Source organism: Melospiza georgiana, chromosome 2, assembly GCF_028018845.1.
Source record: "Melospiza georgiana isolate bMelGeo1 chromosome 2, bMelGeo1.pri, whole genome shotgun sequence".
NCBI classification, from domain to species: Eukaryota; Metazoa; Chordata; class Aves; order Passeriformes; family Passerellidae; genus Melospiza; species Melospiza georgiana.
Window position 1 is genome coordinate 54,497,966 of NC_080431.1, and position 144,179 is coordinate 54,642,144.

The 144,179-nt window shown below is 41.7% G+C and overlaps 4 protein-coding genes across 6 annotated transcripts in view; 2 read left to right on the plus strand and 2 right to left on the minus strand.

Annotated features, from left to right (window-relative positions):
- Positions 1-9,063: 9,063 nt before the first annotated feature.
- Positions 9,064-60,945, plus strand: SETDB2 (SET domain bifurcated histone lysine methyltransferase 2). Its single transcript, XM_058045506.1, has 27 exons — positions 9,064-9,322; positions 10,276-10,335; positions 12,613-12,735; positions 14,157-14,222; positions 14,793-14,895; positions 15,905-16,474; positions 17,954-18,073; positions 19,063-19,232; positions 19,973-20,195; positions 21,083-21,167; positions 22,133-22,226; positions 22,896-23,224; positions 23,938-24,026; positions 26,071-26,174; positions 33,738-34,091; positions 38,889-39,221; positions 39,464-39,536; positions 41,904-41,936; positions 43,402-43,537; positions 45,181-45,288; positions 46,033-46,166; positions 49,055-49,101; positions 52,488-52,546; positions 52,944-53,010; positions 54,784-54,906; positions 56,139-56,210; positions 60,013-60,945. Exons 1-27 carry the CDS (start codon positions 9,307-9,309, stop codon positions 60,150-60,152), a joined length of 3,831 nt encoding a protein of 1,276 aa, XP_057901489.1. The 5' UTR covers positions 9,064-9,306; the 3' UTR covers positions 60,153-60,945.
- A 625-nt stretch (positions 60,946-61,570) lies between these two features.
- RCBTB1 (RCC1 and BTB domain containing protein 1) lies at positions 61,571-87,155 on the minus strand. 3 transcript variants are annotated; one of them, XM_058019187.1, is made up of 12 exons: positions 87,100-87,155; positions 80,844-81,014; positions 79,875-80,025; positions 79,267-79,433; positions 76,511-76,669; positions 75,330-75,437; positions 74,266-74,408; positions 71,315-71,505; positions 66,984-67,110; positions 66,379-66,530; positions 65,624-65,754; positions 61,571-62,668 (listed from the first exon to the last, which is right to left on the minus strand). In XM_058019187.1, the coding sequence occupies exons 2-12, from the start codon at positions 80,985-80,987 to the stop codon at positions 62,528-62,530; spliced, it is 1,614 nt and encodes a 537-aa protein (XP_057875170.1). In that variant the 5' UTR covers positions 80,988-81,014; positions 87,100-87,155; the 3' UTR covers positions 61,571-62,527. The 3 variants fall into 3 exon arrangements, with proteins under 3 accessions (XP_057875170.1, XP_057875169.1, XP_057875171.1); XM_058019186.1 differs by lacking the exon at positions 87,100-87,155 and adding an exon at positions 86,751-86,896; XM_058019188.1 differs by lacking the exon at positions 87,100-87,155 and adding an exon at positions 84,751-85,503.
- A 9,638-nt stretch (positions 87,156-96,793) lies between these two features.
- ARL11 (ADP ribosylation factor like GTPase 11) lies at positions 96,794-97,495 on the plus strand. Its single transcript, XM_058018529.1, has one exon. The coding sequence runs from the start codon at positions 96,809-96,811 to the stop codon at positions 97,412-97,414; it is 606 nt and encodes a 201-aa protein (XP_057874512.1). The 5' UTR covers positions 96,794-96,808; the 3' UTR covers positions 97,415-97,495.
- A 10,795-nt stretch (positions 97,496-108,290) lies between these two features.
- The window catches only part of KPNA3 (karyopherin subunit alpha 3), a 47,727-nt gene continuing 11,838 nt past the window's right edge, over positions 108,291-144,179 (minus strand). The window contains exons 2-17 of the mRNA XM_058045428.1: positions 135,988-136,032; positions 127,870-127,959; positions 127,647-127,676; positions 127,509-127,561; positions 127,329-127,424; positions 125,211-125,296; positions 122,218-122,304; positions 121,644-121,813; positions 120,481-120,525; positions 117,852-117,983; positions 116,578-116,706; positions 114,838-114,942; positions 114,634-114,705; positions 114,357-114,519; positions 113,359-113,453; positions 108,291-111,024 (exon numbers count right to left, since the gene is read on the minus strand). Coding sequence (XP_057901411.1) covers positions 110,926-111,024; positions 113,359-113,453; positions 114,357-114,519; positions 114,634-114,705; positions 114,838-114,942; positions 116,578-116,706; positions 117,852-117,983; positions 120,481-120,525; positions 121,644-121,813; positions 122,218-122,304; positions 125,211-125,296; positions 127,329-127,424; positions 127,509-127,561; positions 127,647-127,676; positions 127,870-127,959; positions 135,988-136,032 — 1,497 coding nt within the window. The 3' untranslated portion in view covers positions 108,291-110,925. The remainder of the gene's footprint in view (positions 111,025-113,358; positions 113,454-114,356; positions 114,520-114,633; positions 114,706-114,837; positions 114,943-116,577; positions 116,707-117,851; positions 117,984-120,480; positions 120,526-121,643; positions 121,814-122,217; positions 122,305-125,210; positions 125,297-127,328; positions 127,425-127,508; positions 127,562-127,646; positions 127,677-127,869; positions 127,960-135,987; positions 136,033-144,179) is intronic.

Below are 144,179 nucleotides of genomic sequence, written 5' to 3' on the forward strand. Positions count from 1 at the left end.
TTCTATATGATTCCTACACTTAGGAAATAAGACCTTATTTGGATTTAAAATAAGTTTGAAATAGATTTTTTTTGTTCTTCTCAAAACAATAAATGAATGTTGTTACTATCAGCAAAGGCATTTAAAAATTTCAAATATTTACTCTGATTCCCCAAAGCTTAACAGCTTCTTGAACAAGAGCAGCTTTTTAAAAGATTTTGTATCTTTACACTAATTTCAAGTGCTGGAGAATCTGTGAAGTCCATTAATAACATAGTGCAACAGTTAATTGGTTACCACTTTCAATGTTTCGGGGTTTTTTCCTTTTCTGAAAATTCATATTCTGTTTTCCTTTCTGCTCTCTGAAGCTGTGATTCCTATGTTTGCAAACGTGTTTTTTGAAGGTTTCTAATTTTATTCATGTATAGATATGTGATTAAATCATTTCAACAAACTCAGAATTTACTTCTTCATCACCACCTACATGAAGTGTACATATACTGTTTTCTGACATCTACAACCAGTACTGACTTCAATTAAAAAATGTCTTGAAATCAAACCTGATTGTATTACAGAAGTGAGATAATTAATACAGCAAAAGAAATCTCCCACTCTGCATTCAGCGTTTTCAACTCCCATCAGCTCTTGGCTACCACTCATCTACAGGGAGTGCCTTGTCCACTGTTTGTGGCCCATGAGTCTTGACACCTTGAGGTGTTTTCAGACACTGATCCTCATCTTTTAAGGCACATCCAGCCTCTTTCCATGGTTATTAACTTCACAAAGCTTTGAGTCCATCTTTCGAAAGAGCCAGCCAAGATGCCTTTTGATTCAATCAAATACATGAGGCTATGCCATCATTTGTCATCTTTCTACTCTGCATGGCCTAGATAAAACTGTCAGAAAGGATTGTGCATTTCCTTTCAACTGTGTGCTCATTTGGGGATTTTTTTTTTTTGCAAACAAACATCCAGTGACTGAACATCAACAAATTATTTATCAATTAAAATATTCTTAATGACAGTAAAATTTTCAATATTGAGTTTCTTATCCAGAATACATCAAACCCATAATCTGAAATACTAGATATTTTATAATATGTTTCCTATTAATCATGTTGAATATTTTGCTTTATGACAATCCTTAAAATTTCAGAGTTTTACATTAGACATAAAAGAAAAAAATTCAGTCTCCATACATTTTCAAAAGTGTTCTTTCAGTCTTTATTTACCGCTGAAATATGATGGATTTGTTCACAGTTACGTGATTACTTTTAATATTCATCTTCATTCTCACTACAGAAACATGGAACAGTTCTGTATTTTCAGCATCACTGTTGACAACTTTAGCACAGCCAGCAGACAAATGTCACTGTTCTTTTTGCTCTTGGTACTTTAAAACTTATTAGCCTTAAATCCTAAAGAAAATCCAGTGAGTTCTCTGTAATCATCTTTATAAAACTTACTTGTACTAATTCCTATGTATTGGCTGCTGCCTTGGAACCATTTCTAAATCAAGATATGACTCTCCCTTTGCTGAAATCCTCTTTCTGTATCTGTATCTATTCCAGACAGCCATGTGTTCCCACATCCCCAGCTGCTCCCCAGCTTTGGGAGACAATCTTTAGGCAGGGCTAGAAGTGTACCAGTGATGTAGCAGCGCATCACATCACATCACATCACACAGAGGAGACTTGCTGAGTCCCTCAAGGTTTTGCAGCAGTCTTTTCCCATGGCCTGATGACCTGTGCTGAACTTTAGGAACCCTGGTGAGGGGACACTTTACAGCATGGAGGGAGTTCAGCAAGAAAGGAAAAACAATGGATAACATCTCTATGGATTTTTAACTAGCACTTAACTGCTGCCCAAGCCACCAAAATCACATAAGAATATCTCAGCAAATCCTCTGCTAGCATTTTCCCTTCCCTGACAAAAGGGTGGAACACTGAAGAATTGCAGGGGAGTGTATCTCCTCACATTAATGCTGCTTTTTTGAAGGGAAAAACTTTTCCAACCAACACACAGCCTAAAGACCAGCAAGCCAGCTTGACTTTAGAGTACATTCAAACCTGTCCTCATTCAAACTGCCTTCAACCTAGAGCACTTTATCTTTTACTTCCATATTTTGCCCAAGGCTGTGTGTGATGCTTGCAAACAGAGCAGTACAGATGTTGCAAGCAGATACAGACCTAAACATGGATTGTAATGTAAAAGACAAGACCTGTTAATGGTCTGCAGATAAGTAGGACAAAAGGTCAACACAATTTCTAAGTAATAAGCTTTTATTTAGAAGGTTCAGCCTTTTTTGGTTCACTTACTTACATTAATTTGTAAAAAAAATTAACCCTCCCCCCACAGATTTTTCCCAGGGACTACATGGTATATACAATATTTGCCCTAACAGAGGACTACATCCAGCATGCAGTCCTGCACCCACTCTATAAGGTTCAATTTGGTGCTTCTCTTGTAGCCAAAAGTAACAGGGAGTGAAGGACCACCACGAACTGGTAGTCCAAAATAAGTTTTGCTTATTTGCAGAAGTGAAAGAGAGCTGTCTGACTGCCAGTGAACTGCAGAAAGTGAGAGAGAGTACACAATTAAAAGGTAAACTTGAAGAGGGAAAGGTGATATAGCCGTGCCTCCCTGCTGACATATGAAAATAGGCAAAACAAAGAGCTGAATGCTCAGGACACTACAGCTGCTGGATGTGAACCCTTCCCACATAACATTAATCTCTCTGTATTCAGCAGTCTCCAGTCTCTACAAAGCCACACACAACTTCCTTCCCACACTCAAGAGCAAACAAACTGTACTTTTGTTGCAATGAATTTGCATGTGTAAATTTGTACAAGTGCCTTTGTGCCACATTGACACATGATCTTTAAGTAAGACCACCCAAAGATCCAATGGCTGTCCCCACATTTCAAAATCCAGTTATGCAGCAATACTTTCTTCCATCTTAATTATTGCCTCTTGCAGCAGGAAAAGCAAGGTACAAACGTTACTGTGATATCAGAAAGGGTGTTTTTAACTAATGCTGTAAAATAATTTCAAAATGTTGTTTCACAGTTTATCAAGCTGCTCTAAGGACACATTGCTGTCAAAATGAGAATTCTAGTCCTTTCTGCCATCACCTCCCATGCATGAGTTCTAGGAATGACATGACTGCAGAGGGAGGCAGATCAGCCTGCTGGGCATCATGAAAATTTAACAGCCAGGAAAAAAACAAACCCTCTTACCTCCCCTAAAACTGCAGCTTTTGGAGAAGTGAGAAGAGGTGTGGGGGACTTACTAATGTAAATTGTGTGAAATTTTTGGAACTACCTCTATCAATATGGATAATATTAAAAGAACAAAAGGGAAAAAAAATCCATCTAATCACAAATGTTTTAGTAGGTGTGTGAAAATTTAAAATATTTCTACAATATCTGTTAGGAAAAACAGTTTAAAAAAAATGTCCTGTTCTTTTCTGCTAATTTCTACACCCAGGTTGCAACCATACATCTTGATCTGTTAATGAAAGGGTTGTAACACCTTGCTATGAATTTGTTAACAAAATTATTTCATTCTTAAAAACAATTCTTCACTTTAAGTAAAGGCAAAATATGTTACCAAAAAGCTTCTCAAGTAACTGGTTCATCACAAACTGGACAGAAACCAATTGCACACACTTTACTATGATAAACAGCAGTGTTTGGTGGGCTTATTTTTTTTTAAATGCACATTAAATTTATGTGTCGAGAAGCATACAATCTTATTAAAGCTTTTTTAAAATTTTATGCCAGCCTGAATGTAATCTGAATTGTGATTACTTTGTAACAAATAGCATATGTATCCAGTTCTGTGAGAGGAAGGCCAAATTCATACACTGGAGTCACTTGAGGAACATGTCTTCAGTAAAAGGGGCTCTTTTTCTTTTTCTTAAGAAGAAAGAGTTACAAATATTTGGGCCCACAGTTCACTTAGTGAAAGATTGTCAAATATATTTTTAACACAGCTTCCAGTCATTCAAGAATTTTGCAGGGGAAAAAGTTAACAACAAAGTTAAAGTCAAGCACTCACGAGAGAAACCCATTTGCCTCCACTGTCTGTGAAAAGGCAGGAGGGGATTCTGATCCAGCAGAACTCAGAACAGCAGAACACAGAACACAGGCTCTGCTGTGTGATAAGACCATCCCAAATAACCTAGATATGGTAAGTATTCTGCCCATACCACCACTTTGCTCATACTGTGGAAGTAGTTGGCTCAAACATTTTAAATTGAGATAAATGACACCAACAATAAAATTAGAAAGCAATCCATTGATTTCCAGATGCTCATTTTGCACCTAGACCACCTCCAGTTCCTTGAGAAAAGCACAAATACCAAGTGGCTGCACGCCAAATGAGATGGGAAGTTATTCAGATAAATATAGCTGAGCCAAATAAGTTTTTGTGGGTTCTTTGGGGTTTTTTTTGTTTTGTTTGGGTTTTTTATTTGGTTGGGGTTTTTTGAGTTTGTTTCTTTTGGTGGCTTTTTGGTGGGTTTTTTTGGTTCATTTTTTGTTGTTGTTTGGTTTGGGTTGGGTTCGTGTTTCTGTTTGGTTGGTTTTTGTTTGTATTTTTTTTTTTGTTTGGTTGGGTTTTTTGTCTTTTTCTTGAACCCCAACCAGTCCCGTGAGTAATCACACAGAGGAACAGGGCAGTCCAAGAAGTCCAGGAACATCTGGACTGTTTCTTTCTTTGACAGTGCCAATTTTAAACGTTCAGGGGACTGTGGCTTCCCTGACCCTTCAAAACACTTTTAAACAAACCCAAATGAAATAAATATTAATAGAACAATACTCCATTCCATTCTTGCTGCTCCTGTTCCTCACACCTTACTGCTGGTTTCACAACTCTACAAAGTTAAGCAAACCTAGCACTGACGCAATACATTGAACAGGATTCAGGAAAAAAACAAAACCTAAAAAATTAGAATTTTCTTCAACTAAATTAATTTCCTCACAGGAAACTATGACTAAGGACAGTTTAGTCCAGAATATTCTTAAGAAGAGCTCTATTGCTGAGCCTTCACACCACAAAACATATCTACCCTGTTTTCTAAGGTTTTAGTGAAATTCCCTTTAGTACATTTGAAACCTTACATGTTTCAGTTTTATTTGAAAGAGGTTGTTTCAGCACACACAATAATGACTTCAGGTTGTTGCCCTATGCCTCCTTTTGATGGCTTTTGTTAGTTCAAGTCCAATTCTACAGCAGGCACTGCCTCTCTTGCCTTTCCACAGCAGCTAGCAAGACCAGCACCAGCCCATCAACCTTCTATCAGCTGGCACCACAAGGGCAGCTGCCTCCACACTTGGATTTAAAAGTCAAAATGAAGTAGGGGTTCCCACAGATCATCTCTTCAGAGTGGGAACACCACAAATTCATTAATTCTTGCAGATTGCTTAATGTCTCCTACGTGTTCATGTAATGAAAGTAGTTTGTGTGCCTACTTTACCCTGCAGGCAAACCCACAAAGAGCCATCAAAAGGGTCAGAATACTTTACAACCACAAGCCTTACTTCAGAAAGTACCAGTGAAAATTTATTTCAAATAAATATATTGCTGTGTTCACATGGAAAAATGAAGATAAAAAGGGTTTTAGGCATCCATTTATTTTGGATTCCTTGCATCACATACATCTACTGCCTGGTTTCCAGAAATCTCAGGCCCTTTCAAGTGCACTTGTAATCACAGGCTTTCAGACCTTGTTAACTCAGTCCCATCACCCAAATTAGAGGACAGTTTTAGGTCTTGATCAGTGTGGTGGGGCTGTGGCACAGCAAAGGCAACACATGCTGCTCAGCTTGGTGTGACATAGCCTAACATCCACAGCAGTCCTTGCTCTCTGTGCTCACACAACTGCCTGGAATCTCTGCTGGCAATGAACACCGAGAGTGGAAGACAGAAATATGGCTGAAACTGAAAACACCTCTGCTACATAAACAGATGAAATTCATTGCACTACCACTTTCCAAATGCAGACCTTGGAGAAAATGCCAGCCAGTGGATGGTTAAGTTTCAGCATATTGGGCCAGATTCCAAAATCCTCAAGCCAGTTAGTAATTAACAGACATCTAGGTCCTCCACATGAAAGAAGTCTATTGTTAAAACGGTGACACAAATTTTTCCTTTCCTTTTCCTAGCCAGTCTCTGCCTGTGTTTTAAGATTCCCTTAGGACTATAACAGCCTATGATTTTAGAACCTCCACTTCTCAAACAGACAATTTGTCAGACTTTTAGTTGCCAAGAATGCAAACATGCTTACACCAGAGGTAGAACAAAATTCATTTACAGGCGTCTCAGAGACCCATAATCTCCCCTTTCTTTCATTTAATACCTGGGGGGAAAAAATTATCTGAAAAACCTTCTACCATATCTACAATACCAAAAGAATTACAAAACACAGTAACAAAACATACTGAGGACCTGTAAATACTCTGAGTCCAATTAGTGAGCTACATACCTACAGGGAATATTAGCCTGTGTCTTCACAGATAACGATGTGTTGCAGCAAAATTTCTAAGATAAACCAAAGACTGCCTCACTAAAACCATTTTGTTGATGATCAACTTGTAAAGCAGGAATGATCTATGATTTGCAGTCAATTGCCTGTTCTCTGTTCTGTTACCTTACTGAAGATAGACTTGCGAATAACAAGAGGCTACATATAAACCACAGAAAATGTAATAAAAAAGGAGATTATATCAGAGTTGCATTTTGAAAGGATGAAGTGCAGACATTCATCTGTAAGGGAGCAAGTTAAATCACCAAGGATAACAGGGAGAATGTGACAAAGCAGGAGCTGGCAAAAGTATTCAATGAATATGATGACATTTGAAGAAGAGTCAATAAAACAAAGAGCCAAGCCTATCGGAAAAGGACAGAAACCTCTATCAGAATAAAAAAATTAAAAATAAAAAAAAAAAAAAAAAAAAAAAAACAACAAAAACCACATTTTCTGAATGCCCATGGCTTTCCAAAGTCTATGGCTTTGACTGCTTTGCTATTTGCCAGAGCTTGACTTGCGTGTCTCTACCTCACCCAAGTCTATATGGTCATACAAGGAAAAACCCAAACCCCACTGCATTCACAGTGAACAAACCATCCCTGGGGAAGACAACTAGATTAATTCCTTTGAGACCAGGTTCACCTCCTCCCACTCCAAGGAACTACTTGCACTCTGCCTGTCTATGCAATTGCTCATTTTAAATCTCAACATATGACCAGACCTATGTAACGACAGCTCAATTCAGCAACTCAGCCAACAGCACCATTCTCCAGGACAGTCATTCCTTTTGCTGTCACCCCGTGGGAGTGCTGCCCTCACCTCTGGGTACAGGGAGTCAGTCCAGGTGCAGACTGCAGAGCCCCAGGAAGCTGCCACTGCTGCTGGAGGAGAGCTGCAGGCAGGTTGCTGGGATGTCAGATCAGCATCGCTGGTGAGCTTCTGCCACCTAACAAGTTTGGGAAGAACTGAGCTTACTGGTTCACTGGCAGAATTTGCTGCTATGTTGCAGAAAGCCTATGTTAGAGTTCCAGGCTAAAAGCAAAAGGAAGGAAACTCAGGCATGTTTACAAAGTGCCTCATTAATTTTGTCCTAAGTCTTTAATTTAAAGAAAGATGTAGTTACCATTCTTTTTGCTTCAAATAGCAAGCAAAATCTATTAGTACTTTCTAATATATTCATAAAATTCAAAATTTGTCCAAGGCAGGTAGTCATGTTCTTTCAGATTCTTCCAGCATAGGGCTCCATCTTCTCTGCATTTGGCTTATTCCATATATACAATTGTAAAGCCATAAATGTTCCCTAGCATTCAGAATTCACAAGCACATTTATTAATAATTCACCAAAGCGAGATTAATCTGCAAGCATCACCTCATAATGCAGAATATTCCAGGAGCAAGAAAAGCTTGTGCTTAATTTTAAAATGAACAATTAGAAGGGAGAAGTCTCTTTTATAAAACATAATAAACGACTATTTTATTGAGAGATTTGCCAGCACATCAGGAGTGCTGAGCCACCCTCTTCCCAGCAATGCTGCTGTGAGCTGTCTCATTCGTGTCTGGGGAGCTGGGCAGCTCTCACGGGCTGAGCTTCAGCCACAGATGGAGGCACGTCTGTGTAAACATTTAAAAGGTTTTATACGAGTACAAAGCAGATGCTGGACATCAAAATCTTCTGCCGGATCTTGGGTCAGATGAGAGCGGCATGTCACGTAAACACAGCATTCCCGTCCCCACAATAATCACATTTCTACCCCCCGCCACGAGATGGGAAATATTTTCGCAATTACTGAAGCATGTTTATCTCTACAGTTTTAAAGTGGTGGCAAAAAAGAAGCGACAAAAAAGCACCCTCCCTGCTTTTTTGAGAACAGATTATATTTTTGCCCCTGTGAAAAACATCTCTACATAACCACAACACCAACACTCGCAAAGGCAACGCAGCTGCAAATTTTAAAGGGAGATATAAAACTTTATTTTCGCATTTCGAACAGAAACGGGCAGCCACAATTTAGCGCTCCATACGGCAGCAGCGCAGCCAGCAAGGAAGAAGAGCAGAGGCCACAGCGATGTTACGCAACTCCACGTACCGAAAGCTTTAATTTACGAAACATTAATGAGCCGAGGGCAGCCGGACACCAGCCCGAAGCCCCGCTCTCCTCCCGGCCCCAAGATGGCGCCGGCGCCCCCACAGCCCCGCAGGCAGCCCGCCCCCCGGCCCGCCCCTCCAACATGGCGGACGCACCTCCAGTCCCTCGGCCGTGCCCCCGCCCCGCCTGCACCGCCGCTCCGCCGTCGCTCGGCCCCGCCCCCTCCCCGCCCTCCCTGCTTCTCCATTGGTCGCTGCCGCCGCCCCTCCTGCCGCCGCAACCAATGGGAAGAGAGGGAAGGGCTTCTCGCGCGCGAGGCCCCGCCTCATGTGGGGCCGCCCACATCCAGGCTCTCGCACTCCCCGGCGGGGTTGCCCCCCCTGGCGGTCGGCAGCGCGGGTGCAGCGTTGGACGAGGAGGAGAAGGAGGAGGAGAAGGGAAGCAGCAGCAGCAGAAGAAGAAGCAGAAGCAGAAGCCGGCGTGGGCCTGGCCGAGGTCCCGAGGGGTGCGGGAGTGACCTGGGGCCCGAGCCCTGGCCGCAGGCACGCCCCATGCCGGCCTCCCAGCCCGAGCGGCACCCCGGCCCCTGCCCACCGGCCCTCGGCGCGGGCCCTGCGGCCGTGGCGGAGCGCAGCGAGACCCCGACCTGAGCCCGGCTCGGCGCCGCCACAGCAGCGGGGGAGCTCTCCGAGCAGAGCCCCGGAGGATGGAAGAGAAAAGCAGTAAGCTTTTTAAAAGTTATATAGAGAAATATATATGTATGCGTGTTTTGGGCAGCCATTAGTATTGTACGAAACATTTTTAGGAGTCAACTGTCTTGACCTATTTTCCCGTTCAACTCAATGAAGTAACCGGAATGAATGGCAAGGTTTGGGGTTGATTTCTTTTTTCAGTTACAGCATAGAAAAGATGAAGGAGCGAACGTCAATAAGGCATGTTTTACCCTGTCTGTGTCATTATGGGCTGCCCGCGGAGGTGGTGGAGCCGCTGTCCCTGCAGGTGTTTAAGGGAAGGCTGGATGTGGCGCTCAGTGCCATGGTCCTGTTGGCATCCTGCAGCTCGGTCATGGGTTGGGCTGGATGATCTCAGAGGTCTTTTCCAACCTAATTGATTCCTTGATTCATGGAGATAAAAGTTTGGAATCTTCAATGTGGTTGAAGAGTGCTGTCTTACTTAGTATTCTTGCAGTGAAGGGTGTCTTGCATTTGGCAAGAAACAGATTCAGTAATTTATTCGCCTAAAAACAACTTTCCTTTTTTTCCCTAAATAAATTGATTTAGCTATAGTACTGCTGTACTGAGCACATCAATTTAGGGAAGAAAAACCCCTATGAGTTAATGGGCAGGGGAGTTGTGTAGGCTCATTTGAATGTGCTGGAAAGTTTGGGTCATCTTGTGACAACTTCGTGCTTGAAGGACAGTAAGAAATCACCTAAGTAAAAAAATTTCCTCACACTGCTTGTTTGAGTGTTCCTCAGCTAGAGCTTGACAAGGCATGGGATGACTGTTTAAAAGGGGAGTGACTATTTCAACACAACATATTCTCGCACAGTGCTCCTCCACTGATGCCCACTGCAGTATTTACTAGTATAAATTTTGAAAAGCTGAGTAGGTACAATTATTTTTAATTTCTCACCTGATCTCTTACTCACTTGTCCATTCTGCACCTCTTGCAGTGCTGTGTGACCTCTTTGAAGAGGAGAACCTTACCAGTCCCAGGGAGGAGAGCACTGAAGGTAATATAATTCAGATTTATGGAGGGAAAGAGGAAAGTAATGCATATTTGGCACTGCTTCTGATATGAAAATTACTACTGGAAGACAATAGTTTTGCCTTTTATGGTGTAAGAGGTTTGTAAGCAGCACTACAGGAAACATGCACCCAGGTTGTTTATCTGGTGGCTGGAGTAAGTAGCCCTGATGTTGGCTGCTTGTTGCTTGCTCTAGCATCATTCCCCTGCACAATACTGGGAAAAAAGAGATATGTGGTCACAAGGATTCTATAAAGGGAAAAGAAAATCCCTGGAGCCAGACGCCAGTACACATCCTGATCCATCAGCTGGAGAGATGCTTCTCAATGCTGGCAAGGTAGATGTATCTGGTGTCTGCTCATTCCCTGTCCTTCTGGCTGTGGTTGGTGATAGCAGCATTAGCACTGGAGAGATTAATGGTGTGGACATCTGTCTTTTTTGAAATGAAAGTTATTCTATGAACAAAAATGCAATCTTTGCTTCTCTGTGGAAAACAAAGCTTTTGCTGCTGGAGTTTTGGAGCACTCCAGCATGAGAACTGGGGAAGCATTTCCAAGATGAGTGTTTTATTTCCCTATAGCCTACACATTATTATAGCTGAGGACCCAGAAACAAGAAACTGTTCTGTCACCCATCCTCTGAATGAATCCATCCACAGTGCTATCCAGATTTAGTCAATGTATGGAAATAGCTGAAAAGATGTAATGAATAAGGACAGCAGTTGTAATCTGCAGTGGAGAAACTTATTACTAGAAGTTCAAAATGCATATTTTTAATTGAATGTGTTTTTAAATTTTTATTTTAAACACAAATATTTAATATACTTTTTGTTATATTAAATTTGTGATACTGTCATGAACAGCAAAAGGGTGGGAATGGCACAGGGCAGGTGGTGTCCCTTGGACAGTAGTGTAGGTTTCCAAAAATTGTTGTGACTTTTTCTGTAGTTGGACTTTAGGCTTTCCACATGTTTAAAAATTTTCTGTTAATATAAGAGATCATTAAATTTTGTTGAAAGTTAGTGCCAAATCAATTTATTTCACAAGAGAAAAGTACTTTTATTATTGCCTGTTGATATTAAGTATTATGCCTTTAGCTGCTGGTGACATGAGCAGCAGGGATTGTTGTGACAAAAGTTTGTTACTTCTTTCACTGCTGTCATGGTGCTTTTGAGAGTAACCACACTGCCATAGCATCACTGGGCTTCAGGTACCCTGGGTGACAGAAGTCATTCTCTACTAAGTCAAAAACGAAGGAATATTATTTATGAGCCTGAAAGGAATGCAGTATTTCTTGACTGCTGGGAAGGTGTTATCCCAGCACCAACAGAGATTTGCTTTCTGAAAGTGGAATGTAAAACCTAGTGTGGTGACAGTGGTGACTCCACCTCTAGAAATTGAGTAGGAAAACAGATTAGCTTATGCTTTTGTGCTTGGTCATTGAAGAAGAGCAAAATTAACTGAGAAAGAGCTGGTTCTTTCTTCTGCCATCATCTTTTGACACACTGAAACATATTTCCTTTTCAAGTCCTTGACAAAGATGCACAGCTAAAATTTTTACAAGACCCTTCATGACTGGGCTTAGCACCTCAAAGGTGCATAACTTTGAAAGGGAAGAGGTTCTAAACCAGTAGCTTAAAAACATTTCTTTAAACAAAATGTTTATAAATATTTCTCATAGAGGAAGGAGGCATGATATATGGGGTGTGTTAGTTATTTCAACTGATACTGCTTGTTGAACAACATTCATCAAACTGCTTTTATCAGAAAATACTTTGAAAGTTTTTTCCCTGACAAAACATATCAAAACTAACAATGGGACAGGATAGTCAGCCTATGCAGCTAAGAGAGGTTACAGCTATAAAAAGAAATCCCAGTGTCTTTTGTCAAGTAAAATATTCGGTTCATTCAGTTGAAAATATTCTCCTGTGTCACTTTTGTGAATTTCAGAGATTCATTTTTAGTGGGACTCATTTGCTGGCCTTTGAAGAAAAGCTTCCACTGCTCCTTTTGTGATCTGCTTTAAAAGTTGCTTGAAAGAGCATTGTGCACCATTGGAAGCCACTCCAGTTCATCACTTGACTTGTTTCACTTTCTTTATTAGGTTTAGGAAGAGACTTCTGGAGGTTTAATGAATCCTGCTGTACTGATTGTTTTTTCAGAAGTGACTCCAAATCAAATGACTGGGAGCCTTTGAATAATCCACTAGGAGTTTGCATGGTTTTAGATTTCTCAGGAACTGTAAATGGTAATTTGCATTTCAGGTGATGTGAAGACATTTTGGACACTATTGGGAGGTAGAAGAGTGGATGTCATATTTGAGCAGCTGCAAAATGTGCTGTCCTTGCTGAAGGAAAAGATCAAGAATGGAACTGCAACAAACCAAGGTTTGAAATCCTTGTGGTGGTTAAACTGGACTGCAGAGTAGCTGTGGCCTGCATTGTGTAGTCCACGTGATACCTGCCATAATCCATATATCCCTGAATTTTAATAACTTAGCTGTTGGTGGTTTTAAGAACTTTAAAAATGTCTTTTCTTTTTTAAAAAATAAAAGTAATTTCAGGTACAATTGGCTATTTTCCTGTTTTGCCTGTATACTTTTTGAACAATGAATAGCTCTTAAGCACGTGGAACTGAAATATTCATTTTTGAGAAGTAATGAAATAGCTGCAGTGCTTTGTGTTTCATTTATCATCAGAAGTTTTAGCCTTTCAGGCTGTTGTCAGTGAATTGAGTGGTTTTGGGGTAGGATAATAATCACCTCAGTATTATTTTTTGTCAGAGACTCCATTATAACATGAAACAATAGTAGAAAAATGTGACACTAATCCATTTCAGATTGTTCCTGATTTTCAAGGAAATAAGCTTCCTCTGTCTACATCAAAATACACTAAAATCATAAATCTGATAAGATTGGAGCAGTACACAGATTTCTTTTAACTGGTTTATTTAATTGAGTAAAATTGCTTCTTTTTGTTAAGTCACCTATCTAAATGTAATCTATGGCTCTTAATGGGGTTTTTTTGTGCAAGAAAATGTGCAGTGGTGTAAGATGCTTTAAAACTAATATAGGCACACACTCTGCATTATATATCTAGCACTTCCTCTAAACTGGAAGTGCAATTTTTATGTTCTTGAGCTCCCACATCTTGACTGTTACAGCAAAATATCAAAGCAGTGCAGAGATAAAAGTTGAACTTGAATCTCCCGATGATGCAATGAATCTGTGATGAAGTTCAGTTTGAGTTTTTCAGTGCTTTGTTCTGTAAAGGTTTCAAGCTAGAATATTAAGGTGGATTTTGCTGAGAGTTGTCGGCCAGCTTGTAATATTTATTGCGTGGGGTGACAGGTTGAGACAGAAAGGGTGTCTTGTATTCTTCTGTCTGAAGGCCATTTCCACCAATTTAGAAGTAGTATTAATTTAGTCTGCCAAGTTCCAGCACTTCCTAGCCTGAAGATGATCAGTCTGATTACCAAGGTAGAAGCTTACACTAAATTGTCTTTGTATATGTTGCAGCCACCAGTTTATGTGTTGGGAGACATTCCAGCAGCTTTCCAAAAGCTCATGGATATTGAGTGCCAATTCACAACAATTCACAGTGCTGTGAGCTGTAACAATTTTGTAATTCCTAGATGTGTCTGCTCAGGTCTGTGGTGCAGCACATTTCTAGTAGTATCAGTCTTGAGATGCTATAGGTGAGCAAGTGAGGAGAAACAAGTGTCTGTGGAGGATTTAACACTTGTTTTGCCTGTTGTCTTTACTTGAATCCAACTTAGTATCTGTTTTGGTTTGGTTTTTTTTGCATAGAGTGCTGGCAGGCTTGGGCACTGGTGAATGAAGCTAATCTAGGTGATCTCTTAACCTTGCCAAATGGTATGTGCATTTCCATTGTGTTTGTCTGGTGTGTGGATTTAATTTGTCTTGTTTTACTCACTAGAAGCTCAAGTCCCTTTTTGAAATCAATAAAATAGATCTGAGAAGGCCATTAGCATTACAATTAAGAAAGTCTAATTATTAATTTCCCCACTGAACTGTGAACTCTCACCTGGGTTTGTATTTTTGTGGTTTGTGTGTATAATACTTGTACCACAGGAAGAGAATTTGAACTAGTAAGCCCTTATGAACCCCAGCTGTCTGTGAGCAGTTGTCCTGTGCATGGCTCCACTGGCTGTAATAGCTTGGCATCCTTTTATCTCTGACAACGAAGGGAGATCTGTAAATGTAAATGTGTTTCATGTGCATGTTCTTTCTGGTCACTTTGAAGACCACATGGAAGGTTTTTCAGTGGGACACTTGCTAACAAGCTTTTTGTTAGCTGTAGTTCATACCAATGCCTTGTTTGTAATGTGTTTTGTTAATTATCTCTTTAGTAACTAAAGTAAATTCAATGATAAATTGAAATCTGGCTTGATGAAGATTTTGCTCACATTCAATTTTTTTCAGTAAGTGACGAATTGAATGGAGATGATGCACAGGAAACCAAACCCAAACTGCAGCCTCTTCTTCCAGATGACAATGCTGCAGACATTGTAGAAGCTTCTGACAGGTCAGTGCCTTCTTTCAGTTCCTTAATTTACATATTCTCTACTCCAGTTGAGAGAGCTCTAAAATTTGTGTTTCTAAAGTCAATGTTTTAAACCAAATTTGAATCCTTTGAGTTTTCAAAGTGAAAATGTTTTTAACTTGACCTATGTGGAAAACCTGAGGTTTTGGATAGACTTGTTTAATTTCCCACATGAGAACATTGCAGAATAGGGCATGGTTGTGAATAAAGGTTCATGAGTGTTATCAGGGTTAGGACTTGAGCATCACTTCTCAGGCTTTCCTTAGTGTGCAGATTGTCAGGTGTGTAACTTAGTCTCTCTGTGTTTAGTCTTTAGCCTCAGGTACTGATTTGAAAGATGGGGGCAAATTCATTGTGTGGTATTTTCTGGGGTCCCCATGGCAGGAAGGAAATTATGAATCTGACTCCATGTTCTTAGAAGAATAATTTATTACTTTATGTTACTATATTATATTAAAGAATACTAAACTAAAACTATACTAAAGAATAGAGGAAGAATACTTACAGAAGGCTTAGCAAGACACTAATGAAAAACCTGTGACTCTCCAGAGTCCCGACATGGCTGGATCGTGATTGGTCATTAAGTAAAAACAATTCACATGTTGGATAAACAATCTCCAAACCACATTCCAAAGCAGCAAGACACTGGAGAAGCAATCAGATAATTATTGTTTTCATTTTTCTCTGAGGCTTCTCAGCTTCCCAGGAGAAGAAATCGTGGTGAAGGGATTTTTCCAGAAAATATGACAGTGACAACATTGTTCCTTTTTTTAAAATTTCCTTGCTGTGTTTTAGCGTGTAAGTTCTGGGAAGAAGCTTTTTTTTAATGCAACTGGATATGTCTTTATATTGTTAGGACAATTATACCATGAGAAACCTTGGGCCTTCTAGCAATGGGGCTAAAAATATTGAACTGCTAAAAAACTGAACACAACACTGGTTATCTAAGATGTTGCTCTTCCTTCTTTTTTTTTAACTCTTTTACTTCAAGTAGCGAAAAAGAGGACATGGAAAAAACCTGCTCAGGGAGTAAAGAAGCACCAAGCAAAATTCAAGGTTTACCTTTAAAAGTTCAGTATCAGAACCACAAGTGCTCTAGTGCATGTCTTGCCAGCAGAGCAGTGGGTTCCTACAAGGGTGAAAATCCTCTGAAGATCCCCATCCTGTTTGACTTCCAAAGACGCCATGCGAAAGCAGACTGCCTTTCGAAGCCGCTGGATGTGAATTACAAAGCTCCTTGTGGGCGCAGTCTGAGAAGCTTTCGAGATGTGCGGAACTACTTGTTTGAAACAGAGTGCAATTTCTTGTTTGTTGATCACTTCTCCTTCAACACCTATGTGCTGTTGGGCAGGAACACCATGAATCCCGAGCCCCTGGTGTTTGAGTTCGACATTAGCGACGGAGCCGAGTCTGTGCCCATCTCCTTCTGTAACAGCCTCGACCACGCAAGGCTGCCTTATTTCAAGTATCGGAAGTCCTCGTGGCCGCGTGGATATTATCTCAACAATCTCTCCAGCCTGTTTGTTGATTCCTGTGACTGCACAGATGGCTGCATCGATAGGTGGGTAGAAACATCTCATCTTGGGCCAGTGACACACGATGCCTCAATAGCAGAGTAGTGGGGTGTGAAGGCACAGTACCGAACAGAACCAGCACTGCTGGAATGTCTTGTGCCATGTTTTGTGTTGAGTGACACCATTGTGTCTTTCTCTTCTCCAGAGCTTAGGTGCTCCCACTGGTCCACCCTCTGTTGTAGGGAAGGAAGCGATCAACAGGTGGATTATTGTGTTCCTTTTCCTTTCTTCCAAACTGGCAGTGCTTCTTCTCCAGGTGGAACTGACAAGAAGATATCTTGGCTTTGGAAAAAGAGTAGGGACGGGAGTCTTGTGCCAGCAGAGGCAGGCAGGCAGGGAAGGATCCTGCCTGACAATTTCTGCTGCAGTTCCTACTGTTATTGGACATCCTGTAGATGGGGTGAGACAGCCTTGAGGGATCAGATCATTCGGACCTTAGTGGTTTACTGAGGGCAGATGAAGAAACATCCCTGTTTCCAACATCTACATGTCATTCTTCCCCTTGTCTAAACAGAAACTACAAAACTCAGTGGTTACATGATACATTTGTGGTCTGAGCAGTTCCAATACTCTTGCTCATTGTCATCTTTTTCTAAATCCCAGTAACTGAGCTACAGACACTGTGGAAAGCTGCCACAGTTACCATATGCAAGTTTGGTGGTATTTTTGTCTACTTTCTTGAAGGATGTTTGTGTGGTCTCTCTCTGCAGGCATTATTTGGTGTTGCATCCATTCTGTATTATTGACAGCTAGGGCAGTTGCGCATGCTGCTGTGCAACACAGTTGCTCATGACCCAACAAAAGCTGGAAATCACAGCCTGGTGTAACGTCTGCCAGATTTTGTAATTTAGTTTCAGCTGAGTGGTGAGAAACAGCAAGCACACAGTGTGCCACCTTTTTGCATAAAGTCTCACAAGAATTGAGTTGCTTTTGATGTGCAGTTTTGGAGTTTAGGATTTGCACAATCACTGTGACTCTTTGAAGTTGTCACGACATACAATGGTGAAGACAAGCACTGTTGCTTGAATTTTCCACAGTGTAAAATTCTTCACTTCTTGGGGGCTAAGGAGGGAGCAAGATAACCAAGTAGTGGCAAACAGGCTGGGATGCTGTGCCAGAAGAGATGATTTTTATTCATTTGATCCATTTGACAGTGTCCTGCCTATAATAAGTTTCTTTTGTACTTCAGCTGTTTAAATGTGCCATTTAAGGAGCTTGGCAGAAGAATGGAGTTGGGGTGAAGAGAACATGGTTATTTTAAAGCACAGGTAACCAGCCAAGAGACTCAGGGAAAAGGTGCCTGAAACAGCCTTGTGGAGTAAATGGAGCAGGGAGGGGGAATACAGGTGTATATACAGAAATGTATGTGTGTGTGTGTATAGTCAATTGCATTTCAAATTACCTAGATTTATGATTGATTTATTCTGCTTCAAATCCATTCTGAGATGTTTTACTCTTATTTTTAGGTCCAAATGTGCATGCCTACAGCTAACAGCAAGAGGCTGTAGTAAAATTTCTCTGTCTCCAAGTAGTAAAAGATCCCATGGGTACCGTTACAAGAGACTGGAGGGACCTGTTCCTAGTGGGTAAGAAAGACCACAGGAGTAAAATAAGAGCACACAAATAAAACAGCAGTGAATAGTTCAGTCTAAGTGCCACAGGATTAAAATATCTGGAGGTTTTGGATTACTGAAACCTTCCATTTTTGTCACAATTTTAGTGACAGATCAGGATGCTAAAAAATAATTAATGTGACTTGAATAAGAGGGAAAAAAAACTTTTGTATTGCAGATCCTACAGTTTTCACAGCTTAGGTCAAGGTCCAGGAGAAGTGTGAAGAGTGACCAGAATCCTAAAGATGTAGCAGCCAGCTGCTTTTGCCAGACTTTGTTATGGGTGGCTCTTCCAAGAATGTCCAAAAGCCATCCAATGATTCAAATGTTTGCCCTTTCTCTTATTCAGCTCCTGTGGATTAATAGGTGGCCTGGAGAAGAAGCTAGTTACTTCAGGTCTCTAGGAGAGGTATTATGCAAGACAGCTTTCTGCAATAGCCAAAGGCTTAAATCTACAGGCTTGAGGAGCCCCTTTCAGTCCTCTATGTGATGTTAGTTTTTGGCTGACATGCAGAATTAAAGTTGTCAGAGAACCCAGAAACAGATGCAAAAATCCCCACAATTATGAGTCCTTTTGGAAATGGACAGCTACAGTGAAGTCCAGGCATATGTGTTCTTGCTAAAATCAGTTCCAGTATAGAATTAGGTGCTTCTTAGGGATTTCAGTTTCTGTGTGCTTTACTCCTATAAAACAAAAATATGGCATTTGTTTTTCTTATGCCAAAATGTATGTAATCTTAAGTATACTTATGCCAAAATCTGGCAGACAGGCTCTTAAAATTAATGAACCAGCAGTCAATAAAATCACAAGCTTCAGAGCATTGCTGCACAACAAGTTTTAGCCAGAGTCTGTATATTTCAGTCCACTGCCTTGTTGATGCTTAGAAAGGGAATTAATAACAGGAACTTTGTTATGCTAATGCATCCATTTATGTTGTGCTTTGTTTTTCTTCCCTTGCCAGGATTTATGAGTGTAGTGTGCTGTGCAGGTGTGACAAGCTGATGTGTCAGAACAGAGTTGTGCAGCATGGCATTCAAGTCAGGCTGCAAGTGTTCAACACGGAGAAGAAGGGCTGGGGTGTCCGCTGCCTGGATGACATCGACAAGGGGACATTTGTTTGTACTTACTCAGGTAGCAGGAGGGGACCTGTGAAGACATGTAGCATAATTCTTCCTCTCCCACGGTGTGTGCCCTGGATTTTTTTTGAGATCAGGGAAATACAGGGTTGGAAGAGAAGTGTGTCAATGTAATCTTAACTTGCAATATGATCAATATGAATAAGAACTTGGAAAAGCTCTGCTATGAGATGGTGACAGACAAACAAATGGAGCAAAAGCTGTCTCAGATTGCTGGGTTTTTCCCTCATAAATCTGTGCATCCTACACCACGGTTAATTTTCCTTCAGTAAAATTCTTAAAATTGTAGAATTGTTTGGGTTGGAAGGGACCTTAAAAGACACCTAGTTGCATTCCTGCCATGGGCAGGGACACTTTTCACTAGACCAGGTGGCTCAGGACCCCACCCAGAGTGACCTTGAGCACTTCCAGAGATGGGGCTCTCACAGCTTCTCTGGGCAACTTGTGCCAGTGCCTCCCACCGTCACAGTGAAGAAGTTCTTACTAATATTTAATCTAGATGTGCTCTCCAGTAGTTTAAAGCCATTGTCCTTTGTCTTATTACTACATGTCCTTCTCTAATTCAGTTTGTACTCCAGCCTCTATTGACATTATAGAATTGCAGACAGCATTCATATTTTGCTTTCCCAAGTAATGCTCTTCTATTTGTTAATGTAAGTGTGACCTGTGCTAGTGAGTGTGACTCAGCAAACAAGCATTTTTAAAAAAGCAAGAAAACTTTTCTTTTTCTTTCAGGCAGATTAATGAGCAGAGCTGAAGTTTTGGGAGATAGTGAGCAAGAGCTGAAGGAGAAAAGTGCAGTGAATGATAGAGGCCATGACTTTTCTTCCAAAAAAAGAAAAATTGACCTTGGTCGTTCAGACTCAGTGATTGAACTAGTGCAGACTGACAAAAATGACATTCTTGAGAATCAGGATTCTTTGTCTCAGACTGTGGATAATGAAAATAAATCAACTCTGTAAGTTTATGAAAATAAGCTTAAGCATAACAAAACTAATATTCTGCTAATCTAGGAATTCTGTTGTATCACTTAGAGTATGTCGTCATATGAGGGTGGTGTTTTTTTTTCTTTCTGAACTTCTTTTTAAATTCCCAATTATTTCTTCTGGTGGGACAGAGTTTTCTCTCTGTATTAATTTTACTTATGTGTACCACTTGGCATTTTCTAGAAATTCAGTTCATCTCTTGGGTATACTTGATCTGTTCAGGGCATTAATGGGAATGCTAATTTGAAAGAATTAATAAAGTATACTTGAAATAAATTGTTTAAAGATACTTGATGACACTGAAGGGTTTGATAATACATCAGCCACCAGCTATTCTGCCCTTTGCTCCCAGTCTCTAAACCTTTTGTTATTTGTAACATAACCTTTCCTGCCAGAAACCTTAACCTCTCCTGTTAAGAGTCTGACAGCACCTCACTTTTGCAGTGAATATGTTTTCCTAGTTGAAAGCTGTACTGTCAAAATTGTTGAAAGTAGTAACAGGAAAAGACAAAACTCTGTAGGTGTTCTATTTTGAGATAATCTGATATAATAATAGTAAAGCAGCAGACAATTTGGTTCTCAGCATGACAGCTGGAAAAAAATTTAACAGCAGCTGCTGATCTCTCAAAAAAGTTTGAGCAACTGCTTTCTTACAAATGCAATAAAGAACCTAACCTAGGTTCTCAATTCTTAGAAACAAAATACTCACAGAACATGGAGTGAGGCCAGACCACAGGCTCTGCTGTAGTTCCTTCTAGAGAAGAGACTGGAACTAGAGATTGTTAGAGAAATGTGTCTTGTGAGAGTTACTTATGGGTCTGTTTGTCTTTTATAATTTCCTTCTGACCTTTCTGTGCAGGGTTCATCAGAAGAACTCAAGTAATGCAGCAGTGAGAAGGCCTGGAACTAGAACACTTATTTTTTGCAATCACCAGCCAGAAATGGTAATAAGTGGCTTTAACAGATTAATTTTTCACTGTGTTGAATATGTATGTTAACTTTGACATTTTCATCTTGTATGTTTGTATAGTTCTAATGACCTTTCTTCATGAGATTGGGTCACACTGTGAGCTAGGCTGTCATGCTGGAAGCTGCATCCCGTCCTCTCTCCATTACCAATCCTTCAGCATGTTCCCCCAGACCAGCACTATCTACTGTCATGGTCTTCCCTTCTCCCCCCTTTGCTTACATTCCTCAAGAGCCTGAAGTAATCATTCTCCCCCTGCACCCCTTGTGTACAGGGTTAGGGGGTCAGAGTGATAATATTTGTGTCATGTCTCCCCAAAGAATGGCTCAGCAGGGAGAGAAGGGAATTCCAGGATGTCTATGCAGTTTTCTCATACAGTAACAGAGTTGGGAGAACTGACCTGAATGTGACTCCTGACCTTTTATGAGTGTGAAGTGTTGCCTGCAAACATGTACAGAGGAGGAAAATTGGTGTAAGCTTATGCTGTAGGTTTTACTGGATTTATTGCCCTTAAGAAATGCACGTGAAATTTTCATGCAAACATTTTGCACTGCTGTCTTTTTTAGGGGTCCCATAACTAATTGCCTTTTTTTGATGGGAGAGGAGAAATTCTGCCACATCTTGTCATTTCATTGAAACTGTGTAAAAAGCATGTTTGGCATTTGGCTAAGCAACTTAAAATTCTGGTGAAATAATTGGGACTTTAGCACTTACTTACATGTCTTAATTACTGGGAGACTCTTTCCTGGTTATTATGAAGGAGAAGTTGAAATCAAGATAAATGTTGCATTGCAGCCAATGTATTAACTTCCCAAATTCAGCCACAGCTATGCATTACAATAGCTTTGAAACTTCAGCCTTGAAATTCTAAAAGCCACTTGCTATGCACTTTTGGCCCAGAGTTGCATGCAGCACCTCACAGCCTTTTCATTTGATACACAGGTGCACAGTACCAGCTCAGATGAAGATGATAGTTCTCAGATTCATCAACCAAGCAAAACAAAACTAACCAGTGGAACAAAGAAAGGAAAAGAAAGTAGGTTTGCAGAGCTCTATGTACTGCATGCTTTGTACAGTTGTGTCCCATCTGGGGATAGACTTTAATGTAGACAGTGTGGGCAGGCCACTTCTTAGAGTAGAGCAATGCTGTCCATAGATGTTGAGACAAGTTGGACTGTCCAGACAGCAGCTTCTCAAATACTGTGCAGTTGTGGGAAAGTCAGCCTTGCAGATCTTGCTGTGTCACACCCAGTACCTGTTCCAGCCAACAAAAATTGAACAGGATATAACACTGGGGTGAGGGGATGTCAAGCTGGAGAGGCAGTATGAAACTGATGCTATTTGCACATCCATTTTGCTTGTCTTAATTACAGTTTGTGATTCTCTTGGGAATTAAGGTGGAGAATGATAAAAAATGCTATGTGGGAAAAGTCAGTCTGGAATGGGATTTGAGAAGAGTGGATCACTAGGTCACTCAGAGGCACCTTGAGCAAGTGCTTTAGGCATCACAGCAGGAAACAGTCATTTGTTGGGAGGATTGATGAGAGACATGAAAAAATTGTGTTCTAGACTTGTAGATAGCAAGTAAGCTGCCTAGATTCTGGAGGATCTGGGGAAAGTGGGTGGGTGAGAGTTTGGGGCCAAACAAGGGAAAGGCTTTGGCATTAAACTGCTGTTGAGAAATAACATACATGTCCATTGACAGAATGCACCCGGCAGCAGAAGGAAGAGCATCTGATGGACATTGGACAGACTGACTCTGCTGGTGTAGAGACTGCAGGATGTGAAAGGAAGAGTCTGTCACTGCAGGGTGTTGAGTGTGGCAAGCCCAGTGTGCTGGATGACACCTGTGTTGTGAGGTCATCCAGCAATGCACCCCTAAAAGCTGACTGCAGAGAAAATAGCAGGCAGCCAAAACAAGATGCACTTTGTGAGGAGTCTGAGGATGATGGGATGTTTCCCAAGAACAGTAATGAAGAAAATATTTATGTACTGGATGCCACAAAAGAAGGAAATGTGGGTCGTTTTCTAAATGTAAGTACTAAATTGCATGGGTTCTTTTCGTTGCCTCTGCAAATACATCATTTACTTATTTAAGCTTAGACTAGAAAGTTTTTGCACATAAACAGTATGGGTGGTGGCAAGAGAGGCACATGTGGTGCTCCCTGCCATCACAGGTGACAGGACAATAGGTTGGGTCACACTGGCTGTTCAATTGCCAAGTACCCTCAGCTAAGACAAATACTTCATAGACTCATCTTGCAGGTATGATGCAAATAATTTATTTCTTCATTGGCATGAACATGCCTTCCTTACACAAATAATTTATTTCTCTTCACTGGCATGAATATGTCTTACAGCAAAACTCTTGCATATGTTTAAACTGTTCTTCTTTGCAGAGGTAATATGGTGTTAATATTAGTAGTGCATCTTGCAGAAGCCTTCCTTCTGTTCTCATGAGCATACACATGTTCTTACCTGTACCTGAGTACAGCTGTACCTTAGCTGTACCTGACCTTTCACATCCTGTACTTAGCCAACACAATCATGCAATCCATTGCTTGCTCCCTAGCACTGCTGCCCTGGCAATGGCATTGAGTGATAAACTTTCCATGTGGGCTCAAGAAGGGAAGGAAGAAACTGCCTTTACTGGTGAAAGATATCTGATACAAAGTGATATCTAATGTCATTTTTCAGCCAAGGATGTGGTGTTGGGCTGTTACTAATTCAGATTTTCTGTTTTACAGCACAGCTGCTGCCCAAATCTCTTTGCACAAAGTGTGTTTGTAGAAACTCACAACAGAAGTTTTCCATGGGTTGCATTCTTCACAAACAGGTGAATTTCTGAAAGTTTAATGTTGTTCATTTAAGGCACTAGGAGGAAAAAAAAAACACTGCTCACTTATTGGAGTATAATTATACTGAGGGGTGGGGCAGATGCTTAGATCATAAAAGCATTGAACTGTCTTAGAGGTGACTTCTTATTGTGCACTAAAGGCAGAAGAAATAGTCATTGGTTATCATTAATGAGTTTTGCTTCAGTTTTGCACTGAAATGTAAAGTAGAGAAGGTTAATTTTGATGTGTCCACTTCAGTGATAATCTTCTTCAGTGCAAGAATAGGTTTTACTCAGCATGGTCATTCAGAAGGCCAAGATCCACTCATCCTACTGTTGTGTCTCAAGGAATGGCCACCAGATCTGCCTCACATAGGGCAGGATTGAACCCCACAGGATATTAAGGTTGAGACACTTCGTGTGCCAAAAAGGCTTCAGTCCTTTTCCTCAGAGCTGTGAAGACAAGCAGGACTTTGTGTAGCCCAGCATGTCCTGGGGATATGACAATAGGATACACAGAGGTGAAAATGTGTTCTGAAAGTAAGAGATGCAGATATTTCCTTGGTGTCTAACTGAAAGAGAGGTACAGAGAGCTGGTGCCAGCAAGACACAGTATGGCAGCAGGAGAGGAAAGATGAATTGTATAAATGAAGTTGGCTGACGTGCATGTCAGCAGTAGAACTAGGTGAGAACAGAACAGAGAGGGGAGAATTTGTGCCAACAAACCAAATCCACAGAACATTGATCTTCTGTGGAGCCTTGCAGCTCTGCTCCATATGACAGATGCTGTGGATTGCACTGGGAGGAACTGTGAGGACAATGTTTTGAAATACATCCAAAACAGGATTTTGTTTTAGCTAGAGTCTTTCTTGCTCAGGCACTTGGTAAAGAAGTGTAGTGAGGACTGAGGCCACTGGAGAGAGATAATAGTGACAGCAAAGACACTTAGGGAAGAAGATTGTTGAAGGAGAGTTCCCCTTGCTGGCTCTTCCATTTTCTGGACATCACCCTTTTACAACTTTTCTAAATTAAGGACTTCATCTGGATCATTGAGCTTAATTGTGCGCCTTCCATGGACTTGCCCAATCACCTGGGCAAGTTTTATTTGTTTTACTTGCCTGGCCTTTTTATTTGTTTTACATGTCTGGCCTCTAGACCATCTCAAGTCAGCAAGTCCCAGGCTGCAGTTATCCCAGTGCTGTATGAAAAGTCATTATTGTTTGTTCTCAGTCAGCTGCCTAGGAATTCACTGGATGTCCCCTATACCATATCCAGTGAGAAACATCAGAGAATTACCCTCTTCATCACAATATTCATATTTTCTTACATTTTCCATCAGTTGTTCCTCAGCATCATAATCTCAGGTATTTAGTTTGGCATTCATTTTGGACAATGAATTTCCTGCCCTAGACATTTCTTCTATTTTACTACCAGAGCAGCTAATTCATGAGGAGCACGTGTTTAATTCTGAGTTTGAGCTTGGTGCACATAGTGCAATTGCATTAAAAGGTAGCCTGCCAGACCAAAGATGACAGTCTTCAGCAATATAGCTAAAGATCTCTTCAAACTTCAGTGATGCACTGTACATAGGAAAAATAAAAAAACTGAAAACTATGTTATTCATTTAGATGTATTATTTATGTGAATTTCCTTTTTCTTGTTTGTTTTGTTTTGTTTTAAGGGGTTTTGGGTTTTTCTTTTGGTGGTTTTTGTTTTGTTGTTGTTTTGGTTTTGGTTTTTTGTTTGGTTGGCTTTGGCTTTGTAGTGGCTTTTTTTGTTTGATTTTTGTCTCCCAGAATTTCCCTCTAGGTTAGAGCACATTCTGTAGAAATAGACTCCAACCCTACTTGTAATTTCCATAGCCAAAGGAGCATGAGTGTGCCAGCAACTCCTTGTCTGCCTTGTTTCCTTCCCATCCCAAGCTGCCTGTGTGATGCTCCCTGCCCCCTACAATTTTGGGGTTTGCATTTGTGTTGTTGGTGACCAATTGTTAGCACAGTACTGTTTCACTTAGTTCAAGCAAACTAACTGTTTTATTCCTTAGACATGTGAAAGCGGGAACTGAACTCACCTGGGATTATGGTTATGAAGCTGGAAGCATGCCAGAGACAGAAATTTCCTGTCACTGTGGAGTTCAGAAGTGCAGGAAAAAAACCTTATAGGCAAAAGCTTTCCTACTGTCAACACATCTCATACCTGGGAATTTATATGCTGGAAGGGATGACTACTCAGCAAACAGCCCTCGAGTCTGTGGTGCTAATTGCATTCAACTAAAATGCCTTTCACCTGATGATTTTTTAAATTTACATTCAAATGTCACTTTTGTAGTTTACAGAAATAGAACTGTTTGTCCTAAGAGCAGGCATCGAGCCTTTCCTGGGTAATTGGTCTTCCTCCTCCCTGCTCCCTCCACAAGCAAAGTTCACAGTGCACTGGAAGAATTCCTGCTCCATGCCATCTGCAGCAGAGACATGACTGATGAGAGCAACAGTTCCTTGGTGTTTTCTGTGCCTCTCCACAGTGCTGAGTTAGCAAAACTCAGGTTTCTGAGATTCATTATGAATGCAAGACTGCCTGACTGGGCACTAGGAATTGTTCAAATACACCTAAGTCTGTTGCATCCGGTGGGACAGATTGTCCTGAACAGAGACAGAAGTAAACAGAACAGTTCTGCAGAGCTGTGTTTGTGCTACAAAATGAGCTGGACAAGTGCTGCTGCAGCAGGAGAGAAATGACTGGGTTTTGTTGGATTGTTCCCCTCTCCATGTTTGTGACACACAGAGAAATCCTTGAGAATTTCCATTCAGTGGAAATTCTGTGTACCTCATCTCAGTGCCATATTGTGTATGGGACAGGTGGGCCACAGAATTGCTTACCACATGGTTTGTTGGTAAGACAGAAACAAGCTGCATTGGGAGTGCAGATGCAGGAGGTGGCTCTGAAATGGAGCAAGGGATGGCTGTGCAGGTGTGTGGCTTTTGAACGTGTTGGAGCCTTGGGCAAGCAAGGAGGTGGCACAGGTGAGCAGTTTAGATGCTTGAAGAACCACTGCCAAAGGTTTCAAAAAAAGTGGTTTTATTAAAAATGTTGTAAAAGTAAGACTTAAGGAGTTTGATGGCAAAGTTTACTCTGTTACTGCAGAGGATATGATAATGATTTAAAGTTACCAATACAAAATCCAGGGGCACTATAGTACAAGACTGTGTGTCACTTACCAGAGGCCTGCAGCTGATCAGGTATGTCTCAGCCTCGAGGAGTAACACTGAGAGCATCCTAGCTCACAGGGAAATCACTGCCATACAGCCAGCTGATTAGCATGAGAGCTAAAAAAAAGGTTCACTCAGACTGTCGTTTATGGAATAAAGTGGTTGGCTTGAAGTAAAATTACCTTTGTTGGAGAAGGTAAACATGAGACTCTTGTACCTGCACCTTTCTTTGTTCCTTGATAAATGAGTCTTGGAAAAACCACCACTATTCATGTGTTAATTGCATGGTTGGTATCCCAGATTCCAGTCCATATGCCTCAGTGCTCACCATGTCACTCTGCTCCTGTGGGGGTTTTCAGGGAAATGGTTGGAGCAAATGAAGGTCGTGGCCTGGTTATGTCCAAGTCTATACTGCAAAATGAAAGATAAGCAGGAGCCAGTTCTCAGCCCTGAGGCCAAGAGGCAGTGGATGTCTAATGCACTCATGGCTTAGGGTTCTGTTTTAATTGGGTTGTATCTGTGCTGTGTAACTGTGGACAAACATGGTATCTGTGGCCCTAAGTGGGTTTTTCTGTTTGTTTGTTTTGTATGCTTCAAGCTTAAAAAATCATGGGGTTGTATTGCAACACATGATGCTCTTGGATTTTTCAAGTTTGATCATGTATAAGGAGTTTCAGCCTGTTAAAAGTGGACCTTTCACAGAGATAACAGACCTGTGAACCATTCTGCTTACTGTGAAACCTCAGATATTCTCTCTCTCAGCTCTGTTTGAGAGTTTGACACATCCAGCAAGCAAACCTCTCCTCAGCTTTGGTCCCTGTCATTGTACTCTGGTTTTGTGTGGGCTTTCACCACCCACCTTCAGGGATAAATGCAGAAGAGCAGAGCTACCCCACTGATGGTGCAGTACCTCTTCAGAGGGTCAGAGCCACCCACTGCTACCCTGATCAGCCCCTCTGTCACTGCAGCCCCTGTGTGAGCTGTAGGCAACACTCAGCCCAGTTGCTTTTTGCTTCATTGAAGATCTGAAGGTCTGTACTCAGAGGGAATATGCCTTGGGGGATCATCTGTTCAGCATTAACCAGGGACATGCCAATGTGTATGACAAAACCCACAGGTAACCCAGGAGTGGTATTAGCCTTCTAAACAAATGAAAATGCAGAAAACATCTGTGTCTATGTAAAACATGTTTTTTAAATGATTCAGGAATATTTTTAAAGCTTCAGGAATGGGGGGTGGAAGAAGGTACATTTTACTGCTGTTGATGATATATTCCAGATCAGTGGTAGGAATTAATGATACTGGGCTGGTGAGGAAGAGCCCTGTTTCTTAATGCAGGAAAACAGACCTGATGATTTAAAAGAGGCAGCACTTACTTGCTCCATGTGGTCTGCAGCTATGGGAGAGCCTGCTGTGAGTGTAGATGTCACAGAAGGCCTGTGTATGAGACAGGGCTTTTTGGCTAGCTGGTTTTATCAGGTCTGTCTCCTGCCTGGTGCTTCTTCATTGTCCTCCTCCAGACCAGAGATCATAACTATCCATGAGCAAAATCACCTTACAAGATTTCTGCCTGCTTCTATAGTATTGCTAGAACATGTTCTGTTGAGGGTGTCCTGCAAGTATTTCTGCAGGTAGTGACCACAGGAATGCTCACCTGAGCTCTCTCTGCTCTGCTGACTGTTCCTCTGCTTGTCACAGCTCACAGATGAGGATATTTCTGAGCACAGCCCCTCATGTCACCCATGCTTTAGCAGAGCAGTGTGTAGAAGCACCGAGCACAAGCACTGATGGAAAAACAGATGAAGATATTCCAAGTGAAGTACCTGTGGAATGACACATTTGGGACTTCTCATCAGCCTGTCGGGGGCATCATAAATGAAGAGTGCCTGATGGGAATAAGTTGCATTGAGGTATGAATCACAGCTCTTACAGTGAGCAAGATGGTCCCTATGGAGGGACAGTGGGGATATGAGGATGTATAAGGGCTCCATGGTAATAAGTATTAGTACCCAAGATAAGCATAAAAGTGCAAAGACAGCTGAAGCTTACAGCGTAAGTATAAAAGAAACTGGACTGGAGCTTATTAACATTTTTTTTTTTTGCCAAAAAAGCACGGAGCATTAATTTCCAGCTCTTTCACAGAACTATATGGCTTGACAGCACAACAGTTTGAAGGAAGAGCTCACAAGGGCTTTGGACATTTTTTGGAATTCTCCACGGAGAATTTTTCCTGTGCTGAAGAACAGACTTCTGTTAGGAAGATTTTACTGTTTAAGATTTATGCAACTGTGGGTGCTTGAATCACGTTAACTCATTTGAGTATAATCTAGGTAATAGATCTGGGAATTGAAATTGTGTAGCAGTATTTGGCTAATAGATATAATCTAATTGCAAGCCTGGATGCAGGAGTTGATCTTAGCTCTGATACGCTGCGTGTGGGCAGGTGCAAAGGAGTTTGGGAAACCAACTGGAGTGATGCCAGCAGTGCTGAAAAGCCGAAGCTGGTCTAGCTGGTAAAGGGAACTGATCTTAAAAGCTCCATGTTGTGTTTAGTGCAGCCTCATGATGCTCGGGTTTCTGTGGTTGAGATGACCCCCAAGGTATTAGAAAGTCTTTTTTTTCCCAGCACCGCAGCCAAAGAAGTTGAGATTTGTCCATTCTCCTTTTCAAGGTTGTTTATTTTTTCTCATCTATTACAGCTTTCTCTGACCTGCGGAGATGTGTCCAGCAGGTCGGGTTGTGGCACAGCAACTGCCCTTGAGGTGCTGTTAACTTTTTATACTAAAAACTACGTGTACATTATACTAAGAACTACGTATACTGTAACTACTGTTACAATAATTTTCCAGTACCTATCACCTATGTTAGACAGTCTGTTTCTGTTCTAAACCAATCAAAAAGTGTCACCATCACAGCAGAAGATGGAGGACAAGAAGAAGAAGAAGAAGGACAGGACATGCCCAGATTCCTCCATCTTGCCTCTTGAACCCCCATTCTAAATCCCCAAAATTCTACTTTTTCACCCTGTGACAAATTAACATTCTACTCAAACTCTTGTGGCTAGTAAATCTTCACATTAAGTTGTTAATTTTTTCCATGGGCTAAAATGGAAGGCACAGGTGTTTTTGACTCTGTGCCAAGGCCTCTGAGCCCCTTGCCAGGGTCTCAAATCAGCCAGGGCAGCCAGAGGAATGTCCTGGGTTCTGACACCTGATGAGCCAGAATATGCCTGTTAATGTGCCTGATGAGCTCGCTGGAGAAGGTTCAACAAGACCGAGTGCCAGGTCCTGCACTTGGGTCACAGCAACCCCGGGCAGCCCTACAGGCTGGGAGAAGAGTGTCTGGAAGGATGCCCAGCAGAAAAGGATCTGGGGGTGCTGGGAGACAGCAGCTAAACATGAGTGTGCCCAGGTGGCCAAGAAGGCCAGTGGCATCCTGGGCTGTGTGAGAAACAAGGCCCACTGGGGACAGATCAACAAAGCCAAAGTAACAACGCTGTGTGTGTGGCAACAGCCAAAAGCACACCCAGTTCTTTAGCAAGCATCCTTTATCCTGTTGCAGTTTTATTTCTCTGCCAAATGACTTTGTGCATTTCTCAGGGTCTGTTTACAACTCCACCTCAGGTTGTCACAGCACTGCATAAATCCACAGCTACAGTCTTCAAGGGTCTGTCAGGGAAGCAGTCCAGGGTGGCCTTCTGATGCCACTCTAGACTTAGAGAACTTATGGAGAATACCGTAAAGGTAACCATGTGTCACAGTGAGGGAAGACTCCAGACACTTAATATGAGAATGAGCAAGCTTCGTTTATTCGTGAGAGCATCAGGCATTTATGCACAACAAGTAATAAGCTCATACATATTCTGTAAGCTAAGCAATCCATTGGTTATACTATAAATATCAGCTCCTCTCTTACTTCTTCATTCTTTATATCTTACATCTACTTTTTCTCACGTCTTTTTCTCAGCTCTTGTTATTGTAATACAGCTGTGCTCAAGGCTACAGTGTCCTTGCAGTGCAGGGACCCAGACTAGCTGGGTCAGGCACCCTCCCAATTCTTGGTCAGCTATCAAAAATTCCTCCACAACCATGTAGTTGTTGGCTTTCACTAATTATGTATTGGCTTTTACAGATTACTCAAGTGGATGCTGTGTTGTGCATTACAGTGTTAACTTTTGCAGAAGTAGCTGTAGTTGTGAAAGAATAACTAATACTTTTATTTTTGTAACTAACTGACAATAATGAGAATAACTCAGATGTATTTGTGAAATAGCTGATGTTGATTTAAAGTACTTGTGGAAATAGCTAAAACTGTCTGCATGGCCAGATAACATTAAAGGAATGGATGGGATGAGGATCCCTGCTATTGACTCTTCAACTATCAATAACTCTCACCTGCTGAAAGCACAGAACAGGGGCTGTTGTGAGGAAGTGACACACAACCTTCAAAACCACATCCACAATTACTGCATGTACTCTAAATAGGTGGGTCAGGGGTCGAACCAAGCTAAAGAATTCCCAGAACATGAGTTCAAAGAAATGTTTGAACATGCATAATCTTTATGAATATGTATTTGGCCAGTGCAATAGAGAAAGCACATAAGAAGAGTTACTATGGTAAGCTGATGTGCCTCTGGCCATAGCTGAGCACCCAGTGCTGTTACTGATTTCCCGTTTACCCCTTATTAAGCTTTATAAAATTTTGAAAAGTGGGGTTAATTTCTCACACCTGTATCAGCAATTGTGGCCAGCAGGATCAGGGCAGTGATTGTACCCCTGTACTTGACCCTGGTGAGGCCACACTTCAAATCCTGTGTTCAGTTTTGAGCCCCTAAAATCAGTGTTATGAATGAGGTCCTATATGTCTAATTTAATAAACCACAAAATTAGAATTTAGCAGCAATTCCATATAAAATTAATATAATCAGGTAAGCATGTACAAAGTAAATTTGGCAGTGATTGTTTAAGTCTAATTAAGGTTCTGCTAAGGCATAAGCAAAACAGACAATGGTACAGACCCGACCGGGGTTTCTCACCCTGCCTCCCCTACCAAAAAAAACAAAGGAATCCAAACACAACTTATATACTGTATGCTAATACATCATCAGTATTTTCTTGTAAATCTCCTCCTATTTTTGAATCTACATCGCTGTACTGCACAGCGCATGCTCCACTTGTTTCTAAGAGGTCTTGGCTCTTTGGTGGTCGCTTCTGATGAAGGCTTCTCATCATCATCACTGTCCTTTGAACAACCCCACAGGCTGCAAATGCACCCCAAGTCTTGTGTTATAGAAGCCAGCATCACATTCTAAAAATAAGCTTTACTATTTCATAGATACCTGGAATCATCCCAATTTTTTCCATTTCAAGGCTGATCCCTTAATTATCCTGAGGCTGGGATCCATTTTGGGATAATGCTTAACTCAATACTCTGTATCCTATTTTCTCATGAACATCTGAAAACATTTGTTTTGTGACACTAATTGCATATCCTTTTCCTCTATTTTTAACAAATATTTTCTAAAATATTGATATAGTTACAATTTTTAGCATGAATCATATTCATTTATCACATCAGCAAGGAGGTGGAGGGGCTGGAGGGTGTCCAGACAAGGGCAGCAGAGCTGGGGAAAGCTCAGGAGCACACATCCTGTGTGGAGCTGCTGAGGAAGCTGAGGGAGTTTAGCCTGGAGAAAAGGAGGCTCCAGGGTGAACCTTCCTGTGAAAAACATCAATCACTTGTTTTTAAAATTTTAAAAGTTTAATAGTAATAAAATGGTTATAAAAATAGTAATGAAATTAGAGTAATAAAAATTTGGACAATTAGGATTAGGACAATACAAGACAATAAGAACAAAAAGTTATGGATGTCTGGGCAAGAACAAAAAGTTATGGATGTCTGCCCTTTTTCTGGGCAAAATAAGCCCCAAAAAAGAACACACGTTAACAGAGGATTAACCTTTAAAACAATAGCCCGTTGCATGTTCATACATCTCATACATGATGCATAAATTCCATTCAAACACAGGATTCTGTCTGGTCAGTGTCAGCTTCTTCCTCTTAATCCTGAGGCGTCCTCAGGGCTGATTGAGGCAGGAAGAAGTTAGTTTCTTCTGATAAGAAAGCAATAAATTCTTTTTCTCTGAAAGATTTAGATGTCCTGTGGCTGCTATCTCGGTGCGAGTACCTCATTCCTCTCTTTAACAAAATATCCCACATACATAGTTTCTATTTTAACTACAAAAGCTACATTTTAACTACAAAACTAAAATTACCATACTATTGAAATGTTAATACAGCGCTACTTACCACTACAACATAATACATACAGTAAATATCTGCGGAGAGCCAGGTAATGTGCACTTTTCACGCTACCTCACTATAGAACTGCCTGAAACGAAGGCGTAGCGAGCGTGGGGTCGGCATCTTCCCCCCGGTAACAAGTGACGGGAAGCTGCACCCGGGGAGGCTCAGGTTGGACAGTAGTGCTGTGATTCTGTGAAAAGTGAGCACGGGGCTAGGGAGGGATGCAGGATATCGCCTTTCCCACGGTGAAAGCCCTCGGGAATGGCGCCCGAAGGCGGTGCCGGGCACGGGTATCGAACCCGGGTACTCGGCCGTGACCCCCGCCGCGCCCGCGGGGCCACGCCTCCCTTATCACGTGACCGGCGCCTCACCGGCGCGCCTTCCCTCCTGCCACGCGAGCGTCGCAGCCAATCAGCGCCGCGCAGGTGTGCGGGGCGGAACATCGGCGGGCCCCACCGCGCATGCTCCGTGTCCGCGCCGGGCGCGCTCACTTCCGCGCGGGAGAGTTGAGGGCGGGGTAGGGGGCGGCGGTGGCGGCGACGGCTCGCCGCGCGGTAAGTGCCACTGCTGGCGGGGGGAGCGCGGAGCTTCCTCAGCGGCGGTCCCGCAGCGCCGCTCTCCCCGCAGTGCCGGCGAGTGGAGCCTGCCGGGGTTCGGGCTGGGCGGCGGCGCCGTGAGGGCGGCACCGGGAGCGCCGTGAGGCGGCACCGGGAGCGCCGTGAGGGCGGCACCGGGAGCTCCGTGAGGGCGGCCCCGGGAGCTCCGTGAGGGAGGCACTGGGGGGGCCGGGAGGTACCGGGAAGAAGCTCTTTGCTGGTGAGAGTGGTGAGGCCCCGGCACGGGTTCCCCGGAAAAGCTGTGGGTATCTGGTCGCTGGCGGTGTTCAGGGCCGGGCTGGATGGAGCTCTGAGCAGCCCAGTCCAGCGAAAGGTGCCGTGCCCATGGCAGGGGGCTGGAGCAAGATGCTCTCAGTGAGAGGTGATCAGAAAGACAGTTTTATTTGTTCCTTCTTCTTCCTTGCGAAACCTGCATGTATAGGTTCTGTACTGACGTGGGGAGAATGGGGAGGTGAGTGTCGGTCGTGTTTAGCTGTGAAATCTCCAGCCGTGCTTCTTTCCCCACAAAGCACAAATGAGGGACAGTGAGTGTGGGGTAACGGGTGTGTGATTCCTTTCTTTCTTCCTGCTTCCGTAGATCCAATCCTGCACTGCACTGGAAGGAAGAGGAGAGCAGAGCAGGAGCTGGGGCAGTGGGTTTCAGTAGTGCACTGGAATTCAGGGGACTTCGGTTCTTTTCCTTACTCCCCTATGGATGTACTAAGAGATTCTGTGCCTTAGCCTCCTCCTCTGTAAAAGATGGGTATTTACATACAAGAATGCTTTCAGAACTGGGTCTGGAGAGCAAATACTTAGACAAACTGGTAATGTTTCAGCAGGATTGCCGAATTTGTAAGTGGTTACTGTTGCCCGATAGATAAAGGACACAAAACTCGGATAAGTTCTGTGCGGTGCTTTATTAAGGGCCCGGGAGCTTGTGGACTAGCATCTCAAGTCAGAGCTCCAACTTCACGTACAGGTGCTTCTCTCTTATACATGCGATTCATAACAAGGTCTCCAAGAAACAGTTCCCCTTGCCTAGCCACAGACCCCTTGTGATACATTCCTTAGTTCACAAACAAAATCATAAATCTTCTGCTTATCTTATTCTAAGACCATTGTATGCTGCCTCCAGACAGGTTAGCATTCTTACTTTCTTACACTAGTTTAAATATTTATTAAGTTCCTAAGACTACTTGCTAGATTACACACGAAACCCAACTACAGAACTGTTTTTAACAAACCAATTTGCACACAACTCATAACTAAACTGTAATTAAACATTTCGCTAAATTTCATTTCTTTTTCCAACAGTACAAGCCCTGGACTCTTGCCAGCACTGTTCTTCTCCCTTTTACTTTCTGTTTCCTTTCCCGTTTCCTTTCCTTGAGTCGCTGTTGTGTAAAAGTAAAGAAGCGAAACCAGCAGCCCTTATTCTAGGCAATGGCACAGGAGGAGTGTCCAGGTGTGACTGTTCTCTCAGCTGCTGCTCTGCTTTCTGTTTTGCAGCATCATTTATCCTGTCATGAGCAGAGGGCAGCAGGAGCCCCCCAGATCGTGCAGATGAATTGGGCCCTCTGTGTTCTCTGTGGTGGTGACAGTGGAAGTAAAGGGTTGCAGAAGGATTTAGGGACAGCAAGGGATTGACTGTAAAACAGCAGCTGAAAATCCAGCATTGATAAGTGAAAGATGATGGATGTGGCAGAGAAACAACCACCATGATGATGCCCTCCCTGCTTAATCAGATGCCACTTAAGGAGGAGATCTGGGGAACTGTGATACTGGTCTGGGGTTGACAGGGTGGTGTTGGGTCATTGTTTGCACTTGATGATCTCAGCGGTCTTTCCCTACCTAACTTAACCCAACCAACAGACAGGTATGTGACTCTCACTGAAAGGTGTCCCTTCTGGGGTGGCTCGGAGGACAAACCCATGGATCTGTCCCTATGATTTGTGCCTTGAATTCTCTCTTTCCACTTAGGTACAAATCAGGGTACTTTTGTACCTTCCATTGTTTGTGGTCACGTTGCACAGAATACCCTGGAGGTGCAGGTGGTGCAGGACATTTCCTGGTAAGCAAGGGAAAGCACAAGGCCACATGGCTCCCACGTGCCTCACATTCCTCTCCAGGCCCGTGGCAGCACAAACACCAGCCCTCCACCCAGGTTTGTCTGCTCTGATCACCCTGGGCCTCCCCTTGCTTGTTGAGCTTCGTGGATTTTTCAGTGCTTTGTGCTTCCAACAGTGGTTCTCTGGAAGTGTCAGCTCTGTGCTCAGAAGCAGGCTAAAATGTGATTGAAATAGTGAGAATTGTTAAAGAAAATACAGAGTGATGTTGTGGCTCTGTAGTGTAAATGGTAGCCCATCCTTTTGGAGGTGGTGTGCTCCTCTTTGAGTGTAGCCAGCAGAGTATAGAAGTGACAGAGGTGGAAAAAACTGCACACCAGCTTCTGTAGAGAGAAGAGCTAAATAGTTTCAGATTCCTTGGCTTTTAAAAGAGACAGCAGGAGAAATAGTAACAGCAATGCTGTCATGAGTGCTACTGAGAGAGTGGAGCAAGGAGCATGGATTTCTTGCCTTTTCAGACAGATGCAGGTGTTTCAACTGGAATCCCTGAGTGGCAGGCTTAAGCCCTGCAAAAGCAAGGCGTTGTTGAGATGAAATGTAACTGAGCTGTGAAACTGGAAACCTGCCCTCAGCCTCTCCCTTCTTGCGTAGGAGCAGCCAGCCAGCTCCACTGCCCCGTTTAGCTCCACGTCCTCTTCCTGGTAGTGCAGTAGCAGAAAGCTCAGGAAGAGCACAGGCTCCTGTGGGGGTTGGTTTGGTTTGTATGGCCAGGTTTGGGTAGCAGGAGGGCTACAGGGGTGCCTTCTGTGAGAAGCTGCTGGAAACTTCCCCCGTGTGCAGCAGAGCCAATGCCAGCCAGCTCCAGGACTGACCCTCTGCTCCCAAGGCTGAGCCCAGCAGGAATGTGGTAACATATTTAAGAAGGAAAGAAAAAAAGTTACTGGGCAGATAAAATTGTGGGCAGAGAGGAGTGGAGTGGGAATATGTGAAAGGAGCAACTCTGCAGACACCGAGGTCCGTGGAGAAGGAGGGGCAGGAGGTGCTCCAGGTGCCAGATGGGATTCCCCTGCAGCCCCTGGTGCAGAGCATGGGGAGGCAGCTGAGCCCCTGCAGCCCAGGGAGGTCCATGGGGATGTGTTGAAAGTGAAGGGAGGCGACCCATCCTTGTTGATCAGCATCAACTCCAATTTATTGATCTCACTCACACACCTTTATAGTGGTGTTAGTTAAGCTCATGCATATTGCAAAATCCGAGCTCATCATAGGTCACAGATTACACATTAACCCCTCTTGTTTTCAATACCTGAGGTTTGTTATTGAATCCAAGATTTATTTTCTCACCCTGTTATGAAAGTTCTCAAGGCCTCCATGTTTGTCAACTTTTGCTTTCCCAAACCAGCCAAGGACAAGATATTTATTTGTTATTAAAAACAACCTGAGAACTTCTGCTGTTTACATAAACGTGCCTGAGAACTTTTGTTGTTTACAGAAACAGGCTGTGAGAATTTGCTCCTCACAGCTGCCTTTTGCTTTTCCATCAGCTGTATATGATTATGGCATGTCTGAACAAAACTCTATAAGCCATTTCTGAGCAAAATTCTCCAACAAATTCCCCGTTTTTTTCTTTTATGCAAAAGGAGGTTAGTCTGCTAGGGTTTTTCTATTATTCTACTGACCATATCTTGAACACAATCAAAAACACAAGGTAAAACTAGTAAAAGCATTTAAAAGCACACTTAATATCTCTGTAAGGTTCCCCAGCCACGGTCTGAGCAATGGCTTTTACCCCAAAGGGTTAAAACCACACCCAGCTGAGCCGCAATGTCCCGCCCTATCAGGGATTGCAGGGTATGTGGTAATTGGACTAAGAAAAGAAGGCTGTTAGCTGTTTTCATTCATGCGAACCTGGAGAGGAGGCGAACCGGCAAGCCTGAAAATGATCCTTTCTGTCCTTGGGATTTTCACATCCACCCTTTTCTTGGGTTTCTCAGAAAAGTTCAAAATCAGTTTTACAGTCTGTAATCCTTTAGTCATTTGGCTCAAATGGCATCAGCTGGGCGATTCTCAGTCCTTTGTTGATTTGAAGTGGTGGGAAAGTAGTATGCACTTAAAGCACTTAAAATATTTAACTTAGCGGACTTATTTTCAAGTCAACAGAACTTAACTTAGCAGAACTTAACTGACTTTAAATTCTACATAACTTAAACCTAATATAATTTAATCTTAACAGAAAACTTAACAAAACTTTACCTCAACAGTATTTAATATTAGTATTTAATATTTAATGGCACTTAATAGATAATTTAATTTAAACTACTTAACAACAAATAAAACTTACTATAAAAATAGAATATGGCATTTACTATAACTTACTTACAGGCCTGATTCTAAAATACTAAGCTAAAACAACTTTTTTCACGTGTTTGCTATAGCATTTTTATACCAAAAAGCACACTCATAGCATCTCACTCATACAATCAATCCAACATCTTCAACATTTTAAAATTTTTCAAAATACAATTTTGGAGTCAGATGTTCTACCGACTGAGCTATCCGGGCTTCTGATGTTAAAGTCTATGTTGATGCAGGTGATTCTGACAGCATAACGGATGCTGAGCCAAAATCAGCTATGCGAGGAACGTCTGGGTTGTAATGGTCCTTGGTGTCTCTTGTTTATTATCACTGTTAGGTCTAAAACCGAAGATTTTGCCGCGCTCCGGTCCCGCGGCACGTGTGTCGGAGCGGGCGAACCCCCCGCGCTGGGCTCTTTGTTTCGCACAACTCGCCGGCAGGCTGACTCACTGCGTGCACCGCTCCCGTGCTCCTTCCGCGGCGGCGCGGCTCAGCTCCCGCACAGCGGCTCTGCTCTCCCCGCCGCTACAGCGCAGCATTTCAGGCGGTCGCTCGCCGCAGCTGCTCCCACGGCGGAGCGCCCGTGCCGAGTTGGGAGTAGCCCAGCGCCGCAGGTGTCCAGAGCCGCGGCCCCCGCTGTGCACTCAGAGAGATGCTGAAGCAGTGCACCGTACATCACCCGCCATGGCCTGCTTAGCTTCTTGGCAGTTTTATCACTCTCTAAAGTAGCCTCCCATAATAAATCACCGAATTTATGCCACTCCGTTAACTCGTAAACCGTATGGGGGTTAAGGAAAACCCCTCTAGCATAGCCGTAAGTCCAAAGTCCTGTAAAATCCTTTTGCAAATCCATCCCCTTAACCTGCCGTTTTTGTAAATATGCTGCTTGCCTTTTCATACCTAATTCCTCAGCGCTGAGTGCAGCCTCTTCAAGGTCCATGCAGCACGTATCAGTCAGGCCTTTACGACTCTACGATCACCCAAGGCACGACGCGACTCAGCTTCTTTTTTATCCCTTTGATCGCGTTTCTGCCGTCCCGCTGCTTAGGACCTGACCCGTTTCTTCGCTTCCTTCGTGGTGCATTGCCGTATCACGTCGGGGTCACCACTATGTTGAAAGCGAAGGGAGACAACCCATCTTTGTTGATCAGCATCGACTCCAATTGATTTCAGTCACACACCTTTATAGTGGTGTTAGTTAAGCTCGTGCATATTGCAAAATCCGAGCTCATCATAGGTCACAGATTACACATTAACCCCTCCTTTTGTTTTCAATACCTGAGGTTTGTTATTGAATTCAAGATTTATTTTCTCACCCTGTTATGAAAGTTCTCAAGGCCTCCATGTTTGTCAACTTTTGCTTTCCCAAACCAGCCAAGGACAAGATATTTATTTGTTATTAAAAACAACCTGAGAACTTCTGCTGTTTACATAAATGTGCCTGAGAACTTTTGTTGTTCACAGAAACAGGCTGTGAGAATTTGCTCCTCACAGCTGCCTTTTGCTTTTCCATCAGCTGTATATGATTATGGCATGTCTGAACAAAACTCTGTAAGCCATTTCTGAGCAAAATTCTCCAACAGGGATGCAGGATGCGCCCTGCAGCCCAGGGAGGTCCATGGGGATGCAGGATGCGCCCTGCAGCCCAGGGAGGTCCATGGGGATTCAGGATGTGCCCTGCAGCCCAGGGAGGTCCATGGGGCTGCAGGATGCGCCCTGCAGCCCAGGGAGGTCCATGGGGCTGCAGGATGCGCCCTGCAGCCCAGGGAGGTCCATGGGGATTCAGAGATCCATGCACAGCCTGGGAGCAGGTGGGTGCCTGAGAGAGGCTGTGAGCCCATGGGAGGCCCATGATGCAGCAGGGCCCTGGTAGAACTTGTGACCCGTGGGGGAACCAGCACTGGAGCAGCTGTGCCTGAAGGACTGCACCCCATGGGAGAGTGACCTGTGTTGGAGCAGTTCATGGAGAGCTGTTGTTCGTGGGATGGACTCACGGAGGTGTTTGTGGAGGGCTGTCTCCATTGAGAGGGACCCCACGCTGCAGCAGGGGACGGACTCTCCTTGAGTGTGGCAGGAACAATGAGTGATGGACTGACCCTAGCCCCCACTCTCCATCTCCCTGCGCCTCCTGGGGGAAAGAGGTAAAGTTTGGAATGAAAGGAGGGGTCAGGGCAAGGTGGTTTTAAAATCTATTTTACTTCTTATTATCCTGCTCTGATTTTGTTAGTAATAAATTCAGTTAACTATCCCCAAGCTGAGTCTGCTTTGCCTGTGATGGCATTTGGTGAGGGATCTCTCCCTGTCCTTAGCCCATGAACCCTTTGTTCTATTTTCTCTCCCCATCCAGTTGTGGAGGGGAGTGGTAGAGTGGCTTGGGGGAGTGCCTGGCATCCAGGCAGGGCCAGCCCACCACAGAGGGACAGGATACAGGGCTAATCAGGGCTGTAGGTGCAGGCTGCCTGCTTCTGCACAGAGGAATGGCCAAGAGCTGGGTTTCCACTGCTTCAGGATTCCTAGAAAGGTGCTGGAGTAAGCCCAAGGCTGACCATGATCAAGTGTCTTCTGTCCCCCATCAGTACCAGGATTTCTCTGGAGCCTGTAAGAACACCAGGGACTGTAGAGTCCACGTTTAGCCCCTTCCTTAAAAAATTCCTAGAGCTGGATCCCCTGACTGGGCCTGAGCAGGCACTGTGTCTGCACTGATTCCAGGTATTGGTTTGCTGCAGAGAGCTTTTCTTCTATTCTAGGCCATTCAGACTCTAGCTCATTCTTCTTTTGAATTTCTTTCTGTTCTAGTTCTAATATGTCCTTGTGTTTCTGTTTCTTTCTATTGTATTTATTGACTGCTCAGGTTCTGAAACTGATATGGTCAGTGTACAGATGGGTATTGGAAATCAGTTTCTACCCTGCCTTGCTTACAAGACATAGGAGAGAAAAAAACTCCAACTGTGTGCAAAGGCAAAGTGACTTGTGATTACAAGTAAATTGTCAGGAGTGTAAGCCAAAGGGGAAAAAACATAAAAAATTCTCTTCTACTTTGGTGGTGCTTCCACTTGGGGCTACCCAGTCTGTTTTATGCAAGGGGAGTGGGAGCTAACAAAAACAATTTGTCTGTTGAAACTTGGAAAAAGGTTGCAGGATTTGTTGGGCTATGCCATTTCCTGCCTGTTTTGTGCTTGGGCCTTACTACCTCTCACTAGAATAATTTAACTTCAGATCTTCCTGTTTCTTGAAAGTAAACACAGATTTTTCTTCCCCCTTGTCGTACAGGAGTTTGTGCTGTCAGAGGTGACGTCTCCAGCAGAGGATAGTTTGGAGTATCACACCTTGTAGGAGTGGGAAGTTGTTGAAGATTTCTCTGGGGGACTTGCACAAAAAACACAAAGTAAAATCTCTGCTACAAATGTTGTGGGGTGATGCTCTAACCTGCTGGTGGGGGATGTGTGTAAAGGCTTGTCCAGAAGCAGACTGCTTTGGGGAAGTATGTAGGTGGCCTCAGAATGTTGCAGCTGCTGGAGAAAGACCATGTGAAGAACAATTAAGACTTAAGTGGATATGGCCAAGAAAAGATAACAAGTGTCCCTAGGAAAATTCCTGGGGCTCAGGGAAAATTCTGTCACTCCTGTCAGCATTTCACCTTGTTGAGAGATGATGCCGAATTTTGCCCCAAAAGGCGATAATAAGCTGCCCAGAGACTGGATTTAAGGCCTATAGGCAGGAGGTATTTATTGGCAACGCGTTGGAGAAATCACTAAATGGATTTCTGAGTTATGTACAGCAAAAGCAGGTTTTTATACAATTTTAAACAAGGATTACATCATTTATTACATGCATATTCATAGGCAGGCAGGAGTATAGGCGGAGTCTTCCGGGAATTCTTGATCTTCCTTAGTTAAATTTTAAGCTTTTCCTAATTTGGACATCTTCCTGTTAATCCTTGGCATGTTTTTTTCCATGGCTTGGCTGAAGTTACTGTTGTACTTGGCTTGATTCTAATGGCTTGGCAGGTCACTTTAACTTATTGGCTTCCACTTCTGCTTCTTCAAATATTCTAATTCCAAAGTTTCTTCTGTGAGTGTATTTTAGATTATTTATTAACTTATCTAGATATCTGATCAAAGTTCTTCCTAATAGTGTATTTTAGGTTATTTCTTAACTTCTGCGATTCCCTTGATATACTTTTAAGTGTCTTTTAATTCTTGTATTTCTCAGAAACTATTGTTCATTATAATGAATGGCTTCAGAGAGAATGTTTGAATCTCTCACTTAAGATTTTTTTTTGTGCCCCAATTTACTTGTAGACCTCTCCACACTACTTTGCTACATCCTTCTTACAGCAATAAATTAGTATTTCTTCCTTGTTTTCTGTGAGCTCCTGGAAGGCACTGGTGAAGCTTGGGGCAGCTGTTTCTCTGTCCTTTGTTGACTTGCAGACCCACACGTGGCAGCAGTAGGTTAAGAAAACACTATGAGTGATTGCCCTCCTCCAAATAAAAGGAGTTTCACACCTGAGAGCGTGACTTGCCAGGCTGCTCTTGGATCTGTTTTTGGAGCAGATATTTCAAACAAGCTTGAAAATTCTGGTATTACCCCTTATGGCTTGCTAGTGACTTTCCAAGAGGAGATAAACCTTTCTTTCTCCCGCTCTAATTGCTGGAGCTCCTGGGATCTGGTTTCCATCCCACTGCTGTGCCAGGTGCAGGCTTTTCCTGTTCCACTGGTACTTGCTACTGGAGGAGCAAAGCACCCAGGGTCAGGGGATGTAGGTGGAGGCAGTGTTGGCAGGCTCTGCTTTCCTCTGTCCTGCTTGGCCTATGGAAGTTGTTCAATTGCTTTGTGTTTTGTCCCAGATTTCCTGCTCTAGGTGCTTTGTGGATAATGGCGAAGATGGTGAGAACGACATGTGCATTTTGTTCAGAAGGGGAGGCTGGCTCTGTGATGTACATCGCCACAGAGAGAAATATTGCAGCTCATCAGGATTGTCTGGTGAGTGCCTTTAGCTGGGCACTGCTGAAGGGATGAGGGGGACGTTTCCACTGCTTATCTGTTTTTGGTTTTGCAATGATGTCTGGATTGAAAGGCTGGTTACTCAAACCAGCAAGTTTATATTATGAAAAGCTTAAAAAGCAGCAGGGCTTGGCCAGGATTTTGGAGTGGGAGAGGATGTGTCTGCACAGCTGGAGCTGTTGATCTGTGGTGTTTTCATATGTCTGCTGAGCAGTGGTCCCAGACACACATGAAAACACCACAAGGACCACATATGCTCTAGCAACAGGAATAGGTCTTCTTGAGGCACTGTTGAGACTCATCCTCTTGGATGAGGATTCTCAGACCACACAAAGCTGTATACTTAAAACTTTGCAGAAAAATATCCATATCACTTAAAGATTAAAAAACTTTCCAATGTGTCAATAATTTAAAGTAAGGAATAAAAATATCAGAAGTTGATGATATAAAAATATTTGTGAAGCTCTTAAATGTGTTGCAATCCTCCTACTCTTCATGCCTTCCCTTTATTCTGGAATGTTGGTGGAGCTGGTTCTTGGAGTGCAGAATCAATTACAGCTGCTGTATTCTCCCTGCAGCAGAGGGAGAATATAGCTGAGGGCAGTTTAGTGCCAGAGATTGCTGCTAGAGCAACTTTCTGACTGTCACTGTCCCAGCCTTCTTATTCTCACAATTGTTATGTTACATCTTTACTTTTCTGATATCTTTTTTGGTTGGTTATTTTCTATCAGAATGTCTCACAACAGCGTTGTTTTGCAGCACTTGAATGTTTTGTTTGAAACAGGTTTTATTATGGCTTTAATGTTTCTCCAGTGTTAAAACTTCTCTTTCTCTCCCTGTCTCTGTTTTTTCTTTTTTCTGCTTGCTTTCTCCTCCCAGCAACTTTACTCATTTCTCTGCCTTAGGCTTGTCTGTGCTGTTTGGATTTTTTTGCAGTCAGCTATCACCCTCTGAGCAGACAGACTGTGCCTGCTAGTTGATGAAAGGGTAGCTCCCTTTTGTTTGGAATTAGCTACATGTAATGCTTAGGAAGTATTTGCCAAGAACTTCCCCTTCCTCACTCACTGTCATGGCTCAGCAGTTCTATAGGAATTAAAGTGGCCTGAGTGTACATGTATGCATTTTTAGTGAGTTTCTCACAGGATATGTGCAATGTTTCTGGTTTTTTCCTGCAGTCAGCTGTTGTCAGCTTTGGGCTGTATGGAAATCTTATTACAGAGAAATGTTGCATCCAGCTGTAGGTCTGAACAGCTGAGCAAATAATAAGATGTCCAAGGTGTGGAGGTCTCTTGCCTGAAGACCTTCTCATCCTTACTCTGGGCACCCTGGAATTTCACATTTTCTTTGATTCTGTTTTTAATAAGTTAACTTTCTCACCTTACTATCTTTTCTTAGTCTGCCTTCAGGTTATGTGAAATCTCCTATGTGGAAGGAGGAACTTTTTTTGACTGCAGAAATGTTTAAGCTTAGCTCCTTGTTCAGTGTAGGTGAAACCTCTTGTTAACACACAGAAAAATCAGCCTCCTTAGGTAGGGCAAGAAGAAAAGATGTATTCCTTGTTTCTCTTCAGCATTGGTGACTGGGTCATTCTTATTTCTTATAACTGTCTCTTTTGTCTTTAGTTATTTTCCTCAGGATTTGTGGAATCTGAAGATCATAACCCAGAAAATCTGGAAATAAGGTTTGATGTGTCATCAGTGTTGAAGGAGCTGAGGAGAGGAAAGCGGCTGGTAAGGAGATGTTTCTGAGCCTGCAGTTAGTCCTGTCTCATAGTGTTGAGGGTTGTCTGGCCTGTTCTGTGCTTTAAAAAAAACCCATTCAAGTAGCTGGTCCTTCTGATCTAATAAGATTAGGGAAATTACAGGTTTAGCATTGGAGTCATTGATTTACCATTTGGTTTGGTGGAATTTATTTCATTCTGTATTAAAATGCAGGTGGGTTTTTTCCTGGCCTTTTGTGTCCTTAGCTGAAATTTCCTGAGACTTTGGTATAGAACTAAGCCAGTGCCTGAAACAAAAGAATGCAATCCACAGTTGTAAAGGGGAACACATTGTGAGTTTAGCAGAAATATGATTCATTAAAGGAGGGTTTTTTAAATTGCCTTTGTCTTCAGCTGCCCTCCTCCTCAATGTCCTGGGTGGGACTCTTCATTACAAAGTTAGCTAGGAAACATAAATACAAACATTAACACAAATTAATGTTGAAATAACTTGGAAAAGTTGCTAGTGCCCTCACATGGCTCTTTGCCTCGTTTTACAAACTGATCGGTATGAATTAGAGGTAAGATAGCAAAAAGGTGGCTGCAGTAATGACCGAGGTAGGCGTTTGCAGGAGCGAATTTGCCTGATGAATTACTCAGAGGTGACTTGCAATGGAATACTGGATTTTCCCCCAGAGAACATCATTTGCCCTCTCTGGCAGGATTTGGAGTAGCTGCCTGTGGCATTTACGAGGTGAACCCCCTCCTGTTGCAGGCGTGCAGCTTCTGCCGCAAGAAGGGGGCCACGGTGGGCTGCGAGGAGCGCACGTGCCGCAGGAGCTACCACTTCTTCTGCGCCCTCTGCGACGATGCCGCCGTAGAGACCGACGAGGTCAACGGCGTCTACAGGTACTCAGCCAGTGTCCTGCCCCTGCCAGCCTCGGGGGTCAGCAAGGGCCACTTCATTGCCTGGGGCTTAAAGGGGTTTTAGGCAAGGAAGTAAGTTCTTTCTCCTAAAGTGATCCTCTGTTTGCACACTGTGGGAGAAGTGTTCTCGTTTCACAGGAAAACTTTACTGCAATGGGAGGGAATCTGTTTGGTGCTTGAGCCTGTAACATCACTGAAAGATAACAAGGAAAAAACTGAGAAAGTCAGTCTTTTGTGACTGTCTAGCCAGTCTTCAAGAACCAAAACTTTTATTAATGTCACTCAAATTCTAAATTTTTTGTTGGTTCAGAAGCTGTAGTAAACGTGGTCTGAGCACAGAGCAGGTTATAGCACTTCTAGGTCTGCTCACATTAGTCAAATTTGGGTGGTTTTCCCTCCCCATGCTAGCAAAGAACTTTGATTCCCACCAAAGGCCTTGTATGTCAAGTATGTTGCTAGCAATAACATGATTGAATGCATTCTAAGTAAATTTTCTGTCCTGATCATGATAGTCCTGGTGTCCACTGCCTTTGGGCTGCCTGCATTGCCATTGACAGATGAAACAAATTGTTTGGAGGATGCAGATGAAGGGGTTGAAAAATTGGGGCTTCAGGGACTTTTTGAAATGCTGAAGTTACAGTAAAGTCTGAGGTGCATAAAAGCCCTGATGCTCATTTCTGTGCATGGCCAGAGAGGTCACAGGTCATGTTAGATTCATTTGGGGATCATCTAATCACTACTTGTTTCAGAAAGGGGTGGACTAGTGCAGTCCTTGGTAGCAGTGGAAGATGGGTCCTTTTGTGGCAAGAGACTTGCACTCCTGACTGGTTCACAGTGCTTTCTGTCTAAAATGAATGCATCTGTGCAAGGCTGTAAGCCCAACTGTGCAGGGAGGATGGGAGCTGTAAAATCTTTGTGAATCTGCAAAGCTTATGAAAGAGTGTAACCGGGAAGATGGAAACTTTCTATGATCACAGTTTCATCTTATAGCTTTAGAAAGGATAACTCAGGCTCACAAAGACTGAACTCAAGATGTTGAAAAACAAGTGGGACTGACAGCAGTTCTAGATACAAACTGGTAAAGAAGTGCTAGCATATACAGTTTGGTTTGGTGGCGTTTTGGAGCTGGTGACCTCAGAGGTTTGGAAGAGGGACCCTTAAAATGCCTTATTTTAAGTCACTGTGGGACACTGATAGCCTAGGAAACTAGGCTATAGCAACCTTTATTGAGGAAAGGACTGGATTAGAGAAGGATGCTAGGACAGCTTTCAAGGATTTGAACCTAAAGACTTTTGCACTGTAGCAGTGGTGTAAGTAAAGCACAAAAGCTGTAGCTAGCTGAAATTATTGGAGAGTACACTTGAAAAACAGTGGATGTGGATTGACAGCCCCTGCACATTTTCATGGTGAAATATAACATACCAAAAAGAGAGAATTCCTTCAAGAGAGGCAGAGCTGGTGGCTTTAAATTCTGAGTTGCCATCGTTGTGATGATGGGTAGTGATCATCAAAACAAATGGAGCAGAATCAAAAGAAAAAGCAATGGTGCTGTGGAAAGTGGCCAGGAAGAGCAGAGGTGGAGAAATCAGTACAATTTGCACTGGTGTCTTGCAGAAATGATAGTAGGGGAGTGCTCCCAAATAAAGTGGCCTGAGTAGTAAAATACACTGTTTGTACTTTGTAAGATGTTCTTGTGCTTAGGATGGGTTGTTTTTAACTGTGAAAGACTAGAACTAAAGGGAGGGGAAGAATAAAAAACATTATCCAAAGGGCAGTATTAGAAATTCAGGGATGTAAATAAGGTGTGTTCAGTATATAGCTTTCTGATTGCATTGTTAGGCATACCTAAATCTGATTTGTTGTGCTTCGAGATGCGTTACATGCAAAAGAAGTTCCTCATCAAGCCAACAGTCTGCATTTCTAAGGGCAGTGCTTCTGTTTTTGTTAAAAGAATGACAGTAATTAGAAAATGTCCTAGTAAATGCAGTTCCCTTTAAAAATTGCCATGCTCCTGACAAGGCATTTTTGCTTAAGAAGTGACTTGGGATCCTTCTGTAAGAAAGGCATATTATAAAAGTTGGTTCATGTTCTTTGCACATTATTGTATCAAAAATATGAGGAATATTTTCAGATAAATTTGTTTCATTTTGCCTCTTCCAAGGAATTCACAATGCTCTCCTAGAACCACTGAAAATATTCCCATTTCACATATTGCTGAAGTGTTTAAGTAACAAATGGACTGAGCAGCTTTAAGCTACTGGATCTCACACAGGGTTGCCCCACATACTCAGGGTTTGGGGGCCATTCCATGAGCATAGGGCAGCGGGAGGGAGGGGCACAGAGATCTCCAGGCAGGTGAGTGCATGGTGGTGCCACGTGGCACTGCCAGCCCTGCAGGGCTGAGGGGTGGAAGGTGACACTGGGCAGATGTGTCTGAGGAGGCTCCTGGCCCGTGTGGGGCAGAGCAGCTGTGATGGAGCAGTGTCAGGGCTGTGGTGTTTCACCTTGGGAGCGTTAATCTCATTTCAGTGTCTCTGACACAGTGATTGCCACACACATGAAATGTGTCTGACTCACAGGGGGGGCTGGTGGAGCTCATCATTCAGAACTTCAGTGCTGAGAATCCACTGTGGCTCTAGGAGTGTGGACACAAGGTTGTGCGTGCACGGGACTTTAAAGCAGGTGGTTTTGGAGGTGGGTAATGCTGAACAAAAATCCTGGGTTTTTTGAACTGTCTTTCAGTTTATGTTCGGTGGAAAGAGGAGAAAATATATGTTAAAATAGGTCAACATAACTCTGTTTGCATGTTTATTAATACTACTATTAATACTACTACTCTTTTTTTTTTTTTTCTTGAACTTAAATTTTAGAGTGTTCTGCCCAAAACATGACCCGGGGAATCGGACCAATCTCTATGGTGAGTTTCTTTAATGACTTCTTTGATTTCATTTGTTTTAAAAATTTGCATCCTAAAATCAGTAATTCATAAGAACAAGATAAATATTACTACCTTCATATCGAGTGGTGGATTTCTAATCTTGCAAGAGTGGTTTGGTTAAGATCCACATGTATGCACAAAAATCAAGGGTTTTTTGAAGTGGAAAAAGTTAAAACTTAATCCTCCCAGAATCTTCTTGAAAACTGGCTTAAACCACAACGGACCCAATCCTTAATGGAATAATTCTTACTCTTCTTTGGGCAAGTAGGCCCAAGCAGCTTGCAAAATCCATGTGAGACAGGAGAGCCACACACAAGTTTGCACTAGATTAGCAAGGAAAAGGCTGTTTCAGGAGAAGTCACCTTGGGATTTTATCTGTGGTTATGCAGACATTCACATTTACATCTTCTGTATTCACTGCAGTAGTTTTTAAAATGAAGGATCCCAAAGAGCTTTTTAAGTGTAACAAAAGGGTTGTACAATCTTGTTTAAAGATTGCTTCCTGTGCTGCAGAAATGCAGCTTCATTTGGCAGTCCTGGCCCTTCCTGATTCAGAGGTATTTGGAAATGCCAGCCAAAGCTGGACCTTGTTAGCCTAATGCAGAGAACTCTGCTCTCAGTGAAGTGGCTCCTGGACTGGCCTTCACTTTGAATTTGACCTCAGTTGAACTGAGCCTTGCTCCACCCTGATGACACTGAAGAGATGGGTTAGGTGATTATAATTTAAGCTTTTATTCACGAGGGCTGGGGCTTTGTGGAAAGACTCCACAACTTGTAAAAGCTGTAAGGTAGATGTGTATTTATTCAGTGCTGGGCACATGCAGGATCTCTCTGCAGGGTCTGAGGAGCCTCTCTTATCTCCAACAGGCCTTGCATTCCTTCCACTTTGTTTGGGGTAATGAGCTCTTCTTATCAGGATCCCTGCATTCCTTTTTCCATCTTCACAGCACAGCAAGTTACAAGCTAAGCAACATACATCATCTAAAACATCTATCCTAACTCCAAAATTAATTTCTACCCTAAATTAATTTCTAATGCCCCTGGCTCACTTCTTAACCAGACATACAGTCTGTTTAGTATCTGATATTGCTGTGGTTCACTAACCAAATGCATCTTCTTAGTTTACTTAGTAGCTTTGCTTTTTACTTATCCATAGTTCTGAATCCTGACCTTTCTTCCTTTTTCAAAATTATTTTGATTTCTGTGGTCTAATGGTTGTCAGTGTCTGCTGGGGCTGCCCAGGGTCCCAGGTGATCTCCTGCACAGGTACTGGACAGGCCCAGGATTGTTTTGTTTCCAGTACCAGATAATATTCAGGCATTAGGTCCAGCCTTCTAGACCTCTCCTTGTTCATCAGGAGTACTTGAGTCTTACAAGGTTGAATCACAGAATGATATGGGTTGGAAGGAACTTGGAAGATTATCTAGTTCCAGCCTGCTTGCTTTGGGCAGGCACACATTCCACTAGACCAGGTTCTCAAAGCCCCATCCAGCCTGGCCTTGAACATTTCCAGAGACAGGGCATCCATAACTTCTCTGGACAAACTGTTCTAGAGAGTCACCACCCTCACAGTATGGCATTTCTTTATATCCAACCTAAGCCTGCTGTCTTTCAGTCTGAAGCCATCTCCCTTTGTTCTGTCCTACATGCTCTGGTACAAAGTCATTTTCTGGCTTTCTTGTAGCCCCCTTTAGATACTGGATGGGTTTTGTGTCTTCAAATGTTACATATGCAATGTTCCCTGAGAAGAGAGTTTTCTCCTAGAGTAATTCTTCCAGAGGCACTTAATTTAGAGACCTTCTGTTTCTGAGGGGTAAATTAATTCTGCTGGCAGTGTCTACCCTGCCTCCTGACAGAGCTTCCCTCACCTCCTGAGGGTAGCTGTACCCTAGGAAGTCGGGAGCAAGTGGGAGAGTTGAGTAGAAGACACTTGGTTCCCCAAGCCCAGTGTCTCCTCCTTTATAGTTTGGAGAATAGGGGGTGGAGGAAGATCCCCTTATTCTTGTTCATACAATATTCTTGTGCTGGAATGTCAGAGCTGTGCTCTGTGATTGGAAAGGGATAAGGTGCCTTATGGGCCAAGAACTCTCCTTGCAGCTCTGTGCAGCAAGGATGTGAGAGCAGCTTGGCCTTGGGAACAGGCTCCAACCTCTGTTTAACTGGAGGAGTTGGATGTGGACAGAGTAAAGGCTGACAAATGCAGGAGAGCAGCCAGCACTGTGCAGGGCAGGAGGAGTTGGGCTGCTCTTCAGACTGTGTTCCTCTTGTATAAGGCATCCTTACAGCAGATATCAGGGAGAGCTCAGAAAATCCCATAAGTGTCAAAAATACCACACTGGACAGCAAGGAACACTTGTACCTACAGCAGTATCTCCCACACTGCTCCAAATTTGGCCTCACAGGTTTGGTTTGGATGAAGTGAGAGACCAATTTCCTTTCAGCCCATGAGAAATGCAAATGTACAGCACCAGTGCCCAAAGCCCAAACTTGTTTTTACAGCCTCTGTATACAGCAATGGCTCCTCATTCCTCTTGATAGGATGATTTCTAACAGGGAGGCCCTTACTAAGTACTACCCAGAGGTTCTGGAATTAAACAGGGAAGGGAAAGTATAACCCCACTGTACACTAAACATTCAGGTTTTGGTGGGTGGTTGCACTCTTTTCTGCCTTTCTCTGCTCCTGCCATGTCTTCTTGCCAGAGCTATCCCTCTCTGCTTGTGATACTGTAGCTGTTTCCAAAAGCTGCCAGTTGTGAGGTTGGCAAGAGTCTGGTGCATGCTGATGGAAAGGATGCAGTGAAAGCAGAGAATTTTTCAGAGATCTTGTACCTCACAACTGCAAATGCTTTGTAGCATAAATAATAGTAAACTGACAAGTCATATGTCTTCTGGAGGTTTTCTGGGAGGGTCCTCAGGTTGGTGAAAACACTAATGCCATTTGTATGTCTCTGATACACCTAAGTAATTCTTTAGGTAGTCTTAGTTTTGAGGGTGTATTAACATACGTAAGAATTGTTCAGAAAACCAAACCATTTTTTACCACCTAGAAGTGATGCTGCTGCCAGGAGGAATAAGTTCACTCTGCCACAATTAAAAATTTCTGAGTTGAAAAGGTTAAGTGATATCCTAATGCTATAATAATTTGCACTTTTCCTAATGGTTGGTTGATGCTTGCAATTTTCCTTAATGGAAACAGTGTGAATTCTGCTGAAATGTCAGTTTTTTGGGGAACCTGAAGCATATTTCTGCCTTGCCACTCAAAGGGCCTTACTTCCTTAGCTTTTTGGGAAGAGAAGGAATTTAAATTATGTGTGATGGTCAGTCTGAGGTTGTCACTTGTTACTTTGTTGTTTATTGATTCCTAGATGCAGCTAATAAGAAAAGAAGACGTACGTTGACATCTCCCACCATCACAGAAGAAATGGTAATTCTGAATTTCAGTACTACTAAAACAGGGGACCCACAGCTGCTACAGCAAAAGACTTGCATATCAAAGTATTCTGACAGTGTTCAGAAAGAGCCTTGGGAGTTCCCAGTAGGCATTTGTTAACTTCTCTGCTATTTGCAAATGCAGTGGTTAAGGAAGGTGGTGTCCCAGGTGTTTGGCTTTTCTTAAAGCATTTTTGCTTTGAAGCAGTTTTTGCTTCCATTTTCAGAATAGAATATCTGCAGAGGAATATTGTTAGCCATTCAGAGAGGCTGACTGTGTTCACAGACATGTGGACTGCTTTTTATCTTTCTGCTAAGACACAAGTGTGATAATGACAACAGCAGTAAATGTCAGCATGGTGTAAAAATGCAATGTTTTGATTTTCTTACAGAGTACAGAAGAGACAGCAGAAGAAAACAGTTTACGAATACTAAAAAGAAAAAACAACAGGCATAAAGGTGAGACTCATTGGATACCAGAAGGGTTAATTCAGTTTTTACTGTGCCTGTGAAACTTTCAGCAGAGAAACAAGGCATGCAAACGCTGCTCCTCCAGCAAGGACAGTGGGAAGACAAGAAGATATGTGACTCAAGAATGCAGTGATAGATGGAACAAAGGACTTATTCTCTGGGAGCCTGGGGTGGGATTTATGATAATGGATAAATTGTAAGTATATGTAGGGAGTGTATATGAGCAACACACTTAATGTGGAGCCAGGGTGTCCATGTAAGGTTAGGTGAATTCCCTGCAGAGCCTTGGGCCTGAAGAAAGGATGCTCTCTTTAACTGCAGTGTTAAGGAACCTTATTCTGATATTTTAGACATTTGATAACAACTTCATGGAGCAACTAGGAGGTACTGTGATCTATTATGTTCAAGTGCAGAGCTTGGAGATGGCTGGTAGCAAATTCTATGATGCAAATGTATTTTTATGATTCTCCTGAGACAAGTGGCGCTCTGTGCTCTGGTGTGGCAGCAGAAGTCTGATTTGCAGAATGCTTTAATAACTGTGCAGCAAACAAATGCCTGTGGTGAGACTTGCTGTGTGATGTGAACTGGTGATTCAGATGGGAATGCCCCACTCTGGCTGGCTGCTGTGTTCAGCTCTGTCTCCTGCAGACAGGGGTGCCTCTGCCTGGCGTTGCTCCTCCATATCAGAACTGTTAAATCTGAAATGGGAACCCTGGAAGGCATTAACAGAGGAGGTGCTCTGAGTAGGGGGCAGCACGTCTTGCCTTTGGAAGCCTGGGTGTACACAGGGTGCTTAACACAATATAGGCTGTCACTGCATATATATGGTGTTACAACAGTGAGATGGATCACAGGAGCTGTCCTGCAGTTTTCATGTTACCCTGAAGCTCCTGCTGCAGTTGGGATTCTGCTGGCACTTGGAAGTTTGGAATGTGCTAGTGGTGATTATTCACCTCACTGTGGATATGCTTCATGTATGGGCATGGTATTGCAAGTGGCTGCCTAGTGGTCTTTTCTGAATTTCATTACCACTGTAAAGAACAGGAAACCTATAAAGAGTCCTGGAATACTCCTAGAGCATCTCGTGTAAGTGAGAAAGCATTTCTTTCCTCACAAATGTCTCCAGTAGAATGTAACATTGTTTTTAACAGAGACTGGCAGACTTTAGTGAGCCATCCAGTGCCTCTGCTTTTGAACAGCCCATTGCATTGATCTTACTAAAACTTGCTGCTGCTCAGAGATAAAGAAAAAATGGTTATTTCTCTATCAATCCAAATCTGACAAAGTCAGTATATAAAATGGGCTGTAATAAAAAACTTTAGTTGCCTGGATCACTTGGAATAAAAGTAGCCTCAATTTTTACCAAATCTGATTAATTTATTGCACTGTTTTCTGTCTTTAGCCTGCTCAGTCCATGGTGTGGTCCTAAGGATTGGTGAAGCTGCAAGCAAGACAAATCACTAGGGGGTATCATGAGCTTTAGGAATGGAACATTTAGAGCTGTGGAGCTGTTTGCTTGTGATGAATGAAGCCAAATCTGGGGCTTAGGAAATTTTACACCCAGCACAGTGCTTACATTTGCCTGGCTACTTTTTTGTTCCCACTGAAAAGGGCTGTGTGGGTGGCTGGAGGAGCCAGAGATCTGCAAAACTATTTGTTACTGGTGGAAGGGTTTTGGCTTAAATTTCAGCTTCGGAAGAGAGGGAGCAAAGCCCACTTTACAGATCACTTCTGTATGAGAATGCTCTTGTGTTTTAACAGTTCGGATAGACTTTGTTAGGAAGTGCAAACAAGCTGGGCTTCTGGATGATATATTTGAAGAAATGCTGGACACACTTCATCTGGCTCAGGAAAAGCTGATGGATGACAACACTTCAGAAACAGGTATGTTTCAGGGGGACCCATGGCAGGGACTCTGCTGTCAGAGTAGAGGTGCAGATCTGAACCCTGGGCACTTGGCCCTGGGCCACCTTCCTGAGAATAGCATGGTGCTAAATAACTCAGTCCTTATTTCTGCAGCTGTGCAGGAGGTTGAAAATTACCTCCCTTTTTGAATGACCACTTACAATGAAAGTTCCAAGGAACTTCTTTCTCAGAATTACATAAGAGCTGCCAACTCAGCATGTCCAGTGAGACCTTCTGACCTGAATTTTTGAAGCCACCTTTTACATGCTGGCATAAGCATAGGAAGGTTCAGTCCAGCCTCTCCTCCCAGGAACTGGGGAACAGAGAGGTCCTGAAGAGAGCCAGGTTTTATTTAGGTCATAAGTCTGTGTTGCTCTTGCAGCTTCACAGAGGTACCAGCTGTCTGTTAATATCAGCACTCTCTTCTGAGTGAAAATCCCTAAGTATGTACATTTTAAGGCTTTGGATGATTTGTTACAAGTGTACCGTCAGCTGTTAGTGTCTGTTTCAGGTTTTTATGGGTTTATCACCTTGCATGAGGTACTTTGTTTTTAAAGAATTCCAATCTAATGTTGCTTTGTCCACATCACAGTTAAAGAAAGTTTTGAACTTTCCTCCCCAACTGCCCTCCCGGTTTTGCAAAGTTAGGAGTAATACCTTTGCATAAAGAAGGCCATTTTATGCAAAGTAACTGAAGCACATGCATGGAAAGTGAAATGTCCCACCTGGAAAGTCTTCCTTCATGAGCAGCTGGTGTGTCAGTTGAACTCTGTGAGTGTTTTGTATTTTGCTTCAGCAGAAGTCTCAGGTATGAAATTGAGGTGTAATTATTGGATATTTCTTAACAGCAAATGAGGACAGCTCAGCCCCACAGCTGATGTGTCAGGAGGAGTTGGTACAGTCAGCTCTGCCATCACACAGTCCTGGCACACTGAAGTCAAATATGGCTTAAGTATATTGCTCTTCTTTAAATGCACTGTTCGTGTGGTGCAGACACAAAAAAGGAATAATCTTCTGTGTGAAACTTAAAAGAAAGAATTGACAACTTGATCCTTTTTTCTCAATCTAGATTATATGAGAAGGAAGACATCTTAAAACATTGAGCAGTCAGTATAATGGAAAATAAGTAATTACTGTTTTGTGGTGCCTCTAATGTAGGGCTCTGTAAACCTTTCCTCAGTAGTATTACATCAAATTATCTCTTTCCCCAGAGTATGAAGAGACAGTGATGGCACTGTTTGACTGTGGACTGTTTGAAAACATACTGACAAATATTTATTCAGGTAGGTGCAGAAAAGCTGTCAGAGGAGCAGCTGATCTGGGATTTGACATTGAAGTTATTCTAACGAGAATTTTGATAAAACAATAATTTAAAATGAAAATTCCAAGGAACTTTTTTTCTCAGTGTTATATAAACAGTTGAATAAAAGCCATGGCTAGCTGAATCTTTAGAAATACATTATATCACATGGGGCTGGCTGACCTGAAGGAGGGAGCCACTCACAGTTCCACAGCTTTAGAAGGCCAAAGGATCTCCACCCCAGGGGAACTCGGCTCTCCTGCAGTTTATTTCCATCTCCACAGACTCCCTTCAGCAGTTTGCCAGTGTTACAGCTCTGCTGCTGGCTGACAAGTGCTGGTCAGAGTAGTGCTTTCCACTGAAACACAGCAGCCAAAGGCCAGCAGAACTCACCTGGACTGGGGGGCAATTGTGCTTTGAAAAACAAGATGAGAATGCTCAGAGTGAAAGGCAAACAAAGGCAGGAACAGTTACTTGGGACACTGGTGTGGAAGAAAACTGTTGGGCTTGGATTCTCAGCTGTTTGAAGCAACAAGGCTTCAGCAACAAGGCTGAAGCTGGTTTTCAGACGGGCAGGTCTCATGCTTCCCATTTCCCTCTCCAACAGCTGTTCTAACTTTTGCTATAATTTATTCTGGTGAAAAGGGTTTTAATTAGCTACTGTTGAGGTTTGGTTATGTGAAGATGATGTTTGCTGTTTCCCCTTCACTTGACTGAAGAAGCCACTACTCCCTTCAGTCTCCATTCTTGCACTTAAATTCTTTTTTCAGCAGTTGGAGTGTCCAGTGTTGCAGTTGTCTGACACAGGTTCCACCACTGCCTCATCTGAGGACATTAAAACATCTCTGCTCAAAATTCCTCATGTGACACAACCTTGGATCACACTTGTTTCTTTCACTGCTGCATCAATTATTTCATCCTCTTCTCAGCTTACAGGAAAATCTCTTGATATTGGCACCTCCCTGCACACAACCATGTGATTCTCATGGGTACTAATTGTCCCTTCTCCAAATCCCCACAATTCAAGCAGCTCAATTCTTTCTGTACCACACAATCTTCTTTTCTGAGACCTTTTTATTTCAAGGTCAATAATAATGAGGTTGGTTCCACAACTGATCCAAGAGGAGCTCTTAAAATGAAGCAGTGAGAAAGAAATGAAAACCATGCTAATTACAAGTGAAACTTTAGAGGGGAAAGCAAATCACCAGCTGCTATTTTTTCTTCTTTTTTGTTTATTGTTACTGTTGTCATAATCTCTTATAAGCTCTCGCTAGCTTTGTGGTGACATACTAAGTCAAGGACTACATAAAGCAGGACTGGTATAAATTCTGTGTTTCAAGCTGATGATTTTGGGTCATCTGCCATGCTTTAAATTCAATCTTTTTGTCACTTCTTAAGTAATCATGCAAATCCTGTTCTAAAGCCTTACATGCCAGCACAGCAAGGCTACTCTGAACTGTAACTGGTGAAATGGCTTTTTAAAATCCCTTTTTATGTACAGGGATCCACACTCCTTTTGCAATGTGCAGCTTTACTGCAAACTCAACTGCATGTAAAACCTTTCACACAGGATATGCTGTTGCCTCAGCAGCAGTTTCAGATTTCTAGGTTGGAGGGTCTTTTCCTCTCCTCCAAGGGAAAGTGACTTCTTTTAGTTTTGTTTTCAGTTCTGTTGTGCATCCTGCTTGGGCAGGATGCCTTCATCGGATTCCCTCTCCTCTGTGCTGGTCAGCAGTCTGGTCAGAAGCTTTTGAGCTCCTTGACAGCATTTGTTTTCAGGGGTTTGGAGCAGCAAATTCTGCAATTCAGATAAAGGTTGTGGAGACAAAGGCCATGATACTTAATTTTAAAACTGTTGTGCATTTCCTTCACTGAGAGCCCCGTAGCACTTGGGGCAGTCATTCCAGGTCCACGTCCCTCAGGCCATTCCTGATTTTACAGAAATACATTTTCTTTCCCTTCAGCTCATTTCCTCTATGAAGTGGAAGGTTCTCAATCTGTTACCTGTCTTCCTTTCCTGTGGAAGCATTTCTGCAGGCCAGTCATTCCCATCACTGACATCTTTGGGCTACTTCTATTTCTGCCACATCCTTTTGACAGGAGGGAAACTGAGCTGTGGGTGTTCCATCTGTAACTCCCAAATGCTGACTCAACAGGATCACAGTGTTCTGAGTTGATAGGGACCTGCAAGGATCACGGAGTCCAACTCTTAAGTGGCTTGTATGGGGATAATGGGGGTTGAACCCATAACCATTGGCACTAGCACCATGCTCTAACCAGCTGAGCTGCTTTGTTCATTTCTGATAATTAATTCATATCCAGATACTCTCTTAAGAGGGCTTTTTCCCCCTGGTTCCACTTGTACATGTCAAACTTCTTCAGGTGTGTGTCACCTGAGTGCAGAGGGAAGGGGCATCTCCTTCTCTCCAGTCAGAGCCAGCCTGGGGCACCAGGTCCCTCTTCAGTGAATATTACCAGAATTTCCCATGGGTAGCAGGCACCAACAGTGCTCTGGCTGCCCATCTTCAACAGCCACACCCAACCTTGGGTAATGGATTTAAAAACGTGTCCCTGTCCATCACCTTCCACATCCACCCACAGGCAGCAGGTGCTGTGTTTTCTCACTCAGAGGAAGAAGCAGCAGGGAGGCAGAAGGCCCAAGTGCTTTCCTTTCCTTTTTTTTTTTTTTTTCAAAATCACTTAAGGCTTTTTTATTTTGAATGGCATAGGGTAAACAGCTGGAGATGTTTCTGCACTCTCCTCACTGGAACTTTGGAGACATTCTTCAACATCTTTTCCCCCAAAAGAAGAAAAACACATTTAGTTTGTATGAAATGTCTTCTTCTTACTAGTATCTGAACTCTCAACATTCTCACACACTGAGAAAGTCGTTTGTTGTTCACAGACCAGCCTTGCTGCTCAGAGGTCACCGACACCTCTGTGTGTCCTGCTAACTGAACAAAGCAGGTGCTTCATTAAAAACTTGGAATTAACCCTGTAAGGTTGTGGTAATGCTTCTGAATACTGGCCAGGTTCCTTACTGAGCTCTCACTGACTTCAATAATCTTTAACATTAGGGAAATGGAAGCAGCAGAGGGAAGCAGAAATGCAGTCAAGCAGGGCTTTGCAAATAAGGTAAACAACTTTGATAATCCTATCAGGATACTGTCAATAATGATTTTGCCAGAAGCAGGAGAAAAAATGCTATTGAATTGTGGTTTTGAATGCAGTTGTCCAAACCATCTGGTTTAAGGTTTAATTTTGTTGTTGGCTAAAATCCATTAGGCTTGTAATTTGCTTTAGGAGTGTAATTCAGAGATGGTATCTTTAAAGATTTAAAATACATCATTGTTGGGGGAGTTCTCACACAAACAGGCTCTGAAAACAGAACCTTTAAACTCATATGCCAGTTAACACAGGGGATTAGTAGCTAAACTAATAATTTTTACATATGCTGAGATGTTTGAAATTTAATCTCAAAACTAGCTGTGTTATAGATGGATGGCAGAGGACATGGCTCCTGCTCTGAGCTTTCTCTGACACACCAGCCAGGCTCTCAGCAGACACAGAGTTCAGCTCTTTGTGAGGACACCAGCTGTGCAGGGTGGTGGGTTACAGGTACTGCTGCAGAAAGGCAAAGGCTTTATTGCAGGTTAAACCAAGCAGTGGTAGCTCTGCAGAGTTAATGAATATGTAATCTATTTTATATCTGTAATACTTATGTATAATAATAAAATCTTTTTATTCCTTCATAATTAAAGTTTTTTATCCCTTTTTCATAATAGGAACAGAAGAAAAAATCCAGAAACTTCTGGAAAACAGAAAAAGACTGGATCACAAGATTGAGCTGCTGCAGGACTTAAAAGAAGTCATCCTTTCTACTCCAGAGAACATGGCCAGTACATCCAGTACAGCATCTGAATAACCCCTCTCTGTGATGGTGCAATTGTTAGGAATTTTAATGATAAAAACCATAGACCAGTCTGGTCAGTGCCCAATTCCCCAGCCCCAAGATGAGGGCTGAATGGGTGCAAGAATGTGGTGTTATACTCATTTTTATACCTCACTGTTGCAATAATTTAAAGTCCTTCAAGTTTTCAAATTTTCCTGTTCAAATTTTTCCCTGTTTCCACTAGAAATTTCCACTTATATTGCACAATGGAACATAAATGAGTGTTACTAACTAAATTTAGCTTTTGCAAAAACTTAACAGAACCCTCCGGGGAAGACTTTTTTTCTCAAAGCCAGGGAAGTGTTGAGCTGCCACAGAACACTTGCTAAATTCACTTAAACTGTGGGAGCCCTCTCCTGGCTGGGCAGTAGTGCCTCGCTGTCTGTGTCTATTCAGTGATGTTTGAAGGATCATAGTGCTGCTTTGGCTTTCCCAAAAAAGATAAATGAGCAGGACTTGCACTCAAAGAAGCCTTCTGGATTACAAACAGGAGTTTAATTTAAAAAGCCAAATTATTCTTTATTGACTGGTCAAGGTGCACTGTTTCTGCTATACTGGCAGTGGTAAAGCAGTGTTTGCAGGCAGACCAGAAAGGGTTGGGCATTGCACTCATAACAAGTACAATGTCAAATGGAGCAAAACAGTGACTGAATCTTCCCTTCTCCTTTAAGAAAGGGTTCAACTTTTGTTTTGTCTTTAAAATATTGTTTGAATACAGAAAAGCCACAATAGGCTAAGTTAATAAAATAAAACATTTTTTAAAGGAGCTATGTGTGGAGTTGTGCTCCCCATCCCTAAGCTGCTGCACAGGACACAGCCAAGAAGGGGGAATGCTGTCAGGCCATGCTCTTGCTGAGGGACAAGCAGAGCACTGGCAAACACCACTGGGTGTGACACATGTGACATCCTGTCACAACAGCTGTACTCTCTCCATGACCACTTGGAATTCCTCACTTGAGCTTGCTCTGTAGGAAGGTGGGGATTGATAAGCACAGAACAGCAGCATTCAAAATGAGCTCTTGAACAATAAGGTGTGCTTGATTCAACAAATTAACAGTAATTTTAATTGCTTACAGAGTTCAAGTCTGTTGCCCTTCTAGGCCTAGAAACATCACCAGAACTTGAGGGCCACTCAGCCTGAAAAAAAACCCACCTAAACCAAAAATGCATTAACAAGCTCTGTTATTAAACTTAGTAAGGATTATAAGGCTGGTCCATACATACCTTCTGAAGGGTTACAGCCACTTAAGGATGACTTAGTATAAAAAGTCAGATCCACAGAGTGAACCACTGAGGTCTAAAATTAGTGCCTACAAAGAAACCTGTGACCTTCTGAAATCAAGAGCACAGGTATTTTGTCAGGCACAGTGAAATCAGCAAGATTCATTGTATAGGGTAAGTTGAGTTTTGGCTTTATTTGTTGTTTATTTGGCTTTTCCTTTGTTGTTTTGATGAAGTTTTTTAAATGAAGCAACTTAAGATGCTGTATGTAACACAAAAAGCTTGCAATGTTCTTCAAAATCTAAAATTTGCTAGTGAAGAGGTACAAAAAAGTAATTTTATTACATGTAGTTTAAATTTAGACAATAATTAAAAGCAAAATTCCACCCAGCTTTCCCTTCCCCCTTTGAGGGAACCAACATAATCTGAAGTCACTGAAGAGTGGAATTATTTCCATTAAGCATTATAAATACTGCTTGAACAGATTCCACAAAGTACACATTACAACTTATATTATAATATACCCAAATATAGAGATTTAATTCAAATTAGTTTTCCTAGTAACTCCTTTCTTCGAAGTCACTTGCAGAGGCTTGGAAGATACATCATTTTTGCACACTTGAAGCACTGGATACACTTGGTTAATTACAGCAAGTGGCCAATTCATTCACAATCATGCAAATGCAGCAAGAGATAACCGTGCCATTTGCTCCTCTATAATCCCAGAGAGTTAATGATTGGAGTGACATCATTCAGTGGCTCAGGCCAGACTATTTTCCAACCCCAGACAGTAAATTGGAGATACGAGCAGGCGGGGCTAGAACCGAGATTTCCTAGGCGGGAAAGGCAAGTGCGGAACAGCGGCCGGAATCCTTTGCACACTGCAGCATTCCCTCTCTGCCTGAATCCTGAGCTGGATCCACCATCCAGGTTTGTTAAATGCAAGTGAGTATTTTGCTTGACGTTTTTACAACAGTTCGCTCTTGAGCACTGAGAACATTTGTTTTCACTGTGGCCTTTCAGGTTCTGTGGTGGAAGAGACCACGAAACACTTGCCTGGACCCACACAGTTACATTGTGGCTGGAAAAAGAACCCCACAAACACCGCGACTTACGGCCTCATTCTTTCAGTTCTTAAAGGCTCCACATTTACTGGCTTTTGCAATAAATTCCTTTAGCAGGGGACCATCCATTTGCCAAAATGCTGTAGTTTGTGTCACTTCTGTCAAATGATTGACACAAAACTTAAAGCAGAATTCCTCTAAGTCCTAAAGAGGTGGGAAAAAAACAAAAAGAAAAAATGTTATCTTTGCTTTCAATCACAGAAAATATCACTGAGGCACAAATGCCTATTTATGTTTTATTTTTGCAGTAAATTGGACAAAGACACCCAGTGGCTCTGTGTTTCCCCCCCCAACAGTCACTACGTAAATGCAACAGAAAATAATGATTCTACCCACATATGTCACTATGTAAATGCAGCTACAAGAGGAAGTAACCAAAATTTGTTTCTCACTAAATAGCAGCAGTCACAAAAACCAGCTGTTCTGAGCAATATATATTTTAAATTCTCACACTTTGTTTCATCTGCATTCTCTGACAACTTTGAAACTCCAATGTAAATAGGAGATCTCGGGGAAATGATGTATAACCAAGACTGTGGATAAAGAAAATGCAGCTCTTTTCTTTCACAATATGAACAAATCTATTATTTTCAAGGTTGCTCGACTTCCTTCCTGCTTCTTGAAGGGCTTAGCTAGATCCTTCAAGTTCCCGGCTCAGTGTATCCTGACTGGACAGTTTGTACAGCAAAGATTAGGCAGGAGGTCCTTCTGTGCATTAGAAACAAACCTCTGCTACAAGTACTCCACAGGGCTCCTGAATGTGATTCAAATGCAATAGTGGAGCACAGTGCAGCACAGCAATCCTTGCAGAAAGCGGGCTCTGGATATTTGAGTTTACTTGGAAGTGACTCCCATGTAATAATCAGAAAAGCCTCACAACCATCATTGCACCCTGGTGATGTCAGACAGAGGATGCCTTAAAGAGCACCAAAAAAAGGCACAGTCCTTGTCAGTGCAAGGTTCCCCACAGAACACTTCCCACTCAGACTATTTCCAGCTCCTCCTTTGAGGAGGAAATGTACTCTGTGGGGCAGATCTAAGCTGCTCTAAGGAGGATGCTGCAGCCCTGACAAAAAAGGGCAACTGCCCACACTGTTCTAGTTTCTTTATCAGATGTTTGTAGGACTCTATATGTGAGAACACACTCTTCCTTGGCTGCTCAGCAGGCTGGGCACTGCAGGAAGGCAAAACAAACTCTCTAAGCCCCATGATGTAGGAAAGACTGAATAATATTCATGTTTTCTCTTAAGGTCAATACTGAAACTAGAGCAACTGTGTGTGCCAGTGCCAGTTCTTGACATAACAGTAATATAAAAATATATCCTGGCCTAAAACCAGGCATTCTGAAGCTGCAGATCTTGACTTGTGTGGCATCTGTGCAACAAAAAAAGACAAGCTTATTAGAACTGAACACTGACAGTTGTGGTATTTTTAAATAACAAAATTAACTAGCATTTTAAAGAAAATTACATCATACACATTACAATATTTTGCACTGCTTTATTAAAAACTTCATATTCCAAGTCAATGCAACAGAAGCATACAATAAACAGAATTATTGTAGTATTAGTAATTCTGGAAAAATCTAAAGTTCTGTATAAAAAAAAAAGGCTGAGTTTCATTTGCAGATGGATGAGTTCCCAGCAAACTACTTAATATAGACTTAGGTGAATATAGACTTAGGTGAATCATATAGACTTAGGTGAATAAAGGCACAAGGTACAGCTAAGGATTATTTTAAAAGCTACAACAAGAAGCTAGCCCTGACCTAATTTTAGCCCCTTCAGTCAGTCACCAAAAGAAACTGCAGGAGTTTCATGTCATGGAGGTATTTTAAATTAGCGAAGCAGCTTCTTTGAAGTGTTGTCTTGCGGCACACCCGCCCCGAAAGAACTACATCAGCCAAGCAATTGCAAGCCCCCTGCCAGCACTGCAGCATGTAAACCCAACTTCTGTTCAAGCCCAACCCCTCAGCATCACCCATTCTCTCCTAGAGCAGCAATGAAGCCTATGGTTCTAACTTTACTTAGCTAGGGAGCTACAGCGGTGGCTGAGTTACTGGATTCCTTACAGCCCTTACAAGCAGAATCAATCACACACCTAAGACCCACCCTGCAAACCATCTCTGGAGGCTAAAATAAGGGAGTCTTCCTATTTTTTATGAACTTCTATCAAAGACATCAGTATTCACAGTAGATCAGAAGCCAGGACAGACACTAACACAGCCTTTGGTTAAGGTCTGTCAAGCAAGCATCACACCTCAAGGCTCTGAAATAAGTTAGGACAAGCTGCATGCCAGCTGCTGGAAATTAAGTACAAGAAAAAGCAATAAGTTGATTTACTGAGTACCAAAAAACTGCTTTGTAAGCATAAGCAGCAAGTTCAAAACCAACCAATCGTAAAGTTGCCAACGCAATGCACAGACACTACTGAACACAAGCAGCCAAAGCAAGCCCAGGAATACTTCCTGATTAGTTCCTAAAGCAGCATGTTAGGGATCAAGGCATGAAGTCAGATATTCCACAGTGAGGAGGCTTCACTCCCCTCTTCACACACTGTTGCTCTGCCTTCAACGTTTATAAGGCCCCTGAAGCAGTTCCTATCCTGACACTCATCAGCATACTCAGAAAACTGGAAGTGTATTTGTCCCTAACAAAACAAAAAAGCTAAAAAAACTCACCCCACCAACCAAAAAAAAACCCAAATGCACTCAATCCCCAACCTACCACCATGTCATCACACACAACACACAGCCTTACAAATCAGTAACTTAAGACTTAGAAGCCTGCTTTTCATTATGTTACTTTTTGTTTAAACCCTCCCCTTGTTTCAGAGTTAGTGTTTCCATCCTCAGAAATATCTGCGTACTAGTTCGCCTTCCCAGTACTGGTTTATAGGGAAAAACGAAAATAAAAAATGAGATACAAAAACTGTATTTGCCATGAGAGGTAAGTCCAACATTCTCAAATTCTGAAAATGGCAAATAGAATTAAATGAAAGTAAGAGAGAGCTTATATGAAAATGTAACCAGCTGCTTTTCTCCAGAGTTTAAGTCAGGAAGCAGCCACCCATTCAAGAGAATGAACTTTAGAAGTTTACCTCTGCATCATATCTGACAGCAGCAGAGAGCAATGAAAATGCATTTTCCACAGTAATTCCTCTCTTGATAATGTGCTGACACAGTTTTTTCAGTCTGTTTTCACAGTAAGAAGTAGCCAAGTCCAAGAGCCCTGCAATTAAAACATCATGGTATCAGTCAGTTGTAAAATTATCTCTGCTCTTGTAACATCTGTTTCTGCTCCTGCAAAGCTCTATCTCTATAATGTGCTTTTTCCAAGTAGGTTACTATTCAGAAAATGCAGATTAAAGGCAAAGAAGGGCTTTTTATTACCTCATTCTGCACTCCTGTTAATCTCTGTAAACATGAAGGCTGTCCTACTAACTTGCACATCTAGTGGCAGGCACCATAGCATGAGTAAAACACTACTATTATCAACAAATGGACTTGAATTCAGCTTGCTGTAATTGCTCTGCTGTCCAAGTTTCCTCCCCATTAGATCTACTGAGATTCTCTGATCATATGCCAAACAGCAACTGACTCAAATTAGTAAAACATGCAAGTATTTTCACCCAGAGAAATAGTTCCTCTCCCAACCTTGACCAAACTGCTCATAGTTTACTTCTAAATACACATTTTTGCTGTAGTTAAGTTTGCTACAACAGCCTTGTAAAGACAGCTGAATTAATCTCCAGTACAACACATTCTAGGCTAGACTAGAAGCCTGTATTTAGTCACCTATTCTGCAAGCCCTCCCCAGTTTTTCTGGCTTTGCCTTCTGGCCCATGAGCAGTACCTATTGCATCTTCAGGCGGGAGGTCAACGCTGTCCGTGTACAAGTACTCGAGGAAGGCACGATACACAGGGTAGGAAAACTGGTCAATTTCTATCACCTCCTTCATATCCTCGTTCCAGTATGACTGGAACATGGTTCTGAAGTGTTCACACCTAGGAGACAGAGGCATCATCTGGAACACTATTACACACACACACAAATGTTACATTACAGTCCCCCCAAAACACATATTTAGGACACTCTACAATACTCACAAATATTTCACCATGCCCCATCAGGGCCAGCAGTCCACATTTTGATTCCTAACACTGCAGCCTTCATTATGCATTTAAATAAAACTCTTCTTTTGCCCATGCTACAGAAACATCTGTATACACTGCAACCAGACCAACTTAACAGAATTTATTATCCCAGGAAAAGCAGGCTCAGTGAAAAATTAATGTGGATCTCCTTTTACCATCACTTCATTTAAAGCTATTATGGATACATGGATACCATCTACTACAGGTTTTGGGGTCCCTCCTTCCCTCTTACTGTTTTTTGCCCCTTTGAGGATATCCTAAGTTTGTTCTGTACAAATTAGAGCTGTGAAACACAACCACTACCTGATTTTCAGAACAGCTTTGTGGACATGGATGTACTTTCCATCCACACGGAACTTCAGGTCTGAGGTTTCTGGGCTGTCAAACTCTTTCTTCAGAGACTCTGCTACTGTTAAAAAGTCTTCATGCTCTACAGAGACAATTTCAAAACAAACAAAATGAGACGTTAAGAGCATCTTAAATGGAACATTCTCATCACTAACTAAAGCTAGCAACATAAGCAAGAGTTATCAAGGAAAACAGATCTGTGTCAGGGATCCACTGGCTTAAGCAGAAAAATGGGAAGGATTAATTAATCCAATAGCATTTCCTGTTGGGAAGGGCTGCTCCACAACAGCTCCAAGCAGCAATGGTCAGCAGTTCCCATTCCATCCCATTGCACAGAGGCAGCATGCGGGGGACAGGGCAGGTATAAGTCCAATGGTGTCAGGAGCCCACGCCTTAAAAAAGGAACTCACTAGGCTGCGGCAAAATATCCAAATATGGATAATATTGTAACCAGACCAGTGAAGAGATTTTTGCTGTTATTTCTAGCACTTCAGTCTCAAAATACAAAATAGAGACATGACAGTTCACTGATCTACACTAAAAAATGTCTCCTCTAACAGGGCTCATACAACAATACATAAAATCATCTCAGACTAGAATTCAGCCAATCAGACACAGAAAACACGTATTGACAAGCATTCTATCTAATCTTATAAAACATAGGTAATCGTAGCTAAAACAAAGACTAGTTCATAAGAGACAAAGAACAGAGTTCTATTCATGCTAACCTTCTAAAGATATACATTAAATAACCTTGTTGCCATCTTAAAGCCAATTCTACAGAGACTTATTGTTATTTTGTCACGTCTACTGCTTGTGAAACTTTTCTGCTTGCATGAGAAACTTTTCTGCTGTATTTGCAATGCTAACAAAACTTCAGTCTGAAACTTACATACTTCTTTTAACCATTTCCTAAAAACCCTCTAACCTTATAAATTCCAACAGCAGCACAGCAGTAGGGAAGCACCTGGAGAACTCTGTCTCCATGCAGGCACTACCCACAAGATTCCCAGCCTCCAGGCAGCTCAGTGCTGGTGCTGGCTCAGCTCAGCTCTGCCCCCTGACCTGCAGAGTGCGGCTAATGGGGGTCTGCAACACCCCTGAAATCCCTGGGGAAGGGGCCTGCAGCACTCCAGCCACACTGACACGGTGTGGGCTGGGCCTAAAAAGAAAACAGGTCAGCACATGGTCACCTTTCTGTGCTGGCAGATTGGATACAGCCTGCAGGCTGATGAGGTCCTTGCCAGGGCTCGTTAACATGAGCTATCACTGACACCAATTACTCAGTTTATGAGTCAGTTATAACAACACAAAACCCAGCAGCAGTGCTGCTGAAGGTACAACCAAGGACACAGAACCTCAGCAACTCTGGAAGTGGATTAAAGCAGAAATACCACAGCTTTCTCTACTGAGGCCTGTGGCACCGGTCTCATGGAGGTCCCACTCTGTGTGTCTCTAGAAGTCATACAGAAGTTGCAGCACAAGCTGTCTGAGGCTTTTGGTAAAGCAAGGCCTCTGAAATTTCAGAAAACCTAATTTAACCCACTATTTTGATGCATCTTATATGTGCGTTTCAAAGCAAGTGGCTTCTAAGAAGTGAAGCATGGAAAAGGAAAACAAATGGATTTCTACTAAATGGAATGCAATCCACAGGACTGTATAGAGCTCATCCATATACAATCTGCACACCACTCTTCACTGTTAGGAACACTAAATTATTTTGCATTTAAGAAGAAATACTGCTGGAACAAACTACTCAGAACTGGCAAGCCATGCCTGTGCCACACAAGAGCTTGCACTCCTCTCACTTACATGAATCACCCACAGAAACTGCATCTCCTCTGGCCCAACTAAGCCGTGCTCCAATCCCTCTCCATTTGCTCATGTGATCTTTTTTTGCTAGGTCATGAGCTTAGCTTAAGCTATGCAGCTCAACTTTCACTCCAAATACTTTCAGTCCTGCAAATTTGTATTTCACCACAGTCAATCCTGAGTGGCTGATTCATTTTTTTGGCAGGGACACTGTAACTGTAAGTAGAACAATAACCTTTACACAGAGTTAGCTCTCCCTAAGAAAACAAAACAACACCAAAAAGCCCAAACAAGCAAACAAAAAAAAAACACCCATAAGAAAAAAGAAGTGTTTACTCCTATGTGATTAAAACAGGTGGGAAAGGAAAACACATATGGAAAATGGAGATTTAAAAATGCTGACAGAACTAATTATTTTGATTTAAATATTCAGTAAGATTACCAGACTAAGTGGGGAAGAATCCCCAAAGGCTAAGAGGAATTAAAGTGCAGGTAACAGAGGTCAAACACCTGGCTATACTCAGTCTGGGAATACCTCATAAAAACAAGGGACTTGAAAGCAGGGAGAGATGTCATTTAAACAGCTCTCACTATTAGCAAAAGGCAACAGACTGGACAACCAGGAGACCCCCACAAGTGTGGAGGCAAGGGAGAGCAAGACCAGCACATATTGCAGAGGATTAGAGAACGGAGAAAGTGACAAATGGGATAAAAGCAGACTTAGATTTACTCAGGAGCAGACAGCTTGGAGTTAATCTTCTCTCTCTTTAGCATCTCTACTCACTTCTCCCCTACAGGTGAGATGCTGTTACCTGGACCTCTACAAATAACATGCTAAATGAGACATTACCACAGAGAACCTGGGTTAGGACAAGCCAAAGGCAACAGTAAAGTCTGAGAGACTTAACTGGAGAGAGGTTACTTGGGATGTGATCCATGGCTCCCCAAAAACAATTCCATACAGGGACTAACAAAATTAGGGTCTGTTGTCAATAGATTAGATGTCCTAAGAGATCTTGAGAACTGAGGCAGCAGATGTAAGATGAAACATTCTTATTTTTTTGAACATGAAAACACCTTCACGTTTTCCAGTAAGTCCAAGCTAAGCCCTTTATATCCTATTTGGGGTCAAATAAGAATTAGCAGCATGTGGATCAAAGAAAATAAAGAAAAAAGGTTTGAGCTTATTTGTTGGACACAAAGACAGCACCCCATAGAGTAATCCAAGGCAGTATAAGAAGAGAGTTCCAACAGAAAAAGCAATTATATGAGAGTCTTGTTTCACAGGGACTATTATTTACAAGTCTGCCCAGATTTAAGGATAGTCAAACTAAATATACTTGAGACAAATCATCTCATGAAACAAAAACTTGGAATTCTGTTACTTTCAAAACAAGAAAACACAGGGGAGAGATTTGCTCCTAGAAGGGCAAATACTAATGAGGGGAAAGCTACAGGCGACACTTAAAATCCAAAGTTGTTAGATACCAAGAAAAAAAAGCCTCAGGAGTAATCTTCGAAGCAGGAATAGTTTTAAGAGGGAAAAAATCCCTGAAGTTTTGTTAAATGACTCAGGATTCCTTCCTGAACCTGGAGTTCAAACAACACAAACGTAAGAAATACATTGTGAAAAATGCATGTATTTTGTGATTGGCTTTTTGCAAATATTAAAATGAATATTATATGTGTTGTGTTAGAAAGTTATGCTGTATTCATTCTCTTAAGTAGTGTGCTAAATATAGTTTTAGATTATAAAAAATGTTAAAATACAAACTATGCTATGTAGGATACTTTTTTTAAAGAAAGGACTTGCAGCGAGATAGCAGCCACAGGACACCAAATCTTTCAGAGAAAAAGAATTTATTGCTCCCTTATCAGAAGAAATGAACTTCTTCCCACCTCGCTCAGCCCTGAAGATGCCGTTAGGATTCAGAGGAAGAAGCTGACACTGACCAGACAGAATCCTGTGTTTGAATGGAATTTCTGCATCGTGTATGAGATGTATGAATATGCAACAGGCTATTGCTTTTAAGAGTTAATCCTCTGTTAATGTGTCCTTTTTCAGGCTTATTTTGCCCAGACAAAGGTACCCGGACGTCCATAACTCTTTGTTTCTGTTGTCTCATATTGTCCTAATTCAATTTGTCCAAATTATTATTATTCTCATTATATTACTATTTTTATAACCATTTTATTACTATTAAACTTTTAAAATTTTAAAAACAAGTGATCGGCGTTTTTCACACACAGTCTTCATTGTGCAATGGTAAAACAGGGCTTGCTTCGGATGTACGCTGGCAAACAACCTTGTTACCCTTACCCTGGATCCCCAGCTGCTGAAACAGCAGAAGGAAGCCGAAGGAAGAAACAACTCGCCACTGAGTTGCCAAGCTTCCCTGCTCGAAACAGGAGGCTGCCAGGGAAGCAGCGCGCTGCACCAACCACGAAGGGACACAGGGACAGCGGGAGCTCACCTACGGAGAGCAGGCGCCACATGACGGCGGGCGTGGCGAAGCAGGCGAACACGTCGTCGGTGCAGGCGAAGTGGGTGAGGTGCGGGAAGGTGACGGACTGGCCCCGGCACTGCCCCCACATGTACACCTGGCCGCTCTGCGTCTTGGCCGCCGACGTGTGCGCCGAGTGGCAGGCGGCGATCTCCACCACCCTGCGGGCACAAGGAACACCGTGAGGCGCTCGCAGCACTTCCCAAAGGCCTCACAAAACAGCAGGCAATCAAACTATGCAGCAACATCCCCGTACTTGGGTTTTTGTCCTGCAGAAATGTGATACTGCTTGAACGGGTATTAAAAAATCCCACCATTCAATTTGCAGATTGTAGATTTTATTGTAATCAGATGTTGCTTTAGCTATGTCCTTCTTATCAACTGACTTTCCTCCTATTTTTTCATAACTATGGAAAAGGGAATAAAGAAAAAACAAGTTTTGTTTTTCCCCCTTAAAACAAACACACATCAGAACTTATTCTCAAGAAGAAATTTCTTCTACCTCCTTTTAACTTGATTTTTGTAGGTTGACAGAGCTCTCACCTACTGCCTGTACTTCAGACTTCTTATTTTGCTGTTCAGCTTACTTTCCTCAGCACTGAAATTCAACATGAAACATTTCATGAAACACTTCATTTGAGGGGAGTGAATTCTTTAAGAGCTATGGTTGTTTTTAAATAAAGTCTACATAATCTTTTCACCCATCTCAGCTTTTTAAAATACTAAAGCTGCTGATGCTCCCTTATCTATCCTGTTCTCCCATTGCTCAGGCAATCCCTAGATTCTTATCTGAAACACTGCAAGAACTGAGAAGGAACACAGTTCCAATTAAAACACCACAAAGACATTGCCAGAGTTTCTGTGCATGTGATAAGTAAAACAGGGAGGGTTCCCAAGTTCAAAATAAAAGCTATGCTTTCCTGTTTTTTCTCTGTGGTAAAAAACACATCAGAGGATTTCATGCTTTTGTGCCAGAAGCCCATCAACCAGGACAAACAAATATCCTTCCAAGCAATCTAAGAATACACACACACAAATGTGTATTGCTTTACAGAACAATGCCCGTGAAGAGTTCAATTTTTAGGCAAAAACAAAAGTTTTAGCACAACGTTCATATTTAAGGTGCAAAAATTATTTCAAGACAAAACTCAAAGAATCTACATCACTTTCAGCATATCAATAATTTCTGGCAGAAAGAAAACTGATTGGTGGTTTTACACTACTGTCAGCTTATGAACCCCTATGCAACATCTCTGCAAGACACACCACAGAGTATTTATTTTAGAGACAACTCACTTTTTATCACAGCTATCAAGCTGAACTACTTCCCTCTCCAAACCTTCTTTTCTCAGCAGAACAGATTCTTCTTTTTACAGACTATACAGCAGTACTAAAGCACACCTATGGTACACATACTTACAGCACATGTACAGGGTAACATGTTAACCATGCATTTAACACCAAAATTCAGGAGGATGACCTTCACAGCTGTTCCTCTGAGCTAACACAAAATGAAGTCTAAACATTCCTTACATCTGTATGTGCAATATTTTTCAAGACAGCACCAAATGAAACCTCCTAAGTAACTGCTGCCAGCATTAAATATAAATGACAAAAGAATTACATAAACTAAAAGATCAGGAGCAGCAGTAATGTGCTTCATGGGAAATGACAGCTCACCCACTTTTAGCACTGTTTCCAAGGGAGCCAAGTCAAGCAAGATGAGTAAGTTCAAGTGACTTATCTCCCCCTTAGATCCCAAGCAGAAGTTCTAAAGTATTTTCCCCTCCTTCATCCATTGAACAAATGTCAGCTTTATTATAATCCCATGCTTGGGTTCACATACAGTTCTAAATGCAATAGCTCCCCTTAGTTTACTCATTAAATAAATCACTAACAAAACAAAGTTGATCTACCTGCAAATGTACACATTTCTCTTTCACTGCTTTTTAAAGAATATTTCATTTTCCTTCACTAGTGTCAGTTCCTTCACAGACAAACCAGCCCCACAGCAGTGGTTTTTATTGTGATAGTTCCTTTCTTCTTTCTCTGACCTCCATTTTTAAGCTCTTAAACATTCTCAATACTGTGAAGCTTTAAATTTAAAGTGTGAGAAACAAAAAAAAATAGGAATGACTTCCCAAATGGGGGAGAAAAACAAAGCAGAAGTGTTTCCTAGTTAAGAGGAGACTGCAAGTTAAGAGATCTATAGACCAAGACAAGGTACATTAACGTGCCCAGAGAACACACAATGGCCCAGAGATTGGGACTGAGGCCCACATTTGTAGGTGAGCAGCAAAAGAGCTAGCCCCAAATATGAGGATGATGGGAGGGTAATGAAAGAGGACTGACAAGGGTTAATTTCATTCTTTTATGAGTCCAGGAAACTAAAAAAACTACAAACTACTAAACTAGTACAAGTAATAAATATGGGTGCTAACTGTCCTTAGCTCAGGCAACCTTGCAAATTGAGTTCTATTTTCATGGTGGACTATTTGAAACCTTTCAAAATTGTTTTTCTTCACATGTCACTTTGTGCAAAGGTGGTGTTTCCTTTCTCCCCGCTTTCTTTTTCTTTTTTTTTTTTTTATGTAGGCTTCAATTCATGGCTTGGTTTATTGAAAATTTCATAGCTCCAGTTTTAAGCAATGGAACAATATACAGAATAGCATAACACTTATTCCTTCATTATCTTTCTGTATCAGGTAAATGCAAAGTACATTTTGTTCAATAACCATTACAGACAGCAAAAAGCACTCAGTGATCATTGTAAACAATAAGTTACCATCCTTTCCCATATTTTGAACATCAGCAACAGAAAAACAACCCACCAAGCCCTACACATGCATGCTTCCACTGCTGGAGACCGCACAACACATGCTCAGACTTTATCAACCCAGAAAGAGCTTGAGCAAGATTACCTTTCTTTTTCCATCATGATCTGCACAGGGCTGAGCTGGTTACTTTTATTGCCAGTCCCCAGCTGCCCGTAAGTGTTAGCTCCCCAGGCATAGAGCAAGCCCTCATCTGTTAGTGCTAGAGTGTGCGCATAGCCACAGGCAATCTGTAAGTAAACGTAACAGCGTTACTGCTGAACCAAACACGATGAGACACAAGATATCACACACAGTACCTTGGAAGGATCTCGGGCACTCTGCACCCAGCACCACAACGGGGTACTTCTCAGTACTGGCAGCTAACACAAGGTATGTTGGCTGTGGGTACTGCCAAAGTCCCAGCTGCATTAATTGCATTGGCTGCTCCCAAGTAACTTACTGCACACTAGACAAGTCTCCCTAGGTGCTACCTGATTTATTTGCACGTGAGAAACACAGAACTTCTTCATCACATCTTGCAATGCTCTGAAAGTATTTCAGAGCTGGATTACTCTGAATACAGTATGAATACTCTGTAATGAGGAGAGCTGCAGTTCAACAGCTAACAACCCTTCAACCCAACTTGCCACATTCAATTCTACAGAATCTTCCCAAAAACCCAGGAAATCTCAAATTTTAGTTTAATTTCTAGCTAGAAAAAAAAAAAAAAACAACAAATCCCAACCCAAATCCAAACAAACCAAACTAAATCCAATCACCAAACAATCAAACCCACCCCCATGTCTCATCTTTCCTCTCCCCTTGCTTCTACAGGACTAATTAGAATATTTAGAACAAATTTGACCCTCTGATTCGCCGGGTCTTTGACTAGAACATTTCATTTAACTTTGTAACAAGTATGCAATTTGTATCAACTGCAAAATTCAGTAGTAGTTACAGTAGCTAACTTTAAACCTTTCCAAGCATTTACCGAAGCAAGCATTTCACAGCTTACTTGCACGTCGTATAAGCAAAATATAATTAAGTGTAGCTAAAAAACTTTCAGCATTGGAAGTAGTGAAATCTAGCAGCAGGTGTAATACTCCAAGGAGAGGTTTCCAGCAGAAGCCAGCAGCAGGAATGCACTTTCCCTTCCACGCTGGGCATACCTGGAGCACACAGACGCTGTGCAGCGCTGCCACCCTGCAGGGGGTCAGCTGGTTCCCGTTGTTCCCCAGCCCGAGCTGCCCATTGCCATTGTAGCCCCAGCCATAAACCTGAGCGCACAAGGAAAACAAAATTAAGCCACTCTTCACCAGGAGTACACAGCACTTAAGACTTAGTATCAAGCACAAGCCAAGAAAAGTATTTATTAACAAATCGTGTGCTATTTGAAGAGCAATACAGAGAAGACTGAAAGATACTAAGTAAACGGCAGTGACTTACTGCACTCAACTTCTCCACCCTGCATTTACCTTTTAAAGAAGCTAAAAAACACGTCTTTGAAGTACTAGCAATTTGGCAATAAACTTACACTACACCAAAATCTCTTCCATAGCATCAACACTTTGACTTTTACGCCATCCTTTCCCTTACTACTTTTCCTTTTTTAAGTTATTCTGATGAACTGATCAGTTTAAATGGAAGTCCCCAGTTTATCTCTAATTCTTCCTTTAGTTTTGTTACAGTGGACACATCATGACATACACAAGGACAATGAAAACCCATCTCAGCCTCAGGGACTTTGCAGTCCTTCCATTCACAAGGAGATACTACCCTCTGGTTGGTGAAATGAAGTAAAATAGAGGTCACAGTTCATACCTAAGAGCAAGACAGCACCATAAATTTATGTCAAATGGAACACTTGCACACTGGGAGGGCAATGTTTAAAAGAATGCTTTGGGTTTGTTGCTGGTAATTAGGCAATGTGTTTAAAAAACAGGATCAGCCATTGTATCCTTGCACAAAAATTAACTGTTTGATTGAGCATGCTTTAAAAGAAATAAACTGAGACTAATTTAATGAATTTGAAGAATTTAACACCATTTATGTTAAGTAATCTCTTGCAACATGAAGACAGACATAGTTAATACAACTGTTCGAATTCTTGCAGCTGCAGACTCAGTAAGAATTGTGTTCCCACACAGTCTTTGCCATAAGAAGGGATATTGAAAGACTGCATCTCCAGTCACTTGCAGTGTTTTCCTGCAGCTGGCTCACAGAAGTTGTCAGGATACCTCTCTCAGTAACAGCCCTAACCTGAGCACTCCCTGTCAGCATTTCTCCATATGCAGACACCAGCTTGGTGGGCTCAGGTGACAGAATGAGGGAAGGCAGCAGCAGCACTTACCTCACCATTGTTTACTACAGCCATGGAGGAGGTCTGGCCACAGGCAATGCCAACCACGATTTTGCCCTGCAAGCAGTTGGAAACTCTGCGAGGAGTTGGCTGGTTGGCTGTAGATCCAGATCCAACTTGACCACAGTTATTGTAGCCCCAAGCATACAGCTGTCCATAAAAACAAACAAACAAAGCCACACAGTTTAAAGCTTAATAATAGTAATGATAGCAATAGATAATCTTCCCACAGGCAGCACTAGATTGGGTAAGCTATCCTATTTAACAAGCTAAAATGCTTAAAGTTCGTTTTCATGAATGAAAATTATAAACAGCTTTAGGACTCATTTAGCAAATAGGAATATAGCACTTTTCCAGCTTATTGCAAAAGAATAATACCATCTGACTAAAACAGAAAACAAAAGGAACATCTTTCCATATTAAATACAAGTCAGACGGTAAGACAAAGAGCATAGTGATTGTCTTTATAATTTCATTATGCTGAAAAAGGAATGCAAGCCAGATCATCATTTGTTTCCCAGACACACTTTAACTCCCTAGTTTAGAGCTATGTAGTTTTCTTCAGTGAACCCTAAGCCAGGTTTACTGCTGGACACTCATCATACCTCTTCTGCATCTTTCAAGAGCTGTGAAAGAGCAGGGTTTTGTCAGTTCGTGTTTCACAGCAGCATTAACAAAAAAAAATTCCACAATTTCTGTCAGTTTAAAGTTTCTTGTGGCAAACTAGTACTAATACAAGCAAAAATATGAGTTCCTGTTATCTGAAAGTCAGGAAGACGGGGAAGTAGTTTGGTATAAAAAAAAATATAACACTGTGGTTTTGGTGTCTCCAATTTTATTACATGTATACATGCCCACAACTTGGAGTAAAAATGTTTCTGAGGGTTCATTCTCTGGTGCCTCATCCAGTTCAAAAGTCTGGCCTCTTGGAAACACCTTCCACAGACATGCTTGGCAGTACAAGCACACTAACAGGTACCCTTGTGAGGAGCCTACACATCCTTTGGTGCCAGAAGCTGTCTGTTTACTGCAACACCAAACCAGGAGTTATTGAAAGTCATTAAAAACTAACACCTCCATCAGCACCAAAAAAAAACTCCAACCAAAGACAAGAACAAAAGACCCCCTCACCAACACAACTTATTTACAATTAATAACATGCACAAAAGAAAGAATCAGTCCTTTGCTTTTTGTTACTTCTAACTGCTGCATCTTTGATTCCTACTGAATATTTGAAGATACCTTATGAAATACTTTAATTTTAATAACAGCAAATATTTAGATAGAGAATCTCAGAAGGTAGATCAAAATGCCAAAGGACATGCCAGAGAAGCATGAATGTTTGCATTCCTTTAACTCTATCATTAAAATACTTCTTTTTTAAATTTGCACTGCATTAAAATTGCACTGAACCATACCAACCAATTATGCCAAGTATTTCCACAAATACTTCCAACTTCAATGTCCCCCTGAGGCTTCAGGTTTATTAGGACACAAGGGGGCTGGCAGCCAAATCTTTCTATAAAGCTGCTTAACACATTTTGCTGCTTTCAGTGCACTCAGCTCTGGTAAAAGCTCAGAGCACAAACCAAGTTGCTGCAAGGCACACCAGGGATGGATTTAAAGTACATTAACGAGCCACACTGGCAAGCCAGCTGCAAACACCAGCCTCATGGTCAACACAAAGAAATTTCCCTGCTTCCACTGACATTTCAAGCGTGTCACGTTTATGACAAGAAACAGCCTGGCCTGCACAGGCAGGTGCCACAGAGCAGCTGGCACCTCCAGTGTAAGCAATGTGTGAATGCCCTCTCCTCCCTGCATGCTCACCAAGTCTTACCTTTAACCCAGTCAAACATGACAGCACAAAATCCTTCCTAAGTGTAGGCTCCTCTTTCAGATAAAACACTGAGCACTTAACCCAATCTCTCTTTCCTACCCTTAAAATACTTGGTATTCCTGTTGCACTATTATTCCATACTGGGCCACAACACAGACATGCTCAGATTACCTGGATGAGAAGAGCTGTAGTTTCCCTTTTCACTGTCAAAAGGGTTTAAAATTAGAGCTTTTCTTTTGTTAGTGCACAGCTGAAACCAGATTTTCCACTGTGCATGCATTGGTCAAATCTGCATAACTGGAAACTAATTGGATGTGTTTCCCACAACACATAGCCTGAAGCCTGAAACAAACAGCATGAAGCAAACTTGGATATAAACCAAGTGCCCTTTCATTAGCTACACAACAAAGTATTCAGAGGTGTGCAGAGCAACATTCTTCTGCAGTACTAGTGTGGAAATGCAAGACATTTCTACAAGAAAGACTAAATTCTAACCCAGTAAATACAAATTCAACACACCCCCTAACTAAGAGAACTGCAAGCAAATAAATAACATTTTGCACCTCACAAACCATTATTTCACCTCTAAGTGGCACATCTTTCTAGTCTCACCCCTGTGAGAGACACAAAAGTTTACTAAGTTGTATTTCCCTTGTTCTGGGAACAAGGTTCTGGGGTTTCTTTTTTTCTTTTTTTTCTGGTGGGTGGGGAGGTTAGTAATTTGGTTTTGGGGTGGTTTTTTTTGTTTTCAAGTCTGCTCTGAAGAAAAGCACACCCTATTTTGAGATAGCAAGAGAAAAGGTTATATTTGTAATTACACTGTAGAAACAGAAGTTCAAACTGCAAGGTCACATCCACTATTCACTTCAAGAAGGAGATTAAGAGATTTGAACAGGTTTCAACTTACATCTCCATCCAATGAGAGCGCCATGGAATGATGAGAGCCACAAGCTACTTCCACCACCTTCTTTATTAAGAGATTTGTGCAAACTTGAACAGGAGTAATGCCCTGATTGGTTGTGCCATTTCCAAGTTGGCTGTAACCATTATGTCCCCAAGCATACACTTCACCGTCTGCAAAAATATTTGTGATGAAAACCACGAAAAACTCCAGGGAGGTTAAGACAGAATTTTAAGAAATTATCAAATACCAACAGGAAATTGAAATTAACAAACTATTAGAAGAATCATCTGTATGCTAGAAAAATATATACTTTGTTTTAAATTTATCTATCACAGCATATCCTCTAGATTGTGGAAATACTTGAAAGTGCACAGGTAAGACAAAGTACATCACAAGTGACAGTGTAAAATGCTACAACCTCAACATAGTAGAAATGGAAACTTAAGCAATTACAAAATCCATTTACTTCCACTTAAGACCAACAAGAACCTCTTAGTGTACATTGGCCAGTTAACAAGTTAATGCAATTACACTATAATCCATTCCTGTTAAATGCAAGTTTAGCTTAAAATCTGTAACTTATGTTTCTATACTAAATGTTAATTTTCTACCTTCAGTACAAAGAACAACATGGGGTCCACTTCCATAACTGAGACTGGAGATCTTCTTTCCACATAAGGCTTCCAATTTCTTTGGTACTATGGTGCTCTGATTATCTCCAGTTCCCAAACAATTACTGCAATTCAGTCCAAAAACAAATACCTGAAAAACAAAAGAATATTCACTTCAAATGTTTTATACTCAGGTATGCACAGATGTGTAATGCTCAGGTCTTCATTAACTAGGGACAGTGTTTCACCTTGGATCTCCAGGGGCCAGAGACATCCCACAGGGAAAGTAACAACCTCAAGAGGCTGCACAAGGGCACTCCAGATGTTAACTGAATTATTCAGATTCATACAGTCCTGGAATTTAGGCTTTTTATTTTCAGGAACTGCACCCTAAGAAGTCTGAAATTGTGAAAAGTGGAAGCCACCACCTTCTTTTAAAAGCAGTTTGTAAACAGCAAATAAAGCATAAGCATGTCAAGAGCTATACTGCGGGAGGCTCATCCTACAGGCACTATTGATAGGACTTTGGGGAAAAAAATCCTTTTCTACACAGTCTTACCAGAAACCTTCCCATTAATACATCCCAGAACACCTGTCTCATTTTCTTTCAGCAGCACTATGCTATGCTAACTCATTATGAGTTTCTGAATCATTAAAATCTAGAGATAACATTTCAAGGTATTTTTTACTTGGCAAGCCATAACCTCGTTTTCTATCTTCATACCTGTCTGCACTTAACTCCAAGCTACCACACCTTCTTTTAAATTCTGCCTGTCTTCCAAAGAGCATATAATCTATTGTGGCTTTGCCATGTGAAAGTTTTCTAAACTGCCCATTTATATTGTGCGCACACAAAACTTCAAAAAAAAAAAATCAAATGTTATATCACCACATGTTAGATTTCACACGATGCTCTTGAGAAGCTATTAATCTACAACACTCTGACACCAGGTACGTGTGGCAGCTCACCTCGTCGTTGTGCGTGATGTAAATGGCTTCGTTGGCCGACGTGCCGAACACGCACGCTTTGCGAATGGAAGCGATTTCTTGGGGGGAAAGCAGGGTGAATATTGGCCACTTGCCTACGTCCACCATGATGCTGCTGTGTGTCATGGCGCCTCTACAAGCAAGAGGACATTGCTGGAATAAAAAAAAAACACAAACAAAAAGCTTATTAAAAAGAGTATTTTGTGCTTTCATTAACAGACAATAAGGGAAATTCCTTTACAGGTAGCTCTGAAAGTAAATATCCTATTCCATATTTCATACAGAATTGTATTTCCATGCATTTAGGTGAGCAAAAAACTAGTCACTGGAAAAACAAATTGTTTTCTTAACAGGGTATTTAACTAAACACCTGCTCTTTAACAAGCAAACTTATTAAAAATTTGTGATCTAGCAAATATCCACCGGTGGCAGAGTGGAATTACAAGGGAATTTTCAAAGGGGATTTCAGCAGCAATTCCAACTTAGAAAATTTTCACTTGTGAATTTTTTTGGTAATCTTACAAGTTACAAATGCCATGTAAGCAAGCAGTTGATATATATGTGAAACATACAAATAAAAACAAGGCTGGAGCTGTTATGAACATGACCCAAATCTGCCATCTCTTGTGTAATCAAAAGCTGTTATGGTCAAAAAATATTTGTGAGAGCAGAAAAGCATGAGCTTGTGCAATTAGGCAGTGAAACACATCAGAGAACAGCAATTAAGTAAAATTGCCATAATCTGTTACTTAGAAACCAGGTGGATCACAGAAATAGCTGGAAACATGACAGGCTATAGAGATGTTTGCCAATGAAAACAAACATATAGAACCCATTCTTCCCCAGTGCTCCCTCCTCCCAGTTTCCCCAGGATGAGTGCAGCAGCTCAGGAGCAAAGCTGACAGCACAAACACCCAGAGCTCATCGAGGCACTCAACCCTGCACATCACATTGCTCACACCCTGAAGGGACTCTGCTGCTTACAATCCATGATCCATGCCCAGGGCCATCAGCAAGTTCTGTGAAATGTGGAGAGCATTAGGTGAAGAACTCCACAGAATGTCAGTGACAAGACAAATCACCATAAAACAGTAAAAAACCAAGAAGGCAGGGAATCGTTCCATGGGTAAGAATTGCAGTCTCTACCCAGATGCCATCCTCTCATCAACACTTAGCTCTTTTTCATTTTTTGCTTCAGTGCAACCCAATCACCCTCTTCTTTGCTGTGCTGCTTTCAAGTCAGGCTGCCTCTTGATGGTGCCTGGGTACCAGGTATGGGTAACAGTGAGAACACAGACAGCCTCTCCACTCTTCTGATGCTTGGTTCTCAAACTGTGCTCACAACCAACACTGGGCTTCAGAAAGCCATTTCACAACAGCAGCCAACTGTTATGCATTGCAGCTGTTTCTTGGAAGAAGGGAATTTTAAAAAGGTAGCAATAACAACAATTAAAAAATTAATTTTGAGAAACACAGATGTCACTGTGGAATTAGGTCCATTAAAAAAATACCCTAACACAAAACCCAAGCAGGGATGCTTCCTTATTAGATTTCATAACTTGGATCCAATAAACCCCGCTCTGCTCTACAGGCACCTCTCTTACTAAGAGCCCAACTTAACTCTCCATTTCACATTTGAAGCAGGTCTTGAAAACACCTGAAAGCTCCAGATGGCAAATGCATAATAGATTTATTTGTAGAATAGGTTTTTTGGGTTTTTTTGGTTTTTTTAGAAGTCTACCTGATGGCAAGGCATAGCACATTCTACACAGCTAAGCAGGTTTGGATGCATTTAAGCCTTCTTAATTTCTAGTCCAGTTACAAGCCCAGGCTAGTTAGCTGCCAAGATTTGTCACCTCACCTTGGCAAGTCTCTTAACGTATGACACTATCAATCAATTAAAACAAGGCAGCAATTACTTGTTCTTTTGAGCAGAGCAAGGAAGTGTCCCTTCTGACTTCACCTATTTAACTTGCCTCATTCAATACACAACTGCCAAAGCACAAACGTGTCAACCTGGATTTTTAGAAAAATATTTTCTTCACTGAAGTAATTTTCAATATAACCTGTGAAGACAGGAAGACAAGGTGTTATTTTGCCAGAGAATATCCTAGCCAAGTGACAAGTTTGACAGCACCCAGAGAACCTATTCTACCCTACAAGTAGTAAGTGCAATATGTGTTGCCTTTTCTCTCCCTTCCTGACCTGTGCACTAGGTCTCCAACCCATTTGGCTTCTTTCTCTTTGGCTCTGTATGACTCAGTTAATCACTGCTCTCTGACAAAACCTTTCCAAGCACTTCCAAAACTAATGCAAGTTGTGCTGCACTTCCCACACCTCACAGCTCAACCTGACATCTTATCAAACCAATACTGAGAGATAAAAGCTTTCAAGCACATGAGACTTCCCAAATTGGAGATACAAGCAATTAACTCCATCCACAGGTGAAGATCCTTACAATTGTTAGCAGGTGTTACCATTGCTTTTCCCAAAACCACGCTGTATATTTTCAGCTATTTCAGCTGTAACTACAATTCTACAGTTATTTCAGAGGTTTTCCTCAAAAGGACAATTCATCTGCCACTGGCAAGTTTGTTTCTTTAATAAATCTCAATCCTGAACTCTATCCAGGATTTAGGAACCAATGAAGGTTCACAAAAATCCTTAAACCAAACAAACAACAAAAAACATTCTCTTGCCTTTTATGCAATATGTGCTGTTTCTCCTCAAGGACACACTTTTCCCTGCTCTTGAAATATTAACTATTGTCCTTAGAGTCTGCTGTTTGCTGGAGTACCTATCATCACTGGCTTTCACCACTTCTATGGCAGCAACAGCAGCTCTTTTCCTATATCCTTTTGTCTGAGAGAGAGAAATTACACACACACACCTGAAAGTTCTGGGCTTTGTACACTGACTACTGTTTCTTAACTGTAATTGCACATAGAAAGCTCATTTAACTATTTAATCTCCATTTTCCACAGAAAACAAATACCCCACCTAGGCAGAAGCACCACCTTTGTCTCTCTAAAAACAGATTCCTTAACAACCCCAGCCAATTTCCTAGTTGTCCAATAAAATAATAAAAGTTCTGGCAGTCACAGGAAGGAAAAAAACAAAACTACAAGTGAGGAAAAAAAGCATTTGAGAAATCTACTTTTAAATGTAGGACTGTAAATGAAGGTATCAGTAAAGTTACTCAGTACTATGAAAACTGAAACCAAATTGATTCTAGGATCCTGTAGGACATACTGCACACTTCCCAAAGCAGCAGATGCTCTGTGATACCGTGACTGACCCCTCACACCAACCACGCTCATGCCTCATCCCTGCGCAGCATTTGCCTGAATCTGGTGGGGACAGCGGGAAGTTTCTTCTGGGCAAATCCTTGCCATGGAAGGCTGACGGTCCAGGAGACTCCAGACATGGCACTACAAGCAGGAGCACAAAGAAACCCAGCGTCCTTCCCTCACCCTTCCTGCAGAGTGTCAGTCCCACACCTAAGGTTGTTTACTTTTCTGCTACATCGCACACCGCGCAAGGGCTGCCCCTCAGCTGAGGAGTTTGTAAGTATGTAAATGTCGCAGATGGAGCCCCAAGCAGCCGAGGTACTTTAATCTGCATGCTAATAGCTCTCTCAATATATTAGCTTCAGGCTATTGCTCTGATTCCGTGTGCAACAAGGCAGCAGCAGCAGCTCCGAGGAGTATCCCTCATATATCAACACCCAGATGTTAAGTTTACTGCAATTAAAAACCTTATGAGTATAAAACCCCTGAGCTTAAACTGGCTGCCCAAACTGCTTTTAGAAACACTGCGTGCCACCTCTCAGCTGTTAATTTCTGCTGCATGATGCAGAGATAGACAATTATACAACACAAAGCTTTACTTTGCTGCAAAATGAACCAGCAGAGGGAGTTTATTTCAACAACACCTCTTCTCACGGCTCTGACATCTCCAAAATGATCCAGCAACCTCAGTATCCAAACAGAAACAGATCACTCCTTGAATTTCACTCAGGCTAAAAATAAGCAAAAAAGGGCGACTTGTAAAAGAAAGGAAACTGAACTGGCCACATATTGTGATGAAAAAGAAATTGACCTTAGAGTAGGCACCAACATTAAGGCAAAAACATCTACATCTGCTCACAATTTCAAAAAGCCACACACTTTTGGACCTCAAAAATTCTGTGTTAATTTGCTGCCTACACATTCATCTCCTCAGTAATTTGCTTACTAAATAAAAAGCCTGCAAGCCGATTCACAGTGGCATATGAAAGACAAACATGAATCCTGCCTTAAAAAAAAAAAAAGGCAGCGTTTACAAAATGCTTTGTTAAAATGATTTTAGATACTGTTCTACACAGTTTATAGTTCAGCTAAATAAATCCACGCTGGATACAACAATAGCCTAACACAACATCCTACCGGGAAAACAGTACCAATTGTCCTCGGGACAAAAAAAGCTACAGTTAACTCCTCAAAGATTATCCCCTTATTTGCAAAGGCTGCTGGAACACAATCGCGCATTTCTTTTTTTCACTCCGTCCTTAGGCTCCAATGTTGCAGCTTATTCCAGAAAAGCAGACCTACTCCTGCACAGAAACACTGCAGGCTCAGGCCTTCATTTCTCCTAATTGTCTTTGGGAATTATGAACGGCAGTGAGAACACAAAAGCTGGGATATCTGGCTTTAGAACAATGCAGAGTGACTGGCACACTAAATCCCTTTTTAATTTGAAGTACACCTTAACCAAGGAAGAATCAAATCCTTCACGCCATGCCGATCTTCCCCCAGTGTACATTTGCTTTTTTTGATTTCATATCTTGGCACTGAGAAGGAAGAGAGAAACCATACATTATCATTATATTAACAACACTATTAAGTAGATGTATAAACCAAAGGGATGCTACTGAGGCATTCTCCCTGCCAATGAAGAGACCTGCACACCCTGAAAAAGTGTGCCTTAACTTACTTTCCTTGGACCTTATAGGAAGCAAAATTTCTATGGCAAAACTCCTGTGTTCCAAACCTCTGCACAATTATTTATTCAGATGCCTTTAACGAGCCACACGGGGAGGAAAGAACTACTGATCCAAGGGCTGACAACCAGATCTCCTGTCTGTTTTGAGTAACCAGCTGAGAGAGATAAGCAAGCAAAAAGCACCGTCATACAGTGAATGCTGCTGAACATGACTGGTTTAGCCACAGGAAACCACCCTTATGAGGATGACAGCCATCCACCCACCACAACAAACCTCCAATTACAAAACTGTAATTACAATCACACTTTGCCTTAGTTTCTTTTTTTTTTTTTCCCTACGCTAAACCATTAGTGCAACTTATCAAATCCATTCACTGAGGACGTCTTCTAAAGCAATGCCTGTCTTCCAATCTGACATACGGAGAGATAAGCATTCAAGGGGAAACATTCATATTAAGGCACTAAAGAATGAATGCACCTTTCCAAACAGCTTCTAAAGTTTCTCCTAAAATACTCTGTGCTCCAAGTACATTTCCATTTATGATGCCTTGTACTCTTTTCTCTTGATCCCACCCCTTGTCGGAACGATTTAAGCCCATTTTACCTTCCGTCAGTAGAGGACAGCACAAACGGGTCACTTGAACTTTCTAAATCAGAAGCCTGCAAGTTCCTTATGAAACAGGTAAATATTCCTTTAGCGTTAATTTACAAGAGTTTCCTAAGCTGAAACTCTGCAAGTTCCTTTAAAAACAAAACAAAGCAAATCCTCCCTCAGTTTAGAAGAAGCGCGTTAAAAACCCGAAGAAACGCTGTAACTATTCATAGAAAGCCGAGCGAGGAAAAACAAAAAGCGTTGAGTTTTTCCTGCCCCTGGGTTGTTTGTTTTTTTCCCGACCAGCCGGGTACCTCAGTCAGGCTCCAGGAAGCCGGCGACAAAAGGGAAGGATAAACCGCAACACCACGAACCAGGAAAATAAAAGAGAAAAACATCAGTAAGACCACACAGTGTTAAGGACGTGCAGGAGGAGCCTTCCAGAGGGCTGTGGGGGAAACTGGCTGGCGGCGAGGCAGACGCGGGTGAGGGTCCCCACCCCACCCCAGCCCAGCTGCGGCGACGAGGAGCCTCTCCCTCCCTCTCTCCCTCCCTCCCCTCGCTCTCCCGCTCCGCACGGGCACCGCCACCCTCGCAGCCCGGGTGCCCGCCCGCTGCCCGCGGGCGCTAGCGGGACGGCGCGGGGCGGGCGCCGCTCCTCACCCGGTGCCCGCGGCGGCTCCCGGCGGGCTCCCCGCGCCCGCTCCGCCCGGCGCGGCCCCCGCGCGCCCCGCCCGCCGCCGCCACCGCTCGCGCTGCCCCTCACGGCCGTCGGGGCCGCGCGCGCCGCCGGCACCAGCGCACGTGACCCGGGCGGGAGGAGAGCGGGGGGGGGGGGGGGGCCGAGTTGCACTGCATCACGTGACTCGCCGGAGGGACGCGGGAGCGCGGAATGGGGGGGGGGGGGAGCCCCCCCTCCTTCTTGACCGTTCGCGCGCGCTCCGTCACGTGGGCGGCTCCTCGCTCCCCATTGGGCGCCGTGGGCGCGCCGCGCGCGTGACGCGGCCCCTGCTCCGCTATTCCCCCCCATTCCCCCCCCAGCCCAGCGCAGCCCGGCCCGGCCCGGCCCCGTGTGGGGCGGAGCGGAGCGCGGATGGCGGGGACAGGGCGGCTGGGAATGACCTCGGCATCATCCCGAGTCCAACCTCCGGCCCAGCGCCGCCGTGTCAACCAGGCCACGGCACTGAGTGCCACGCGCAGCCTTTCCTTACGCACCTCCAGGGACGGTGACTCCACCAGCTCCCAGGGCAGCCCATTCCAATGCCCTGTCACTTTCTGTGAAGAAATTCCCTGGCACAGCTTGAGGCTTTGTCCTGCCACTAAATCACCTGGGAGAAGAGGCCGACCCCCACCTGGCTCCACCCTCCTGTCCGGGAGCCGCAGGGATCGATTGTGTCCCCCCCCCGATTCGCCTTTTCTCCAGGCTGAGCGATCCCCTCAAGCCCGAGCTCCCTCAGACGCTATTCGTAATGCCTTGCTCCAAACCCTTCTCCGGAGCCCCTGCAGCCCCTCAGCGTGCTACCCTTCCTGGGCTGATGGCCCTGTCTGCCCCGCATCCTCTACCCGCGGCTCGGCCCGGCTCCCTGCCCCGCCTGGGGCTGCATCGCTGCTGGCTCTGCTGCAGCCTGCGGCCAGTAGGGCCTCAGCCCAGGTGGGTCCCAGAGACAGGGCTAAGGCTCTGCTGACACCGTCACTCAGCGACTTCTCTTCATTCAAAGTTATTTAGGCAGCCTATAAACCCCTGCTAGACCTTAGCATTGGCACGGTCTTGGCCTTTCGCTGTTCCAACACCTGCGCATCAAGTAGGCAGGATCCAGGAAAGGAAAGATTGGAAACCAGCATTCCCAAGAGAAGTCTTTTGTTAGCACAAAGTTATTACCAGGAAATGGCTTCCTTCTTTCTCAATTATTTTTTTTTTAGTTTTAGTTGGTTTTTGTTTTTTTTTTTTTTTTTTGTCTGACAGTGGGTCAGAAGGCAGGTGGGGGTTGCAGGGAGTGGAGAGCTAATGAATCTGAAACATAAAGCAGTAAAGTCAAGCCCACTGGAGGTATCAATCTCTTTTTGAGGGGGGTCAATTTAAGAAAAAGCTAAATTCAAAGAAGAAATTGTAAGAAAAGGAAAAGGGAGGGAAGGAGAGGAAAGGAGAAAGGAAAAGAAAAGGGGAAAGGAAATGAAAGAGAAAAGAAAAAAAGAGAGAAGAAAAGAAAAAAAATAAAAGAAAAATCAATTTTAGTAACCCAGGCATCACGTGTGGATGGGTTGCTCTGAGAGGAAATCAATGATGCTGGAGAAATTCTGCTCTGGAATACGAGGCAAGGAAAGCACAGTGGTAGGTCCAGGGTAGAAAGAGAATTTTCCTGCCAAGTTGCTGCTTGCTGTGTTGCCAGCATCAGGAAAATACTGCTGAATACGTTGTGGGAATTCTGGAGCAACAGAAAGAAAAGGCATAAATAAGATACATGGAAAAGTGTCATCAGTGCCTCCATGGGAGGCTCAAAAGAGCCAGAAAGGGAACATACACAACATTTGTTTTCATCTTGTGTTTGTGGCTTTGCAAAGGAGTTGTCTGTCAAGAACAGCTGCCTTTCCTGACATTGCTGGGAAATGGTGCAAAGGTGGAGCTGCATAAACAAAGCTGTGATTTTAGTTCTGCAGGACAGCCCTGCTTAGTTACCATTTGCAGAAACCCAGTTGTTTTAACAAGCACCAGAACACAAGCTCCAAGCCAGGGGGGTTTTTTATTCACAGGGGTTTATTTTTCTTCTTGTTAGTTGTCACTAGTCAGTTTTCACACCAATCTTATCATTCAGTAAGTCCTTAAACAGCAGCTACAGGCAGTTTATATTGTGTCTGAGCTTTACAAGCAGCTGAAACAGCTACAGAAGTGCTCTGTGTGGAGCAGAAATAATTTTATTATCTTGAAAATAACTAGTTCCTGTTCTTTTTCTCTCAGTGTGGCTTTTTGCAAAAGCCAGCAATAACAAAAATCAACCTTCCTCTAACATTTCTTTTTCTATGAGGAAAAGGGTTATGAAACCTGATATCCGTCTTGGAAAAGTTATGACCGACTGGAAGCGGTATGAAAGCATTAAATAGGCCAACCAGGCAAAGCAATGCTACCCAGGGACAAGTTTTGTAGAACAAAAGGAATTGTTTCCCAAGACACCACGCAGGTAATGTGACCAGGTGCTGATCCCTCTCTCTGACACCAACAGCCTCAGCTTGCATCTCTTGGTAGCAGTAGCAGGTGACTGTGAAGGGCTTTCCTCAAGTGACCACAGTGGGGACACTAGAAATTCTAAATGAAGAATAGCTTGGCATGGAATTACACCCCCAAAGCTGATTCTGTAATTCCATTCCTAATGATGTGTTGTCAAACCTGGAGATCACAAAGGTGTGCACAGTCATAGATAAACCCGAATTTACAGGAATTTATGATCTTGTTAATTGTGGATTTAGATGCTTGTTCTGTATCTGAAGTTCTGTATCTGAAGCTTCACAAACAGTGAAGAGTTTTGATGGCAACTGTCAGTGACCTGTTAAAAGATATTAAAGGAAGAAAATTCTTCAAAGTGTTTCTTGGTTTTCTCCTCATTAAGCATCATTTTTTGTCATCAGTAGGTTTTCACTTAGGTTTTCACTCAGACGGTGGAGTCCTAGGATATAATGCCAGCTAAATCTGATGTGCAAACAATCTGGAGCTAAATGTGACCTGCATGGAGCTGACATCTCACTCCAGTTCTGTTCTGCAGTGCTCACCATCAGCTTCCTGAGGCACACAAAACAAACCTACAGCTGCTGTTCAGCAAAACCCGTTTCAAAGTGATCCACCTCCTAAAAGGGGAGGGCCTGCCCATAAATCAAAGCAGGAACTCTGACATCTGCTGTTTGGCAGCCGCTGATTCCACTGGAGGGAGGCTCTCCATTGAGAAATGTGTGGGAAAACATTGACACTCTGTGGCCAGACAGATAAAATGCAACTTGTGAAATTTCACGGGTTTTTGTCACTTTTTTCCATTTTACCAAATAGAAATGTAAAGAACAGTTTATAGCTTTTTTTCTTGTTGGTATTTTCCAGTATCTTTTCAGTAAGTTTTGTTTATTGGTATAAAATGTCCTAAACAGGCAAGCTAAGACGAATATTAAAAACAAACAATTAAACAAGACTTTGCATCCAAACCCCCTGAATCTAGGAGCACTGAGAGTGACACTGCTGTGGCTCTGGAGCCTGTCAAGTTGCACAAAGTACATTTTCAGGTCCATGCCTGCGCTGTCATTTTAATCCCATTTTCTTCCTCTGGAACTGGAACAAGGGAAGACCACTTTAAAGGGAACTGGACTTCTATATTGCAAGGAAGGATTTCCTCCAGACTAATCTGGAGAGATGAATTTCATCAGCATACCATCAAAGTATAAATTTTTACTTCCCACAGACGTAACAGGTAAGATATTACCTATATTATATTTAGTGCAGGTAGGGAGTAAGGTTAAGCACCATTAGATAGTCTCTTTAGGGCTTCCTCTCAAGAGAAACCAAAGGAATACTAAAAAAATAGCCCCCAAAAAGCCAGTCCTTGCTTTTACATTCAACAGATGGAGAAGCAAATACTAGGATACAGGAGCCTTTTTTGGCACATGTAACACCGATGTTTTTCTAAGCATATACAGTTTTTGCTCTTTTTTTTCCCCCTCTTCAACTAGAAACACTAATAATAACAAAGAATTAAGCTTAAGGCCTCTCAAAACAGTCAGAGCTGTATTTTAATTAATTTCTAAGGTGAAAATGGCTTGTGTGCAGTATGTGGCACATAGCATAGGCAAGGGTGCCAAAGCAGCTTAGTTTTGAGTTGTCCTAAGGAGGCAAAGCTAAGATGTTAGGGGTCAAGGAGGAAGAGATCTGTGAATTTAAGACATACAAAGAAGGACCTGGAATGAGAGTTTCAGTGACATAAAAGAATTAAGGGCACTGCCAATTTATGTGGGAAAAACTAAAACAGTTCGGGTAGCACTTGAATAAGTATGTCTAGAGAGACGACTTGCATCGTGATAAAATTCTAAACAGCTTTGGCGATTATAATTTCAGAGACTAGAGCAATAATATTTATGGAAAATATTCTACAGTCACAAAGGACACAGTAATTCAAACAGAAATCATGGCAAGGCAAATAATTTTCTTTTCCATGTCATCCTGCTGTTGCAGCACCTGCCAGCTAAGGGATGTTACATGAGGGGAAAAAGTCTTTGCTCTGTGTCATATTTCTCCATATTCACCTTGTGGCCAGGGCGCAATGCAGGGGGTTAAGGCAGGGTCTGATGGTCAGGACCTGTCCCTCTGTCCCCAGCCAGGGAGCAGGCAGGCTTGGGGCACACGCAGGGGCACCACCAGCCCTGGCCATCAGGCAGCCGTGTTGTGCAGGGTCTCACACCCGTGGGCATGTTTGTGTCCCAGTGGCTGCCAGCACAGGGGTGAGTCCCAGCAGGCCAGACAGGTGGGGATGACAAGGGACAAGGACCTCTGGGAACTGTGACATGGCATCAGCGAGGGTGTAGCGGGTGAGGTTTTGTGCTTTCCAGCTAGAGTCATTTCCTGCTGGAAGGAGTTAACTTCGGAAAGCACAAAGCTGATAGCCTATCTGCTACCAGTTATGCTACCAAAACCACTTTTCCTTCACCAAATGTTTGTCCCAGGAAATGAGGGGGAAACAAGGACCACAGGGTGAGCTGGACAACAATGTCCTATTTCCAACCCCAGCAGGAGTACCCTGGAGATACCAACACCTCTCAGAGTCCTTGATGGGCACCCGATGGACAAGTGCTTAACATCTGCTGTGTCTTTTGTTGTGTGAGTCTTGTCATTCTGAACTTCAGGGTGTTGATTCAACTTCAAGCTGATCACGTCTTGTCAAAAGACATCACTGCAGGCAGGCTTTTTTAGGGCATGTCGTAGCCTGTGGCTCTCTTGTGTAACTTTCAGACTATGCTAAGCCATGTTTCAAGCCTCTGGGAATTTGTCTCAGGAGGAAGCAGCTTGCCTTCAGCTGCCAGCTCTCACAGCTACCCACTGACCCTGATGGAACAGGCAGCTTCCTGGGCATGTGCCAAGTGAACTGGCATGAGTCTGTTAGCAGGAGGGAGTTTCCTGCAGGCACACCAGAAATTGGGGGCAGAGCAAGAGGATTGGAGCAGAATGCAGGGAAGAAAAAGGACAAAATTCTCTAAGTCTGAACTATCACATTTGGCTTTGCTCTGGTTTTAGCCTGGGGCCCTGGCTAGGTCAAATCCAGTGATCCCAGCTGCCCCACAAGGAACTGTCACAAGCCAAACACAGAGAAGTCCCCTTCAAGGTGACTGCCAGCAGTGGGCAGGGGGCTCTGCAGGGCAAGACATCCACCTGTGTCCAGGGCTTCCTTCAGCTCCCAGAGGGCTTTCTCACCAGCTGCTGCTCTGAACATGCCCTCCTTGCTGTCCTGCCATGTATGATCTAGTGAGGAGATCCTGCAGGAAACACAGGCAGGGTTTTGGTGGCCTTTCTCAGGGACACAAGCACAATTGGATGGGGAAGCACACTCTGCCTTTGCTGGACTGAGATGTGCTTGTTGTTCCAAGCAGATGCCGTCTGGATGCACACTCACAACAAGGACCAGAAGTACAGCTGCTGTTCCTGGCTCTGTGAAGGGTTGTCTCCCTGGAGCTTCCTTCCAAAGACATGGCACAGGTTGGAAAAAATGTGAGTTAATATACAAAATCCCGGTAATTTGAATATTTAGGGCATCAGAAGGAGGGGGGATTCTTTTCTATATTGCTCATACTGATTATTACTTTTTTTTGGGATGAATATCTAGGAAGCAGAGAAATGCACACCTAAAAAACAGCAAACAAATAAATGGACTGAAATTCTGTGAAACTATAAATGGAATTAGCATTGCTTCTGAGAATTCAGGGACATGACACACAAGACAAGAACATTTATTCTGTCCACAGAAGACACAGCTTGAATAGGGGCTTGAATAGGGGCTGTCCTTGTCTCTGAACACAGTGTCTGAATTATTTAGTACCTAGCCTTTCTGTTCCAGCAATAGATGCACTCAGAACTCATCTTGTCTGCTTTTACTTTCTTTTCTTTCATTCTTTCTTAAACAGACTTGTAATTGCTCCTATGTATTATTTATTGGAAATGCTCTGCTTTTGTAACATAGCTGTGGGCAGAACAGGCTCTGTAGGCACAGTTTGCACCCTGTATTTGGAATAATTGTCAGGAAGAAAGAAAATAGGTTCAATACATAAGGTATAAGCATGTAAAGCAAAAGAAAAAGAACATAGAGTTTCCTCTATTTGCCCATGAATTACTGTATTCTGTGCCTTAGATAACCTGAAGAGTTTTCAGAATATTACTGAATCATCAGTAAAACTGTGCTTAGTTGCATCCTTTATTCTGGCTTTATTTCTTCTTTTTCTTTTTCCCTTTTTCCTCTTTCCCTTTCCTATTGAAGTGAAGGGGAGACGACCATCCTTTAATGCATCGAACTCTGATTTATTGATTGATCAGTCACTTTATATAACAGTGCTAATTAACTTCATGCATATTACAAAATCCAGGTCCAGGATAGGCTAACAGAGAAAACTCTAACCACTCCTTTTGTTTTACAATACCTATAATTGTTTATTAAAAACAGAACCAGTGTTCCCACTGTGATATGAAAGGTTCCCAAAACTTCCATATCTGTTCCCAGGGTGCCATCTTTTCCCAGAGAGGGTGTTTTGCTTGTTATGGGAAGACTGTCTGAGAACCTTTTTGTTTATAAAGTGATGCATGAGAGAGCCTAACTGTTTATAGAAATCAGCCTGGGAACTTCTTTTGGAACTGCTTTGTAACTACCTTTTACTGTTCTCTCAACTGTATGCCTTCATGGCCTTTTTCTTTAAGCCATGCTTGAACTGAACTCTCCACACTTTCCCTTTTTTTTTTTTTTCTGGGAAGCAGCTTTCTTCTGTAGCATGTGAGTGAGCAATGAAATCAAAGAATCAAAGACTCCATCACATCATATTTCAAATGCTCAATTATTCACTGAATGGTAGAGTCTCCATCCCTGCTTCCCTGCATTTTCATTTACTTGAAAGAAGTTACAGTACTATGAATGTCTGGTCAGATGTGTGCCACCATTGCCTGCCAAGTCTCAGAGAGGATGAGCAGCAGCTAAGGCAGGAGAAACATGAAAAGATCAAGACACAATTCACTTGACCCACTGTTATGTCTAAAAATACCAAGTATACTGATCTTAAAGGGCAATGAAATATGGGAAGGTTATTCCAAAGTGGTGAACAAGCAGATCAAGGATTTATTTTAAAAAGTAAAGAACATGGACCAAAGGATAACCCTCAGGCAGCAACACACACTTCAGGGTGTGCAAGCAGTGCCCTGAAGGGCCAGAATCCACTGTGCATTACAGATCTCTTTTCTTATCCACATCCAGGGAGCTTTCTGCCAGGTTTGCACTTACAGACTGGATTTAGAAAAGATCACATGTGAACTGCATGATTTTATTGTTGAATCTTGAGAAAAAAGGGTTATGAAAGTCCTGATCAATGTGTTCCAATATTCAAAGGGTGGTTACAAAGGAGATAGAGAATCCCTTTTTACAACGGGTCTATGGAAAAAAATGAGCAGTAATGGGTACAATTTCCTCCTGGGGAGATTCTGATTGCACACAAGAGGATAACTTTTCACAATGAGAACAATCCACCATTGGAATCATCTCCCCAGAGAAGTGGTGTGTTCGCCAGCATTTGGGGACACTTAAGATTTGGCTGAGCTTCTTTTAAAACATGCTTTTGCCTCGAAAGGTTGGTTGGACCAGATAATCCTTGAGGTCATTCCAACCTGGTATTCCACAGTTGTTAAAACCCATCTTACACATCCACAAGCTGCATAAATCCTGTGGAGGCTCTGGTGCCAACCAGCTCTGTGGGTTAACAATGGGAGAGGCATTTATCACAGAGTTATCTTGCAAAATGTGGTCTGTTTTGCACCCCTTGCAATCCCATGCAGCCTAAGCGGGCTGGACTCCTCGTGTTCTTTTTTTCTCGTGCATCTTCCTTTCTGTAAAAGATGGAAAACTGAAGTATCTTGCCCCCAGAGGAAGAAATATGCCTCTCAGTGACCAGCTGACCAGACAGTCCCTTCCACATGCTGTGCTGAACTCCATCCCCAGCAATGCTTGTGACGTGGAGCTGTCATGTGGAGGTTATTGCTGAGGAAACTGCGTCTCCCACAGATGTGTTAAAAATTCCCCTGTGGGCCCAGGGAAGCAGGGGTGAGTCCCATTTCTTTCTCAGATAAAGGTGGCTAGAGAGCAGCTCTGCCTTACTGCTGTGAGGTGAGCTCTGCACACCTCTGAGCAGCCTCTTAGGAGCCGAACCCAACCAATAAAGAAGGGAAATAAATACTGGCTTTGCTGGGACTCTGCTGGCTGCCTTCAGCTGCTCTTGCACAAGCTGGGAGTTGTTGCAGCAGCACATTTTTGCTTCTGGCTTGTAAAGTGCAAGGGGTGCTGTCTTGGTAAACAGTTTTCTGTTCTTTTAGGGGATTTTTGTAGCCCCTCAGCCACATAACATTGCTTCACTTGAAAAAGTTGAAATGTCATAAATACTTTGGTGTAGAGAATATTATGGATTTTTGCCCCAGGAAAGGCGTTTTGACTCATTGTATTTCCATAAGACTTCAAAAAAACATGCTTGTGTGCATTTTTTAAAATTGCTGTTGTTACCATTTGCACTAAAGGTAGTAAAAGCTGATGATACAGTGATTTGTTTTGTACTTTTTAACACAAGGCTGGCAGAAAAATCGTCTTGTTGCTCAAAAGGCTTTGAATCCCCACCCTTGAGCTGTGATTCAGCAAATTCCTGGAGCAACCCTGGTCTGAAGCCCGGGTTCCTCCTTGTCCTGTCCTGCCGGGGGTGGATTTCTGCTAGACAAGCCAATGAACAGAAGCTCATTTATGTATGTATGTGGTGAGGAGGAAACTTACTGCAGAGTCTCCCCACCTCTTCCTGCAAAATGTTAGCTCTCGTTCGCACCAATCCCTTCGGGTCCTGAATGGAAAGGAGTGAGCAGCAGCGGAGCGGGGCTGTGGGAGCTGCTGATGTGAGCAGCGCTCCCTGGCTCTGCTGCACACCTCGCAAACACTCGCTGCCACCTCAGCTGAGCTACCGAGAGAAGCAAAAGCCGCTGCCCGCGCCTTTCTTCAGCAAACCTCGGGTGCTCCTTCGGAGAGGCAGGGCTGAGCCCTCTGCTAATGACTGACATCACCGAGGAAATACGCTTGTTTGTGTTTTTCTTTTTGGCTGCATTTCCCCCCGCACCGGCAGTATCTTGATGGGGAAGCTGATCTCCAAAGGCTGGAGGAAAAGAGACGCTCGAGTTATCATGCTGGGGCTCGACTTCGCTGGCAAATCCACCCTTCTGTACAAACTGAAGAGCGGCCAGGCTGTGGAGACCTGCCCCACGGTGGGATTCAACGTGGAGTCTCTGAGAACTCCCTGTGGCATTTCCTTCACCCTCTGGGATGTGGGGGGACAAGACAGCCTGCGGGCCAGCTGGCCGAACTACCTGGAGGACATCAACACCCTCATCTTCGTGCTGGACAGCACGGACACGGCCCGGCTGGCCGAAGCCATGGCAGAGCTGGAGGAGGCCCTGAGGCACCCCGGCATGGCTGGCACCCCCGTGCTGCTCCTGGCCAACAAGCAGGACGTGCCGGGAGCGCTGGCTCCTGCCCAGCTCGGGGAGATGCTGCGGCTGGGGGGGCTGGCCAGGCACCGCTGGATGCTCCGGGGCTGCAGCGCCCACACCGGCCAGGGCCTGCAGGAAGTGCTGGCCATCCTGGGAATGCTGCTGCGGGGCTCGGGGCACAGCTCCCTGTCCCAGGAGCAGCTCATCGCGGAGCTGGCGGAGAGGAGGCAAGCTCCAGAGCAAACCTGACCCTCACACGGACCCCTCCCTCTCCCGGCTGCCAGCAGGTTTGTCGTGGGGGATCCCGGCCTCCAGGCACCCCTACAAGGAGCAGAGCTGCAGCTGGGACACTCGGTGGTGTCGGGATCTCTCGCTGCTCAGAGTGACCCCGAGAAATGTTAGAAAGTTTCTTTTCCCAGCCCGGCGCTTGAAGAAGGAGTCAGAGCTCTTCATTTCTTGGTCTCAAGGTTGTTTTTTGCATCTTATCTATAAAATTCTTTCCCCTGTCCTGCCCAGGTCCATCCAGCAGGACAGTCCAGGCACTCTGGCTGCCCCCAGGGTGGTGTTATGTCTTTATACTAAAAATCACATATACAATATTTACAATTACTGTCCAATAACTATTACCTATGTTAGACAGTAATCTTCCACTCTAAGTCAATCTAAAAGTGCCAACATCACAGCAGAAGATGGAGGCCAAGAAGAAGAAGAAGAAGAAAGGCTGGACACACCCAGATCCCTCTGTCTTGCCCCCTTGAATCCCCATTCTAAAAACCCCAAAATCTACTTTTTCACCTTGTGATAAATTCACTATCATTCTACTTAGTTTGTCATGGCTTGCTGATCTTCATCTAAGGTCAGTAAATTGCTCCACGGGTCATAATCAAAGCCACAGGCATTTTGGGCTCTGTGCCAGGCTCTGAGCCCCCTGGCAGGGGTCTTGGCTGCTCAGGAGAGCCAGAGGGATGTCCTGGGTCCTGACATGGGAAACACCCAGCTCCTCACCACCAAAACCCACCAGGAGGATCTCTGAGCAAAACTCCCATCAAGGAGCAGGTTTGGCCACATCTCTTGGACTCCCATCTCCGGCTGCAGCTTGTCCCACTGTCACCATGCTCCACTCATCCACTGCACTTTTGTGTCCAGAGGTTCAGCAAGGATGCTTTTAAATATCTAATAATTTTAACAGAGAGGTGTGCAAGGAACAGAAGTTTTCTTCATTCTGCAGCTCTCAGCCCAGATGCATCTACCCAGATGGGATGATCCTCACACAGAGGGAGCTTGGATGTGCCCCATGCTCCTCCTCTCTCAGCCTGGATCACATGTTCATTGGCTGGGAACGCAGGAAAGCGTTCTGAAAGGAATGGCTGGATGGGAGCACTGTAAGCTCAGGACATCAAGTGGGCAAGCAACTAATTGGTTTTAGTGTGGCATCTCCAGGTATAATAATCTTCAAGCCATGGAAACAAGCTGGGATTTGATGGTGTAATGCAGTTTGAGGATGTGTGTATATTAATTTATGCATTTCTTGTAATGGTTCTTTCTTTCTCCATTCATCATTTTTTTCAAAGAATTATTTCATGGAAATGGTCCCTCATTTTCCTTGGATTATGTTTAAATATAAAAAAAACAGACCTGACTTTTAGATGCTTGGAAATATGTCACCATGGCCATCAACCTCTAAATATCCTCATGGTGGCCTGAACAGCCAAGACAAACCCTGTTTCTCAGGCTTTTGAGACTGCATGAGACCACTCCACATGCACTGGCTGGTGACCATGGGCACCTCTGGGCACAGACACTCAGCTCTGTTCAGGGCAAAGGAAAACACCTGTGCAGCTCACAGCAGGACCAGGTCCCATGTGGCAGTGATGGGCTTTGTCCAGTCCTGCTCAACCTAACATTGGAAAGATGTATAAAATGTGTATCCAAGATTCTGTGATCCAGAGTTAAAATTAAAATATTTCATAGTAGTCCCTGCTTCATTATGAGATGAATGGGGGAAGGAGAGGGATAGGATACAACATTTTTATTTCTATTTTCCATTTCTGTTTCTATTCAGAAATCAGCTGCTTTCAAGGAACAGAATACTCAGCCCAGAAACACCAAGGAGAAATACACAGCAAAATCCCCCTCTGTTCATACATTTTACAGTTGTTAAGGAATAAATTGTCCAGATGCTGCTGGTGCTGTTATTAGCTGCACTTCATAGAAGGCAGCAGCTGGAATAGAGAGCTCAAACAGTCACAAAGAAACAGAATCAGACATTTATAGGAAAGTCTCAATAAAAGAATCCTTCCAACTGTTTTAGCTGCATTGATGTAGAACTAAAACAGTGCTGCAGTGACGATGTGGCCTAAGCAGTCACAGTTATGAGAGTATTTAAACAGCACTGAACCATATAATTAATTCCATGACCTGTGTGCATGGTGAGGAGGACAAAATCAGTCTTCACATCTTTGCAGGTGGCATAAGCTGGTTGATCTACCTCCAGCTCGTTGCAGGTGGTAATTTTTTTGTCTCTAGCACCCAAGGCTCCAACACATCTGTTGGCCATTTTGGACATGAGTTCTAGAGGCTAGTGTCCCAAATGGCCATAAAAGGCTCTGTACTGCATTGCCATGCCAAAAAAACTTGTACTAGTTGAGTTTGCTGGTGTTTTGGTCTTGTGTCTCACATGGCACAAAACAGAGAATTGTGCAGCAAGGTAAATTCAACACACTGAAAGGCTGTTGTGGTGATGTCTTGCTCCTAATTGCCCCTTGATGCCTGCATTCAACTCTACAGGATTGTCTGCTGGTAGTAAAAAGAGGCACTGAAGCCTTCCCATTTTTCTCTGAGTGTTTTCTAAGCTCTTTAAAAAGATAAAAAATGGGCTTTTCTGGCAGCAAATGGAGGTAACCACCAGCCTTTGGCAGACATCACCGATTAAAAATGCAAACAGCAAGGTGGGAGGTGAGGAAGGAAGGGTAATGGGAATCCTGAGGGTCTGAAACTGATGAAGCAACATTCCAGTTACTGAAATTGTTCTCACTTCCCCTGAAGCAGTAATTTGGCAAAACACCCCATCTCATGGGGCACCATGTGATTTACCAGCCTTGTTTTCTGGAATAAGGCTTTTCTGGACGCTGGGTCACATTACTCAGCCCATTTATGCCATTGTTCAGAGACTGTCAGAGCAATGATGGGTCATAATATTTGAAATAGAAACACAGAGTTTACTTCCAATGATTTCTCTCTTCTCCTGTGTTGGACAGCTGCTAAAACAAGTCAGTCTAATGAGCACTGCACTGCTCTAATCAAAGGCTTGCTGGACACTCACCCAGGAGCACTTAAATGTTTTGGTGTCAAAACTCCTGCCTGGTTCAAAGGCAGTCTGTAGGAAGCAGCCAGCTCGAGGGAGGGAAGTTTGTTACCTCTTTCCTGGCAATTCTGCAGGAGAGCCCCTGCCACATGGAGTGATATTAATCCCTAAAACATCTCTCCTCATGGATTTCAGCCAGGAGAGCACCCTCAAACTTAGATTCCATCTCCATGGGCATGTGATAGATGTCACAGTCTCAGCACTGATTTCTAAAAATAACATAGCTTCTCTCTGAATAGCAGGTAAAAGAAAAATCCTTAGAACTTTTTTCTAGGTTCCTCACAAATTTGAAGCATCCTTCAGGAGTTATTTGTCCCAGAGCCCACTCTGGTTGCTCAAGACCCTTTTTTAGAAACTTTGCTGGATGCACTCTGGTGTGTGTTAACCTTTACAGGGACATAACCAGAATCCATAGTTGTGCATTAACCTTCCCAGCCACCCCTCCACTGAGGTGAGCCTTACAATCATCTACTCTGCCTGGAGCTGTCACAGCAGCCTCCCTGCCCAGCCCTATCAGCAATTCCAGCCCCTGGGCCTCCCATCCCTTCTCTGTTTTGCAGGGATCACTGCAGTGGGAGTTACCACCATGCCTTGCTGTTTTTTCAAGGACACCAAGACACTTCCCTGCTCTTTCACACTGTTGATGAAAGGACATAGCTTATTCCTCACTGATTTACTAACTTTTCTGTAGGACTGGTTTTTAAAGCAGCTTCCTGAGTATGAACACAACACAGATTTATTTTTTAATTCTTATCAAGAAGATTTCCATCCTACTCCAGAGAGCAGGAAAGCAGCAAACTGGGGAGAAAAAAAAAGCACAACCCCAACAACCAACATTAAAAGCAGGAAGGACGATTCATCTTTCCCTCTTCACCAGCTCAGGAAGGGTGACTCACCTTTTCCCTGCTCTCTTCACAACTTCCATTTTCCAGCCAGTCCATGACACAAAACAGTTTCTACCTCCACAGGAGCTGATTTCTGCTGCTGGCATTGTTGCTTTATTTTCAGGTGGAGCGACGTGCCATTTGTCCTGCAGTTCCTGGTGGAGCTTCCCTGATGGGTTTCAGTATTGCTGAAGGGCCTGACACCAGAGGGGAACCATGAGATCCCAGGGCTGCAGGGTGAGGGCATGGAGAGTTGCCAAAAGTATTTCAAGAGGGAACAGGCAGGCACGGGGTGCATGAGAGGGATCTGTGACCGGATGTAACACTGGGCAGAGAGTGTTTGGGCAGCAGCCAGAGACCTGGAAAATGCTCAGGGGAAGAAAGGTCAATAAGAAGTTTTTTAAAGGCTAATAAGAGCTTTCTTTTCAAATACAATATGGAAAAAAAAATTCGGATCCCCCGTTTTTTGTTAAGAGACAGGCTGTATAATGCAGTGAAATGTCTTCATTTTTGCTTAATACACCTAACAGCTGCAAAGTAATTTCTTCCTCTTGAAGAAACCCTGAAATGCCACTTACAAAGATTCTGCACAGGTAATTTACCAGCAAAAAACAAGGAGCAAAACCACGTGTGATGCCATGTCTTAAAAAACTCAAAACTGGTGCTAAATGGTATTAAAAGCCAGTCATGCAATAATGATTAAGACAGATGACAAACTACTGTTCAATACATCACAGGCTTCAAAGGGTTAATTACTGGCCTTCATCTAAGCTTTCCCACACTTGATTTTTTTCATGATGCATTTGCTTCAGTCAAAGCCCTGAGCCTGCCATCTGGATATTGTTAAAAATGCCAGGTGAAGGCTGGGATTTGGGTTAGGAACTCAGCAATGCATCCATGGCCAGGAGTGCAACATCCCCACATCTCATACTTCACACAGTGTGACTCACACAAAATTCCTGCCAAAAGGGAAAAAAAAAAGATAATTTAACCAACTGCTGTGACCCACACCTGACAAGTGTGTCCCCCTCTGCCTGTGCTCCACCTGTCTCTCTGTGGCCCAAAGCACAAACCCCTACTCCAACCCAACCTGGGCACTCCTCCTCTCCAAAGTTCTAATGCTTTAAGCCAGACCAGCACCATCAATGTCTTGTCTGCTAATTGCTGTGAGAAACAATCTCCCTGGAGCTCCTGGAGCTGACAAACTGTTCTTTAATTCTCCCTTACACATCAGATTTTTGTTAGGATTTTTTTGGCCTGCTGAACACATTTGGATGTGGCAATGAGGGTTTTTTCCCAACAGGCCACAACCACTTGCACAAAAGCCCTGCTTGGTGAATGGTGGCTCTGCAGCAACACTTTGCCTTGGGCATTAGAGAAATATCTGCTTTTTAATCGAACAGTGGTGGGGTTACAAAGCCACTGGTTTCTGCAGAGACAACAAAGTCACATGTGTCCATGTGAGGTTTGATAATGGTGGGAAAGGACTTTGCAAAGACCAAACTGGGGGTTTCCTGGGGAAGAAAAATACCTGCTGGGAGGAGAGTTGTGACCCTCATTTCCTGGGGGATCAGGGGACAGTCTGTTCTGCTTATAAAGACACAAAATTTATACCTCACGATCTTCTGGCTTTTGACAGCACTTAACAGTAGTCCTTTTGTTTAATAATGGTGTAAATGAAGACTAGAAGTCTTCAGTGCTAAAAGTCTACCTTTCAACACAGGCAGTGTTTTCAGAGATGTGAGGTTTGGGTCAGTACAGGGCTGGAGCAGGGGTTCAGCACTGCACCAGCTGTAAGTGTGTGCACATCTGCTTCAGGATGGAGCTGGCACAAGGATGGAGATGTAGCTTCTCCCTGTTCCTTGGGGAAGGCCAATACAGAGGGAAAACATGACAGACCATTCCTGAGGATGCTCCATTTCTGCATGGCGGGGTGGACCCATCACTAGCAAAGCGAAGGAAGCTCAGCCAGGAAGAGCAGGTGTTGGACTGCAAGCATGGGAAAATAATCCTGAGTCTCCAGAGCTGCCCTGGGAAGAATGGACATGATGTCTGCCGTGCTTCTGAGAAAAAGCAGCTCTGCAAAGACAGTGCCTGGGAATGACTGGGAGGGTGGGGGACATGTCCTGCTGGAGATGGCTGCAGGCAACCCCAGGCCTTTGGGTGATACAGGCACCTCAGCCTGGCAGGAAGGTGCTGATTTGACCCCTTGGTTCCTCCAGGCTTTCTTCCTTGGGGAGACCTTTATTCTCCTCTATTTCCATCCTGGGAAGAAGCACTTGTGATTTACTTCAATGAGATGCCACTCTGTGTCAAATTTAAAAAAAATAGATTTGTTGCGGTTTTTTTGCGCCCTACCTTTCTTCCACACCACAAACCCACTCACGTTGCTATCTGTTCCCCCAGCACCATCAGCAGAGCAAACAAATGACCTTGTTGTACCCTTCCCTGGCAGAGCTGAAGACCCCATTGGCCACCTCCACCACTGCATGGGAGCTCAAGTGCTGCTGGAGACAGGAAAATCCCTGGAAAACAGATCCTTAGAGAGTTAATTCCCTGGGAAAGATGAGGGCCTCGACCCGAGAGAGAGGCTGAAAATGCCTCAGAATGGCTTCCGACAGGCAGTGCCCTCCTGCGCCCTCAGGGCTGGCCCTGGCCCACCCTGCCCTTGCCTGTCACTGGATCAGCTGCCTGCGGAAATGCAGCCCCCAACTGCCCGGTCCAGGCCATGCAGGAGCATCTCACAGTCCCTTCCATCTCCCTCCCACGACATGCATCCTCATGGAATTATCTCAGTTTCTTTGGTGCTGGCACTTCATGGATCTCCTTGCCATTTTCTTGAAGGTAACACCCCAAGAAAGAGCTTTAGATGACATGCCTGCTGTGAGCTTTGAGACTGCCTGTTTTATCCATGATAGAATAGCAATCTAAATAATACAGTTGTTAAAAAAACCCAAACAAACAAACAGAAAAAAAACCCCAAAAGAAACACCCAAACCCTAAAAAACAGGGACAGTGCAGGAAATTTCATCTGCAAAACAAAAGCTAGGCAGCCTCAAGTCAATGGTTCAGTTCCAGCCATCTGTTTCATAACCCTGAGCAACTACACACAGAGTAAAGAGCAAATTATGTCCACACCAACTTCCCCTGGTGTAAGGGAGGGGGACAGCCTGACTTGGGCAGTCAGTCCCCGGGCACAGAGCCTGCACTGACACCCACCTAGCAAGGAGCTTTTGCTCCTCTGCCACTGCTTTCAGCTCTTGCACTCTCTTAGGCTGGAAGGAATATGGAAGCAGTCCAGCAGCCCGTTGTCTGATGATTCCCAACAGGGAGAGAAGATAGCCCCCAGGTTCTCAGTGGAAACACTTTAGTGCTTGCAGTGCTTCTCTTTGAGGAGGTGACTGGGACTGGGGTAAGAGCAAACAAAGGCCCTGAGGAATACTTTTTGTATTCTTGCAACTGGAAACCTAAGAAGCTGCCCCCAGGTTACATCAAGAGAAATAATGGACTTCAGTAAACTTCCATTTCCGAACATGCAGGACTCACATTTGCAAATTTTCTTTCCCATCTTTAAGGGCTGAGTCTTTCTTCTATTAAATTTAAACTAATACACAACTGAGGTGAGTAAAACTCCTGGAGAAATTCAGGAGTTTAGATGTTGACTAAAATATCAAATACAGAGCAAACTGTGATCTTTACAAGAAGTGATTTTTCCCTTTCCATCAGTTATTAATATTTCAAGAACAGACCTCTGGTTGAGTTCACACAAAAACACCTTCCTGGATAATAATAGCCACACAAAGCTCAGTGCAAACTCTTGGCTCCATGCTGCTGACAATGTGGTTGCATAAAACCCCAGCAGTTCGATGGCAAGGAGAAAGGAAAACACTGCTGCTGCAGGAGCAAGGTGCCACCTTGGAAATTACTCCCCTTGGACTGGGCCCTTTTCTCACCAAAGGGTTAAATATTTTAGCACAGAGCCCTGAAATGTGAGAATTTGAGACTGATATTACAGAGCTGGAAGTATTATTGCTAAGTATCCAGCACATTCAGCTCCCTGTTAACGTTCACAAACGAGCCTTTTGGACAGAAATTTTTCCATGTGAGATGCAGCATTTCAGCAGCAATTGAAACAAATACACATTAAAAGAGTGGGAAGTTTAGCCACTTTTTTTCTAAAAAATTTTATGTTTGTTCCAAACTGGTAAAGGCAGTGACTGAGACATCTGAAACAACTGAAAAAGCACTTTTCTTTTGAAAAAGCAACACATTTTTCTACGTATGTGATTTAAAACGTGAGAATTAGAGAAGTCCAAATTCTCCCTCTACACCCATCACCTCCTGAGATGTATGTGCTTCTGTGCTTAACATGACAAAACCTATGACCAGGCCAAGCACTCCTAGAGAATCAGTGTCAAATAAATACTGTCACAATTACTGGGGCAGACCTCCTGCAAGCTGGGATCATCATGGCAAGAACAGAAGGAATTTATCCCTTATTTTCAATGTTATAACATGCAGGCAGAATGCAGATTTCAGGGAGCTCTACCGGGATATAAAAGTACAAAATGCAGGGGAAACCAGCTGCAAACTGCATCAAACAGAACAGAGATGAGTCTAATCTCAGGGCAAGAGCTGCAGCTTCCCCTGAGCATTTCTCTGCACAAACTTACAAACTGACCTTGCTGAAAGCCCACTGGCAAAATATTTCAGTTTCATCCTCCCTCTTAGTGTACAAACAGTTTTGTATGGGCAATCATCTGGCTCCATGAATCAGGATTAAAAACAATCAAATACAGTCACTAAAGATGATCAGCCTGCAAATAGCAGGTGCAGACATGAGCTCCCTAACACTTCATTTCAGCACATTAAAAAAATCCAACCACCAGTTTTCCACAGGACCCTACTTCGGAAAGAGGATGGTTAATCCATGTTCCACACCTTTGTGTGTCCCTGGAGCCTATTTAGTGTACGGAGCAAACGGAGAACCAACTTCCTTCTGCAGCTCCCCCAACGCAGCCACGGAAGAGTCTTCCTGCAGGGTTTCTAAATCCTTCACAGAACTTGCCATTCTTCCTCTGAGGTTGTGTGGTGACATTCACCTATTCTACTCCTACAGACGAAGGCAGCAGCCCAAAGGCTCCAACCTTCATTTTAAAACAAAAAAATAATCTTATTAACATTCTTAGGCGTGGTACACAAGGTTGCTATCTCTCCAACATTAAAACTTCACAACTAAGGTCAGAAAAAAAATCAGCTTTTAAGTTCCTTTACAAACTGGGCTGCTGCTCAAGAAAGCTGTATCCTGAGTGCATTTGCACACAAAGCTGCTCGTGTGCCTGCAGCAGCAGCTGGAGAGCTCCAGGCCAAGGCAGCAGCACGGAGCAGACCTGCCCATCACCATCTCTGTGGCAGGATGGTGCACACACAAACTCGGATCAGGGAAGCAGAAAGCTGCTCTAGCTCCTAAACTGCATCTTGACACAGAGCAGTTTTCCTGAGCAGCCTCAAATAATGTCCCAGCCTGAAGCAGACCAAACCTGCGCATCTCAGGCAGCTCCAGCTCACACTGCTGTCAAGGTGACAGTGACAATCATAACAAACCCCTGCAGCAAAATCTCCCAAGGCTTTGCCTGCTGGAGCCCACAGTTTTCTACTGATTGGGTTTTTATCCTTTTCTTCCTGAAAAGGGCTTCCTAATGGCTTGGCATAATTTGTTGTCCTACATATGTTTGAATAGAAGTATAATTATGCCACAAAAAGGAATACATTTTATGCAACAAAATAGAAGGAACACAACACACTGCATTTGGTGGAAAGGACTAGTTTGAATGACATTCAGAATCTAGAGGGCATTAGCAAAGAGCAGAATAACAGAGTGGGCCTCAGCTATCTGAGATTAAAAAAATCAATGAAACATCTACCTGTCAGTGGCTGTTCTTACTCATTTCTTTGTTCAGCAGATCAAGCAAACAAAATGGAAGCGTCTGTATTTTTACAAGTATGGGGAACATTAAGATGATCTGCACTTTACTCTTTCTAAACAAGACATGTCTTAAAATAATGCATTATTTATTCCAATGTAGTGTCTTTCATGTACTCCAGGTAGGATCTAGAGGATGATTATCAGGTTGCAAAAACCCAACACAGTTCAGTTTGTCACCTGAAAGCTGAAGGAACCAAAGGGATTAAACAGCTTTTGGAAATTGGTGTTAGGTTCCTATGAAATCTTTTTCCTTTATATCCCCCCATGGACGAACATTTGTAAAGACTTAAACACAGCACTGGAAGCTCTTCTCCATCTCCCACCCACGGAGACAGGGGTTTTTCCAAGTGGCTCAGCCAACTGATACAGAGAAAGGAAGGCAAAACCACAGCTACAGTCACAGGCACCTTTCAAGTGGTCTCCCCTTCCACTGGTGCTGCCCTGTAATTAAAGCAGGACTGTACTAATTAGGAGGCTGCTGGATAACACAAGTCCCTGACACTTCCAAGCTGTTCCCAAGCAGCACCAATGGGGTCACTTGTGCCAGGGGGAGGGATACTGGCCATGAAAGGCTGTCTGGCCCAAGGCCAGTTTTGGTGCACACTCCCTCCCAACCCACACTGGGCAGGAGCTGGGCTCCCCTTGTGCAGGATCCTGAGCTTAAATTAATGCTGAATCAGCAATCAGCCTCGCATCAGGAGCCTGAAAGGATGTTTCTGGAAGTAGAAGACAACTGTGGAAGTTCCTTGACACTCTTGGTCCTCCTTCAAGCCCTTGAACTGAAGTCACTATTTCAATAATTACATGGAACAGCTGCAGCCCTCTTACCAGAGCCCCCTGTACACACCTGGGAAACATCTCCATACAAAGTATAAAACTCCGTATCCAAAGTTTCAGAGATGACTGCATTAGCTTGCTTTATTCATACTTGTAACATATTCAAACTTTGATGCGGAGTTCTGCTAACTAATATCTAGTCAAAGACAAAAACCCCTAAGTCAATCCATGAAGACTAAGCAGTTCCATAACCTTCAAAATAAGTTCTTGAATGTTTTATAGTATTTGATAGCAGCTTTTTATTGGTTACAAAACCTAAGCCCATATACAAAATTAGGAACACATTTAGATGCCTCTTTGAAAGAACGTTTTAGTCTATTTTAACTGATAGTTTAAAAAAATAATAAAAACAATGCAATTTTAAACACTGTTCTGAAAACGTAAAAGTGCAGCAATATACTTTGTTTCCTTTATTAACTATGAAATGGTGCAATCCCAATCAAAAGCTGATAAGGTCACAGCAGAAAGAACTGAGCAAGCACTTTGACCTGCCTTACCCAGTTCTCCGATGTTCACTTTTATTGTAATGCATTGAGTGCAAGAAAAGGATCGAATCTTGACAGGAGAGGGAAACTGTTGTTTCAGCATCAATTTGCATGTAATCTCTAGAACAACAGTGAGCGTAGGCTGAACTGGGTATGCATCAGTCTATATGGCGTACTGGAGACTAGACTGAATTAGAAGGGGGAAATATTTGTTCACAATAACATCTGCTGGAACTCTAATTTCACAAAAACTTTGTGACCTTACCTAACTTTGACTTTTTATTGTTTAGTTTTTTAGCGAACACCACACAGTTTCAAGATTTTAGACTATAGTGTGTGAATAGGATGCAGTTACCATATGAAGCTTCAACTCAACTTCTGGGAAAAGAAAAAAGGCACAATGAACTTCAACTCAATTTTATGTGCACAAGAGTTGAAAAATCTGAGCCACCTTAAAGAGAAATTGATTCTAAAATTTATAAAACCTATAAATAATCAGAGGCCAAACCACTATATTAAAACAGATTATCTAGCAAGTAAAAATCTTGCAGTTTAAACATACGCTTGTATCCAGCTGAGATACAAGACAACTCACTCTTTAAAGTGGCTCCACCTTGGCAGATATATATTTAATGAATGCACACCTGCTATGTGTTGTTCATCAGTGGAAAAACAGCTGATCCACAAAGCTCTGATGGCATCTGTCCTTATCTTCATCACAGTAAATACAACCCACATCCAATAACTAAATTAGTTTAGATTTTTCTATCCCTTCACATCAATGCATTGGGAAATTACACCCAGTAAACAACAGCAACAAAACCAGTTTGTGTGATAGCTTACAGAATTTCAAAATTACCGATCCTCACCCCAGCAATACCAAAATCCCTTTGAGAGTGACTGGGTCAGGCGATTTTCCAAAAGCAATGACTTCACATACCCTATAGAAAGTTATTTAATGTGCGCTGCACATCAGGTTTACGCTGAGTAACGGCAGCTTCGATACAGCCTCACACATCAACCAGTTTGTATGTTTTTAATCACATGAATAAGATTTGAGACTAACTTGTGAATTATTCTTCCAATACTCCAAGAATGAAGCTTTTATGACGCTTCTAAGTAGTTGCTGGTTTGTTGCCAACCACATCATCATAAGCACTGGTTACTAAGTAAAAAATAGTTTAAGACTAAATTACAGTAAACATGAAAGCTCCACAGTTTAAACCCAATATAAATCAACCATATCCAATTATCAATTTAAAACAGAAGATATTGACTACTGAAAGTTGAAAGCAAGATTCTTTTTAACTAATACATTTTTGGACAGAATTTTTTTCTACAGTCTGGGACTCTTGCTTTCAGCTTAAACAGAAGTTCAAGTCCATAACAGGTTGTAGCTCAGGTAAAATACCATGCACAGCATTTGATTACTTCAAAACAGCAGGAACACACAGGCTGAAGTGAGTGGTCAAATAGGGCTCGCTGTTCTCAAAAATTAGGTATAATGGCAAAAGCTTCACCAGTCCAAATCTACAGTTCATTCTCCAACCCTGGTTTCTGAGGCAGTTAATGAACACACATCAATTACTGATAGCTGAAGTAGTTTTTTTTTGTTTCTTTTAAACTTAAGTGTTTAATCAATTGCCAAGTGTTGTGTTTCTATAAGTTACTTTTATTTCAGTTTCACCAATGAAATTCATTTGGCTTGCGTTTTTGAATCTATTCTTCCACATAAAGTTTATGAAAATATGTTTGTGGAGGACGATGATGGAGGCTCAGAGCAAACTGGGCCCCTGTAAAGTCTTCCAAAATGTATGCATCATACCAAAGTGTCTTGATCCACAGCGCACCATTTTCCAAAGAAGCTACTTTTCCGTGGAAAGCCAATGTGCCACCACTATGGAATATTCTTAACAAAACTGCAGATTGCGGTTGTCAGCATGTGGCACCAGGAAAAAGGCAAAAAAAGGTAGTTGGGACTGTTAAAAAGAATTCTGAAACAGTTTAAGAGATCATGCATATGCATTTACAGTCCATGTGATAGTGATGTTTGGCAACTGCAAAGTGACCAATACATGGCTTGCTTTAGAAGCATCAAAACGAAGAGGCATGTGTGTCTTGGAGCCTTTTGTTTCTTCACTTGGTAGCCATCTGGTGGTGCTTCGTACTGGTGTGGGACAAGAGAAGCTGCACTTTTTCTGAACTTAAAAATTAAATTCTTTTGTTTGAAGGTTGGCCGTTGGGTCGAAGTTGTAAGTACCTCCTTGAGTGGCTTCAGGAATGAGACTGGGGTCTTCATCAATCTACAAAACACAACAGCAGAAACACATTAGAGGCTGATTTCCTGCATCACTGGGTACACAGAGAAGAAATTCACAAACACTCATGTTTTCTTTTTTTTCAAAGTATTATCGCAGCAAAATTAGATCTGTTTTTCCAATTAAATTCTCCAAATATGTTTAAAAAGAACAACACATCAACTCTGTTCTAATACCATTAGGGAAACAGAAAATTTTTATGGTAATTTAGGGCCAGTGCTGCTGTTTGGTCAAAGCAGTTGCTATTTTAGCTACGCAGTTTAATTTCCAGTGCCAATTTTTAGTACTTCTGGAGTTGGCTAATCACTAGTTGCGGATTCCAAAATTAGTTTTGTATTTTCTCCCATTTTCTTTCAAAATGAAAATGTATTTTTATCAGCAGCTGATAGAAATACTTATATAAAGCTTAACAGACTTAGTATCTCCTATCAGAATTTGAAGGATTTAGAACTCATTTCAGAGCAGTCTCATAAGCACAAAATCCGAATTTGGTTTTACATCAACAGTACTTCATTGCTCTATTGATACAGAGTGAAAGGCATCAGCAGCCAACTTCCCCCAGCCTCCTCTGAGCTGTTAGAATTTGGTATTTACAGCCTCAAGAACTAGCAAATAACATGGTAAGTAGCAACAAAATGCACAACTTCAAACCCTACTCATCCTCCGGCAAATCACAAGCTGCACTGCTCTCTGAGCCTCATTTGAGATCATGTGTCATTCTGAAGCAGGAAGAGCCCTTGTGTGCGGGGGTCTGAACGGCTGTCCAAGATCCGGCCTTGCAGTAGTGCACACATCAGAACTGACTCATCTAAAATCCCTCTCTTGACTTTGGGTGACACTGTCTAAAGCAGGGGGAAGAGACTGAGGCCGTTTGTGACCACAACAATCTGCACGTCATGCCCACATGAAGACTGAGCTGGTTTCAGAACGTTTCACTAAACATTTTTGTCTTGATAAATTAGCACTTCTGCCTTCTGCAGGGATACTACAAAGTAACCCCACCTAAGCTCACCTGCCTTTAACATACAAAACTGAAGTCAGGAAGCTGTTAGTGCTGGTAATAAAGTACAGGCTGTGCACTTTACAGGACTCAGCAAAGGAACAGATGGGATTAGCAATGAAGGGACATCAAGGAGTCAGCAACGTCTCATGAGAATACAGAAGCTCCTGAAGTGACAGAAGGCAAGAACACTCCTGGACAGTCCATCATAGCAGTGCCAATCAGGCTACCATAACCAATCTCTTGTCTCCCTGGAGCAATTATGGATATTCCTACAATTCTGAGTGTCAGAAGCTCCAGAAAACATACTAACAACATAATAATCTGAAGGAAAGTCCTGCTCTTGAGTAAAGCAGGCATATTCAGCCCATCAGGCATAGATTAAATTGTATTAATGTAAAAAGTAAATGCACAAAAGTGAGTACTAACCTCAACAGAGATATTTTCCACCCACATCAACCAGACTGCACTCTTCAGTTAGACACAAGTTTTAGAGACTCTGTGGAGACTCTAGGACACTTCTCACAGAATCACTACAGGCATAGGGAACTTCTCACATATCTTAACCTCTGGTGACTAACTTTCCAATCATATAATGGGCCCATGAATTGAAAATTATTGACTCCTGAAGTTAGAACTCTCTAAATGCCAGCTCTATTTAAGAGAAGTACTGAAAACAGTTCTACTAGGCTGTAGAACTGCAGACACCCTGCAAAGCCTAGAAAAGATAATTTGTCTTTGAACTGCATGTTGAAGTGCTCCTCAGAAACTCACAAGCAGCCAGTAGCAGGAGGAGCTAGAATCAGAAGGTCAAAACACCTATCCCTAGGTACAACAAAACACTACATCAAACAGCTGCAAAAAGTGTTAATAGTTTTGATGACGCTTTTCACTGCAGAATCCAGACTGAGCAAATACAGAGTTGAAATACAAACATTTTCTGAAAGTAAGGATCTGCTGCCCCTTTCAAAGACTGATGTAGGAGAAAATAAAAGAGGAGAGAAAATGAAAAAGGAGAGCCAGAGAACTGTTTAGATTCTAATCACAAGTAATTGCATGTCAACCTGACAAAACTAAGTGAGCATTGATCAATTTGTTAGGCAAAACTATAGTAGTCTTCTAGATTTTGCTGAAGGAAAGTCCTGACATTGAGAAACTCTACAAAGACTTTAAATTGAGGGAAACTACTGAACAAGGACCAGGAAAACTGACTTAGGAGATAATGTATATTCATGACCACTGGAGCTGAGGAACAGTGACAATGTACTTACTGAGCTAAGAGCACAATGCATATACTTTTCCATCTTTAGCATACTTACATCATCACCAGAGAAATATTGATCTATAATTTCAAATGCTAGTTTATAAATGTCTTCATTCTCGTGCTGTTGCAAGGCTTCAATTTTCTCTAATCCTGAATGAAAGAAAATGGAGAAGAGTTTTGCAAGATTAAACCAAAGTTACTGACTACTTTAAAAAAATAAAAATAATTAAACATTACTACTGAAACACACTAGAAAAGATGCAGCTCAGTTTGAAAATATGATGTACACAGCAGCTCTCTTTGTCTCTAAGAGGAAAGAGAAGTAGTTTGTGAACTTTATATGCCAGGGAATATTCCATTTTATGAGCAATGGATAATGAAGTCTTCTCTTTATTTAGATAAAACTCTTTCATTTTTAAAACTTCTGTCTACTACGTAACTTTTGGGTTAGTCGCTGTGCTTTCTATGTATCCCCAAAAAGAAGTGGCTATGCTTGTGTGTTGGCTGTAAGTTTAAAACAGCAAGGTGACAAAGCAGCTAAAAGACTACTCCTATTTTCAAACTGGACATGGAATAACACAAGGGAAAAGCTTGCAGTGCATTATGTTCTTCAGTATTTCTTTATTATAATACACTAATTAGCATACATTACAACTTGGATTGTGATATTGAAGAGACTCCTTATCCTGCTTTGCTCTGTAATGAAATTATGATCCTAAAACTGCTTCCAGGGCAATGAACTGGAGCAAGAATTGTGTGTTTTGCCACAGGACAAAGTATGTGCAATTGTCAAATGAAAAGAATTACAATTCTCATTGAAACCTAAAAAATACCTATGCTACAGAAAGCTCCTTCAACAATTGCCTCTACACAGCCATCTCCAACTGAAATAAACAGAAAAAAAAAAAAAGTAATGTCTCTCATTAAAAAGTCTCCCTTGTTTACTCAAATAGCCCATGTTAAATAACACTACAGTAAACATCAACAGCAGCAAGGGGAGGACAGAATAACATCCAGCCAATTCAATTTTTTAAAAGTCTAGTAAGCTCTTACCTCCACACTCTTCTATAATTTCAGCTATTGTGCTAGCCTCATCACCAGCCATTATCAGGATGTTTTTCAGGCCATCCAGCACCACCTGCACCACTTGAGAATCCTTTACTGAGAGTAGATTGCAGAACGGTGGGATTACATTTTGTTGTACAAGGTATTCAACCTAAATAATTAAAACCAAAAAACAACAACAACAAAAATTTCAGCATTGTGCTTCTTACATAAATGGCTGCATATACAACATTTTAGTGACAGCTTGAAATCCCACTACACATACCTGATCTTTTCTCCCACTTATTGTCAAATTGCTAATTGCCCAAGCAGCTTCCTTTTGTGTCCCGAAGTCCCCCTGAAAAATAAAATTAATAGCTCATTAAAATCAGCATGGAAACATCTGTCAAACTTATTAAAAATCACAAACTTCTCATGTCAGATTTATAAAAAGAGGATGACAACTTGCATAGCTGATAGCTTGACTGACCTTAGCCAGCTGGTGTATGATCATGGGGATTAGCCCAGCATCTATTACAGCCTGAACTTGTTGCTGGTTTCCTGCTGTGATATTGGAAAGGAACCAAACTGCTTCCTACAATGGGATAAAGCAAAAAAGTAGAGCACGTTTAAAAACTAGTCAGCAGATGAAAAAAAGAACTTAACCAAACCTGACCACCTCAAAACCTAACATCATACAATGAGCAATCACTAGACAAGCCTCCTCCTCCTCAGTAGCACTTGTAGCACACAAACTTTTATTGTACTGTGAAAGATAAAAGGAATCAATGTAAAATTAATACGACTGATTCACAGGGCCAGATTCTCTCTCACACAAGAAGTGTCTCCATACATCCAGAAATGTATGCCTTATATCCACTTTGCACTGCTGGACTCACAGACAGGCTTCAAACTTTCAATCAGTTTTAGGAGGAAAATAGGAAAACTGGTAAAGTATCAGAAAAAAAAGGACTTGCCCTGTAATCCTACTACTGACAGCTCAGTAGTACCTTTCTGCTATGATAAAAGGAAGACTCCACCTCCCATTTTCTTCGTGTAACACGAAGTGGTGTCCACAAATCCCATTCATGTATCACACATGACACTGTCCTGTGACTTTGCTCAGCAGTTACTCCTTCAGAAGGTTCATCCACATAGCTACCACCTATCTGATGGCAGTTATAAATTCCCAGTTACAAAGCAGGTACTTGTCATGACAATCCAGAACATGTTAAAAAGGTTCCAATCTTAAGTAAAAGATGTGGCAAGAAGGCAATTATGAAGCACTGCAGGAAAAAAACCCATGGGTTTCCACTTTTTAGGGACGTGTATTTTATTTCTATTTGCCTCTCACAATATAGACTTGAAACAAAACTGAAAGCATTTCTGGACTTTTTTTTTTTTTGGTACAAAAATAATTCCCCGGCCTTCAAAAGAGCTCTTCATCACTCTTTTGTGAGAGTTAAGAGGGAAGGCAAAAATAAATCACATCAGTTTGACTGTCAAAGATAACTTCTTCAGAGATCTTCACAGTTGACAGGGCCTGAAGAAACAGAGATTCCTCACAAATAGATTTTTCCTCAATGATACACTATATGGGGGAATTACATAATAGAAACAAAAAAGCCTTCTCCTCAACCAGACCATCTCTGCAATGGAAGATAGCACAATGACTAAAAAACCCCAAATAACACAAAATACCGCTCTGGAAAAGGAGGCACTGATCACTTTGATCAAACTCTCCCTATTCCATCCCAGCCTTGCAGCAGCAAAGTTATTTCTGCCAAAAGGAAGGAGATGAAATGCAGAGACAATTTTCAGGGAAGAACAGTGATACACCCTCCTTCCTTGAAGATGAACAAGTGAACCAACTTTACTATGGAAAGCTGAAGTGCATTGGTCTTATGCAACTCACTGGACTCAAATAAAATTATGAAAAACTGTAACTGAAGTTAGCCAGTTATTCATTTTGCAAATTAAAAGTATCTCACTCCAAAGCAAAACCCTTCAGTCCTCCCAGAAAGCACGAGGCATCAACACCAATGCATGGATACTCACTATGGCTGTTTGGTTTCAGTCCTAATTAAGCACCAGCCTCAAAGGCTGCATCTTTATACAAAATTGCTCACATGCTGGAAATAACAGCTGTAGGAAATTCTTCTGTAATATTCCACAGGCTACTGTTTTATTTCTTAAAAAAAATACTAAGTTAGGAAGAAACAAATCATACCTTGTTTATCTTCTCTTTTGGATGCGTCAGGAGATGTGGGAAATAAGACAAAACATCACAATTGAGAACAACTTGTGTCTGCTCATCAGTACCAGTTACTATGTTGCCTACTGCTCTCAGTGCTGCTGTCTGAATATCCAAAGTGGGAAGGAAAAAAAATTGCATGTTAAAGACATTGCTGTTACTTACGCTGTAACAAAGAGCATTTTAAGATATCTCTTTATAAAAACACTTTGCAAAATACAATTTAGCACTTCATCCTCTGAGCTACATCAAAAAATGGATACTGGTTCATCAAAATACACAGTACATTACAAAATAAATGCACTGCAGCTCAACTCAAAAAGTGCAAAGATTAGAAATTAAAAGAATATTAAAACCTTTGAAGATTAGTCATCATGTACCTGATCTGTGCTACAATTCCAACAACAGCTTCTAGGCTCTGTGTCTGCTGAGGTTGCTCACTGCTCCATTCAGCTCCCCACTATGGCATTCAAAACCTCACAACTACTTATTGAGTCTCAGGTGATTTCAGAAATGGACTTTACATCTTTATGTATTGGTCAGTAAATGCTTTACAAGTGACAGAACACTGGAGAGACTTCTTTCATCAAGTGAACTAGTCTGACAAATTTTAAGACAGCCAAATCTCATCCAAAGTACAAACTAAACAAATGTGTCAAAAGCACAGATATACAGAAGATCTCCATATTACAGCAGATGGGTCATAAAAAACCCAGTGCACATTAATTAGCTTTTAGTTTCACATTGTCTTTAAAATTAATCAAGTAAGCTCAGTTAGCCTTTCACAGCTAATTACAAATATACTTTATTAAAAGGACTCAGCATTCACAAATATTTCCATACTGTAAAGGTTCCAAAATACAGATTTCCATGAACTATTCAGATAGAACATGCACAACCATGTATGCAGCACCAGAAAAAGTGCATATTACTTGAATACTGGAAAACATAAAATCTATTGTCATTAAATATTTTAGGACTACAAAAGGAAGGCACCCCTGGTAATCACATAATGGAAGTTAATGTTTAACCTGTCACTACTTAAAACTGGTTTAGTACTGTTTTGCTTGAGTTTTGTCTCTTTTTAACATTTTTTTCCCCAGTGTAGGTAATACTTTTTGTTCATTTTACCTACGCAAAATGTAGCTATAAATGTTCATCTCACTAACTCCACTAATAAATACTCTAAGGCACATTTTTTAGTAAACAGCATACAAAGGACTATTCAAACACAACTGAATCAGACTTACTTGAACTTTAACCTCCTGATGACTCAGAAGGGGAACTAGAAAAGGTACAACTCCTGAATCAATCACCATTTGTATCTGCTCATTTCCACCATCTGTTAAGTAGGACAAAGCCCAAACAGTGTCCACAAGAATCTGCAAATTGGAGAGAATACGGTTTACATGTTGAACAGAAAAAATCTGTATAACGAAGGCTTAATTTAGTGAACAACATTCTACTATCTGGGGTGGAGAGGGGAAAACATGCAATTTAGTTATAGGAAAAACTTAAACATGATTGTGATAAGACCTAATCAGTTATGTTAGATTATTATGTACAACTATGGAAACCAGGGCCATTTGTTCCATTAGAGTAATTTCTGTATGTCCTGTATGTCCACATTTTGGTGCACAAAGTGACAGCATACATCATCTCACAAAGGTAAACTGTTGGGCTTGATTTACATTTTCAAGATAGACAACCAGCTCAGGTAAGTAGCTGTGCTAGTAACTTTCTGAAGAAAATACCAATACAGCTTCCTTAGCATAGCTGTAATTTGTCAGCTGTGCTATCTTATGATTACAGAACATATAAATTCCCTTAAGTCTCTAATCCATTGGACATCTTAGCATTTCTGATCCATAGTGCAGTTCTGAAGTGAAACTGCAAACAAGTCTGGATGTATGCCTTTTCCTGCCTTCATATTAAGAATAAAAAGCAGCAAAGGAAAGGGGTTCTCATACCAACTAAAGGACTGGCAACTATTGTAATGTGGCAACTGTTGAAGTGTTCAAGCAAAGCAAAACCCACAGAGAAATGCCTATCATGCAGGGCCATCTGAGAATCTTAAAAGAAAAAAAGTCACTGATGACTTGATAAGGATGATTAGAAGCCCTCAAAAATAGACAGGTACAAAAGTTAGTCACTGAAAGGTAGTACCTGAAGCAGATATAAAGCGAGCAGAGAGGGATATCACATCACATAGACATGATGTTAGGAACTGCAGGAAAAGAAATCTGGACCCTACTAAGGATATAATCTGTTGAGGTTGCTAGATCTAGCCTACTTTTCAAACAGATAGCCATTTGCAATTTCCAGCTATGAGAACAGCTGAATACTGCAGTACTAGAGCACAGGAAGGACTTCACAGTCCTGACCCAGCTGCAGCCACCCAGCTCCGGATGCCAGCCAGCACAGCCCAAAGGCTTTCCTGCCACAGCCTGCTGCTGCCCTCACCTCCTGTGCTGCAGTGGAGCCACTGTGGCAGCAGAAGCAGTGAGAGATGGTGCCTCACCAGTTTGCTGCCCCACAGCCCTGCTGGTGACGAGAGCAGCAGCCGCCAGAAGCGCTCACAGGACTGTGGGCTGACCTACCTGCATCACTGACTCATCTCCAAAGATAGGTTTGCTGCTCCAGTACGGAGAGGCTGAGACCAGACTGGTACCTCCAAACTAGCACCTGACTCTCAGGATCAAAATGACGGACACCCTAATTGAGATCAGTCAAAACCTGGCATCACAGTCTCATATCTACATCAATAAGCTCTCATACAATCATTGCTCGCAAAAAGCTTTACAATTTGGCAGAAAAAAAGAGCCTACAGGTTAGAAGTGTATTCGGTTTTGCAATGAATTCTGTTCAGCTTTGTCCAAATTACTCATTGAAAAGTCACCATGTGCTGTCTCCCACTCACATTACACTGGGAAAACCCTGGCAAAATCCCAGCTTAAACTGTACAAATATTTTGTGGAGGCAAGCCCACTTCACTATTAAAAAGCAGCAGAAACACTGCTACTAGAGTGTTGAACTAACAAATGACAGTCCCACTGATCTCATGCTTTATTTTATCCCCAAACCCAACACAAGGGTTCAATTCCCTCTTCCCTAAACTAAAGGATCACTACAGGGATTACAAAGTCCTGATAGAAGGAGGAGAAAAACAGCCCAACATCTGTCAATTACATAGATCTCTGTTCTGAAGCCCCAATATATCAGGCTTCATGAGGAAAATCCACTCCCTAGGACATTACTTGGAAAAACACAGGCAAACTCACGATTCAGGAATGTGGGAAGTACTGAAGGTTTAGTATTAAAAACATGAAGGTTGTCAAAGGTGCCACAAAACAATAGTTTATTGCTGTTTGTTTAAATATATTTTAATACGTGATTTCTTTAATTAAACATTGCAAAGTCAGGCACCCAACAAGTTACAGAAGTCAGGTTTACCCTTATGATCACAATATTTTACTGGACTGATATACAGAATTACATCTAATTTTTTTACACATATTACCTATCATCTAGGCAAAATTATAAACTGGGGCAGAATTAACGTGCAGCTGATGGTAAAGCTGACACTTTAATTTTCTAGTGCTCAATTAAAGATAGGATTTTTAAAGCTATTTCAAATGTACAGGATAAAAAAATGCCATCTTCTACAAAAACTATTTCAGAAATGGTATTTGCACTTTCTTTTTCAGGCTCTGAATGGCTACAATCACATTAGTCTTCATATTTAATTATGCATTTATGATTTAATTATACATAAATTAACGCACAAACCCAAGTTTACTACTTTAACAAAATCCTGCAGCATTATCTTTCTAGAGAAAACAAATAATCTAAATATCTAAAACTTGAGAAATTACTTACGTTTATATCTGTATGGTAAATGAGAACACACAATGCTGGCAAAATCTGAAAAGAAGTTTCTCAGTCATTACAGTAGAACAAAATTGGTGGTAAAATTATGAATCCAAGTATTGCAATCACAAAGCTTAGCTTGAGTCTGCTTTAGTATATTGTAATCACATACTTTCCAGCAGCTGCTCATTCCCTCAAAGTATGTATAAAAATATCTGTATAATCTGTATTTCAAATTTCTGAAAATATGAGACAGTACTAGATTCCAGACACAGAATGTAGACTGTATTTTGAGGGAAAACAAGCAAATAACAGAGATAAGGTACCCTACTGATATTTTAGAAGTTTAATCATCACACACAAAAATTATTAGCCAAATATCACTATATAAACCTCTTGGATTAAAGTTTAATTTTTTATAATCGCAAATGGAGAAAAGATGAAACTGGGCTGTGATAAAACTGCTTTGAACAGAGTGCTTTATTTAGTAAAGCATTACTTGCAAGTTTCCTTGTTTCTCTGCTTCATTTTTAAAATGTCATTAAAGTTTAGCTGTTAATAGTAACATACTTCACATGCCTTCAAAAACTGTATCTACACTTTTGAATTTATCTTAAAATTAAGAACTTTACTTACAATTACAGTTCTAGTCAAATAGCTCAATTTTACTAACTGTGCCAACATTATGAACCAAGCATTTGCTCTGTTCACCAGTTTAAAAGGATTTTCAGGATTTCTGGGACTCGGCATTGGCTGCACGTGCACACTGAGTTGAAACACAAACCGTACTACATGTCACTGTTTACTTACGCTTCCTCTTGCTGAAAATAACTACATCTGAATTCTTCTATGTACAAAATCACATTGTGGCCTTTTTATTTTTAGTGAAAACATGTAATGCTGAGTATTTTAATACTTTCTAGTATGTAAATTTTTTTGTTGTATAGCTCATCACTTTAGTCTTATTCAGTTTCAGATGTTACAAATACCTTTATTACAGCTGTAGCAAGAACCACCAAATTGGTCAAATTATTTCATCTAACATATGATAGAGTGGCACAACACATGTGCAGTGACAAAGAACATGCAAAAATTCATAATATGACAATGTAAATCATTTGGCCTGCAGCCCAGAGTATAAAACATTATCTGTCTCATAATTCTTTATTTACCTCCTGAACTGTCTCCATAGGCGGTGGGGGGTCCTTATTCCTGCAGAGATTTACAATGACCCATGTGACGTTCCGAAGGAAGGTGATGGGAATGGAGGGATTGATGAAGGACAGAAGAGGTTTGACAACTCCCAGTGATATGACATAATCTCTACACTGAGGACCATCACCTACAGAAATGAAAATTGTTGCAAAAGAAATTACATTAAAAATGGAGAATCTTGAAATGTATGCAATGACATGTTGGGATACTGAAATTCTATGTTTCCTCACCAATAATCTACCACTAAAAGGTCATATTTAATTAAATATACATACGTAAAGTTATGTATGTATATTTTAGGAAACACAAAATTTATCCTGTTAATATTTTGCATAGCAAGTGATACTATTATTTAGAGAAAAAACAGGATGTACATATGTAATTCTGGCCATATTATATACTTTCAAAAAAATTGCATCAAGACACAGAATTCAGAGGAAACATAGTCTCTTATGATAATGCCAATGTTCAAAAAGTCAAGTTCTAAAATGAAATGTTCCCTGAATTCAAACCATTAAAACAACAAGTTACCTATAATATTTCCAAGAGCCCAGACAGCTTGCTCACAAACATTCTGGTGTGGTGAATGAAGTAGTCTCAAGAAGAGGGGTACTGCATCTGCAGAATGCAAAGATTAGATTTGTTTAATGCTGAATCTTGGTATATGAGCAACATGTTCACTAATTTACACAAAACACATTCTCCAACATGCCTTATAAATGTTTCTATTATGAAGGGTGCAAAAAACCCAAGTTGAATATTTCTATATGTATCCGGAGAAGGGAAAAATAGACTTAAGAACAGAATTATTAATCAACAGTGCTCCCCACATTTAAACATTCCCCCATAATTCTCAAAGCGATAGGCAGACCCTCAAGTATGCAGGCGTGAGGTTTCATGTCCTGGTAACTCAGATTTTCCAGTTATCCAGGATCACAACACATACCAAGCAGAATGACATGCCCACTTGTGCAAACGTGCTCCACATCCTGACTTTAAGAAAATAGTTCCCTCCCAAGAGGTGGCTATAGTTAGTTTCCATATGCAGTGAAGATTTACATCCATCTGCCAGGCCCAAGACACATTTTAATTTGCTCTTATATAATGCCAGCAACATACCAAATTAAGGAAGTGGTACTGATTTTAGATATCATTCTCTGTGGAATTAAATACATTTGATAGAGTAACCATCCCACTACTATCCCCATGCACTGTTTTCCTTCAGACAAGCCATACTGTTTGAAAGACAGTAACTCTTGCAGCAATTTTGAAAATCTATCTATGATCATACTCATCCTATAGCCTGAGTAAACTAGATCAGTTTATATACCGTTAATGAGTATTTTTCTTGCAGAAATAGCTTCACAAACTTTTTAAAAGTGCAACACAGTTTGTGAGCAACCGTGAATCAATATTGTGCTGATAATGTAAAGTGATAATAAGCAAAAAAACTGATGTATTTTCCTGAAAAACACAGAGCCATGAAGAACAAAGATAACCTAAAATTCCCTGCCCACCCCAGGAGTGATTCAGCCATTGCTTATAACTGACAAGCAGGGACAGCAACACACCCTTGCTTAAGAACACTCACTCTTGTAATAAAATCATCCCACTTCCATTAGCTCAAGTGGAATATTTTAGCTTCCTTCTCAGCAATTACTGAGATTACAATTCAGTCATACATGCATTCAACATCTTTTGGAAAAGAGGGTCAACTATGTAGTTTATATTACACTGCAATCCTGGTATGCTTTCCAAACCAGGAATGAAGTTATTCCATAATATCACTCAGGCAGGAGGACAACCTGAGACAGCATGAGTTGAAGTTATCTGACCTACCACTCTGAAAAAATTAATTATCCCTGCTCCAAACTGGTTTCTGCCAGGAGCTATTCTGTGCATATAGTACTTCTCCTCCTTTGCTGGGCCTCCCAAGTACCATCTGTCCCTCCTGACTGCAGGAGGATGCCTTCTTTTGTATTAAGGCTGCATCAGCCTCTTCTGTAGCTGCAAGGGCCTATTGCTTTGTTTCCTCAAACCCTTTCTTATCTAAAGGGAGAGGAGCTGGGAGACTGTTTTCCCTTGGTCATCTCCCAGTCAAAGCAGCAAGACTTGCAGACTAAACTTCATCTGTTTTCTCTTCATGAGTAAAATGCTTTTTGATTCTCTGAAGTAATTTAGCACATTTTCTTCTTTTCAAGCACTAATTAAACAGATTTTGGGAGAAACATGTCCCAACTTCAACTTCTAGCAATTGTTCAGGTAACAATAATGCTTTTAGCTCTGCTGTGCATACTTTTATTCTACCTTTAATTTTTACTCTGAGATTTTTTCCTGTAAAGCTAATACTATAAACATCCTTTCTGTTAGCTTCAAACAGGACAACATTGTGGGACATGAAAAAGAAAGAAAACAATGACTAACCAATGAACAAGTCAAGAAGGAAGAAAAAACTTGGAAGTAGATTTTCAAAGGCACTTAGACACCACAAATGCAATCTAAAAACAGAGGCGCCCAAATCACACCAGAAATTTTTGAAGCAAATTCAAGATGTTGATTTTTTTGTTTTAATGCCTTTGGATTTTTATCCAAATCTTATTTTGGATAATAGTAATAATAACAACAATAACAATAATATTGCTCCAATATCTTAAATATACAGAATCTAATAATTATTTAGTTATTTTCTTAGCCATGAAAACATATAAACCAGCATTTCAATTTGAAAGGCAGGTTCATACAGTAAAAAAAAATTCAAACAACTAAGTCACCACTTTCCCATATAAAAATGAGAATATGAGTAAGCCAAGACAGCTTATTATATATTTATCTATAATCTAGTGTTTTATGACAACATATTCTATTTAGCACAAAGGTGATTGTTTTAAGATAAGTATGCTGATCCATAAAAGCTATAGCTATAATCCTGAAAAAAAGATTTGATTAATTTTTCTTCATTTGACTTTAGAGTTTCTTTCCTTTCTCACTGTCTGGTTAAACAAGAAATGAAAGCAGCTCAATAAACTTGTGTGCACAGGAGATACTAATCATACAGACAACGAAAGGATGGTAATTTTCCTAACAATGTATTTAAATGTGCAACCTTACATAACTGTATATATTTAACAACTTTAATAAGATTTATGAACACACCTTTGAGGAAGAAAGAATTAACTCCTAACTTAAGTGTTAGCCACAGAGCAATTAATGGTACATGATTTCAGAAATCAAACTAAGAACGAGAAAGGACTTAGATTTTTGATATAGTTATCGTGTCATCTGTCATTCTCTGTCTTCGTTATGGGAAATCCTGTCTGGCATCCTTAACATTAATTGTTAGTGACAAGCAGATTTATGCTTAAGAGCAAATGTAGAAATCTTTCAAAAATCTTCAGGACAAGCATGTATTTATTACTTTAATGGTATTTATAAGAAATGACATTTGTTATCCAAATACTTTCTTTTTCCCACAATATGCAGCCCAACTGCCTCCTCCCCAAAAAAACCAAATTTGTAATACTTACTTGACTGTACAACAGCTTGAGTCTGTGCAGAAGTGCCTGATGCTATGTTAGTCAATGCCCATGCAGCTTCAAATTGTAATGAAGGACTGTAATGAAAGAATTTGATACTAGTTGTAAGTTGATACATCATCGGAAGACTATTTTATGGTTCATTTCAACATTGCTAGCTGTATCCATAAGAAATACTCTACATTTAGGCAGTACCACTGGGCTACCATTTAAAAAACTCCAACATCTAAGCCCGGACTTTTCAGGGGAAAAGTTGTAAGAAAAAAAGAGATCTTTCATGCCCTGACCTTTTGTAAACCACCCATCAGTCTGAATTAATATTTGTAACAAAAAACCCCAACCAAACAACCAATTAAACTTGATTCTCCTGCCATTACATTCCAGATCAAGTGCAAGCTGGTATACTTGGATACAGACATTTTTCTGCACCATCACTGACAGGCAAAATATCTACAATCAGCATGAGAAGACAGCATCACACCTGTCTTATTAAATACAGATAAAATTAGTTACAAATGTCATGAAAGCTGACACAACATTTCTTCCAAGATGTCTGTCAACTGCTGTCTGTGCCAACAGCAGTTTAGTAAAACAGTTTGCATGAAAACTGCTGTTTAAGTTAAGAGTTCTACAAGCTACAAAAGAGTTTACAGCCCATGGTCATTAGCACCACTGTAAGTGTCTGGATTTAGGAAGAACAGAGAATATTTACTGTCAGGTGACTGTTTCATTTACACGGGTTTTGTGTCTTTATCAGTCATGTTTTATATATAGTTTTAAATACCTGCTTCTTTGAATTTTTTTTGTGTATTAATTTCCAAAGCAATTTGAGGTTTTATTTGGGATGGGAAGAATTAAAAAGGAGGTAAAAACAAATCACACCTGTCAGCAGCTACCTATAAACCTTTAAATTTTAGGAACAAGTGTATTAAAACTCTAGTTTCAGGTTAGTCCCTTTTTTCTTTCTCTCATGATAAGCTTTCATGTATAACATGAACCAAAGCTTTTATGATTTGTTATGCAAAGTCTTTTCAGAGTTTAACTCTGCTAAATATTATATAGCAATCCCGATTAAAAGGACTGCTTAAAAAAATTGAGCTTAATTTTGAAAGACTTATTAAATATTTACAAGAGTAAATCATACAAAAACTAGCAGAAGATTCAAATTAAAAAGAATTTTCAAAGCACTGAACCATCTACTTCTAGAGCAGACAAGCGTTCATGACCCATTTTAAAATTCTTTCCTGATTTGAATGTTATTGTCAGCTGCCTTCTAAGCAACTGTTTTGTTAAACAAGCTCGGAAAAAACCCTACTCACAGTTCGTAGTTTTGCAGCCATCAAAATACACCAAAAATACCACAACATAATTTTGAAATTCCTAGCTCTCATAGCTGCAGAAATAACATTGAAAATGGAAATACTATAAATACATTCATGTCTGCCTGAGATCAAAGACAGGCTAAAATATTTACCTCAGTTGTGTTAATCCCTATCTATCCAAATCAGGGGCTCAAGATTTGTTGAATATGGCATGTTTTGTTTCTTATATGTCATTAAATGCCTGCAGCTATATGCTCAGTGTTCTCTACGTTCTTTACTGAAGCTCTTTGTTTTTCAATAGACTCAGAGAGCATGCTCACCATGTTCTACCATCACATAAGAGAGCAGCAGAGAGCCAGAAGGAAACACACCTTGCAGTGAGAAGAAACCAGAAACTTCAGCTAATAATCTTAATGGAAAAGACAAATGTATTCTGCAAAAATGCCCTGTTCACAACCAGGCATGTTCTCTGCCTTCACACAAATAAACACAAGTCTGTGGCAGGCTTCTTAGAAAAAGCTGGTAAAAGGCTAAAATATTCAAACCCAGTGATAAATGTGGTAAGATTTTCTCCACTACTTGGATATGCTCAAACATGCTTGAAAAAATTCAATTACATTTCTGTGGAAGAATAAATATTCCTGGAGAACTTCTGATCTATCACGATGGAATGTGATCCACTGTGTCAGATTATATGGTGCTGGAATCCTCAGTTTTGTTTCAAATAATCATTTTTTTCTTAATGCAAATTTCTAGTAACAGTGAAGATTTTAAAAAGAATACTTACTTATCATCCCTTTCTAGGCATTTTACCAGAATTGGTAAAATTCCAGATTTTATTAAGTCATCAATAGGTGGATTTCTGTCACTGGATAGGAGTTTTCTGTGAAATTGAAAGCAAAAGTAAGTAACTTTTAAAATAAAAACCTTATATAAATTATGTTTCTGTATCTTTATTTATTTTTACCTTGCAGCTTGGACAGCGCTCAGTTGGATCACTGGGTTGTCACTTGTGGCATTCTGAAAAAAAAATTAAAAACACAGTAAAAACTAAAAATGCACAGAACACACCCTTCTGGTTAAAAAAAAGTTAAATGTAACATACCTGCAGTATAGCTTCTAGTGTTACATTTTGCTTGAAAAGAAAAAAAAGGTTTTAGTAATTTTGTTGATAAATTATAACCTTCTTAAACATTTAATACAAGAAAACTTATTTTAACTGTGTATCAGTTCATAAATTTACTTTCAAATAACTGCAAGATAACAGAATATATTGTTTAGAGACATCACCAAAGTTTTAAAAACAATTCCAGAATCAAGGAACTTACTGCTTTGAAGTCAGCATCAACATCAGAATCTTCTAAGCTTTCCTCTTGAGGAACATTTCTTTTTTTCAAAAGATGTTCATCTCTTTTGTTCTGTAGAAATGACAAAAAATAAAGCCACTTTTAATGCTTATTAGTACAGGGTGGTGATGCACAATGGACCTTTTCAACATTTAAGTATAGATAAGGTTGCCTTTTTTAAAGGCATTTGTAACTGCAAATAGAATTTGCAGTATTTTAGCTGTAATAATCTGGCAGCTTGCTAATCAGACAGATCTACAACAATCCATGACATTTGAATTAATTAAAACTCACACTCTAGGGATCAGTTTTCTAACAGGCATTCACAATACTCATAGCTCTGCATGATATTAACATTTAGCCACACGTAACAGAAATTCTTTTTCAGTGAAAGATTATTTTTCAGCTAAACCTTGTTTTGAAGCTCCCTGGTCACATCTATTTGCATTTTCTGTGTAAAGTAGCATGCTCCATGCACACTGGCACTTGCAGTATTTCCCACTCAAGCTATTAGCCTAATTTCTGACAAAAAACAAGACACCCTCCAGTCTTAGTTCCTTTAAGGAATTACAAAAGAATTATCTTTTCAGTGGTAAAATACCCATTTAACATTTCCTTTTAACATTCCTAATTTAATGAATTTGAAGATATTAAACAGTAATTTAAAAAGAAAGAAAACAAATCATCAATTGTTTACACTTTTTTACAAATTCAAAATGTATTAAAAGTATTAGACCAAAATTATGAAATGGTCTCTTCTAAATTTTAGACTTTATATTTTTTTGGTATGTCTAGAGGTACAAAGACAGAAGATGCAATGGAAGATGATGATGATACAGTACATATATCTGAACACCTATTTATGTTTGGTTTTGTTTTTTTATATGTTAATTCAGATTTAATTCTTTAATGATGCAAAATGTTGAAAAAGAGTAAGAGCTAGTTCCAACATCCAGAAGAAATCTAGTATACTAGCAAGGAAAGGCAGGCTTTTCAGTCTCCATTTATCTGACAAGCACAGTTCTCATTAAGAGATTTTATTATACCCCACCTGGTTTGTAATATCTAAAAAAGGCCTCTAAACAGAATGATGTATTGAAGGGTCCCCAGTATTTTATGTTATAAAAACCAGCAATTCCAGGTCCAAAATTTCTGGGACTTGTTTACCTTTCAGACATCTCAGAAATAACTTACAACAAGTTTGAAATCCTCCCAGTCAATATATTTTTATTTTCAGATAAAACAAAGCTAGAACTACAAACAAGCATGAGAATAACCTTTTAATGAAGAAGACAGTATCTCACAGACCTAGCATAGTTTAATTTTAGTCAAGCTGTAAGAACAGAAACTAGGTCCTCAAAGAGTGCACAAGACCACCTAGACTGGCCCCAGAGCTGTGCAGCAATGGCTGCATACATGGAGCACATCAGTAGAGACAAGCAGCACAGGCAGTTTGTTGGCAAGTGCATCTGCAGAGCAGGAAGATGGGAAGGAGCAGGCAGCTGAGCACCAAGAAAGCGGTGTATGCACACCAAGTGCATCAGGCAGGAACACATTAACTGATGGCTTCAGCAGAATGACCTGCTGTGTATTTACCTGATTTTCCCACACCAGTCACTGAGCTGAACAAGAGCCTCTCCTGCTCCAGTAAGCCTTCTATACCTGCACACACAACTATCCAACTATCCAATCCTTCAGCACCATGAGCACACCTCCCAGAATGCCTCCTACTGTTAACCTTAACTAAAACAAGTACCAGTAACAGTCCATATTCTAAGGCCAAGATATTACACCCCCTTAAGAGAGAAAAAGAAACTTCACAGGATGTAACTGACCACAGAGTAACACCACAATTTCTGTGAGTGCAGGCAGTGTCTTCAGGCCATCGGTCGTATGGTATGATAGGCTCCAGAAAAAATTACCTCAGCCAAGGAAAGAAAGAAGGAGCAACAATGTTCCTGTACTACTCACTGTTTGCAGATTGCTGGGTTGAAAAACAACTGTGAGCACCAATATAGAAGAGTTTCCACAGCAGCCTGAGGCAGAGAGGCTAGTACTTACTGAGAAGTACTAAAAGTTTCTATTCTAATTAGTATTTCTTATAAAGTCAGTGTTCATGAAACCTTTCAGTTCTAAACAGTGTCTCTAAGGCTATTTGAAATATTGTTGTCCATCTGCAAAAGTGTCCAATCCCTAGACAAGTAAAATGCTCTCTCCAGTATTTGACAGGCCAATCACTCTCCTACAGAAGGTAAAAGAAGATGATTTGCAGCCTGCCATGGCTTTAAATGCTGGTATTTGGACATATTGTAGCAAACTCAAAAAGGTTTTGCCTAAATCAAAGCACTGGCCCATTCTGCAGGCTCCTGTGGTGAAAATGAAGACAAATGAACACACCTGGACACAGCTGTCCTGTTCAAAGCCTGGTGAGAGAGCCCTTTCAAAGGTACAAGCATCAGAGTAGAATTCTGATGAAGGGTAAAACCTTGTCACAAACAAAATGCAGCAGGTCTCCTTCTAAAGGGAGGATCCTCAACACTGCCTGAACCATGTGTACTATGTACAGTAAGTACAGAAGCTCATAAACAGGTGCTGACTGCTGGTTGTAAGTATTGCCAACATGCTGGTAGAAATCCCACTGCAGCAGCCTACAAAGGGCATTGGTAAACTTGCCAAATGAACAGATAACAGTAATGATACCAGGAGTGCACTTTCTTGTCCAGTTTTTATGACAGATGCCCATCATTTGCTTCACTGACAGTGGGATGGTCAAGCTACACAAGCAGGAAATATTCAAGTCCTGCAGATTCTGGTATTTCTTTTGTTTATCTTCTTGGAAGATAGACACAGGATTAAAAAAATATATAGACTAACACAAGCAAGTTTCAAATGTTCAAACACACAATTTAACAGAAGATTCCTTGTGGGTAAAGGGAACATCATAAACGCTCTGTGCTGCACTGAACTTAGTACAAGGGGACATGGCCAATGGGATGCTCTAACAGAACTGGGAAAGGTGTCAAATATGAATTTCTCCATATTTCTCAGCACTGGACACGCAGGAAAGCTCTGTGAAGAGTGCCAGCTGTTGCGAGGTTCCAAGACTAAAAGGGAAAAGAAATTAACAAGAAAATCTTTGCCTGCAGGTAACAAACACCATTTGTTTCTTCAAGTCAGGGGAAAGTTTAATAGGAGCTCAGTAGCCAGTAGACGTTCTTGAGGGACTAAAGTTAACATAATTATGTTTGAGTCTTCTGAGGACAAAAAGCAGAATTTCAAGAACATTTCAACATTAAAAATTGGAGTTCCTAATGCTAGCCAGTATTAGATATACTCACAGATGACAACAAGCAGCTCTTGCCCCTGCAATTACATCCAAGGAGAGACTAAGGGTTCAAGCCACTGATGGAGGTAGATTCAGATTTTCTGGACATCCCTTTTAAGCTACCACTGAGCCCAAGTCAGATTCCAAGATTCTTCTTCAGATAAAGATTTAGCTACAGATACACAGTTAGAAGAGGTAGGCAGCTTCCCTACATTTGAGTTCTGCTAATTCACCTTTGTGACAACAGAGAGCCATCATAATGTTCCTGTTTGGTTAGTGCTCATCTGTCTCAGAAAAGGAGCAAATTGACTAAAAACAAGTAGATAGCAGTGTATGGCCTAAGCATGGATTGCAAAGATTGAGACCTCTTATGTCAGGGAACAGCAAGATCTCACTCAAAGATTCAAGCAAATCTCCAAACAATTTCTTCATAGCCCTTTTCAACTACGCCTCTAAAAGAATCCATTAGGAATGTAATTTTCCTCTTAGGGTAATTTTTTAAAATGAATTAGTTGAGGCAAAGTAAATGCAAATTCTTTTCCAAGAATTTGTGCTACTAACACTTGATAGGGAAGCCTCCAGAAGAACATACTAATAGTGCTTCAGTGTCCCTGTCATTGTAGTCATTCTTCAAACTGGCAGACTTACATTATGTACTAAAATATGTTCTTTACAGCGAACAGAAAGCTATACATACACATTGAACTGGAAAAGACACTTAACTGATACAAGTTTTACTGTCCTGAAACTAAGTATTTTCTTTTTCTTTTGGAGTTTCAGACTTACTGAGAATCAGAAAAATATTTTTTCCACCCTAGCACTCCCAGCAACATAAAAGACAGATTCCTTCTACTTTACTTAGGAGTTATCATGGGCATAAGCAATCTTTAAGAAAGATCAGAGTAGAAACAAGGACAGTATGCCAGGGAAAGAGGTAAAAAAAGACATGCCCATGACTCTTTAATCCGCCACTTATTTAGCAAATAACTGCTTTGCCTTGCACCAAACTTAATTGGCAATTAAAGCTTTCACGTGCTCATGTCTGTGAGCTCTCAGAGGCAGCTGAGTTTGCCAAGAAAGCCAAAAATAAACCTTGTGAGAGATCATGGAAGTTCTTAAGATTCCAGTTAGCAGGACAGTATCCTGTGTTTCTGCTGAAGTTAGGAGTGCTAAGGCTTCCTTTGAAGGGTGACATCTAACTCAATGACTGGATGTATCATTGACCTGGCTAAGGACTGACTGCCTTTCTTTAGGCACACAAGTGGCCCAAGACCGACTTCATCTTCAGAGAAAGCCAAGCAACCACAATCAAAGGATGTCTCAGAGCAATGGAGTTACAGGGTTCATTTAAATATAGAACCTTAAACTGAATCCTAACCATTGCTCATCCACCACGCTCCTCTAGATTGAGGCTAACAGACTAAGCCAATTAATTCCAGGATCCCTGCTACTAACAGAGCAGCCTTCAGGTTTCTGGGATGCTGAAAGCAAGTGATAAACACTCTAAATCAGACTTCACCAAGACACTGCACTGAAGAGCTTGATATTCTACATCCTGATGCAGCCTCTATCACCTGACTCTTACAGTACCAGAACTGACACTGTTATCTGTCAGGAAAGGGAGATGGCTATTGTTTAAGCTCTCAGAGCTGTTGCTGTACAAACAATATAATCAGAGACCAAGACTATCTTTCCAGAAATGTAGCAGATCCATTCTCAAAATGCATAGAACACCAAGCCAATATGGAATCAGTAAAAGGGCATCTGACCCTGGGGAGTGTCATCTGACTGGCTCATGATGCCAACCCATGCCTCAACCTGGAATCTGCCAGACTACTGCTACCTTTTCCTGTCAGATGGCTTTGCTAATCTTTGTCAAATAAATTTCTAAACAAATAATAAGTGATTAAGAAATAAAAAGCAGGGGAAAAAATAGTTTCTTCCTGAGTAAGAGCTGTGGTGTGAAGACAGTGAATAGAGATAATATATTCTTGAAACACAGAATGTGTTGCAAATGCACCTTGATGTCTGTAATTTCAAGAGAATAAACACCTCACACTGATGCATGCAGAAATTGTTTACTACTGTTCAAAGCCATGATTATTTATTCCATCTTACTAAACAGAGATGTGAGCAATTCCATCAGATCCATTCATTTAATATTTATATCCACACTGATTCAAAAGACAAACCCATGACTGTGTAGTGCTTCAACTGTACACAGCAAGAATACACTCAATTTGCCTCTTTTCTTCAAAGCCAGGTGTACATGCAGCATCTGGGTAGCTGGGATGAAGAGAACACATCCCTTTCCTTTGAAGAGGCACCAGTGGATTACTAAGGTCATGCCTGATTTTGGCATACTCATGCTAGAGCAGCAGTGTGAACTGTAAAGACTGAAGCAATGATATTAGAACTTATCCTTTCCGCTGCTGGAACTGGATAAAACATATCCCTTAACATTTCAGTCTCAATTCTGTACCAGAAGCAATGCACAGAATCTCATCTGCCACAGAGTTCCAACTGTAAACCAGTTGCCCACTAGCACCAGCTGAGTTGACACACACTGAATTTATTATTAAAGCAGATTTTTTCTGGTCTCTGCAGTGAAGGTGTTTAACCAAAACTCAGAACACCAATTCCTGCATTTCAGAGTGCGGCAGCTGCTGCTCACTCTTGATTTACAGTCTGACCTACATCCAGTGCTCAGGCTTCCCCTCTAAATGTGTAACTGATCTTTGCATGTGCAGGTTTCAGTGAGAAGTCACTGGCAGCTCATAGGCTTCCTCCTCATTTTCACTCACATATTACTGGCACATGCTGGATTCCTTCCACACAGGATAATATCTTGCCTTAAGTGTCTGACCTGCTCCCCACCACGCTTCTGTAATAAACTGGCCTTGAAATTGTGACCTGTTACAAAAACCAATTACAAGAATTAATTTAAAATTAAAACTCTCACTTTGCACTGCAAAGTTCTCTTCCAAGATTGCCCAGGAAGGCTCACATTCCATCTCAATTTAACAAGATGTATAAGGATATGCTCTATTAGTTAAGCCATCTTTTACAGGTTTGCTTTGCTAGCAGGCACAGGCTGCCCAAGTGCAATGAATGACTTTTCCCAGTGTAGATTTCACAGTTACACAGCAAATTTTACACCATCTCTGAAGAAATAAGGCCTCTAACATGTCACCATAAACTTCCACTGCTGATCATTTTCCAGTCTTCTGGGTCAAATTAGATTTCTTTGACTAATTATTATAGTCTCAGGATAAATCTTAAAAACGTTTATAGTTTATATTGTAATGAGATAGAGAAGTTTTTCTGTAAGAGCTGAAAAAATAAAGTCCCTTTTTCCAAGAAGAACAGAAGGATCCCAGGAAAATACTATTACAAGATTTTTTTGGTTGCTCCTACATAATCAGGTGCTAAGTGCAGACAAAATTTCTCAAAAGTCAAGCTAATTTCCATCAACATAGTTTCTATTTACAAACCCTTCACTTTGATTTTAGCAAGGATTTTGTCTTCTCAGTTTGCAAATAATGAAAAAATAAGAATTTGATGAGTGTGCACTTCTAAGCAAGCACTACTCAAACTGTCAAGGATTCAACTGGCAAACTGGAGATAAGCATCAAATGGGAGACCAAAAGGAGTTTGGGCTATATTGAGAATATTCAAACCAAATACTTATCAGGTCATTAATGAAACTAATAGAAAATACAGGTTATACCAAGTTGGAGAAGCCTGGAAACATACTGGGGAACAGAATGGGAAAGCCTGGAAAAAGCAGATGTAATTCAGGAGACAGAAGTCAATTGTAAAAAAAAAATAAAAATCTGCATTTATTCAACTGTGCAAACAAAATAACTATATTTACTTTGTGGTACTCTCAGAAGTGTACAAAGCATACACAGACTGTGTGCCTGTGTGCTGTGTATGTCAACAACATACTTAGTATAAAGAGGAAAATAGTATCAGGAACTGGTTTTCACTATGCCATTTAAAACTCAGCTGCAGCCTGCATCCTTTCAGATTTCCACACTTCCAGAAAAATTCGGGCAATTTGGATCTATGAAGCAGCAACAAGTCAAATCTAGCAAAGAGAGTGTTCAAGAAAAGGGTGAAGAACTGAATCTGTCTCAACAGGATAAAGGTAAAGGGGCCAGTATGCAGTCCTCAAATACACTGAAGGTACCCAAAAGCAAATAAAAGCTTACCCTTTCTCTCTGAGGTGCTGAGAAAGGCAGGAAAGCAAGAGTTATGAAAGATGAGGGTGCAACGAATGCTCTAATTAGGCAGAGCAGTAAACTAGATCAGCTCTCATATTCATGATTTTCCCAGCCATACTGACATTTACCCAATACAACCAAAATCTGACCCCTAAATTAACTCCCTTTACAGCATGGAAGCAATAATTTTCAGAAAACAAGATAAATTAACAACCTCACTTTCTAAATGCTAAAACTCTCCCTTTTCCCATTCAGAGATTTTAAACATTTGAACAGCTGAGAGCTCCACTATAATAACTGGTACAGAAACTGAATATGGATTATTTCCAAGTGATACACTGGAGTAAAGCAGTACTGTCCTGTTGTACTGAACTTCACAAACTGGAGAAGAAAAATAAATTAGAATCCACAGTTAGTATTTACCAAATTTACACCTTTTCTGTATAAGTTTGGGTCTATAAAGCAAAGCTTATGGAAAAATATTTATTTAAGACACCAGAGCACTTTTAGCAAAGCAACATAGTTGATAAAAAAAAGCAGACTCACCTTCCGCAATTCAATTGTAACTTCATTTCTGTGTCTTCTCATAGTCTGTTTAAAAAAAAAAAAAAAAAGTATGTCAAGAAAGTCGTATCCAGTTTGGAATCAGCTGTTTCTAGGTTAAAAAATGCAGTTATTCATCAAAAGACATGGAAAACTGTGCATAATTTATAACTCAATCTTTTCTAGGAGGATGCACATGGTTTTTGTGATGTTTTGCTTCGCTTGGGTTTTTTTTTGTTTGATTTGTTCTCTTTTTTTTATCATACACCTTACAGATAGCTTTTACCTCAAGAAGTATCCCAAAGGTACAAAATATCAACTTCCCCATGGAGTTTTCACTAGAATGATTCTCCAGGTGTTTTCACTGAAATGACTCTCCAGGTGTTTACATGTGCAGACCATAAGCACTAGTAAATCCAGGTTCTCATATTCTCATATCAGACAATCTCATATTCCCATATAATCACATTCACAACCTAAACACATAATCTATACCAGTTCTCTGGCCAAAATCAATCATGACTGAGCTCTATGCAACAAGACCCATCAGGCTTGCAGAAAAAGGAAACAAAGTAGTACAGTGGTACTGAGTCTCCTTAGGATCTGCAGCTGAAACACTGCAAAGGAAAACCAGCCCACAAGCATCTCAACTCCTTAAAGATACTGCACACTCCGAACACATTCCTGACAATGCTGCTGCACCTCTCAGATAAGAGAGGCCAGAAAACTGAACACGTATTTTAGCCTACTGAAGGCAATCTCCTTAGGTTCATTCAACTATCAGTAGAAAAGACATGTACCATCAGAATGCAATTCAAAGGAGAACAAGACTGGATGACTGCTGGCAGTCCAGCAAGATCACCCACACTAACTAAAATTAGCCTTTTAAAATACTTCCTATGTCCTATCCTTGCTACTGACCTTCACTGCCACAATCATGTTCCTTTTGAGTTAGGGCAAATAACTCCCTGAGCAAAAAAAGTTACCAGTGAAGACCAGCAATAAACAGTAAACACCAGCACTCCCCATCAGCCACCTAAGAAAACACCAAACATGCTAAAGATGAAACACAGATAGAAAAAATGAGGGGATTTCACACCATGAATATATGCAGGACAGAACTACAATAGCTTCACTGCTCTCAGCCAGTCTGCACAGCAGTGCCGTGGGCAGGGGTGCTGCTCACTAGACCAGGTTGCTCAGAGCCCCATCCAGCCTGCCTTGATCACTGCCAGGGATGGGGCAACTTCTCTGGACAACCTGTGCCTCACCACCCTCTCAGTAAAGAATCTTCCTGACATCTAATCTAAACCTACCCTCTTTCAATTTAAAAACACTGTCCTTTGTCCTCTTGCTACCTGCCCATATGAACACCCTCTCTCCCTCCTTTTTGTAAAGTACTGGAAGGCTGCAATGAGGTCTCCCTGAAGCTGTCTCGTCTCCATTATAAAATTCATTAAATTCTCCATGAAATTCATTACCTTGTTCACTTGAGAGTAAGAAAGGCTTGTCTTCCTGCCTACTACTTGATTAACCAGCTCACTCATGTAAACATGGACAAAATGCTCCTTTTACATCTACAGGGTTGAACTCCACTACTTTAAACAAAATAAGTCCTCATCACTGTCAGAGGACACCAGCACTACAGCATCCACCAGAACTGCATGTTATTTCCCCCTCTCATCATTTTGGTAAACCATTTGATACTTGTGCCCATCTGAGCCTGCTGCAACAGCTCAGTATGACAGGGACTGGATAGCTGGGGAATGGGAGGGCACTGTGTAGGTTCATTTGTCTGAACAAAGAACCCAAGAAGTCATCGTACGCAACCAGCAAGACCAGTCATTCAAATTTCTTGTTTTATTAGAACTTTATATTTGAATAATCTTAATAACTGTGTCAAATTTAAGAACACCACACAGCCAGAAGTTTTTCAACACTTCTTCCCCGTGACAGCTGCCTCCCAGTACTAAAGGGGGATACAAGAGAGCTGGAAAGGGACTTTTTACCAGAGCATGGAGTGATAGGACAAGGGGGAATGGCTTTCAACTGAAAGAAGGCAGGTTTAGACTAGACATTAGGAGAAATTCTTTACTGTGAGGTGGGTAAGGCAGTGGCACAGGCTTCCCAGAAAAGTTGTGAATGTTCCAACCCTGGAATTGTTCAAGACCAAGAGGGATGAGGCTTTGAACAAGCTGGTCTTGTGGAAGGTATTCTTGCCCATGGCAGGAGGATTGGAACTGGATCTCCAAGGCTCCTTTCCACTCACGTCATTCCATGATTCTGTAACTCTGCATTTCAATAAAAAATGTAACAAAACAATGCTGTAAAGTCTCCTTTTCTTGATCATTCTGTGTTCCAAACACCAAAACTCTTTACTGAACTTTTCACTAGCAACACCACCCCACCTTCCCCTAAAATCTCACCTTTTATTCCTACTCATCTTAAATTTTGAGTTTGAGGTGTAACCTACCATAATCACGCAACTCAAATGTCCACTAGAATTTTCCTCTCCAAACTCCAATATTGCACATGCCAAATTTGAAGTCTCAGTGATTTAACTGATGCAAGGCATAATTTACTTTTAGATTTGCTCCCTACCTACAATTTACTCGTTTATCTATGCAAGAATACTCTAGAACACTTATACTGAACAGAGAAAGAGAGAGACTAAATCTGAAGTTCTTTAGAAGACAACGATAACATTTATCACCTACCACTCTTTGGGAAGCAGGGCAGATTTAAGGAACACTATATGCTGTGCTCAGCAGTTCAGCAGTTTGATATTTCTGGTTTAGAAAAAACCCAAATACAGGGCAGTCCCAGGCAAGACATAACTACTCATTTCATCAATTTACTCTAAAACCTTCTCTAACAATATTTTGACTAAAGACAGTTACTCAAGAGTCAGCCATAAAGTCTCCATTGGGAAGACTCCAAGCTTCTTTCTAAGGGCAAATCACTCACTCAGATTTTCCATTAGGGTTTTATCTTTGTTTCATGCTTCCATTACTTCATCCTGTCTGATCCTACCCTATTACAAATCTGTCTCAATATTTTTTTACTCTTTCTTCTTTTTTATCAAGTTGATCTTCAAAATATTTCACTACTCCATTACACACAGTTTTCACATTCCATGCACAAAAATCTCCCATCTTTTCCTCATTTAGAGAGCTACCACTCTTTAGAAAGATTCATAAAAAAAACTATCACCTCTGAAGACATTTTTGTTGTCCAGTACCACAGATTTTTTGAGCTCTAATATTCTCTAGGCAATCTCCATATTACCTGGGTTTTATCCTTTTAGATGTTCTTTTGTATTTCATTTTAAACCTACTATGAGTGTTTTCTCTTTAAAGCAGCTCTGGTACTTTTCTCCTTCCTTCTTTTAAAGGCAGTACAGGTTGATAACTGGGATACCAGTTGGAACCAATGACTGGTACTGAACAGTTTAGTGCCCCCCACTAAACTAAGCGCTCCCAGTCTTAGTGCTCCCAGGGCTCTCCTGATGGCACAGCATCTTTAAAAAAGTCCATTTGTCAGGGTCATCAAGATCACCAAGAATCAGTGATACTACAGTGGGGCTAGAGGCTTCCTACAAGCACATGGGACTGAAGTTCCCAAAGAGCCTGTGGTGCATTCTGGCAGTTAAACTTGGTTGCCATGGCTGGATCACGATCAGTGCTCCTTGCTTGAGGTCTGCTGACACCACTTCTAACCCAACACTTTGTGTCCCTGACACATGACATGACCACTGCATATCAATGTGTTTAATCCCACAGATTCCAGTACTTGCCAATTGTGGCAAGCACAGACATGAAAAACACATGAATGCACTTCACATTGGCTTGATTACCTAATTCTGTTCATGCTTCTTACTGGGGATTTCTCCAGACTGTTGCCCAGCTTGATTTTCTCCTCTTTACCATTGGTGCTGATACACTAGTGACAGACTGCTCTAAGGTAAGACTCTGAATGTCCACAATCCTGTCATCCTTGCCTTGAAAGACCTAAAATATATTTCAGCTTCATCCAACTACAAGAAATGCAGGTACACATATAGCACTATATTCTGCATACTCTTGCAGGACTTTTGGAAGTTTTACTTTAAAACTTTCAGACCAAAAGGCACAATTTCCAATCTTATCTGGTAGGGTGAGGTGAGGAGAGTGGGACAGGATAGGACAGGAAGATTGACAAAGCCCAGATTTTACTCCCCAAAAAACAGACCTAAATGATTCAGATAATTTTTTGTCCTGATTTGCCATTTCTTGAAAGTATTTAAAGCTTGTGTTTCAGATGAACCATTTTAGAAATACAGCAGGTCATCAGCACCTTCCTACAGCCTCAGAAGAGACACATATTATAATGCAATAGCATATAAAAGAAGCAGTCTTAACTACCACTGCTAGTCTCCCTTCCAGGAATCATTACCACTGTAAGCAGAATAACATGCTTTTACACAACCTGCAAGACCCAGCATGTAGGGGACTGAGAGGTATTTACAAGGGATTGATACCCTAGTGGAAAGGCTAAACATTTTCCCCAGCTAATACATGTCAGATAAGACAGAGAGAAGAGATGAAATTAGTCTGCAACCTAACCCAGGATTCATTCCCAGGTTCCAGGCTGGGAGGACATCTGCTGAAGTTTATAGATACCACACCAGTTGAAGCCTAGCAAGAGGTTACCAGTGGATCTAAACCAGGGTTTGACATCCACAGCTTCTGACTGTGATCACATCTCAACATAATGTGTTCAAACAAGTAACTTCATGGAACACTGAAACAGCACATCTCAACACTAACCCCCAAGCTAAGGCTGAACTGTTTCACTGGATAAAAAATCAAGTCTCCAAATCTCAGACAGGGAAAATATGGCACAGGCAAAATCCTACAAATCACAAAATGATGACAGCTGCAGCATCTGAACCATGAGGACACCCTAAACACAAGGCATTAATGCACCATGCACTACGTGCAAACAGTGAAAACGAGTAACTGCCAGTCAGCAGTAAGAAACAAGAACACAGCACTTATCAAGCCGTGCTACAACATCACATCCCAATTGTTATACATGACTCAAGGCAGACTTAAGTTCATAAGGCTTTTGTAACAAGAAATTTCTTCTCCCCAGTTCACCATATGTAAGGAACAATTATTTACCAGTATGTTTGACAGGCTGACATGACCACAGTAATGCACCAAGTACTCTAAGTCTCGTTTCAAGTCAAAGTAGATGTCGAGCAGTATTTCTAATTTCAAATTCCTCAGCATTTTGTTGTTTTATAAAATAAAGCATAAAAACCCCAAAAGATCTGCTAGATGTTGTTGGATAAATCAGTGTTTCACTTCTACTCTGAATGTTCTTACAAAGTCAGACACAGTTACCTATGAAGAATCACTCCTTACCACCTTCCACTTGAAGGAAAAATAATTCCTAGTTCCCTCAAATCTGAAATTAATTTCATATGCCAAAGAAGAAAATCACTGCACACATTAGGGTTGCTGTGTTAAGGGCTGCAAGGGAACTTTGTTTCACTGTGATATAAAACACAGAAACGCTAAGCTGACAAAAGACGAGAGATTTAAGAGACACTAGACCTTGAGGGAAAAAAAAGAGGAAAAGAATGCCACGGTCCTTGTAAAACTGCCTTTGACACACTCAATGGGCAGAAGGAACACAAAATACAGCTGTACTCATCAGATCAATGTTTCAGATCTCTCAACAAGGGTGGCATCTCTCTCAACAAGATGACAAGAAACTCAAAAGTTCAGTTTCAGCCACCTGAGGCGAAGAGAAATGTCTTCCTTATTTTTCAGTTGATACTTGTTTTATGACAGAACACAAAACTGCATTCAACTCTCGATATCAAAAATCAATGGCCTCTGAAATTCTGATTTATCAGCATAAGCTGTACCACCAGCAATTCAAAGAATTATTTTTCAAATATTTGGAAGCCTTTTACCAAACCATACACACTGCACAAGTACCATTTGTGAAACTGCATATGAGAGAGCACAGGATGTACGTGCTCATCACATGTTAAAGAGCCAATACCACTCCTGACACACTGCCACTTGGTGCCTTACCACGAGCCATGCAGACCTTTCTGGAAAAAAAGAACTACTTTCAAGGGCTGAATAACACTGAGATTCTATGGAGGTAAGTCCAACAAGCTTTTTGAGCCTTTGTTTAACGTAAAAACTATTTAACTGCATAACAGTTATGCAGTTATAATAAAAATACATTGAACTACTTGAAAAGGCAACCCATATAGCTTCTGTAGACTAAAAAAGAAAATAAATTTCAAGGAACCCCAAAACCAATCCCCTGTACTTGTACATGAGAACAAGATAACATTTTTCCAACTCCTCTGTAGCAAATACATAAAGTGGTGTACTGGGGCAGGGGAGGAAATGGGACAAAAACCCAAACCTTACTATAGTTATACAAGGTTGCAGGGGAAAAAAAAAAATCAAGCTAATCCAAAAGGATAAAAATCACACCTCAGAAAAAGCAGACAGAGTAGTCATCCATTTATGACACAATGTTTTAAAACAATGTTATTACTTTAAGCAGCTAAATCTCATCCACAATTAAACACTAAAACGAGTCTTAGGGTTTCGGTTAATTTTAAGTTTCTACTTCATATCTAAAAATCAATCTTAAATGACTATAAACATTTTGAAGTCCCTTAAGTATATCACTTCTGGAGTCACAGAATTCTGGACACTTGGTAAGATTACTTCATCCCCAGTTACAGCAGAAATCAGCAAACCAAAACTATTTAAATAAGTGGATGATACAAAATGAAATGTAATGACCTGACCTCCTGACTAGCTGTACACTGGGATATAGAATCCTTAAACAAAATTAAAAATTAAGTTTCATGTACCGAGTGCTTAATAATGTAGATTTTCTGCACAGAAAAAGACAATCAAATGCTGCAACAGTAAGTGGTATGAATTCTAATAGTTTTAACTACTTTTAGCTATACCAATTGTGTCAGAAGGAAGATTAAAGCATAACCAGCAACTACAACTAAAAATCTACCATTGTAACAACAGCATAGGGAGCTCAGTTGGTGCTCATCCTGAGCATCCACCTCATTAAGTGGGAATTAAGTGGAATACCTCAACAGTGTCAACTTTTAATCAACACATTTAGACCACTTCCATTACAACTTCAGCAAGCACGTCCACAAGCCATCAGAAATTAAGAGGGAGGAAGCAGATGTTTTTCCCCAGGCAGCACGTCAATACTGCCAGCTAGCTGCCTACCCCCACTCTCCCGTGGGCCAGCCTCCAGCCAGCCCATGGCAGTGGGAAAGCCAGCACCCTCTTGACAAGACTCGTGGCCTTAAGTTTCAGCTTTCATATTTTTCATGTTCTGTACTGCAGTAGTACATAACTCTGAACTTCATATAAAGTGTTAGCAAGTTCTCTTCACAGTTTAGTTAGACAAATCAATCCTTATCCAGCCTGAGAAGCAAGGACACCGTTGCAGCTTCAGGCCCAAAAAGTGTAAACAACAGAGAACTGAGGAGAGCAGTCTGGGAGGATGGGACTGCATAACCTGAAGCTGTAACTGGACAATTAACCCCAATATGTAAATGGATTAAAACTTATAAAAGTGTGAAAATTTGTGGCTCAGTGTCCACCTTGGGTGGAGCCACAGCCAGGCTCTAGCATTGCCCAAGGTTGATCCTTTGAGGGCCTTTTAATAAATTCCTACTTTATTCCTTTAACACTGTCTAGCCTCTGTCTTGGGCAGCCTCGCAAGGCATCAAGATGAACACCACACCCCAATGTCAGCTTTGGCTATCCTCTGGATACACAAGTTATGTTTCCGGGAACTTTATTAAGATGTGCATTTAATTCTTTTGAAAATTCAGCTATTAAATTGAGACAACAAATTCACTGACCAATTCCAATTTCTCTCAATCTACAAACATCATTAAATTCTTTATTTCTGCTTTTGTCTCTCAACATTAGAGAAACAGGTCTCAGAAAATCAGAAGTTACATGCTTAGAGGAAAGAGCTACCCTGAACACATAGCTGGGTTAGTAAAGCAGCTTGATAAAACATACAGTGAGCCCAACCAGCTTAGCATTTGCAAGTCAGTTCTAGGCTACTTCCACCTCCCTAACTGAAAGACAAATCTGGCCCAGTTCCAACAGCTGGACTGGATG

Coding starts and splice junctions, on each gene's coding strand:
- ARL11 (XM_058018529.1), top strand. CDS start 96,809: ATGGGGAAGCTGATCTCCAAAGGCTGGAGGAAAAGAGACGCTCGAGTT.
- RCBTB1 (XM_058019186.1), bottom strand. CDS start 86,834: ATGTTTTTCTCTTTTATTTTCCTGGTTCGTGGTGTTGCGGTTTATCCT. Junction 80,026..80,843: donor ACATCACGCACAACGACGAG/GTGAGCTGCCAC, acceptor TTTGTTTTTCAG/GTATTTGTTTTTGGACTGAA. Junction 65,755..66,378: donor CCCGCCTGAAGATGCAATAG/GTACTGCTCATG, acceptor TTTTAATTGCAG/GGCTCTTGGACTTGGCTACT.
- SETDB2 (XM_058045506.1), top strand. Junction 14,896..15,904: donor ATTGTAGAAGCTTCTGACAG/GTCAGTGCCTTC, acceptor TTTTACTTCAAG/TAGCGAAAAAGAGGACATGG. Junction 43,538..45,180: donor CAGCTCATCAGGATTGTCTG/GTGAGTGCCTTT, acceptor TTTTGTCTTTAG/TTATTTTCCTCAGGATTTGT.